The 144179-nt window shown below is 42.2% G+C and overlaps 3 protein-coding genes and 1 long non-coding RNA gene across 5 annotated transcripts; 3 read left to right on the top strand and 1 right to left on the bottom strand.

Annotated features, from left to right (window-relative positions):
- The first annotated feature begins 50196 nt into the window (after positions 1-50196).
- Positions 50197-52544, top strand: LOC306738263. Its single transcript, XR_013771010.1, has 4 exons — positions 50197-50253; positions 50941-51083; positions 51627-51702; positions 52393-52544. It is a non-coding gene; the product is annotated as an uncharacterized lncRNA (long non-coding RNA).
- Positions 52545-54830: 2286 nt separating this feature from the next.
- On the top strand, positions 54831-65301 carry ift56 (intraflagellar transport 56). Its single transcript, XM_079219826.1, has 18 exons — positions 54831-54943; positions 55056-55199; positions 56214-56306; positions 56504-56618; positions 57472-57521; positions 58199-58344; positions 59771-59942; positions 60484-60558; positions 60672-60774; positions 61103-61158; positions 61769-61822; positions 61919-61982; positions 62069-62157; positions 62426-62509; positions 62651-62720; positions 63554-63660; positions 64659-64792; positions 65055-65301. Exons 1-18 carry the CDS (start codon positions 54941-54943, stop codon positions 65167-65169), a joined length of 1674 nt encoding a protein of 557 aa, XP_079075952.1. The 5' UTR covers positions 54831-54940; the 3' UTR covers positions 65170-65301.
- A 2031-nt stretch (positions 65302-67332) lies between these two features.
- ubn2a (ubinuclein 2a) lies at positions 67333-87322 on the top strand (the record flags this gene model as incomplete). Its single annotated transcript, XM_079220237.1, has 17 exons — positions 67333-67638; positions 68563-68688; positions 70344-70448; positions 71366-71476; positions 72341-72444; positions 73455-74013; positions 74970-75040; positions 75404-75533; positions 77424-77530; positions 77903-78013; positions 78881-79024; positions 80166-80216; positions 80355-80397; positions 81194-82714; positions 82842-83049; positions 84584-84652; positions 85250-87322. 17 exons carry the CDS (start codon positions 67333-67335, stop codon positions 85294-85296), a joined length of 3813 nt encoding a protein of 1270 aa, XP_079076363.1. The 3' UTR covers positions 85297-87322.
- A 4040-nt stretch (positions 87323-91362) lies between these two features.
- myh10 (myosin, heavy chain 10, non-muscle) lies at positions 91363-136824 on the bottom strand (the record flags this gene model as incomplete). 2 transcript variants are annotated; one of them, XM_079219094.1, is made up of 43 exons in its annotated part: positions 91363-91510; positions 92233-92405; positions 92500-92608; positions 92796-92914; positions 93127-93216; positions 93318-93441; positions 93600-93688; positions 93916-94044; positions 94283-94444; positions 94535-94747; positions 95006-95218; positions 95573-95821; positions 96129-96281; positions 96449-96553; positions 96731-96937; positions 97069-97213; positions 97798-98010; positions 100152-100323; positions 101119-101242; positions 101437-101574; positions 101961-102167; positions 102416-102547; positions 103262-103370; positions 103697-103857; positions 104079-104148; positions 104236-104357; positions 104491-104684; positions 106966-107022; positions 107267-107381; positions 108400-108573; positions 108929-109102; positions 109299-109451; positions 109858-109976; positions 110735-110830; positions 111268-111411; positions 111674-111772; positions 112067-112130; positions 112839-112931; positions 117590-117619; positions 117967-118069; positions 119684-119711; positions 129092-129248; positions 136480-136824. In XM_079219094.1, 43 exons carry the CDS (start codon positions 136822-136824, stop codon positions 91363-91365), a joined length of 6021 nt encoding a protein of 2006 aa, XP_079075220.1. The 2 variants fall into 2 exon arrangements, with proteins under 2 accessions (XP_079075220.1, XP_079075221.1); XM_079219095.1 differs by lacking the exons at positions 106966-107022; positions 117590-117619.
- Positions 136825-144179: the final 7355 nt, after the last annotated feature.

Raw genomic sequence — 144179 nt, 5'->3', positions numbered from 1 at the left:
AGGTCGCGTACAGTTGATGCGAGTCAGTGGTGCAACCCACAGCAAATCGCCGCATGAAATGCCATGCGTCTAACCGGACGATCATTGTCTGCCACTCTTCGAACATCCTCCTCAGAAGTGTGTTGCAGCAGCAGTCTCTGTCCACATATAACACCTCAGTAGTAGCCACCCCAGCCACTCTGTATCTCCTAACTAGGCCTTCTACCATCGGCCCAAGTCCAAAACCTTCACTGGCTGTGAGCACACACATGATGACCTGTCCGTACTCATTGCCAATATTGCATGCCCAGGTAGCGGTGCCGTAGCTGAGTCCTGCAAGCTTTCGGGCCACCATTTTGGTCGAATCCATCTTCAAGATCCGACCATATTGTGACGTGATGGTGGCCTTAATGTCATCTAGCCTTTGCAGGACATCCTGGGCATAAACCTGCATCAGCCACCGGTGTTGGGGGACAGTAGGCATCACAGGTACGTTATCAAATGTTACAGGCAGGATCAGGCCCGATTTCACAGCACTGGAAATCCCCTTGCAGTCGGTCAGGTACTGCACTGTCTTTTGCAACCAGACCTCCGCATGACGCTCCTGCAGCTTACGCTGGATCTGGCTGCTGCTGTTTCCCAGCCCTCGCTGACGCATCAAACTGACGACCTCCAAGTCACATGCCAGTTTGGATGTCAGGATGCATGGGAATTGCACCCTGTGGCCAATGTCGAGCTGGGAGATGAGGCCATGGCTCCAGCTGATGACCTTCCTTTTGCATTTTGGGCAGGCCAAGTACTCGGAAGCAACATAATACATTTTCCCCACGGCCACCACCTGCCTGATTTTCTGATGCAGGCCAGCTGAGGTCAGAGGTAGTTTCTGACACTCTGGATGAGGACAGCACAACTTTACTTGCCACAGCTTGCGTGGCATCCAGAGCAGCAATGGATGGCCAAAGTAATTTTCCTGGGGAGGAGAACTACTGATCTTCAGTGGCACCTGTGGAGGATACCACCAAAGTTTGTCCACCCTGGTGAAGTCCGGTTCTGGATGCCCCTGTGCTGTCCACTTGAACAGAGCTTTTGAGATCCACCTCTGGTCCACTTCAGGCAAGGTGTGTATCCAGCCAGCAGGAAGACAGACTCGTGCTGGATAAAGACCAAGACAAAGAAAGAAACACAGAAATAAACCAATGCTTATTCAGTTTAATATGTTTGATGTTTTAAAGAAGTATAAACGTACGTGCAACATGTGCCTCCTCAAACTTAATTGCCTCGGCCAGAAGTGTGCTATCATCCAGCTCAGTGAACTCAGAGGGGTGGGCGAGGCTGGGTGGGGTGGTTGTCGGGCGGGTGTGTGCCTGGGTCAAAGCTGGAAAAGTAAACAAATAAAACATGAGTATTGAACAGCAATAAATTCTCAACAGAAAAAAATGTGATATAAACACTTTTGCTTACATGGTTTGACTAGGCTGGGAGAAACCAGCCTTTTTACAGCATTAGCTTTTCTGGTTCGGCATATCCCTGCCCAAGAGGGAGCGGATAGAGGAGATGAAAGACTGCTGGGCGGTGGCAGCTTGCTGGGAGGTGGAAGAGTGCTGGGGATGTCCAGCATATTGTTCTTCTTTCATGGCAATGGCAATTCTGCCAGAAGAAAAGAGCTCAATATACTCCCTGAAACACCCCTTGTTGTGTGCATGTTCCGGGGAGTCCGTGTTGCCGCCTTTGGGGTCCCTCTTCATTGCTGCCACCAGGAAAGCAACGTATCCCAGGGCATTTTCAGCCACCCACTTGAAAGTCTGCCCACGAAACGAACCAAACTGGATTTGGAAGAACCCCAGCAGGTGTTTCCTGTTTGTTAAATCTCCATGTTGCTGAACTAAAGCTGTTTTGGCCTTGTCCAGCACTGCATCTGGGGACATGGGTCGCATCCATGGCTTTTTACTGTTCGCCACCTTCACCTTTGTGGCCTCACTTGTGTCTGTAAGGGAAATACTGCCATCTCCTGAAGCGAGGTTCCATCTAGATAAAAAAAAGAATATATATAAAGGAAACGGAGATAAATAACACAGCAGTGACTGATTAAATGGACACAATATTTGGTAACATTACTTAAGGAAACTGGGTATATTACTATAATTTATATTCAGTCAAGATCACCTTGTAATATTCAAAGTATGACAAGTAAAAGTACTCATTAATCATTTGGACGCAGAATGATCATTAGATTATTATTACATATGCATTACTGTGTGCAGTGTAGGCATTGCAAACTGAAGGTGATTACAATTTAATAAAATAACAAATCAGTGCAAGAATGAAGATCACTGTGGAAAATATAAAATACAAGATTAAAATAATTGGATGGTAGAAGTATAAAGTAGAATACAATATAAATACTCAAGGATAATGCAAGTATCTGAAGATTGTACTTCAGTACAGCAACGTTACTCTACTATATGAAATTTCCCTAGCTATTTTGCCTCACTGCATGGGACAAAGGAGTTTTCAAGTGAGTAATGTTAAGTGTTTGTAACTTTCCGTTCGTTAACTAACTGTAAGTTACAAACAGGTGTCCAGTAACGTTACAGTATTGTAAGACTTACGACTCACAGACGAGTACACTATTTCATGTTATTTTAGGTCTCGTCATGCTGTAACATTACTTTATTGTAAATGAATGAATACATAGAAATAAACACTATAATAACCGTGTAACTGCGGACCACTCCAGTCCGCACCCCCATCCACCAAGTGACGTTAGCTAGATGACAAGCAATCGGTCGGCCTCTGGTCATTGTCCGTAAATTTCCATGACGCTCGTGACCTCGCAAAACGTCGACTGGGCGTAAACAATCGTACTCGGCCATTTTCGTTAATCATCGTGAGCCTCCGTGAGAGGTCGACGACGTGGATTGGCCAATTTGTGGTTGCAGACTGAAAGGTGATTGGCTCTCGCAACCAAGAATTACCTCGACTCGCGGGTCGATTTGAACCCGGGACTCCGGTGCGAGAGACCGATGCACTAACCGCCAGACCACCGCGTTAGACATAAATTTTACATGTCAACGCAGTTGGCGGTTTTTAATGTACATTGACATGTACATTAAATGCCTAACGCGGGGGTCTGACGGTTAGTGCATGGGTCTTTCACACTGGAGTCCCGGGTTCAAATCCGGCAGCTTTAGTCGTGTTGAGACGTAAGATCCCTTAGAATAGAGTCCACATGGACTCGAACGGGAGTCTCCCGGCCAACGGCTGCCCAAAGTACTTTCCATTAGGAAGAGAAGTCTTCCTAATGGCTGTATGGGGCCTGTGTGGGTCGTGTGATAGACGACTAATCCAGGCATGGCGTTAGGATTTTTTTTTGTTCATTTATAAATATGAATATATATATATATATATATATATATATATATATATATATATATATATATATATATATATATATATATAAAATATATATATTTATATATATAATCTAAATTATATTTCATTTAGATTTTTTTGTGCATGCGCAAATCCGAATGACTTTATGAGACTTTGGGTTCGTGTGAAGACCACTAATCCAGGCATCGCGTTAGACATTTTTTTGTTCATTTATAAATATGAATATATATTCAATATATATATATATATAATCTAAATGGAATTATATTTCATTTAGATTGTTTTGTGCATGCGCAAATAGACTGAATTTGCACCTCTGCATTTATAAAGCAATGTTGGCAATGTTTTTTCAGGCTTTTCCCCTCAATCTTATTTTAGCTTTTAATTCCCTCAACATGTCCTACCAGGAATACACAGAATCAAAAGGTCAATCAGAAAGGGTCAATACAATTGTAATCAATTTTCTTTTTGTGTTTGATAATCAAGATGTACTTGAAGTGAAAACTATAGGATTGCAATGTACAGAGAAAAACACTATAGGACTAGATCCAGGTAAGCAGGTTAACAACTACAGATAGCCACATTCTGTAACTACCTGCACTTACATTGCATCATTTACTTTGAGCTAAACTCCTTGGTATAATCCTGCAGTCGTTGAGAGAGACGTTACTTGGCAGAGTGAGAAATAAAAAATACGCTTTTTTTTTTTAAAGCCAAATTATTTGGGGGGGCTGAAGAACAACATGACTGGTGTCACGGATGAGCTCGCTTGAAGGATTAATTTAAAGGGATATATTTCTCTGTGTGATTCAATGCAGGTCGATATTAGAAACACAGCTGTCTCTTTTAATTGTTTTTACTGAAAATATTAGCTTACGTCTGACGCGACGTGGAGTCAACGCTGCCCTGAGACTACAGCGAGTGTTCACTGCCCTCTAGTGGTCACAGTGGAGAACTGCAATACTAAATCATTGTCAATATCTATAAGTGCAACTCATTGGTTGAGTGATTTCTACAATGACACCAGTGACACTAGTACTGCTGGTCGAGTAGAGAGACGTTTTAATAACAGTTTTAACTTTTCCTTTGTGGTGTCGTCATCACATCTGGGCTGCACAGCGCCTCTCTGCTCTTCCATGGACTGCAGCTGCACCGATGCTCTCTGCGGTCCGGTGCTAATTGAATGACTTAAATGAGTTAAAAGCAAGAAAACGTCTCAATCGCAGCGGAGACAAACGGAATACGTCTCCTGTATTTTCGCTCACCAAAAAAACAAAAAAAACAGCCACCAAGCCAAAAGGTGTTATTGTAGTTTCTCTGTTGGGATGTCGTCATCTGAAAATGCTGCGTCACATGCAGGTATGTCGATTACTGTTATTGTTACACAAGTCTTACAGGCTATTACTAAAAACAACAATAATAATCATATTGTGTCATATCAATGAAATAAACGAATAATTAAGAGCACAAATATGATCTGAAATCTAACTAAAATGTTTTCTTTAAATATCTGCTTTTAAATATAATTTATATTATTACAAAATGATAATATACATGTAATATGACGTGCCATTTTGCCCCCCAGTCTGTGACGCGTCACCGCTTTGGGGAAAGGCGCCGCAGAAGGAGCCGGGATCATGGGGAAAGACGACGACGACGACGACAGGAAAGGGAGGATTGTGAAGAAGGTGAAGGTGGTGGAGAGAGCGGGGCTCTGGCAGCGTCGCCGCTCTCCATCACTGCAGCCGCCAAAGCGGTGGGAGGAGCTGTGAGGGAAGGGAGCAAGGTGCTGTACAAGCACAGGAAAACCTTCCTGAAAACTCCTCAATGAACAGTCAAGTGTTCCTCGTTGCAATTTAAAACCTTTGATCAACGTAGAGGGGTGATGTGTGAAAGTAATAAAATATGTTTTGAAATGAATATTTATTTATCGTTTAGATTACTATTGTATGTGTCAAGGCGTCAGCTAATGGAGATTCTTTAATAAACTCGACTAAAGTAGTTTTGGTTATTATGATGTTTTTATGATAATGTTTTATTTTGGTTATTATGATAATTTTAGACGGACCTTTTCGTGCTCTCCACACCTGGTGCAACAATCTTTTTAGTTGCCCTGAATCGTCCCTGCCTTAGACTGTTTTTGTGACGTGGTGAGTAACTTGTCTTCCTCTTGTCAAACTCTCCCAACGCCTGCCACAGGGTGATGATCTGGGCGCACTCTTCCCCAGTCAAGGCAAGACGGTGTTCTTTGAGGCCAAGCAAAAAATCTGCCAAGTTTTGCACAGCTCCATAACCCTCAATGTTGTCAGGTCCAACACAATCCTACAAAGAAAATCATTTTAGAACTTTTGATAGCAGCAATGAACACTTTTAATCCTATAAAAGCACAGTCAACCCTGATGTTGTTTCCAAACATGTAAATGTACGATGCCTACATCATGTGAAGTGGAGCTGGTTGGAGGAGATGCCACTGATGATGGAGGTGTAGGGTCCACAGACGGGGATGAAAGCAGGGAGCTGGTTGGAGATGTCACTGGGGATGGCGATGGAGGGACCACAAACTGTGCAGACACTGATGTTTGTGACGAGGCAGCCGGTCTCATGAATGCATGAAATGTTGGGACAGTGATGTCCTGAAACTCCTCAGGTTCAGCACAAACTTCCTCCGCTGCTACCAAAAAATCTGTGGTCTCTGATTCTTCTATGGCCAATTTATAGTCCTGTAGAACTTTACCGGTTTGGTTATACAGGTATTCCACTCCAATAAGCTCATCTGTAAAAAATTGACAAACAATTAGATGAACCAAGACATTGTCAGTGGTAAACTGTATCTGTAGATTTGAATTAAATTGTGAAAAAACAACAACAAATAAGTTCTCTACCCGTGTATTTTCTTGGCCCGACATATGGGATAATCTTCTCGCCCAGAACCTCCTCTGCAAGAACATTTGCAGCATGACGGAGGAGATGGTTGTAGCAATGTGGCTGCTGCTCATCGGTAGTTGCTGCCACAGCCCGGTCCTCATTCCACCTCGAAAGTCCATCCAACAGATACGCCTGGAAGAAGGTGTCACTTGCCAGCGTACCTGTACATTAAGAAATTTACAATAAAATAAAGTCTGAGACCATACAGATAGCTGTTATTATAATAAATGTAATATCATAATTAGTAATAAAAAGGTAATGGTATGCGCAAAATAATCCACATATTTACCTTTGATGAATCTGTTCAGGTGCAGGTGAAATGACTCGAGGGATGTGGAGCCTCTAGCACAGCGGAAGGTCGGCAGGCGGTGCCCTCCTTTCACAGACGTTCCCGTCTGCGTATAGCGCTGCACACCTGGAGGATCCTGGATGCAGGCCACATGCTTGAACTGGGTCTTCTGGATCTCGTTCATCTGGGCAGAGTTGATGAGCGGGACTCCGAGAGTGTCACAACCAGCAGCGCCATCAAACGTCTGTATAAGGTGCTTGATCTGTTCCTGGGTCTCCCTGGTCCCGCGCGTGGTTCTCCTGCAATGCAGAGCTAGCTCGTTGCGGCTGATGGCGCGCATCACGTCCGAATCAGATGGATGCATCTGCGCAGCTTCGAGCTCTGCACGCTTTGCCTCCTTCAGGGCCTTCAGGTCGTCTTGGTCCCACATGAACATGCAATGGCTGAGGCGACTCATGAAGGTCGCGTACAGTTGATGCGAGTCAGTGGTGCAACCCACAGCAAATCGCCGCATGAAATGCCATGCGTCTAACCGGACGATCATTGTCTGCCACTCTTCGAACATCCTCCTCAGAAGTGTGTTGCAGCAGCAGTCTCTGTCCACATATAACACCTCAGTAGTAGCCACCCCAGCCACTCTGTATCTCCTAACTAGGCCTTCTACCATCGGCCCAAGTCCAAAACCTTCACTGGCTGTGAGCACACACATGATGACCTGTCCGTACTCATTGCCAATATTGCATGCCCAGGTAGCGGTGCCGTAGCTGAGTCCTGCAAGCTTTCGGGCCACCATTTTGGTCGAATCCATCTTCAAGATCCGACCATATTGTGACGTGATGGTGGCCTTAATGTCATCTAGCCTTTGCAGGACATCCTGGGCATAAACCTGCATCAGCCACCGGTGTTGGGGGACAGTAGGCATCACAGGTACGTTATCAAATGTTACAGGCAGGATCAGGCCCGATTTCACAGCACTGGAAATCCCCTTGCAGTCGGTCAGGTACTGCACTGTCTTTTGCAACCAGACCTCCGCATGACGCTCCTGCAGCTTACGCTGGATCTGGCTGCTGCTGTTTCCCAGCCCTCGCTGACGCATCAAACTGACGACCTCCAAGTCACATGCCAGTTTGGATGTCAGGATGCATGGGAATTGCACCCTGTGGCCAATGTCGAGCTGGGAGATGAGGCCATGGCTCCAGCTGATGACCTTCCTTTTGCATTTTGGGCAGGCCAAGTACTCGGAAGCAACATAATACATTTTCCCCACGGCCACCACCTGCCTGATTTTCTGATGCAGGCCAGCTGAGGTCAGAGGTAGTTTCTGACACTCTGGATGAGGACAGCACAACTTTACTTGCCACAGCTTGCGTGGCATCCAGAGCAGCAATGGATGGCCAAAGTAATTTTCCTGGGGAGGAGAACTACTGATCTTCAGTGGCACCTGTGGAGGATACCACCAAAGTTTGTCCACCCTGGTGAAGTCCGGTTCTGGATGCCCCTGTGCTGTCCACTTGAACAGAGCTTTTGAGATCCACCTCTGGTCCACTTCAGGCAAGGTGTGTATCCAGCCAGCAGGAAGACAGACTCGTGCTGGATAAAGACCAAGACAAAGAAAGAAACACAGAAATAAACCAATGCTTATTCAGTTTAATATGTTTGATGTTTTAAAGAAGTATAAACGTACGTGCAACATGTGCCTCCTCAAACTTAATTGCCTCGGCCAGAAGTGTGCTATCATCCAGCTCAGTGAACTCAGAGGGGTGGGCGAGGCTGGGTGGGGTGGTTGTCGGGCGGGTGTGTGCCTGGGTCAAAGCTGGAAAAGTAAACAAATAAAACATGAGTATTGAACAGCAATAAATTCTCAACAGAAAAAAATGTGATATAAACACTTTTGCTTACATGGTTTGACTAGGCTGGGAGAAACCAGCCTTTTTACAGCATTAGCTTTTCTGGTTCGGCATATCCCTGCCCAAGAGGGAGCGGATAGAGGAGATGAAAGACTGCTGGGCGGTGGCAGCTTGCTGGGAGGTGGAAGAGTGCTGGGGATGTCCAGCATATTGTTCTTCTTTCATGGCAATGGCAATTCTGCCAGAAGAAAAGAGCTCAATATACTCCCTGAAACACCCCTTGTTGTGTGCATGTTCCGGGGAGTCCGTGTTGCCGCCTTTGGGGTCCCTCTTCATTGCTGCCACCAGGAAAGCAACGTATCCCAGGGCATTTTCAGCCACCCACTTGAAAGTCTGCCCACGAAACGAACCAAACTGGATTTGGAAGAACCCCAGCAGGTGTTTCCTGTTTGTTAAATCTCCATGTTGCTGAACTAAAGCTGTTTTGGCCTTGTCCAGCACTGCATCTGGGGACATGGGTCGCATCCATGGCTTTTTACTGTTCGCCACCTTCACCTTTGTGGCCTCACTTGTGTCTGTAAGGGAAATACTGCCATCTCCTGAAGCGAGGTTCCATCTAGATAAAAAAAAGAATATATATAAAGGAAACGGAGATAAATAACACAGCAGTGACTGATTAAATGGACACAATATTTGGTAACATTACTTAAGGAAACTGGGTATATTACTATAATTTATATTCAGTCAAGATCACCTTGTAATATTCAAAGTATGACAAGTAAAAGTACTCATTAATCATTTGGACGCAGAATGATCATTAGATTATTATTACATATGCATTACTGTGTGCAGTGTAGGCATTGCAAACTGAAGGTGATTACAATTTAATAAAATAACAAATCAGTGCAAGAATGAAGATCACTGTGGAAAATATAAAATACAAGATTAAAATAATTGGATGGTAGAAGTATAAAGTAGAATACAATATAAATACTCAAGGATAATGCAAGTATCTGAAGATTGTACTTCAGTACAGCAACGTTACTCTACTATATGAAATTTCCCTAGCTATTTTGCCTCACTGCATGGGACAAAGGAGTTTTCAAGTGAGTAATGTTAAGTGTTTGTAACTTTCCGTTCGTTAACTAACTGTAAGTTACAAACAGGTGTCCAGTAACGTTACAGTATTGTAAGACTTACGACTCACAGACGAGTACACTATTTCATGTTATTTTAGGTCTCGTCATGCTGTAACATTACTTTATTGTAAATGAATGAATACATAGAAATAAACACTATAATAACCGTGTAACTGCGGACCACTCCAGTCCGCACCCCCATCCACCAAGTGACGTTAGCTAGATGACAAGCAATCGGTCGGCCTCTGGTCATTGTCCGTAAATTTCCATGACGCTCGTGACCTCGCAAAACGTCGACTGGGCGTAAACAATCGTACTCGGCCATTTTCGTTAATCATCGTGAGCCTCCGTGAGAGGTCGACGACGTGGATTGGCCAATTTGTGGTTGCAGACTGAAAGGTGATTGGCTCTCGCAACCAAGAATTACCTCGACTCGCGGGTCGATTTGAACCCGGGACTCCGGTGCGAGAGACCGATGCACTAACCGCCAGACCACCGCGTTAGACATAAATTTTACATGTCAACGCAGTTGGCGGTTTTTAATGTACATTGACATGTACATTAAATGCCTAACGCGGTGGTCTGACGGTTAGTGCATGGGTCTTTCACACTGGAGTCCCGGGTTCAAATCCGGCAGCTTTAGTCGTGTTGAGACGTAAGATCCCTTAGAATAGAGTCCACATGGACTCGAACGGGAGTCTCCCGGCCAACGGCTGCCCAAAGTACTTTCCATTAGGAAGAGAAGTCTTCCTAATGGCTGTATGGGGCCTGTGTGGGTCGTGTGATAGACGACTAATCCAGGCATGGCGTTAGGATTTTTTTTGTTCATTTATAAATATGAATATATATATATATATATATATATATATATATATATATATATATATATATATATATATATATATATAAAATATATATATTTATATATATAATCTAAATTATATTTCATTTAGATTTTTTTGTGCATGCGCAAATCCGAATGACTTTATGAGACTTTGGGTTCGTGTGAAGACCACTAATCCAGGCATCGCGTTAGACATTTTTTTGTTCATTTATAAATATGAATATATATTCAATATATATATATATATAATCTAAATGGAATTATATTTCATTTAGATTGTTTTGTGCATGCGCAAATAGACTGAATTTGCACCTCTGCATTTATAAAGCAATGTTGGCAATGTTTTTTCAGGCTTTTCCCCTCAATCTTATTTTAGCTTTTAATTCCCTCAACATGTCCTACCAGGAATACACAGAATCAAAAGGTCAATCAGAAAGGGTCAATACAATTGTAATCAATTTTCTTTTTGTGTTTGATAATCAAGATGTACTTGAAGTGAAAACTATAGGATTGCAATGTACAGAGAAAAACACTATAGGACTAGATCCAGGTAAGCAGGTTAACAACTACAGATAGCCACATTCTGTAACTACCTGCACTTACATTGCATCATTTACTTTGAGCTAAACTCCTTGGTATAATCCTGCAGTCGTTGAGAGAGACGTTACTTGGCAGAGTGAGAAATAAAAAATACGCTTTTTTTTTTTAAAGCCAAATTATTTGGGGGGGCTGAAGAACAACATGACTGGTGTCACGGATGAGCTCGCTTGAAGGATTAATTTAAAGGGATATATTTCTCTGTGTGATTCAATGCAGGTCGATATTAGAAACACAGCTGTCTCTTTTAATTGTTTTTACTGAAAATATTAGCTTACGTCTGACGCGACGTGGAGTCAACGCTGCCCTGAGACTACAGCGAGTGTTCACTGCCCTCTAGTGGTCACAGTGGAGAACTGCAATACTAAATCATTGTCAATATCTATAAGTGCAACTCATTGGTTGAGTGATTTCTACAATGACACCAGTGACACTAGTACTGCTGGTCGAGTAGAGAGACGTTTTAATAACAGTTTTAACTTTTCCTTTGTGGTGTCGTCATCACATCTGGGCTGCACAGCGCCTCTCTGCTCTTCCATGGACTGCAGCTGCACCGATGCTCTCTGCGGTCCGGTGCTAATTGAATGACTTAAATGAGTTAAAAGCAAGAAAACGTCTCAATCGCAGCGGAGACAAACGGAATACGTCTCCTGTATTTTCGCTCACCAAAAAAACAAAAAAAACAGCCACCAAGCCAAAAGGTGTTATTGTAGTTTCTCTGTTGGGATGTCGTCATCTGAAAATGCTGCGTCACATGCAGGTATGTCGATTACTGTTATTGTTACACAAGTCTTACAGGCTATTACTAAAAACAACAATAATAATCATATTGTGTCATATCAATGAAATAAACGAATAATTAAGAGCACAAATATGATCTGAAATCTAACTAAAATGTTTTCTTTAAATATCTGCTTTTAAATATAATTTATATTATTACAAAATGATAATATACATGTAATATGACGTGCCATTTTGCCCCCCAGTCTGTGACGCGTCACCGCTTTGGGGAAAGGCGCCGCAGAAGGAGCCGGGATCATGGGGAAAGACGACGACGACGACGACAGGAAAGGGAGGATTGTGAAGAAGGTGAAGGTGGTGGAGAGAGCGGGGCTCTGGCAGCGTCGCCGCTCTCCATCACTGCAGCCGCCAAAGCGGTGGGAGGAGCTGTGAGGGAAGGGAGCAAGGTGCTGTACAAGCACAGGAAAACCTTCCTGAAAACTCCTCAATGAACAGTCAAGTGTTCCTCGTTGCAATTTAAAACCTTTGATCAACGTAGAGGGGTGATGTGTGAAAGTAATAAAATATGTTTTGAAATGAATATTTATTTATCGTTTAGATTACTATTGTATGTGTCAAGGCGTCAGCTAATGGAGATTCTTTAATAAACTCGACTAAAGTAGTTTTGGTTATTATGATGTTTTTATGATAATGTTTTATTTTGGTTATTATGATAATTTTAGACGGACCTTTTCGTGCTCTCCACACCTGGTGCAACAATCTTTTTAGTTGCCCTGAATCGTCCCTGCCTTAGACTGTTTTTGTGACGTGGTGAGTAACTTGTCTTCCTCTTGTCAAACTCTCCCAACGCCTGCCACAGGGTGATGATCTGGGCGCACTCTTCCCCAGTCAAGGCAAGACGGTGTTCTTTGAGGCCAAGCAAAAAATCTGCCAAGTTTTGCACAGCTCCATAACCCTCAATGTTGTCAGGTCCAACACAATCCTACAAAGAAAATCATTTTAGAACTTTTGATAGCAGCAATGAACACTTTTAATCCTATAAAAGCACAGTCAACCCTGATGTTGTTTCCAAACATGTAAATGTACGATGCCTACATCATGTGAAGTGGAGCTGGTTGGAGGAGATGCCACTGATGATGGAGGTGTAGGGTCCACAGACGGGGATGAAAGCAGGGAGCTGGTTGGAGATGTCACTGGGGATGGCGATGGAGGGACCACAAACTGTGCAGACACTGATGTTTGTGACGAGGCAGCCGGTCTCATGAATGCATGAAATGTTGGGACAGTGATGTCCTGAAACTCCTCAGGTTCAGCACAAACTTCCTCCGCTGCTACCAAAAAATCTGTGGTCTCTGATTCTTCTATGGCCAATTTATAGTCCTGTAGAACTTTACCGGTTTGGTTATACAGGTATTCCACTCCAATAAGCTCATCTGTAAAAAATTGACAAACAATTAGATGAACCAAGACATTGTCAGTGGTAAACTGTATCTGTAGATTTGAATTAAATTGTGAAAAAACAACAACAAATAAGTTCTCTACCCGTGTATTTTCTTGGCCCGACATATGGGATAATCTTCTCGCCCAGAACCTCCTCTGCAAGAACATTTGCAGCATGACGGAGGAGATGGTTGTAGCAATGTGGCTGCTGCTCATCGGTAGTTGCTGCCACAGCCCGGTCCTCATTCCACCTCGAAAGTCCATCCAACAGATACGCCTGGAAGAAGGTGTCACTTGCCAGCGTACCTGTACATTAAGAAATTTACAATAAAATAAAGTCTGAGACCATACAGATAGCTGTTATTATAATAAATGTAATATCATAATTAGTAATAAAAAGGTAATGGTATGCGCAAAATAATCCACATATTTACCTTTGATGAATCTGTTCAGGTGCAGGTGAAATGACTCGAGGGATGTGGAGCCTCTAGCACAGCGGAAGGTCGGCAGGCGGTGCCCTCCTTTCACAGACGTTCCCGTCTGCGTATAGCGCTGCACACCTGGAGGATCCTGGATGCAGGCCACATGCTTGAACTGGGTCTTCTGGATCTCGTTCATCTGGGCAGAGTTGATGAGCGGGACTCCGAGAGTGTCACAACCAGCAGCGCCATCAAACGTCTGTATAAGGTGCTTGATCTGTTCCTGGGTCTCCCTGGTCCCGCGCGTGGTTCTCCTGCAATGCAGAGCTAGCTCGTTGCGGCTGATGGCGCGCATCACGTCCGAATCAGATGGATGCATCTGCGCAGCTTCGAGCTCTGCACGCTTTGCCTCCTTCAGGGCCTTCAGGTCGTCTTGGTCCCACATGAACATGCAATGGCTGAGGCGACTCATGAAGGTCGCGTACAGTTGATGCGAGTCAGTGGTGCAACCCACAGCAAATCGCCGCATGAAATGCCATGCGTCTAACCGGACGATCATTGTCTGCCACTCTTCGAACATCCTCCTCAGAAGTGTGTTGCAGCAGCAGTCTCTGTCCACATATAACACCTCAGTAGTAGCCACCCCAGCCACTCTGTATCTCCTAACTAGGCCTTCTACCATCGGCCCAAGTCCAAAACCTTCACTGGCTGTGAGCACACACATGATGACCTGTCCGTACTCATTGCCAATATTGCATGCCCAGGTAGCGGTGCCGTAGCTGAGTCCTGCAAGCTTTCGGGCCACCATTTTGGTCGAATCCATCTTCAAGATCCGACCATATTGTGACGTGATGGTGGCCTTAATGTCATCTAGCCTTTGCAGGACATCCTGGGCATAAACCTGCATCAGCCACCGGTGTTGGGGGACAGTAGGCATCACAGGTACGTTATCAAATGTTACAGGCAGGATCAGGCCCGATTTCACAGCACTGGAAATCCCCTTGCAGTCGGTCAGGTACTGCACTGTCTTTTGCAACCAGACCTCCGCATGACGCTCCTGCAGCTTACGCTGGATCTGGCTGCTGCTGTTTCCCAGCCCTCGCTGACGCATCAAACTGACGACCTCCAAGTCACATGCCAGTTTGGATGTCAGGATGCATGGGAATTGCACCCTGTGGCCAATGTCGAGCTGGGAGATGAGGCCATGGCTCCAGCTGATGACCTTCCTTTTGCATTTTGGGCAGGCCAAGTACTCGGAAGCAACATAATACATTTTCCCCACGGCCACCACCTGCCTGATTTTCTGATGCAGGCCAGCTGAGGTCAGAGGTAGTTTCTGACACTCTGGATGAGGACAGCACAACTTTACTTGCCACAGCTTGCGTGGCATCCAGAGCAGCAATGGATGGCCAAAGTAATTTTCCTGGGGAGGAGAACTACTGATCTTCAGTGGCACCTGTGGAGGATACCACCAAAGTTTGTCCACCCTGGTGAAGTCCGGTTCTGGATGCCCCTGTGCTGTCCACTTGAACAGAGCTTTTGAGATCCACCTCTGGTCCACTTCAGGCAAGGTGTGTATCCAGCCAGCAGGAAGACAGACTCGTGCTGGATAAAGACCAAGACAAAGAAAGAAACACAGAAATAAACCAATGCTTATTCAGTTTAATATGTTTGATGTTTTAAAGAAGTATAAACGTACGTGCAACATGTGCCTCCTCAAACTTAATTGCCTCGGCCAGAAGTGTGCTATCATCCAGCTCAGTGAACTCAGAGGGGTGGGCGAGGCTGGGTGGGGTGGTTGTCGGGCGGGTGTGTGCCTGGGTCAAAGCTGGAAAAGTAAACAAATAAAACATGAGTATTGAACAGCAATAAATTCTCAACAGAAAAAAATGTGATATAAACACTTTTGCTTACATGGTTTGACTAGGCTGGGAGAAACCAGCCTTTTTACAGCATTAGCTTTTCTGGTTCGGCATATCCCTGCCCAAGAGGGAGCGGATAGAGGAGATGAAAGACTGCTGGGCGGTGGCAGCTTGCTGGGAGGTGGAAGAGTGCTGGGGATGTCCAGCATATTGTTCTTCTTTCATGGCAATGGCAATTCTGCCAGAAGAAAAGAGCTCAATATACTCCCTGAAACACCCCTTGTTGTGTGCATGTTCCGGGGAGTCCGTGTTGCCGCCTTTGGGGTCCCTCTTCATTGCTGCCACCAGGAAAGCAACGTATCCCAGGGCATTTTCAGCCACCCACTTGAAAGTCTGCCCACGAAACGAACCAAACTGGATTTGGAAGAACCCCAGCAGGTGTTTCCTGTTTGTTAAATCTCCATGTTGCTGAACTAAAGCTGTTTTGGCCTTGTCCAGTACTGCATCTGGGGACATGGGTCGCATCCATGGCTTTTTACTGTTCGCCACCTTCACCTTTGTGGCCTCACTTGTGTCTGTAAGGGAAATACTGCCATCTCCTGAAGCGAGGTTCCATCTAGATAAAAAAAAGAATATATATAAAGGAAACGGAGATAAATAACACAGCAGTGACTGATTAAATGGACACAATATTTGGTAACATTACTTAAGGAAACTGGGTATATTACTATAATTTATATTCAGTCAAGATCACCTTGTAATATTCAAAGTATGACAAGTAAAAGTACTCATTAATCATTTGGACGCAGAATGATCATTAGATTATTATTACATATGCATTACTGTGTGCAGTGTAGGCATTGCAAACTGAAGGTGATTACAATTTAATAAAATAACAAATCAGTGCAAGAATGAAGATCACTGTGGAAAATATAAAATACAAGATTAAAATAATTGGATGGTAGAAGTATAAAGTAGAATACAATATAAATACTCAAGGATAATGCAAGTATCTGAAGATTGTACTTCAGTACAGCAACGTTACTCTACTATATGAAATTTCCCTAGCTATTTTGCCTCACTGCATGGGACAAAGGAGTTTTCAAGTGAGTAATGTTAAGTGTTTGTAACTTTCCGTTCGTTAACTAACTGTAAGTTACAAACAGGTGTCCAGTAACGTTACAGTATTGTAAGACTTACGACTCACAGACGAGTACACTATTTCATGTTATTTTAGGTCTCGTCATGCTGTAACATTACTTTATTGTAAATGAATGAATACATAGAAATAAACACTATAATAACCGTGTAACTGCGGACCACTCCAGTCCGCACCCCCATCCACCAAGTGACGTTAGCTAGATGACAAGCAATCGGTCGGCCTCTGGTCATTGTCCGTAAATTTCCATGACGCTCGTGACCTCGCAAAACGTCGACTGGGCGTAAACAATCGTACTCGGCCATTTTCGTTAATCATCGTGAGCCTCCGTGAGAGGTCGACGACGTGGATTGGCCAATTTGTGGTTGCAGACTGAAAGGTGATTGGCTCTCGCAACCAAGAATTACCTCGACTCGCGGGTCGATTTGAACCCGGGACTCCGGTGCGAGAGACCGATGCACTAACCGCCAGACCACCGCGTTAGACATAAATTTTACATGTCAACGCAGTTGGCGGTTTTTAATGTACATTGACATGTACATTAAATGCCTAACGCGGTGGTCTGACGGTTAGTGCATGGGTCTTTCACACTGGAGTCCCGGGTTCAAATCCGGCAGCTTTAGTCGTGTTGAGACGTAAGATCCCTTAGAATAGAGTCCACATGGACTCGAACGGGAGTCTCCCGGCCAACGGCTGCCCAAAGTACTTTCCATTAGGAAGAGAAGTCTTCCTAATGGCTGTATGGGGCCTGTGTGGGTCGTGTGATAGACGACTAATCCAGGCATGGCGTTAGGATTTTTTTTGTTCATTTATAAATATGAATATATATATATATATATATATATATATATATATATATATATATATATATTTATAAAATATATATATTTATAAAATATATATATTTATATATATTTTTTTTTGTGCATGCGCAAATCCGAATGACTGTATGAGACCTTGGGTTCGTGTGAAGACCACTAATCCAGGCATCGCGTTAGACATTTTTTTGTTCATTTATAAATATGAATATATATATTCAATATATATATATAATCTAAATGAAATATAATTTAATTTAGATTTTTTTTGTGCATGTGCAAATAGACTGAATTTGCACCTCTGCATTTATAAAGCAATATAATGGTGGCAATGTTTTTCAGGCTTTTCCCCTCAAGCTTATTTTAGCTTTTAATTCCCTCAACATGTCCTACCAGGAATACACAGAATCAAAAGGTCAATCAGAAAGGGTCAATACAATTGTAATCAATTTTCTTTTTGTGTTTGATAATCAAGATGTACTTGAAGTGAAAACTATAGGATTGCAATGTACAGAGAAAAACACTATAGGACTAGATCCAGGTAAGCAGGTTAACAACTACAGATAGCCACATTCTGTAACTACCTGCACTTACATTGCCTCCGTGCATCATTTACTTTGAGCTAAACTCCTTGGTATAATCCTGCAGTCGTTGAGAGAGACGTTACTTGGCAGAGTGAGAAATAAAAAATACGCTTTATTTTTTTTTTTAAAGCCAAATTATTTGGGGAGGGCTGAAGAACAACATGACTGGTGTCACGGATGAGCTCGCTTGAAGGATTAATTTAAAGGGATATATTTCTCTGTGTGATTCAATGCAGGTCGATATTAGAAACACAGCTGTCTCTTTTAATTGTTTTTACTGAAAATATTAGCTTACGTCTGACGCGACGTGGAGTCAACGCTGCCCTGAGACTACAGCGAGTGTTCACTGCCCTCTAGTGGTCACAGTGGAGAACTGCAATACTAAATCATTGTCAATATCTATAAGTGCAACTCATTGGTTGAGTGATTTCTACAATGACACCAGTGACACTAGTACTGCTGGTCGCTGCATTAGTAGAGAGACGTTTTAATAACAGTTTTAACTTTTCCTTTGTGGTGTCGTCATCACATCTGGGCTGCACAGCGCCTCTCTGCTCTTCCATGGACTGCAGCTGCACCGATGCTCTCTGCGGTCCGGTGCTAATTGAATGACTTAAATGAGTTAAAAGCAAGAAAACGTCTCAATCGCAGCGGAGACAAACGGAATACGTCTCCTGCATTTTCGCTCACCAAAAAAACAACAAAAACAGCCACCAAGCCAAAAGGCGTTATTGTAGTTTCTCTGTTGGGATGTCGTCATCTGAAAATGCTGCGTCACATGCAGGTATGTCGATTACTGTTATTGTTACACAAGTCTTACAGGCTATTACTAAAAACAACAATAATAATCATATTGTGTCATATCAATGAAATAAACGAATAATTAAGAGCACAAATATGATCTGAAATCTAACTAAAATGTTTTCTTTAAATATCTGCTTTTAAATATAATTTATATTATTACAAAATGATAATATACATGTAATATGACGTGCCATTTTGCCCCCCAGTCTGTGACGCGTCACCGCTTTGGGGAAAGAAGGAGCCGGGATCATGGGGAAAGACGACGACGACGACGACAGGAAAGGGAGGATTGTGAAGAAGGTGAAGGTGGTGGAGAGAGCGGGGCTCTGGCAGCGTCGCCGCTCTCCATCACTGCAGCCGCCAAAGCGGTGGGAGGAGCTGTGAGGAAGGGAGCAAGGTGCTGTACAAGCACAGGAAAACCTTCCTGAAAACTCCTCAATGAACAGTCAAGTGTCCCTCGTTGCAATTTAAAACCTTTGATCAATGTGGAGGGGTGATGTGTGAAAGTAATAAAATATGTTTTGAAATGAATATTTATTTATCGTTTAGATTACTATGTGTCAAGGCGTCAGCTAATGGAGATCCTTTAATAAACTTGACTAAAGTAGTTTTGGTTATTATGATGTTTTTATGATAATGTTTTATTTTGGTTATTATGATAATTTTAGACGGACCTTTTCGTGCTCTCCACACATGGTGCAACAATCTTTTTAGTTGCCCTGAATCGTCCCTGCCTTAGACTGTTTTTGTGACGTGGTGAGTAACTTGTCTTCCTCTTGTCAAACTCTCCCAACGCCTGCCACAGGGTGATGATCTGGGCGCACTCTTCCCCAGTCAAGGCAAGACGGTGTTCTTTGAGGCCAAGCAAAAAGTCTGCCAAGTTTTGCACAGCTCCATAACCCTCAATGTTGTCAGGTCCAACACAATCCTACAAAGAAAATCATTTTAGAACTTTTGATAGCAGCAATGAACACTTTTAATCCTATAAAAGCACAGTCAACCCTGATGTTGTTTCCAAACATGTAAATGTACGATGCCTACATCATGTGAAGTGGAGCTGCTTGGAGGAGATGTCACTGATGATGGAGGTGTAGGGTCCACAGACGGGGATGAAAGCAGGGAGCTGGTTGGAGGAGATGTCACTGATGATGGAGGTGTAGGGTCCACAGACGGGGATGAAAGCAGGGAGCTGGTTGGAGATGTCACTGGGGATGGCGATGGAGGGACCACAAACTGTGCAGACACTGATGTTTGTGACGAGGCAGCCGGTCTCATGAATGCATGAAATGTTGGGACAGTGATGTCCTGAAACTCCTCAGGTTCAGCACAAACTTCCTCCGCTGCTACCAAAAAATCTGTGGTCTCTGATTCTTCTATGGCCAATTTATAGTCCTGTAGAACTTTACCGGTTTGGTTATACAGGTATTCCACTCCAATAAGCTCATCTGTAAAAAATTGACAAACAATTAGATGAACCAAGACATTGTCAGTGGTAAACTGTATCTGTAGATTTGAATTAAATTGTGAAAAAACAACAACAAATAAGTTCTCTACCCGTGTATTTTCTTGGCCCGACATATGGGATAATCTTCTCGCCCAGAACCTCCTCTGCAAGAACATTTGCAGCATGACGGAGGAGATGGTTGTAGCAATGTGGCTGCTGCTCATCGGTAGTTGCTGCCACAGCCCGGTCCTCATTCCACCTCGAAAGTCCATCCAACAGATACGCCTGGAAGAAGGTGTCACTTGCCAGCGTACCTGTACATTAAGAAATTTACAATAAAATAAAGTCTGAGACCATACAGATAGCTGTTATTATAATAAATGTAATATCATAATTAGTAATAAAAAGGTAATGGTATGCGCAAAATAATCCACATATTTACCTTTGATGAATCTGTTCAGGTGCAGGTGAAATGACTCGAGGGATGTGGAGCCTCTAGCACAGCGGAAGGTCGGCAGGCGGTGCCCTCCTTTCACAGACGTTCCCGTCTGCGTATAGCGCTGCACACCTGGAGGATCCTGGATGCAGGCCACATGCTTGAACTGGGTCTTCTGGATCTCGTTCATCTGGGCAGAGTTGATGAGCGGGACTCCGAGAGTGTCACAACCAGCAGCGCCATCAAACGTCTGTATAAGGTGCTTGATCTGTTCCTGGGTCTCCCTGGTCCCGCGCGTGGTTCTCCTGCAATGCAGAGCTAGCTCGTTGCGGCTGATGGCGCGCATCACGTCCGAATCAGATGGATGCATCTGCGCAGCTTCGAGCTCTGCACGCTTTGCCTCCTTCAGGGCCTTCAGGTCGTCTTGGTCCCACATGAACATGCAATGGCTGAGGCGACTCATGAAGGTCGCGTACAGTTGATGCGAGTCAGTGGTGCAACCCACAGCAAATCGCCGCATGAAATGCCATGCGTCTAACCGGACGATCATTGTCTGCCACTCTTCGAACATCCTCCTCAGAAGTGTGTTGCAGCAGCAGTCTCTGTCCACATATAACACCTCAGGAGTAGCCACCCCAGCCACTCTGTATCTCCTAACTAGGCCTTCTACCATCGGCCCAAGTCCAAAACCTCCACTGGCTGTGAGCACACACATGATGACCTGTCCGTACTCATTGCCAATATTGCATGCCCAGGTAGCGGTGCCGTAGCTGAGTCCTGCAAGCTTTCGGGCCACCTTTTTGGTCGAATCCATCTTCAAGATCCGACCATATTGTGACGTGATGGTGGCCTTAATGTCATCCAGCCTTTGCAGGACATCCTGGGCATAAACCTGCATCAGCCACCGGTGTTGGGGGACAGTAGGCATCACAGGTACGTTATCAAATGTTACAGGCAGGATCAGGCCCGATTTCACAGCACTGGAAATCCCCTTGCAGTCGGTCAGGTACTGCACTGTCTTTTGCAACCAGACCTCCGCATGACGCTCCTGCAGCTTACGCTGGATCTGGCTGCTGCTGTTTCCCAGCCCTCGCTGACGCATCAAACTGACGACCTCCAAGTCACATGCCAGTTTGGATGTCAGGATGCATGGGAATTGCACCCTGTGGCCAATGTCGAGCTGGGAGATGAGGCCATGGCTCCAGCTGATGACCTTCCTTTTGCATTTTGGGCAGGCCAAGTACTCGGAAGCAACATAATACATTTTCCCCACGGCCACCACCTGCCTGATTTTCTGATGCAGGCCAGCTGAGGTCAGAGGTAGTTTCTGACACTCTGGATGAGGACAGCACAACTTTACTTGCCACAGCTTGCGTGGCATCCAGAGCAGCAATGGATGGCCAAAGTAATTTTCCTGGGGAGGAGAACTACTGATCTTCAGTGGCACCTGTGGAGGATATCACCAAAGTTTGTCCACCCTGGTGAAGTCCAGTTCTGGATGCCCCTGTGCTGTCCACTTGAACAGAGCTTTTGAGATCCACCTCTGGTCCACTTCAGGCAAGGTGTGTATCCAGCCAGCAGGAAGACAGACTCGTGCTGGATAAAGACCAAGACAAAGAAAGAAACACAGAAATAAACCAATGCTTATTCAGTTTAATATGTTTGATGTTTTAAAGAAGTATAAACGTACGTGCAACATGTGCCTCCTCAAACTTAATTGCCTCGGCCAGAAGTGTGCTATCATCCAGCTCAGTGAACTCAGAGGGGTGGGCGAGGCTGGGTGGGGTGGTTGTCGGGCGGGTGTGTGCCTGGGTGGTTGTCGGGTGGGTGTGTGCCTGGGTGGTTGTCGGGCGGGTGTGTGCCTGGGTCAAAGCTGGAAAAGTAAACAAATAAAACATGAGTATTGAACAGCAATAAATTCTCAACAGAAAAAAAATGTGATATAAACATTTTTGCTTACATGGTTTGACTAGGCTGGGAGAAACCAGCCTTTTTACAGCATTAGCCACGCTTTTCTGGTTCGGCATATCCCTGCCCAAGAGGGAGCGGATAGAGGAGGTGAAAGACTGCTGGGAGGTGGCAGCTTGCTGGGAGGTGGAAGAGTGCTGGGGATGTCCAGCATATTGTTCTTCTTTCATGGCAATGGCAATTCTGCCAGAAGAAAAGAGCTCAATATACTCCCTGAAACACCCCTTGTTGTGTGCATGTTCCGGGGAGTCCGTGTTGCCGCCTTTGGGGTGCCTCTTCATTGCTGCCACCAGGAAAGCAGCGTATCCCAGGGCATTTTCAGCCACCCACTTGAAAGTCTGCCCACGAAACGAACCAAACTGGATTTGGAAGAACCCCAGCAGGTGTTTCCTGTTTGTCAAATCTCCATGTTGCTGAACTAAAGCTGTTTTGGCCTTGTCCAGCACTGCATCTGGGGACATGGGTCGCATCCATGGCTTTTTACTGTTCGCCACCTTCACCTTTGTGGCCTCACTTGTGTCTGTAAGGGAAATGCTGCCATCTCCTGAAGCGAGGTTCCATCTAGATTAAAAAAAGAATATATAAAGGAAACGGAGATAAATAACACAGCAGTGACTGATTAAATGGACACAATATTTGGTAACATTACTTAAGGAAACTGGGTATATTACTATCATTTAAATTCAGTCAAGATCACCTTGTAATATTCAAAGTATGACAAGTAAAAGTACTCATTAATCATTTGGACGCAGAATGATCATTAGATTATTATTACATATGCATTACTGTGTGCAGTGTAGGCATTGCAAACTGAAGGTGATTACAATTTAATGAAATAACTAATCAGTGCAAGAATGAAGATCACTGTGGAAAATATAAAATACAAGATTAAAATAATTGGATGGTAGAAGTATAAAGTAGAATACAATATAAATACTCAAGGATAATGCAAGTACCTGAAGATTATACTTCAGTACAGTAACGTTACTCTACTATATGAAATTTCCCTAGCTATTTTGCCTCACTGCATGGGACAAAGGAGTTTTCAAGTGAGTAATGTTAAGTGTTTGTAACTTTCCGTTCGTTAACTAACTGTAAGTTACAAACAGGTGTCCAGTAACGTTACAGTATTGTAAGACTTACGACTCACAGACGAGTACACTATTTCATGTTATTTTAGGTCTCGTCATGCTGTAACATTACTTTATTGTAAATGAATGAATACATACAAATAAACACTATAATAACCGTGTAACTGCGGACCACTCCAGTCCGCACCCCCATCCACCAAGTGACGTTAGCTACCCGTTTAGCTCGCTGCGGTCAGCAACAGACGGGGGTAGTTAGTTGGTTAACGTTGTTAGTTAACGTTACATTGACTTGGCATGAATGAAATGTCAGTAACCATAAGCCCAACTAAGGGTTGCTATCGGCGAGCAAGCTGAAATATAACGTTACAGTGATAGGACAGGTGACGTTATAACCACATTATGACACGTTAGCTAGCGGGTCATTCATTCAAATAGCAATGTATCTCAATTAATTTCTATTGACGAGAGCTATAAAGGATGCACTTACTTTCGAAATGTTGTTTGGACAGATGACAAGCAATCGGTCGGCCTCTGGTCATTGTCCGTAAATTTCCATGACGCTCGTGACCTCGCAAAACGTCGACTGGGCGTAAACAATCGTACTCGGCCATTTTCGTTAATCATCGTGAGCCTCCGTGAGGTCGACGACGTGGATTGGCCAATTTGTGGTTGAATTGTGGTTGCAGACTGAAAGGTGATTGGCTCTCGCAACCAAGAATTACCTCGACTCGCGGGTCGATTTGAACCCGGGACTCCGGTGCGAGAGACCGATGCACTAACCGCCAGACCACCGCGTTAGACATAAATTTTACATGTCAACGCAGTTGGCGGTTTTTAATGTACATTGACATGTACATTAAATGCCTAACGCGGTGGTCTGACGGTTAGTGCATGGGTCTTTCACACTGGAGTCCCGGGTTCAAATCCGGCAGCTTTAGTCGTGTTGAGACGTAAGATCCCTTAGAATAGAGTCCACATGGACTCGAACGGGAGTCTCCCGGCCAACGGCTGCCCAAAGTACTTTCCATTAGGAAGAGAAGTCTTCCTAATGGCTGTATGGGGCCTGTGTGGGTCGTGTGATAGACGACTAATCCAGGCATGGCGTTAGGATTTTTTTTGTTCATTTATAAATATGAATATATATATATATATATATATATATATATATATATATATATATATTTATAAAATATATATATTTATAAAATATATATATTTATATATATTTTTTTTTGTGCATGCGCAAATCCGAATGACTGTATGAGACCTTGGGTTCGTGTGAAGACCACTAATCCAGGCATCGCGTTAGACATTTTTTTGTTCATTTATAAATATGAATATATATATTCAATATATATATATAATCTAAATGAAATATAATTTAATTTAGATTTTTTTTGTGCATGTGCAAATAGACTGAATTTGCACCTCTGCATTTATAAAGCAATATAATGGTGGCAATGTTTTTCAGGCTTTTCCCCTCAAGCTTATTTTAGCTTTTAATTCCCTCAACATGTCCTACCAGGAATACACAGAATCAAAAGGTCAATCAGAAAGGGTCAATACAATTGTAATCAATTTTCTTTTTGTGTTTGATAATCAAGATGTACTTGAAGTGAAAACTATAGGATTGCAATGTACAGAGAAAAACACTATAGGACTAGATCCAGGTAAGCAGGTTAACAACTACAGATAGCCACATTCTGTAACTACCTGCACTTACATTGCCTCCGTGCATCATTTACTTTGAGCTAAACTCCTTGGTATAATCCTGCAGTCGTTGAGAGAGACGTTACTTGGCAGAGTGAGAAATAAAAAATACGCTTTATTTTTTTTTTTAAAGCCAAATTATTTGGGGAGGGCTGAAGAACAACATGACTGGTGTCACGGATGAGCTCGCTTGAAGGATTAATTTAAAGGGATATATTTCTCTGTGTGATTCAATGCAGGTCGATATTAGAAACACAGCTGTCTCTTTTAATTGTTTTTACTGAAAATATTAGCTTACGTCTGACGCGACGTGGAGTCAACGCTGCCCTGAGACTACAGCGAGTGTTCACTGCCCTCTAGTGGTCACAGTGGAGAACTGCAATACTAAATCATTGTCAATATCTATAAGTGCAACTCATTGGTTGAGTGATTTCTACAATGACACCAGTGACACTAGTACTGCTGGTCGCTGCATTAGTAGAGAGACGTTTTAATAACAGTTTTAACTTTTCCTTTGTGGTGTCGTCATCACATCTGGGCTGCACAGCGCCTCTCTGCTCTTCCATGGACTGCAGCTGCACCGATGCTCTCTGCGGTCCGGTGCTAATTGAATGACTTAAATGAGTTAAAAGCAAGAAAACGTCTCAATCGCAGCGGAGACAAACGGAATACGTCTCCTGCATTTTCGCTCACCAAAAAAACAACAAAAACAGCCACCAAGCCAAAAGGCGTTATTGTAGTTTCTCTGTTGGGATGTCGTCATCTGAAAATGCTGCGTCACATGCAGGTATGTCGATTACTGTTATTGTTACACAAGTCTTACAGGCTATTACTAAAAACAACAATAATAATCATATTGTGTCATATCAATGAAATAAACGAATAATTAAGAGCACAAATATGATCTGAAATCTAACTAAAATGTTTTCTTTAAATATCTGCTTTTAAATATAATTTATATTATTACAAAATGATAATATACATGTAATATGACGTGCCATTTTGCCCCCCAGTCTGTGACGCGTCACCGCTTTGGGGAAAGAAGGAGCCGGGATCATGGGGAAAGACGACGACGACGACGACAGGAAAGGGAGGATTGTGAAGAAGGTGAAGGTGGTGGAGAGAGCGGGGCTCTGGCAGCGTCGCCGCTCTCCATCACTGCAGCCGCCAAAGCGGTGGGAGGAGCTGTGAGGAAGGGAGCAAGGTGCTGTACAAGCACAGGAAAACCTTCCTGAAAACTCCTCAATGAACAGTCAAGTGTCCCTCGTTGCAATTTAAAACCTTTGATCAATGTGGAGGGGTGATGTGTGAAAGTAATAAAATATGTTTTGAAATGAATATTTATTTATCGTTTAGATTACTATGTGTCAAGGCGTCAGCTAATGGAGATCCTTTAATAAACTTGACTAAAGTAGTTTTGGTTATTATGATGTTTTTATGATAATGTTTTATTTTGGTTATTATGATAATTTTAGACGGACCTTTTCGTGCTCTCCACACATGGTGCAACAATCTTTTTAGTTGCCCTGAATCGTCCCTGCCTTAGACTGTTTTTGTGACGTGGTGAGTAACTTGTCTTCCTCTTGTCAAACTCTCCCAACGCCTGCCACAGGGTGATGATCTGGGCGCACTCTTCCCCAGTCAAGGCAAGACGGTGTTCTTTGAGGCCAAGCAAAAAGTCTGCCAAGTTTTGCACAGCTCCATAACCCTCAATGTTGTCAGGTCCAACACAATCCTACAAAGAAAATCATTTTAGAACTTTTGATAGCAGCAATGAACACTTTTAATCCTATAAAAGCACAGTCAACCCTGATGTTGTTTCCAAACATGTAAATGTACGATGCCTACATCATGTGAAGTGGAGCTGCTTGGAGGAGATGTCACTGATGATGGAGGTGTAGGGTCCACAGACGGGGATGAAAGCAGGGAGCTGGTTGGAGGAGATGTCACTGATGATGGAGGTGTAGGGTCCACAGACGGGGATGAAAGCAGGGAGCTGGTTGGAGATGTCACTGGGGATGGCGATGGAGGGACCACAAACTGTGCAGACACTGATGTTTGTGACGAGGCAGCCGGTCTCATGAATGCATGAAATGTTGGGACAGTGATGTCCTGAAACTCCTCAGGTTCAGCACAAACTTCCTCCGCTGCTACCAAAAAATCTGTGGTCTCTGATTCTTCTATGGCCAATTTATAGTCCTGTAGAACTTTACCGGTTTGGTTATACAGGTATTCCACTCCAATAAGCTCATCTGTAAAAAATTGACAAACAATTAGATGAACCAAGACATTGTCAGTGGTAAACTGTATCTGTAGATTTGAATTAAATTGTGAAAAAACAACAACAAATAAGTTCTCTACCCGTGTATTTTCTTGGCCCGACATATGGGATAATCTTCTCGCCCAGAACCTCCTCTGCAAGAACATTTGCAGCATGACGGAGGAGATGGTTGTAGCAATGTGGCTGCTGCTCATCGGTAGTTGCTGCCACAGCCCGGTCCTCATTCCACCTCGAAAGTCCATCCAACAGATACGCCTGGAAGAAGGTGTCACTTGCCAGCGTACCTGTACATTAAGAAATTTACAATAAAATAAAGTCTGAGACCATACAGATAGCTGTTATTATAATAAATGTAATATCATAATTAGTAATAAAAAGGTAATGGTATGCGCAAAATAATCCACATATTTACCTTTGATGAATCTGTTCAGGTGCAGGTGAAATGACTCGAGGGATGTGGAGCCTCTAGCACAGCGGAAGGTCGGCAGGCGGTGCCCTCCTTTCACAGACGTTCCCGTCTGCGTATAGCGCTGCACACCTGGAGGATCCTGGATGCAGGCCACATGCTTGAACTGGGTCTTCTGGATCTCGTTCATCTGGGCAGAGTTGATGAGCGGGACTCCGAGAGTGTCACAACCAGCAGCGCCATCAAACGTCTGTATAAGGTGCTTGATCTGTTCCTGGGTCTCCCTGGTCCCGCGCGTGGTTCTCCTGCAATGCAGAGCTAGCTCGTTGCGGCTGATGGCGCGCATCACGTCCGAATCAGATGGATGCATCTGCGCAGCTTCGAGCTCTGCACGCTTTGCCTCCTTCAGGGCCTTCAGGTCGTCTTGGTCCCACATGAACATGCAATGGCTGAGGCGACTCATGAAGGTCGCGTACAGTTGATGCGAGTCAGTGGTGCAACCCACAGCAAATCGCCGCATGAAATGCCATGCGTCTAACCGGACGATCATTGTCTGCCACTCTTCGAACATCCTCCTCAGAAGTGTGTTGCAGCAGCAGTCTCTGTCCACATATAACACCTCAGGAGTAGCCACCCCAGCCACTCTGTATCTCCTAACTAGGCCTTCTACCATCGGCCCAAGTCCAAAACCTCCACTGGCTGTGAGCACACACATGATGACCTGTCCGTACTCATTGCCAATATTGCATGCCCAGGTAGCGGTGCCGTAGCTGAGTCCTGCAAGCTTTCGGGCCACCTTTTTGGTCGAATCCATCTTCAAGATCCGACCATATTGTGACGTGATGGTGGCCTTAATGTCATCCAGCCTTTGCAGGACATCCTGGGCATAAACCTGCATCAGCCACCGGTGTTGGGGGACAGTAGGCATCACAGGTACGTTATCAAATGTTACAGGCAGGATCAGGCCCGATTTCACAGCACTGGAAATCCCCTTGCAGTCGGTCAGGTACTGCACTGTCTTTTGCAACCAGACCTCCGCATGACGCTCCTGCAGCTTACGCTGGATCTGGCTGCTGCTGTTTCCCAGCCCTCGCTGACGCATCAAACTGACGACCTCCAAGTCACATGCCAGTTTGGATGTCAGGATGCATGGGAATTGCACCCTGTGGCCAATGTCGAGCTGGGAGATGAGGCCATGGCTCCAGCTGATGACCTTCCTTTTGCATTTTGGGCAGGCCAAGTACTCGGAAGCAACATAATACATTTTCCCCACGGCCACCACCTGCCTGATTTTCTGATGCAGGCCAGAGGTAGTTTCTGACACTCTGGATGAGGACAGCACAACTTTACTTGCCACAGCTTGCGTGGCATCCAGAGCAGCAATGGATGGCCAAAGTAATTTTCCTGGGGAGGAGAACTACTGATCTTCAGTGGCACCTGTGGAGGATATCACCAAAGTTTGTCCACCCTGGTGAAGTCCAGTTCTGGATGCCCCTGTGCTGTCCACTTGAACAGAGCTTTTGAGATCCACCTCTGGTCCACTTCAGGCAAGGTGTGTATCCAGCCAGCAGGAAGACAGACTCGTGCTGGATAAAGACCAAGACAAAGAAAGAAACACAGAAATAAACCAATGCTTATTCAGTTTAATATGTTTGATGTTTTAAAGAAGTATAAACGTACGTGCAACATGTGCCTCCTCAAACTTAATTGCCTCGGCCAGAAGTGTGCTATCATCCAGCTCAGTGAACTCAGAGGGGTGGGCGAGGCTGGGTGGGGTGGTTGTCGGGCGGGTGTGTGCCTGGGTGGTTGTCGGGTGGGTGTGTGCCTGGGTGGTTGTCGGGCGGGTGTGTGCCTGGGTCAAAGCTGGAAAAGTAAACAAATAAAACATGAGTATTGAACAGCAATAAATTCTCAACAGAAAAAAAATGTGATATAAACATTTTTGCTTACATGGTTTGACTAGGCTGGGAGAAACCAGCCTTTTTACAGCATTAGCCACGCTTTTCTGGTTCGGCATATCCCTGCCCAAGAGGGAGCGGATAGAGGAGGTGAAAGACTGCTGGGAGGTGGCAGCTTGCTGGGAGGTGGAAGAGTGCTGGGGATGTCCAGCATATTGTTCTTCTTTCATGGCAATGGCAATTCTGCCAGAAGAAAAGAGCTCAATATACTCCCTGAAACACCCCTTGTTGTGTGCATGTTCCGGGGAGTCCGTGTTGCCGCCTTTGGGGTGCCTCTTCATTGCTGCCACCAGGAAAGCAGCGTATCCCAGGGCATTTTCAGCCACCCACTTGAAAGTCTGCCCACGAAACGAACCAAACTGGATTTGGAAGAACCCCAGCAGGTGTTTCCTGTTTGTCAAATCTCCATGTTGCTGAACTAAAGCTGTTTTGGCCTTGTCCAGCACTGCATCTGGGGACATGGGTCGCATCCATGGCTTTTTACTGTTCGCCACCTTCACCTTTGTGGCCTCACTTGTGTCTGTAAGGGAAATGCTGCCATCTCCTGAAGCGAGGTTCCATCTAGATTAAAAAAAGAATATATAAAGGAAACGGAGATAAATAACACAGCAGTGACTGATTAAATGGACACAATATTTGGTAACATTACTTAAGGAAACTGGGTATATTACTATCATTTAAATTCAGTCAAGATCACCTTGTAATATTCAAAGTATGACAAGTAAAAGTACTCATTAATCATTTGGACGCAGAATGATCATTAGATTATTATTACATATGCATTACTGTGTGCAGTGTAGGCATTGCAAACTGAAGGTGATTACAATTTAATGAAATAACTAATCAGTGCAAGAATGAAGATCACTGTGGAAAATATAAAATACAAGATTAAAATAATTGGATGGTAGAAGTATAAAGTAGAATACAATATAAATACTCAAGGATAATGCAAGTACCTGAAGATTATACTTCAGTACAGTAACGTTACTCTACTATATGAAATTTCCCTAGCTATTTTGCCTCACTGCATGGGACAAAGGAGTTTTCAAGTGAGTAATGTTAAGTGTTTGTAACTTTCCGTTCGTTAACTAACTGTAAGTTACAAACAGGTGTCCAGTAACGTTACAGTATTGTAAGACTTACGACTCACAGACGAGTACACTATTTCATGTTATTTTAGGTCTCGTCATGCTGTAACATTACTTTATTGTAAATGAATGAATACATACAAATAAACACTATAATAACCGTGTAACTGCGGACCACTCCAGTCCGCACCCCCATCCACCAAGTGACGTTAGCTACCCGTTTAGCTCGCTGCGGTCAGCAACAGACGGGGGTAGTTAGTTGGTTAACGTTGTTAGTTAACGTTACATTGACTTGGCATGAATGAAATGTCAGTAACCATAAGCCCAACTAAGGGTTGCTATCGGCGAGCAAGCTGAAATATAACGTTACAGTGATAGGACAGGTGACGTTATAACCACATTATGACACGTTAGCTAGCGGGTCATTCATTCAAATAGCAATGTATCTCAATTAATTTCTATTGACGAGAGCTATAAAGGATGCACTTACTTTCGAAATGTTGTTTGGACAGATGACAAGCAATCGGTCGGCCTCTGGTCATTGTCCGTAAATTTCCATGACGCTCGTGACCTCGCAAAACGTCGACTGGGCGTAAACAATCGTACTCGGCCATTTTCGTTAATCATCGTGAGCCTCCGTGAGGTCGACGACGTGGATTGGCCAATTTGTGGTTGAATTGTGGTTGCAGACTGAAAGGTGATTGGCTCTCGCAACCAAGAATTACCTCGACTCGCGGGTCGATTTGAACCCGGGACTCCGGTGCGAGAGACCGATGCACTAACCGCCAGACCACCGCGTTAGACATAAATTTTACATGTCAACGCAGTTGGCGGTTTTTAATGTACATTGACATGTACATTAAATGCCTAACGCGGTGGTCTGACGGTTAGTGCATGGGTCTTTCACACTGGAGTCCCGGGTTCAAATCCGGCAGCTTTAGTCGTGTTGAGACGTAAGATCCCTTAGAATAGAGTCCACATGGACTCGAACGGGAGTCTCCCGGCCAACGGCTGCCCAAAGTACTTTCCATTAGGAAGAGAAGTCTTCCTAATGGCTGTATGGGGCCTGTGTGGGTCGTGTGATAGACGACTAATCCAGGCATGGCGTTAGGATTTTTTTTGTTCATTTATAAATATGAATATATATATATATATATATATATATATATATATATATATATATATTTATAAAATATATATATTTATAAAATATATATATTTATATATATTTTTTTTTGTGCATGCGCAAATCCGAATGACTGTATGAGACCTTGGGTTCGTGTGAAGACCACTAATCCAGGCATCGCGTTAGACATTTTTTTGTTCATTTATAAATATGAATATATATATTCAATATATATATATAATCTAAATGAAATATAATTTAATTTAGATTTTTTTTGTGCATGTGCAAATAGACTGAATTTGCACCTCTGCATTTATAAAGCAATATAATGGTGGCAATGTTTTTCAGGCTTTTCCCCTCAAGCTTATTTTAGCTTTTAATTCCCTCAACATGTCCTACCAGGAATACACAGAATCAAAAGGTCAATCAGAAAGGGTCAATACAATTGTAATCAATTTTCTTTTTGTGTTTGATAATCAAGATGTACTTGAAGTGAAAACTATAGGATTGCAATGTACAGAGAAAAACACTATAGGACTAGATCCAGGTAAGCAGGTTAACAACTACAGATAGCCACATTCTGTAACTACCTGCACTTACATTGCCTCCGTGCATCATTTACTTTGAGCTAAACTCCTTGGTATAATCCTGCAGTCGTTGAGAGAGACGTTACTTGGCAGAGTGAGAAATAAAAAATACGCTTTATTTTTTTTTTTAAAGCCAAATTATTTGGGGAGGGCTGAAGAACAACATGACTGGTGTCACGGATGAGCTCGCTTGAAGGATTAATTTAAAGGGATATATTTCTCTGTGTGATTCAATGCAGGTCGATATTAGAAACACAGCTGTCTCTTTTAATTGTTTTTACTGAAAATATTAGCTTACGTCTGACGCGACGTGGAGTCAACGCTGCCCTGAGACTACAGCGAGTGTTCACTGCCCTCTAGTGGTCACAGTGGAGAACTGCAATACTAAATCATTGTCAATATCTATAAGTGCAACTCATTGGTTGAGTGATTTCTACAATGACACCAGTGACACTAGTACTGCTGGTCGCTGCATTAGTAGAGAGACGTTTTAATAACAGTTTTAACTTTTCCTTTGTGGTGTCGTCATCACATCTGGGCTGCACAGCGCCTCTCTGCTCTTCCATGGACTGCAGCTGCACCGATGCTCTCTGCGGTCCGGTGCTAATTGAATGACTTAAATGAGTTAAAAGCAAGAAAACGTCTCAATCGCAGCGGAGACAAACGGAATACGTCTCCTGCATTTTCGCTCACCAAAAAAACAACAAAAACAGCCACCAAGCCAAAAGGCGTTATTGTAGTTTCTCTGTTGGGATGTCGTCATCTGAAAATGCTGCGTCACATGCAGGTATGTCGATTACTGTTATTGTTACACAAGTCTTACAGGCTATTACTAAAAACAACAATAATAATCATATTGTGTCATATCAATGAAATAAACGAATAATTAAGAGCACAAATATGATCTGAAATCTAACTAAAATGTTTTCTTTAAATATCTGCTTTTAAATATAATTTATATTATTACAAAATGATAATATACATGTAATATGACGTGCCATTTTGCCCCCCAGTCTGTGACGCGTCACCGCTTTGGGGAAAGAAGGAGCCGGGATCATGGGGAAAGACGACGACGACGACGACAGGAAAGGGAGGATTGTGAAGAAGGTGAAGGTGGTGGAGAGAGCGGGGCTCTGGCAGCGTCGCCGCTCTCCATCACTGCAGCCGCCAAAGCGGTGGGAGGAGCTGTGAGGAAGGGAGCAAGGTGCTGTACAAGCACAGGAAAACCTTCCTGAAAACTCCTCAATGAACAGTCAAGTGTCCCTCGTTGCAATTTAAAACCTTTGATCAATGTGGAGGGGTGATGTGTGAAAGTAATAAAATATGTTTTGAAATGAATATTTATTTATCGTTTAGATTACTATGTGTCAAGGCGTCAGCTAATGGAGATCCTTTAATAAACTTGACTAAAGTAGTTTTGGTTATTATGATGTTTTTATGATAATGTTTTATTTTGGTTATTATGATAATTTTAGACGGACCTTTTCGTGCTCTCCACACATGGTGCAACAATCTTTTTAGTTGCCCTGAATCGTCCCTGCCTTAGACTGTTTTTGTGACGTGGTGAGTAACTTGTCTTCCTCTTGTCAAACTCTCCCAACGCCTGCCACAGGGTGATGATCTGGGCGCACTCTTCCCCAGTCAAGGCAAGACGGTGTTCTTTGAGGCCAAGCAAAAAGTCTGCCAAGTTTTGCACAGCTCCATAACCCTCAATGTTGTCAGGTCCAACACAATCCTACAAAGAAAATCATTTTAGAACTTTTGATAGCAGCAATGAACACTTTTAATCCTATAAAAGCACAGTCAACCCTGATGTTGTTTCCAAACATGTAAATGTACGATGCCTACATCATGTGAAGTGGAGCTGCTTGGAGGAGATGTCACTGATGATGGAGGTGTAGGGTCCACAGACGGGGATGAAAGCAGGGAGCTGGTTGGAGATGTCACTGGGGATGGCGATGGAGGGACCACAAACTGTGCAGACACTGATGTTTGTGACGAGGCAGCCGGTCTCATGAATGCATGAAATGTTGGGACAGTGATGTCCTGAAACTCCTCAGGTTCAGCACAAACTTCCTCCGCTGCTACCAAAAAATCTGTGGTCTCTGATTCTTCTATGGCCAATTTATAGTCCTGTAGAACTTTACCGGTTTGGTTATACAGGTATTCCACTCCAATAAGCTCATCTGTAAAAAATTGACAAACAATTAGATGAACCAAGACATTGTCAGTGGTAAACTGTATCTGTAGATTTGAATTAAATTGTGAAAAAACAACAACAAATAAGTTCTCTACCCGTGTATTTTCTTGGCCCGACATATGGGATAATCTTCTCGCCCAGAACCTCCTCTGCAAGAACATTTGCAGCATGACGGAGGAGATGGTTGTAGCAATGTGGCTGCTGCTCATCGGTAGTTGCTGCCACAGCCCGGTCCTCATTCCACCTCGAAAGTCCATCCAACAGATACGCCTGGAAGAAGGTGTCACTTGCCAGCGTACCTGTACATTAAGAAATTTACAATAAAATAAAGTCTGAGACCATACAGATAGCTGTTATTATAATAAATGTAATATCATAATTAGTAATAAAAAGGTAATGGTATGCGCAAAATAATCCACATATTTACCTTTGATGAATCTGTTCAGGTGCAGGTGAAATGACTCGAGGGATGTGGAGCCTCTAGCACAGCGGAAGGTCGGCAGGCGGTGCCCTCCTTTCACAGACGTTCCCGTCTGCGTATAGCGCTGCACACCTGGAGGATCCTGGATGCAGGCCACATGCTTGAACTGGGTCTTCTGGATCTCGTTCATCTGGGCAGAGTTGATGAGCGGGACTCCGAGAGTGTCACAACCAGCAGCGCCATCAAACGTCTGTATAAGGTGCTTGATCTGTTCCTGGGTCTCCCTGGTCCCGCGCGTGGTTCTCCTGCAATGCAGAGCTAGCTCGTTGCGGCTGATGGCGCGCATCACGTCCGAATCAGATGGATGCATCTGCGCAGCTTCGAGCTCTGCACGCTTTGCCTCCTTCAGGGCCTTCAGGTCGTCTTGGTCCCACATGAACATGCAATGGCTGAGGCGACTCATGAAGGTCGCGTACAGTTGATGCGAGTCAGTGGTGCAACCCACAGCAAATCGCCGCATGAAATGCCATGCGTCTAACCGGACGATCATTGTCTGCCACTCTTCGAACATCCTCCTCAGAAGTGTGTTGCAGCAGCAGTCTCTGTCCACATATAACACCTCAGGAGTAGCCACCCCAGCCACTCTGTATCTCCTAACTAGGCCTTCTACCATCGGCCCAAGTCCAAAACCTCCACTGGCTGTGAGCACACACATGATGACCTGTCCGTACTCATTGCCAATATTGCATGCCCAGGTAGCGGTGCCGTAGCTGAGTCCTGCAAGCTTTCGGGCCACCTTTTTGGTCGAATCCATCTTCAAGATCCGACCATATTGTGACGTGATGGTGGCCTTAATGTCATCCAGCCTTTGCAGGACATCCTGGGCATAAACCTGCATCAGCCACCGGTGTTGGGGGACAGTAGGCATCACAGGTACGTTATCAAATGTTACAGGCAGGATCAGGCCCGATTTCACAGCACTGGAAATCCCCTTGCAGTCGGTCAGGTACTGCACTGTCTTTTGCAACCAGACCTCCGCATGACGCTCCTGCAGCTTACGCTGGATCTGGCTGCTGCTGTTTCCCAGCCCTCGCTGACGCATCAAACTGACGACCTCCAAGTCACATGCCAGTTTGGATGTCAGGATGCATGGGAATTGCACCCTGTGGCCAATGTCGAGCTGGGAGATGAGGCCATGGCTCCAGCTGATGACCTTCCTTTTGCATTTTGGGCAGGCCAAGTACTCGGAAGCAACATAATACATTTTCCCCACGGCCACCACCTGCCTGATTTTCTGATGCAGGCCAGCTGAGGTCAGAGGTAGTTTCTGACACTCTGGATGAGGACAGCACAACTTTACTTGCCACAGCTTGCGTGGCATCCAGAGCAGCAATGGATGGCCAAAGTAATTTTCCTGGGGAGGAGAACTACTGATCTTCAGTGGCACCTGTGGAGGATATCACCAAAGTTTGTCCACCCTGGTGAAGTCCAGTTCTGGATGCCCCTGTGCTGTCCACTTGAACAGAGCTTTTGAGATCCACCTCTGGTCCACTTCAGGCAAGGTGTGTATCCAGCCAGCAGGAAGACAGACTCGTGCTGGATAAAGACCAAGACAAAGAAAGAAACACAGAAATAAACAAATGTTTATTCAGTTTAATATGTTTGATGTTTTAAAGAAGTATAAACGTACGTGCAACATGTGCCTCCTCAAACTTAATTGCCTCGGCCAGAAGTGTGCTATCATCCAGCTCAGTGAACTCAGAGGGGTGGGCGAGGCTGGGTGGTTGTCGGGTGGGTGTGTGCCTGGGTGGTTGTCGGGCGGGTGTGTGCCTGGGTCAAAGCTGGAAAAGTAAACAAATAAAACATGAGTATTGAACAGCAATAAATTCTCAACAGAAAAAAAATGTGATATAAACATTTTTGCTTACATGGTTTGACTAGGCTGGGAGAAACCAGCCTTTTTACAGCATTAGCCACGCTTTTCTGGTTCGGCATATCCCTGCCCAAGAGGGAGCGGATAGAGGAGGTGAAAGACTGCTGGGAGGTGGCAGCTTGCTGGGAGGTGGCAGCTTGCTGGGCGGTGGAAGAGTGCTGGGGATGTCCAGCATATTGTTCTTCTTTCATGGCAATGGTAATTCTGCCAGAAGAAAAAAGCTCAATATACTCCCTGAAACACCCCTTGTTGTGTGCATGTTCCGGGGAGTCCGTGTTGCCGCCTTTGGGGTCCCTCTTCATTGCTGCCACCAGGAAAGCAGCGTATCCCAGGGCATTTTCAGCCACCCACTTGAAAGTCTGCCCACGAAACGAACCAAACTGGATTTGGAAGAACCCCAGCAGGTGTTTCCTGTTTGTTAAATCTCCATGTTGCTGAACTAAAGCTGTTTTGGCCTTGTCCAGCACTGCATCTGGGGACATGGGTCGCATCCATGGCTTTTTACTGTTCGCCACCTTCACCTTTGTGGCCTCACTTGTGTCTGTAAGGGAAATACTGCCATCTCCTGAAGCGAGGTTCCATCTAGATTAAAAAAAGAATATATAAAGGAAACGGAGATAAATAACACAGCAGTGACTGATTAAATGGACACAATATTTGGTAACATTACTTAAGGAAACTGGGTATATTACTATCATTTAAATTCAGTCAAGATCGCCTTGTAATATTCAAAGTATGACAAGTAAAAGTACTCATTAATCATTTGGACGCAGAATGATCATTAGATTATTATTACATATGCATTACTGTGTGCAGTGTAGGCATTGCAAACTGAAGGTGATTACAATTTAATGAAATAACTAATCAGTGCAAGAATGAAGATCACTGTGGAAAATATAAAATACAAGATTAAAATAATTGGATGGTAGAAGTATAAAGTAGAATACAATATAAATACTCAAGGATAATGCAAGTACCTGAAGATTATACTTCAGTACAGTAACGTTACTCTACTATATGAAATTTCCCTAGCTATTTTGCCTCACTGCATGGGACAAAGGAGTTTTCAAGTGAGTAATGTTAAGTGTTTGTAACTTTCCGTTCGTTAACTAACTGTAAGTTACAAACAGGTGTCCAGTAACGTTACAGTATTGTAAGACTTACGACTCACAGACGAGTACACTATTTCATGTTATTTTAGGTCTCGTCATGCTGTAACATTACTTTATTGTAAATGAATGAATACATACAAATAAACACTATAATAACCGTGTAACTGCGGACCACTCCAGTCCGCACCCCCATCCACCAAGTGACGTTAGCTACCCGTTTAGCTCGCTGCGGTCAGCAACAGACGGGGGTAGTTAGTTGGTTAACGTTGTTAGTTAACGTTACATTGACTTGGCACGAATGAAATGTCAGTAACCATAAGCCCAACTAAGGGTTGCTATCGGCGAGCAAGCTGAAATATAACGTTACAGTGATAGGACAGGTGACGTTATAACCACATTATGACACGTTAGCTAGCGGGTCATTCATTCAAATAGCAATGTATCTCAATTCATTTCTATTGACGAGAGCTATAAAGGATGCACTTACTTTCGAAATGTTGTTTGGACAGATGACAAACAATCGGTCGGCCTCTGGTCATTGTCCGTAAATTTCCATGACGCTCGTGACCTCGCAAAACGTCGACTGGGCGTAAACAATCGTACTCGGCCATTCTCGTTAATCATCGTGAGCCTCCGTGAGGTCGACGACGTGGATTGGCCAATTTGTGGTTGCAGACTGAAAGGTGATTGGCTCTCGCAACCAAGAATTACCTCGACTCGCGGGTCGATTTGAACCCGGGACTCCGGTGCGAGAGACCGATGCACTAACCGCCAGACCACCGCGTTAGACATAAATTTTACATGTCAACGCAGTTGGCGGTTTTTAATGTACATTGACATGTACATTAAATGCCTAACGCGGTGGTCTGACGGTTAGTGCATGGGTCTTTCACACTGGAGTCCCGGGTTCAAATCCGGCAGCTTTAGTCGTGTTGAGACGTAAGATCCCTTAGAATAGAGTCCACATGGACTCGAACGGGAGTCTCCCGGCCAACGGCTGCCCAAAGTACTTTCCATTAGGAAGAGAAGTCTTCCTAATGGCTGTATGGGGCCTGTGTGGGTCGTGTGATAGACGACTAATCCAGGCATGGCGTTAGGATTTTTTTTGTTCATTTATAAATATGAATATATATATATATATATATATATATATATATATATTTATAAAATATATATATATTTTTTTTTGTGCATGCGCAAATCCGAATGACTGTATGAGACCTTGGGTTCGTGTGAAGACCACTAATCCAGGCATCGCGTTAGACATTTTTTTGTTCATTTATAAATATGAATATATATATATTCAATATATATATATAATCTAAATGAAATATAATTTAATTTAGATTTTTTTTGTGCATGCGCAAATAGACTGAATTTGCACCTCTGCATTTATAAAGCAATATAATGGTGGCAATGTTTTTCAGGCTTTTCCCCTCAAGCTTATTTTAGCTTTTAATTCCCTCAACATGTCCTACCAGGAATACACAGAATCAAAAGGTCAATCAGAAAGGGTCAATACAATTGTAATCAATTTTCTTTTTGTGTTTGATAATCAAGATGTACTTGAAGTGAAAACTATAGGATTGCAATGTACAGAGAAAAACACTACAGGACTAGATCCAGGTAAGCAGGTTAACAACTACAGATAGCCACATTCTGTAACTACCTGCACTTACATTGCCTCCGTGCATCATTTACTTTGAGCTAAACTCCTTGGTATAATCCTGCAGTCGTTGAGAGAGACGTTACTTGGCAGAGTGAGAAATAAAAAATACGCTTTTTTTTTTTTTTTAAAGCCAAATTATTTGGGGGGGCTGAAGAACAACATGACTGGTGTCACGGATGAGCTCGCTTGAAGGATTAATTTAAAGGGATATATTTCTCTGTGTGATTCAATGCAGGTCGATATTAGAAACACAGCTGTCTCTTTTAATTGTTTTTACTGAAAATATTAGCTTACGTCTGACGCGACGTGGAGTCAACGCTGCCCTGAGACTACAGCGAGTGTTCACTGCCCTCTAGTGGTCACAGTGGAGAACCGCAATACTAAATCATTGTCAATATCTATAAGTGCAACTCATTGGTTGAGTGATTTCTACAATGACACCAGTGACACTAGTACTGCTGGTCGCTGCATTAGTAGAGAGACGTTTTAATAACAGTTTTAACTTTTCCTTTGTGGTGTCGTCATCACATCTGGGCTGCACAGCGCCTCTCTGCTCTTCCATGGACTGCAGCTGCACCGATGCTCTCTGCGGTCCGGTGCTAATTGAATGACTTAAATGAGTTAAAAGCAAGAAAACGTCTCAATCGCAGCGGAGACAAACGGAATACGTCTCCTGCATTTTCGCTCACCAAAAAAACAACAAAAACAGCCACCAAGCCAAAAGACGTTATTGTAGTTTCTCTGTTGGGATGTCGTCATCTGAAAATGCTGCGTCACATGCAGGTATGTCGATTACTGTTATTGTTACACAAGTCTTACAGGCTATTACTAAAAACAACAATAATAATCATATTGTTTCATATCAATGAAATAAACGAATAATTAAGAGCACAAATATGATCTGAAATCTAACTAAAATGTTTTCTTTAAATATCTGCTTTTAAATATAATTTATATTATTACAAAATGATAATATACATGTAATATGACGTGCCATTTTGCCCCCCAGTCTGTGACGCGTCACCGCTTTGGGGAAAGGCGCCGCAGAAGGAGCCGGGATCATGGGGAAAGACGACGACGACGACGACAGGAAAGGGAGGATTGTGAAGAAGGTGAAGGTGGTGGAGAGAGCGGGGCTCTGGCAGCGTCGCCGCTCTCCATCACTGCAGCCGCCAAAGCGGTGGGAGGAGCTGTGAGGAAGGGAGCAAGGTGCTGTACAAGCACAGGAAAACCTTCCTGAAAACTCCTCAATGAACAGTCAAGTGTCCCTCGTTGCAATTTAAAACCTTTGATCAACGTAGAGGGGTGATGTGTGAAAGTCTTTCTTTTTTACATTGTGCATCTAATGTTATCTCTGTTTCACGTCAGCACAATGCACCAGCACTTTCAAACCACACTATTAAATAGGAGTGTGTGTGTGTGTGTGTGTGTGTGTGTGTGTGTGTGTGTGTGTGTGTGTGTGTGTGTGTGTGTGTGTGTGTGTGTGTCTGCACCCTACAGAAAGGTAAACATCCTGGTGTGATGCGGCCCGTGTGGATTGGTAACAAAGAACATAGCCACACCTTTGAATTGAGAGAATTCACATGTTATAATCAAGGTAATGTCATAAAAACGGTGAGCAATTTAACTTACTGTACTAAAACATTTGCAAGTGTAAAAAAAGAGATTTATCTTTGACAGAAGTTCAACACGCTCTACTGCTTCCCCCCCCATCCCATTCTTTTTTTTCTTGTATGTTTATATATCCCCGACACAAAAAGACAGTCTTGTCAAAGAAACAATCCAGGAAAGACGACAGCTAAAACATCGGCGGAATAATCAGTTCCATCTTTGGCTTCATTTAAGACACGACACAGTGTTTATAATAATAATAATAATAATAATAATAATAATAATAATAATAATAATAATACATTGCATTTGTAATGCACTTTATATTTGAGCAATCTCAAAGTGCTACAGAACAGAATAAAACAAGAACATTTTTTAAGATATATTTAAAAGCAAAGCCCATAAAAGATATTTTAGCAGTAAGCTTTCTTAAAAAGGTGAGTTTTTAGGTCACGTTTAAAAGCCTCTGCAGTCTGTGGGGCCCTCAGATGGTCGGGGAGGGTATTCCACAGCCTCGGAGCTGCAGAGGAAAAGGCCCGATCGCCCATAGTGCGGAGCTTGGTTCTGGGGACTTGGAGGGTATTTTTGTTTGCAGAACGGAGGTTGAATGAGGAGGTCTGGGGGGCGAGTAGTTCTTTTAGGTATTGGGGGGCATGTCTGTGAATGCACTGATGAGTGAGGAGGGAGAGTTTATACTCAATTCTGTGTGGGATTTTAGATGGAAAACAAATGATAACATTCTGCTTCGAGCTCCTAATCAGTGGGACTAAGATCATTAGAAATGTAATATATCGTATTACCTTATCACATGAAGGTCTGAACGAGCGCAACTGGCGTTTGATTTGACATCAATCACATTATGGACACGCCCACAGGAAGAAGAGCGCTAATTAGGCAGGACAAGTGAGAACACCTGTTGAAGTGCAGCAGGGCCTTGAAACGTGGCGATTACACAGGAAATAGAAGAAGTTTAGGAAATTAAACATGGAATCCTGAAGCAGTATGTGATCACAGGCATTGTGTAATAGGATTTTTAACAACAACAGTTTGGGCTGTTTCAGCCTACTTAACAGTCTAACACCTATATGGCCATTCTTTGTGTATTTATCTCATTCCTACCAAAGATAATGCCTCCTAATTAAAAAAATAGCAATTTATGGACTTTAGTTTAAAAGGCACTGAGCTCTCCTGCTCTATTCTTCTATTCCCAATCTTTCCAACACATTTGTTCAGTCTGCATGTTTCCTTGGCTGTAGCTCAATCTCTGGTTGACTGGATGCCGTGCAGGAGGAGGTAAAGATACAATAAATAAAAATGCAAACATTGTAAGGCCAAATCTCCTCCAAGGCAAAAAAAAAGATCTGACATGAATGTGTGAATTTGAATGTTTTGCAATTTCCCTGACTAACTGAGAGCCAGAAAACAATGTGCATGCTATGCTACGCTACATAGAAGGCAAATAACAGAAACGAATGAGTACTTTTGAAAACCTGTGAATACGCCTTTGTAGTGAAGGACCATTTGTGTGAAAATAAAATCTGACGAAATGGAAGAAGAAATCCTCTTCTACGTCCTTCTCACAACTGAAAGTTGACATCTTGAGTATTCTTGCAGCACCCGCATTTTGGCTCCGCTTCCCTTCCTTGTCTGAATTGCATGTTTTCTCTCACTAGGTATCGATCTAGATATCCAAACTGGCAAACTAGCAGTTCATGTAAAATCTACAGAACTATAAATCGTGCTACTGTTTCGTAATGCCAAAAGTGCGCACAGGTAAACCAAAAAGAAACGATTTAATGACATATTCAGAATAACAGCGTTTTATAGACGGCACTTCCATTGCACTGAATTGTATGCAATGCGTTTATTTATGAGCTCCATCAAGCAGCAATGTTGCTTCATGCTGTAGTGAGGGATGGAGTTTACTACTTTAGCTTAGTTTGTCCACACAATAAGCTCTGATTGACATTAGAAAAGACAAACTACAGGGCCAGAAATGTGCAAATATCAATAATAATAAATCGTGTGAAAGATGAAGTCAAATCTAGATGTCACTTGAATTTTTCTCCGCAACAGTTAATGTTATCCGGCCAGTTGGACACACATTAAAAATGCCATTTCGAACTAGGATTCTCTGTCCGTAAATGAACGGTGCTGCAGCCCACTGATTTGTTTTTTAATTGATACGAGGTCGAAGAAAGGCTGGCGCTTGAGTTGAGATCAGGATGAAGTGTCAGCTGGTGTGTCCCACTCCACCTGGTTTCTCAATGGAAAGCTCGCTCCCTTGCGTGGAACCTGCAGCGTTTCTGTATCCCCTGGATTGAAATCCCAGCTCAAAACAGGCACATTACCGCCTGTGCCATTCCCTGTGCCATCCACTGTGGCCTGGGAGGCAGACGTGTCGGTGCTCTCACAGTGAGTCTCTGTCACACTACTGGGCTGTGACACACCACCGGCTGAATTCTCAAAGTCAAAGAAGGTGTTGCTTTCGCCGATCCCCAGTATATCCAGTACTGACGGTGTGGACGGGCCACTGGGGGCCTCCTCCTCAATAAGACTGAGAGTAGGCAAGATGTCCACCAACTCTGCCATCTCCATCGGCCGGATTACCTCGGTGATGCTCGAAGAAAAGTCCTGTTCTTCACTGTAGGACTCCTGTGTTTCCAGAACTGTGTACCCCACTTCGAACTGTGCAACAGCACCAGGCTCTAGTCCAGATTCGATTAAAGCGTTGGCACATCCTAAATCTGACTGGCCAAGGCTTGTCAAGTCGACAGTTGATTGGCCGATGTCTACAAGGTATCATCCCTTCGCGACACCCTCCATTAACAGCGTGGCCTCTTCAGGGACAACCACGATTCCTGATGGAGCGGCGATCTCAGCAGGCACGACGTTTGATGGAGTCCCACCGACTAGAGACTCTGGAAGGGAAATGGGGAGACAAAAAGCAAATTACAGCAGCATTCAGTCTGAAGCAAATTACAGAAATTCATATTGCAGCTAACACGCCAAATTAAAACGTATGAATATTGCAGCTAATATGCTAAATATTAAACAAGATACATTAAACATTATACAAACTAAACATCAACATTAACTTTGTTATCAAAGCAGTTTTATCTCACTTGAACATAGTATATCTTTTACATTATTTTATTTTTTGTATACAGTCTCTCCATGTGATGCGCCACAACATGTAAAAATAAACCCAGAAGGGAACCATGTCGATGAATATGTTGAAACGTGCTAACTGCTCGTACTGTATGTGTTATGTAACTACAATTATAACCTTGTACTTTATTTCCTCGGCTGTCTCGATCCTGAAAGTGGTATGTAATGGGAAAATATGTATATGCTGTATTTTAATATACATTCATTGATTGAACATGGGGGTAATAATGTGTATGTTCAGATAATGACCAACTACAAGGACGTGGAGAAACTGATAACATAGGGGTTGAAGGTACTCAAGTTCAAACCAGCTGATAAGAACTCTGATTATCTGGTAAAAGGACGTTCAAAGGTATATATAATCGATTGACAAATATGCTGATGTAAGGACGCCGTCATCTTTCTATACGTGATCTGATGTATGTGGAGACAGTGGATTGGTTGGAAATATACTATAGATGGATCAAAGTACAAGACACGTGGAACACACAGTTCAATGTATATCACATGTGGTATAGTGGGAACCAATGAGAGATGAGATGGGTCTTAAAAGGATGGTCATTTGAAAAGTATATAACTGACTGTCAAATTGATGAGTGTGGTTGAAAAACCCTGACAGACATCGATGATTCATGGCTGTTAAGATTTCTCCCTGCTTGCGCAAGCATGAATAAACGAACGGAGCCATTTTGTTTTGACCGGAGAAACTCTGTTTGTCTGTTTGTCATATTTTGATTGAAACCTTTGAACTCTCCACCCGAGACATAGAATTATTTCCATTACAGGTACTAGCATATAATTCGATACGGGTTTCTCTACACACACATCATCGTTGTACCTGCAATGGCTCTCTGTGCCTGTATGCGATGGGGCCACGTCAGTCTGGCAGTCAAGCTCTCCTCCTCTTCCTCACCATCAGGACATGGCGGTGGGTCCCCTCCCATCACCAGGCCAAGAGGCACCGCCCCGACCCACTGCTTGGACCGAACGCACTGCAGACTGCAAAACACAGGAGACGTATTCCGTTTGTCTCCGCTGCGATTGAGACGTTTTCTTGCTTTTAACTCATTTAAGTCATCCAATTAGCACAGACCGCAGAGAGCATCGGTGCAGCTGCAGTCCATGGAAGAGCAGAGAGGCGCTGTGCAGCCCAGATGTGATGACGACACTGTAATGGAAAATTTAACTTGTCAATTTCCTTCAGTGGAAAGCAAATGCGATGTGAAACACTTAAATGTCTTTAAGTATTTATTAAACAGAAACTAATAAAACATTCAGCTGAATGGGCAGAGCTCTTTCCCCACAAAATGGTTCAGAGGTCTGACCCGGAAAAAATAGTTCACATGAGTTTTATACATCAACAATTATTCTTTGAAATGGTTGCCCTCTCCCCTTTCCCCTCCCCCCACGCTGCCACCCGCGTGTAGACAGGAGACAGTCCACGTCACCCAGCTGGCGCCTGCCGCTTGGTCGCGGCCCTGAGAAAGGAAAAGTGATAGCCCAGAGAAAGAAAACAAGAAAACAGAGGAATCCAAAACAATAGGAAGATACCCTTGCTATCATCCCAAGGATGGCTCGGTTCAGTCTGGGCAAACTGACCTCACCAAATGGTCCACATGTTTAAGAATAATACCTTCTAAATAAAATCTCCACCACAGACACCACAAAGGAAAAGTTAAAACTGTTATTAAAAAGTCTCTCTACTAATGCAGCGACCAGCAGTACAAGTGTCCATGTTGTCATTGTAGAAATCACTCAACCAATGAGTTGCACTTATAGATATTGACAATGATTTAGTATTGCAGTTCTCCACTGTGACCACTAGAGGGCAGTGAACACTCGCTGTCGTCTCAGGGCAGCGTTGACTCCACGTCGCGTCAGACATACGCTAATATTTTCAGTAAAAACAATTAAAAGAGACAGCTGTGTTTCTAATATAGACCTGCATTGAATCACACAGAGAAATATATCCCTTTAAATTAATCCTTACAGCTATTGAAGCGAGATTGTCAGTGACACCCGTCGTGTTGTTCTTCAGCCCCCCCAAATAATTTGCCTTTAAAAAAAAACAACGTATTTTTTATTTCTCACTCTGCCAAGTAACGTCTGTAGGATTATACCAAGGAGTTTAGCTCAAAGTAAATGATGCACGGAGGCAATGTAAGTGCAGGTAGTTACAGAATGTGGCTATCTGTAGTTGTTAACGATTGTTACCTGCTTACATTTAGTTTACTTGAGGCAAATGAAAGGGAATACTGTAGTGGGCTATGTTAACACTAAGCTAGCTATTTTTGTGTATTTTCTTTATCTGCCTCTAATGCTAACCTGGATCTAGTCCTATAGTGTTTTTCTCTGTACATTGCAATCCTAGTTTGCATTTGGTTCCTTCCATTTCAGCCCATCATACAATATTTATCATTCGATAATCAAGATGTACTTGAAATGTGTGTTTTTGTTCATATTTTTTCCCCATTAAATGGTATATTTGCCACTGAACTAGTTCATTTTTATCTCAGTGATAGTGTCAACATGAGCATAAAATATCACTGGTTTGTGAAAACTGACAACTAGAAATAGATGTAAATGTTGATCAAAATCTTATTCCCTTCTGCTCATAATAAAACAAGTAAACAACTCAAAAGTTGACACTGTCAGGTCCATGTCAGGTCCATTCTCCATCCATTGGATTTGGGACAGAGTCGCAAGAAACGTGTTGAGGAAAAATAGATAGTTTGGGTTGTTTGGCTCGCTTAGACAGCCAAACATAAAAAGAAGATTGATCACAATTGTATTGACCCTTTCTGATTGACCTTTTGATTATGTGTATTACTGGTAGGACATGTTGAGGGAATTAAAAGCTAAAATAAGCTTGAGGTGAAAAGCCTGAAAAACATTGCTTTATAAATGCAGAGGTGCAAATTCAGTCTATTTGCGCATGCACAAAACAATCTAAATGAAATCATAAAAATATTCATATTTATAAATGAACAAAAAAATATCTAACGCGATGCCTGGATTAGTCGTCTTCACATAGAGCCTTACGTCGGTCCTTCCAGTGCAGCCGCTTGATGGTAGGCTCCCTCTAGAGTCCTTGGGGGACCCTAGTCTAAGGGGAAGCCTACAACACGACTCAAGCGTACCACGCCGGAACTCCTGTGCGACAGACGCATGCACTAACCATCAGACCAACTGCGTGGACTCTAAATCTGGCCTCTGATTGCAGAGGTGAAAATTCAATAATTTTAGGACCTGCAACTGACATAAACATTATATCATCTCTGTATTTGCAGTTAAAAGCCAGCATTCAGTAATAACGATGAGGGATAATAATTATTAATGGGAAGCCCGTAATTGTGAAGGTTAATTTTAGATGGAAAACAAATGATAACGTTCTGCTTCGAGCTCCTAATCAGTGACACTAAGGTAATTAGAAATGTAATATATCGTATGTATGTATTAGGTTATGACATACAAAATAATTTATACCAAAGCTAGAATAACTAGCTAGCGAAAGATAGGGTGGACAAAAGAACGCACACTTTTTACTGTTACTGAGTTTACTGTAGGCTACATGACTGAGTACCTTTAAAAACAGCCAGAAAAAGGCTTTTTGTGAGAAAACGGTTAGCGGTATCTAAAATCTGATTTCGGAATAGCTTGTTAATGCGTGCTAATTATTGGATGCCTGGTGTAGCCTCCAGAAGAACTCAGTTCAACAACTTCTCTCGTTCTCTATATTTATTTACTAAATGATCACAAGCAAAGTAGTCAGCGCTGCAATTGCAAAAGCAGTGAGTGGTACAGCCAACACGCAGGTTGGGTCAAGAACAACTGCCCCCCAAACGGAAGTGGGGCCTTTCATACACAGGTTATCGTCACAGGTTCGTCTCGCCTCGTCCTAACATCTGATTGGCTCTATCCTGTCAAGAGGAGGAGAATCCCGTGTTTTCATCTTTTCTCACAAGACTGGACCGTGCAACGACCCGTCTGCTTCACTAATGTCAACATACTGATAAACAGTTGTGAGTGTTGAAGTGCGCAGGCGTGTGACTGACTTCCCTTGAGAACTGGACCTTTCATAGACACAACCAACTCCAGCTGCATAGCTGTGTTATACTGACCTCGCTGACCTGAACTTTAATAGGCATGAAGAGTAATGGAGAATATCTGCAGAATATAAGGATTTATATTATCAAGATTAACAGTTAGGTTACATACGTAAGGAAAATAAAAACTGAGAAAAAACTGCTATAACATTTTCTGTCAGTCCACCATACTGTACTAAAGACGTTGTAAGACGTTGTAAGACGTTGGTTAGCTAAGCTATCAGTGGCAACTTCAAGGCTAGCAAGCACAAGCAAGCTGTATAGCGAGCTAGCTACTGTATGCTATCGACTTTTGCAAGCTAGCAATTAAATAAACGATTGAAATTACAACGGAACTGTCTATCACATATGACCACCCATCACATTTTCTTGATTCACAATTCAGCAGTACTGTACCTTCTTTCATCACTGCAAGCCTACAGTACGCTTGTCTTCAGTTTGTTTTTGGCTTCTCTCCCTCTTCGGGAGATGGGCAACCACGGTGACAAGCGAGCAAAGCGGACTCATGGACTCAACCATTTTACAGGGGAGGGGGAACTTAAAGATTTTAGCTTTAGAAGTTACCAAAGAGATCAACAGCTTAAGTAGCAAAAATATAATACCATTCAATAAATGTATAGTATATTATAGGAGACACTTCTGACAACCTGGGTGGCAAGTGGGGTGGCAAACATTTTTTTTAGGGTGGCAGCTGCCACCCCTTGTCACCCCGGTGTTGGTTTCTTGGCAAGAATCATTGTTACAATAGAGAAATAATCTACCAAACACATTGTAACTGCAGCGTAGTGACTACTTTACTAACATGCAAGTCGTGAATATAATCGTGAAACAGTGCAGAGTCAGAGGTATTTCCGAACTTTTTGTTCAATGTTTATATATATATATATATATATATATATATATATATATATATATATATATATATATATATATATATATATATATATATATATATAGTGCGCAGCGTACTTGACAGGCAAGAGTCAGGGCATGAAAGCTTAACCCGGAAGTGATCGCACTATAAAAGCGACGGAACTTCCGTTCTCTGTCTCTTTCCACCGCGACGTCGTGATCTTCATGCGGCGCGTTCACGTGGTGAGAAATACCTCTGACTCTGCACTGTTTCACGATTATATTCACGACTTGCATGTTAGTAAAGTAGTCACTACGCTGCAGTTACGATGTAACGTTACAGGTCACAATATGAAGACACGTTTCTGTCGTCCCACTTCGGCCATGCTCGTCGTCACGTGCCTGCAAACAGACACGCTCATTAACATGGGGCGATGCTCTGTAGTCTTTAAATGCATTTTAAAAAAGCATGCTTTCAATGTGTATTTTCTATTTATTTATTTCGTTGTTTCTATTTATTTCGTTCGGTATGCGTTTAAATTGAAAATAGCTGTTGGCACTGCTCAGCAAAAGGTACCCTCTTTTTATGCTTTTTTAAAAAGAAGTTAAGCGTATTCCATTGCACTAAACATGCAGCACATCATTAAAGCCTGGCACTGATCTTGTCTGTGTTCAGGTGTCGAAGTGTGCCAGAGTAGTATGGCCGGGTTTTCGCTAACACCATTGAGGACTGCTGTCCAATGACTGGGGTTTGATAGTGACCTGAGCCACATTTGAACATTAACAGATCTGTGAAGGCACATTGTTGATCTGTTTACTGGTGTCTTCAAGTGCTTTTTGACCATTGCTCACATTAGGATCTTGCCATATCTTGTGTTCTTTTTTTGTTGCAAAGTGTATATCTATATATTATTTTTTGTCCTCTTCCAGCTCGCCCACTAAACCCAGTGGACACGATGTCTGGTTGGGCTGCAGATGGAGGAGGATGTGCTGGCGCTGGCCGCAGGAACCCACCAGCAAGGAGCTGACCTGGACTTCCAGGTGGAGCAGTGTCCACAAGAGGAACAATGTCTGTAAGTCTTAATTCCTGCTCAAAGGATTGCATACCTCCTCAATTCCTGCATACATAGAAAGCAAAGTATTCCCAAGTACATTTCTGTTGAAAGTGCAGTTATTAGAACTCATTCTCTTGGGGATTTGGGGAAAGTTTGACTGCATCCTTCTTTCTGACTGTCCAGACTAAAATCATTTTGTTGGCAGAAATAATTAGTTGTACTAAAAGAAAACTATTGAAAGAATTGCAGTTCAATGTGAATATTTTTTCCCATTGGGAAGAGAGTGAAATGGGCTTTGTTTTTGAAAGTTTAGGAAGTAATTTACAGACTAATGTACCCGGTAATGTGAAAACTGGCTTCTGTCCCTGCATAGGCTCACTGTTGCACCAAGTGTGACTTGGTTTTAAACAGATTATTTTATTTGTCTTGTCCTGCTGCATTTATACGCTGTTCAGTGTATCACAAGAGGCGTGACCTCAGGACAGTCAAATCACCGGACCTTGGTCAAACTGTATTTATTCAGATGTTTTATTAACCTATTCCTTGTCTTTCCCGATGCAGGTTAGTACATTAACGTGAGGAAGACCTGGTGGCAGCCAGGGCCCACTGCCAGGGAGAATCCAGGAATACAGGACAGGTATACATGAAACATCCCATTGGATAACAAGTTATTTGTCTTTAACTTAAATGTTGAAATGGCGAGCTTTAAAGCACACCGTTGCTAAATTCAGTACGCAGGTGTTTTGCTGCTACACTCTTGCGGTGGCTGGTATGACCAATGTGTTTGCTAAAGATGGCAAACTTCCCCATACAACGGCTTTCACAGTCTCTTTGCTGTCTTTTCTTTTCCTCTTGTGCTATTCTTACGCTGTGGGCACTGCTTAGCAAAAGTATACTCTTTTAATGCTTTTTAAAAAGAAGCTAAGCTATTTCATTGCACTAAACATGCAGCACACCATTAAAGCCTGGCACTGATCTTGTCTGTGTTCAGGTGTCGAAGTGTGCCAGAGTGATATGGCCGGGTTTTCGCTAACACCATTGAGGACTGCTGTCCAATGACTGGGGTTTGATAGTGACCTGAGCCACATTTGAACATTAAATACTGACATGCTTTTTTTTTTCCACCCCTCGTACTCTACTACTAACTGTACTTCCCGCTGTCCCAGTTGCGCTAAATATTATAACCGTTACAATATGTTAGTTCAAAGCAAATGTCAGCATGTTTCCAGTTGGGTCCTACAAAGCACTGCCTTCGGATAAATGTACAAACATTTCAACCGAAAGCATATTCATTAAATATTTCTTGTTTCCTTTTTGTTTTCTCCAGTGTGTTGGGGTGCCCAGAATGCTCCTGAAGGCTGCTCTCCAGCTCCTGCTGCACAGACTGCAGGGTGCTAGCTTTCTGACTGGTCCTATCAAAGCACATGAGAAATGCACAACACTATGCGCTGAGAAATCAATAAAGTTGGCTGATTATTCATAAAACCTGTCTGGTTTCATTTCTCTGCATAAAGGATTCACATATGCATCGTGTGGAATATAAAATCTGCCAAATGTTTGTCATAGGTATACGGGCATAGCCTTGTTCAACGCTGCATACTACAGCATTAGTAGCCGGATAGAGAAACTAATTAAAAACAATTCAGAGTCAGTTTTATTGGCCATGTCGGTTTACACATGCATGGAATTTGATTCTGGTTTCCCGTAGCTCTCATACATATTATATACAAATGTAAAAAAGGCAACAGTCGAAGTAGTGCAGATGGAGGTGTCTGATTAATTGTTCAGAGTGACAGCAGTGGAAAGAAGCTGTTCCTGTGTCTGGTTTTGGCGTACAGTGCTCTTTAGCGCCAAAACCTGTTGGAACAGCTTGTGACCAGGGTGTACGACAGGGGTGTCAAACTCGTTTTAGTTAAGGGACCACATACTGCCAATTTTGACCTCAAGTGGGCCAGACCAGAAAAATCATAGCATAATAATGCATACATAATGACAATATTTCTGTTTAGTCATGAAGGTGTTTTGGTGGTAAACCCTATTGTGAGGTCTTTCTTCAATAAACTAGAAACAAAGACCAACAATTCAGACATCAGCCTACTGTTTATCTGCCTGGGCTCTCATCTGCAGATTCCCTCGCAGTTGGGCAATATCTTTAGTAAAGTCAGTACTGCAATCAATTGTGGCTCAATGGTTATTATGCACGTCTTACAATCAGAGGATCCCAACTCGGGTAGTTTTTTTTTCTTGCAATTTTAACAATTATCCCGTGGGCCGGACTGGACCCGTGGGCCGTATGTGTGACACCCCTGGTGTAAGGGGTCTGCAGTGATCTTTCCTGGCTGGAGGTGTACAAGTCCAGGATGGAGGACAGGCTGGAACCAATAGTTCTCTCTGCAGACCTGACTATTCGTTGTAGTCTGTCTCTGTCCGGTTTGGTGGCCGAACCGAACAGTGATCGAAGAGCAGAGGACAGACTGGATGATGACGGAGAAAAACGCGATCAGCAGCTCCTGAGGCAGCTCTGCTTGGCCTTTTTGCAGATGGTGTTGATGTTGCCGCCCACTTCAGTGATTGTGGATCCCAGAAACCTAAAGGTCTCCACTGCAGACACAGTGCTTTTTGGTGAGAGGGGGGGGGGGGGTCTCTTCCTAAAGTCCACTGTCATCTCCACAATTTTGAGCTTGTTCAGCTCCAGGTTGTTCTGACCACAGCAGAGGACCAGCTGTTCAACCTCCTGTCTGTACGCAGACTCATCACCGTTCCTGATGAGGCCGATGCCGAAATGCAAACTGATGCTGTAAAAATATAATAAGTCATAACTGATCTGTCATAACTACACAAATATGTGTAATTTAAAATGATACATGTTGGGTTCTCTGAGGAATACACTTTATTGCAATAATGCAACAAGAAATGACTGGCTATTATGAAAGTAAACTTTTTGATGAAAGATGTGAGGCAAGCTGTAATTAACAGACTATCTGGCTCCATTAGAGGAAATATTTGTGTCGTCTATTACGTATATTTATAACTAGAAATCTCTGTGCGTACTCCAGACCATGTGCTTGTAAATGTATAACACTTCACCCCAGATGGGACTCGAACCCACAATCCCTGGCTTAGGAGGCCAGTGCCTTATCCATTAGGCCACTGGGGCAATTATATCATTGCATCAATATTGTCAGAATACAATCCTCATCACTCACTGGTATACTTTATGGCTGTGCCTTGTATGAAATATATGTTTTATACATTCAAAATCCTTCGTAACAGGCCGCAGCCATTTTTCTCCGTTCCGTTGCTAAGCAACAAAGAACAACCCCCCCCCCTAATCAAGTTCAACACGGAGGAGTTGAGCTGTTTCCGGTTTGACTTCAAAATAAATGTCAGTCGCGAGACGTATTCTAAGACGGCTGCTGTGTCAGATGTTTTCCTTCGAGTACCATCTCCAACATGGGGTTCTTCCCGCTCAAAGGGTTTCAGAGGAGGGCCGTGATATGGACCTCGACCTGATTAGGTGTTTAACTTCCTCACTACATTGTCGGCTCCTTTACTTATGCCTTTAATTTGAAAATATGGGAGCGGAAGAACAAATCTATGTTAGCTAACTGTTACGAAGATCGTTCATAATCCTCCAGGAGATAGTGTGGGAAAAGGGGCTCACTGTTTATGTATCTGTTAGTATAAAAATACGTTTGTTTACGTTAGTTTCAATGTTAAATGAAGATACGGTTGAATAGCTAGAAGCCGAACGGTAGGTGACGTCGCCGTTAACAATGTGTGTTTTCGTTGGCAGTAACACCCAACGTTACCTTGGTTAGTGATAAACAAGTCCTAGCTGGAGTTGGGCACCTCTTCAAGAGGGAACGGTTGACATGGTGAGTTCACGGTTCTACATATTTATGAAATGATCTCGCATGTTTGACCCAACTTTACAACAACATAAAGTTCTGAGACAACTTGAGAAATTCAAACTTCGTCCCTCGGCAGAACCTCTCTCGCGTGAAGCCAGGCGTCAGGGGAGAGACCCCGGCGAGCATCAGTGAGAAAAAGAAGAAGAACAAGACGACGGTTCCTCCCTTGGAGGACTACCTGCAACAGAGAGACTACCTGGGAGCTTTCACGCTGTTGGAGGTACTCACACACTTAGCACATCGGCTAATAACTCAATAATCGGATGCAAAGCGAAGGGCCGTTCTTCACGAGAGTAACTGAATCCTGATCAGCTCTGTGGGTGCTTTACTGCAGCTGCCCAACATCTGAACAATTTGCAGAGTAGGACAAATGCACACCCAAAGAAGGTACACATATTTATTATTGTTACAAGTAGTCAATCTTACAGGAGTGGGATTCTAAATAAACAGAACTGCACTAGGTTCAATACCAATCTAGTTAATGGTAAATAACCTTTAACCAGTCCATCATCAGGTTTAAAGTCAAGGTGGTAGGGATGAGGTGATGGCAGGAGCCGGAGACAGGTAAACTCAAAGGATGTATGTAGCAGAGGAGGTCAGAGAGGTCACATTGACTGGATTGTTGAATGACATTTTTAACACACTTTGTGCTCGTGTTATTGAAAAAACATACACACACATTAAGTACTTAATAAATTAGACCAAATCAATGCATTCAGGCGGTGTTAACAGGGTATATCATTCTTTTTGTTTCCGCTAAACAAAAAAAGAAAAATAAGAATGTACACCTACCTTTCATATTTGATACAATAAGTATAGGCTTCAATTATCAGAGCAATACAGGTTTCTCGTGTGGCTCAACGGTGTACTGCAGATATGAATGTAAAAGACTATGGAAGAAATGTATTTGGCGACCCTAATAAAATCTCCTTGCGGATTTCGACCTGTGGATGCTGACCGTAATTTTATAAATTTTGTGATTTGACCATCATTTTTCAAAATGAAGGAATGAAGCTGCAATTATTCTATAATACAAAATATAGAAAATGTGATGATTCTGTTTAAAGATTGAGGGATTCAAATTTTTTTTTTCAACTGAAATGCCTCCTGCAGATTATCCCATGTCATGCCCTGGGATTTAATTTTCAGGAATAGATTCACTCCCACATCTATGCTACAGACAGCACTGTGTGCTGCTGCTGCTGCTGCTGATTTGTTGCTGTGTCATCTCCAGTTCCAGAGAAGTATTGGCGAGAAAGAGGAGCATGTCGACCTCTGGATTGGCTACTGCGCCTTTCACTTGAGTGATTACAAGAGAGCTATGGAGGTATTTATTTATTTATTTATTTAGTATATATGTGTATCTGAATGAGTGCGGGTAGTTTGGCACACAGAATTATGCACACGGTACACAGTAGTTAAATATTATTCTGATTATTGATGAATAAATGCATAAGGATGTGATTGAGTGTTTCCTGTAGAGTTTGATCACATGTGTAATATTTCATTATAATGTTGTGACAGGAGTACAAGTCTCTGACCATGAAGCCTGAATGCCCCGCTGAGGTGTGGGTGTTTCTGGCCTGTGCACTGTTTTTTCTGGGGCTCTATCAAGAGGCTGAGGAGGCTGCATCTAAGGGTAGGCTGTTACATTTTGTTATGTCCTTCTTTGCACCGCATGTCACAACCCGGCTCAGGCGCCGCGACAAAATGCACAAGAGATGCAGCGTTCCAAAACAAAGCGGCTTTATTAGCTAAACAAGGTGGTTGGCGAAACCCAAACTGCCCGAAACATAGACAGAACATTAGACCGCTGTGGCCTGGCTGGCCTCTCCTGGACCGTGCCCAGCGAGCGAGAGCCACGCCCCATGTCCCAGGCCGAGAGATCCGAGGCGGAGCTTTTATCCCCGCAGAGCACCGGGCCCAGGTGCCTCCCGTTAGGTTGATCTCCCCACTCCAGCAGGTGCTTCTTATTAGGGTGATCCCACCCCACCTGTTACCTGAAGGGGACAGACAAGGAGACAGACAGACAAATAGACAGGCAGACTAGAGGACCGTCACACCACATTCTAACCAACCAGTCCACATATCTAAATATCAATAATTGTTGGTATCAGTTTGGCATATTGTACAAAGTCATTTAGTATTTGTTTTTGTCGCTCACCAAAACATAATCCAATGTCAACAATTATGAATACTTTTAGCCATATAGTGTGTTTTTGGGTAACCTTCAAATGAAATAGTAATTGTGCACCAGGTTTTATTCAAGAAGTCTATTAATTACTTGCAGTATTCTATAGTAAAGCAGCTATTATTGCCATTGCTTTTCTTTGCAGATTTTGCTAAATGCGGGTTGTTGGTACACTTTTAGTTTCCATTAATTCACTCCTCAGGTATTTTCTACAGTTGTGGTTATGATGTTAATGAATTGCGCCTCTTATTTTCATGTGGTTTTCTATCTAACTACAATTGTTGTCTCTTTCTGTCTGTAGCGCCAACGTCCCCCCTCCAAAACAGACTACTCTTCCACTTGGCTCATAAGGTTGGAAAACTGCCATATTATTTGACTTTGTGTGTTTGATTTTCTTCTCTTCACTTGATCATAATAATAATAATAATAATTCAATGCTGAGCGATCCCTCACTGTAAATAAAGGTTTATGTGTACGATATGAGAGAAACATGCAGGTCTGTAGTCATGTCATACAATAAGGACTGTCACAATATCAGATTTTCTCAACACGATTATTGTGACCAAAAGAATTGATTATGTCGATATTATCGCAATATCTATAGAAAATAAATTTAAAAAGAATGCGATGAGTCAAATTCATCTTTAATTTTGTTTATTGTGCCTTTTGTCTCTTTTTTTGGCAAATGAATTACACCCATAATACAAGTGTCGGGAGGTGGAAAAAGAGTTTGTGGCCATAACTGTATACATAAAATAATTTAAGAGGCGCTGGATTGTTTACACAATATCTGTATATGTGTATTATTAACACATCGATTAGTAACACATCGATATTTCATTTTTAAATATCTCTGTTAAAGTCAATACCGCTATAATGTGATTCCCCGACATACAATACTGATCGTTAATTTCATCTTGTTTTGTTTGTCTGTGTAATTGATTTTCTGTCCATTCGTCTCAACACAGAGCCAATCAAATCTTCTGATGCGTTCGTTTGTGTTCTGTTGTGCCCACATTGTGTCTTAGTTCAGCGATGAGAAGAAGCTGATGTGTTTCCACCAGAATCTGGAGGATGTGACCGAGGACCAGCTGAGCCTGGCATCCATCCACTACATGCGCTCCCACTACCAGGAGGCCATTGACATCTATAAACGTATTCTACTGCAGAACAGGTGTGCGCTCTCCCCTATCCTTTTACTCTGGGAAATGAGTTTCACAGCACCGTCCCAGCACCACCTTGACAGGTGCGAGTTGTTAATTTAAGAATCACGCCTTGTGGAACCGTGAAGATAATTCAAGTGTCAGTACAGCTGGCCTGCTGAGCTAGCTTCCTCTTCCACTGACATACTGTCTCTGGAGTAGCGAGGGGAAGAAAATGAAAGACGTCGAGTGTGCCGCTTCTCAGAGATCTATTCGTGGCTTTGTGGCATTTTGTAGGCCAAGGTGCATCTGTTGGAATGCAAATGAGCCTTACTGCTGCTACTTCCTCCAAATGTTAACAGAAAAAAATATATAAAAATACCGCTATGCTAAAATGTGCAGTACCAGTCCATTGTACAAGCCTCGATGTTCTTTTGCCAGACTGGTAGACACCATTCATTTTCTACACTTGTTTGGTTTTCAGCTTTTCCCTTGTTTGTGTCCAATGTTTTTCCTGTGACAACCTCTTGGCTGTGTCTTTTTTGCACATGGGAAATTTCAACACAAATATATTATGAAATGATGTTGATTTATAAAGATATGTTATAAACTCCAATAATAAGATCTGTCGTTTGCTGCAATGCTATTTTGAGTATGAAAGAAAACATGTATATTGATATACACATTGTACCACAGGTAGGTTTTAAGTGAACTCTGCTCCTCTTTGTCCCACGGGACTCTTAAATGAAGACGATTATTATAAATTATGGATCACTGCTCGAGATACAAACACCAGCGCAGAGGAGAAGTGCTTGCTGAGAGCAGTCCAGACTGTGCTGCACATGCAGTGGACTCCCATTAGATACAAACCGTATCACATTTGAGTCCCTGCCGTCAAATCTCCAACCACTTTTACTCACTTTTACTACTGTCATGAAATCTTTATTTTTATTATCTGATTTAAATAATAATTAAACTGGCTGTTTGAGCCCGGCTCAAAGACTGCAACATAAATGGGAGACCAGACTGCTGTAGAGTATTAAATAGGCACATTTATTTAAAGGATAACATTAATTAAACAAAGCAAACATGGAGCGTCGGTAATCGGTGACATCAGCATGTGTGAAAAGGTGTTGAGCTTTTATACCTGGAACAACATCAGGCTCAGGTGTGGCTCATCAGCTGATGATCAACATCCTGCAAGATAAAGAAAAGTCGGTAAACAGGAGACAGACCCTTAGAGGAAAGGAGGGGGTTGTCACAATACGCACTATAACGTCAAGCAACGTAAGATAATAGCGAGTGATTAACCTCATGACATGGCAAAATGTCCTGTTCTAAACAACCATATGTAAACCACTGTAAAAAAAATTAAAATCTGAAATATTTTGTGTGCAACAACAAGTATAAATAAGTCTGAAAGCCAGTTTCACGGCCACATTGCATTTTGTCTTTCAGAGATTTCCTGGCTCTGAAGGTGTACGTGGCTCTGTGCTACTACAAGCTGGACTACTACGACGTGTCCCAGGAGGTGTTGGCTGTGTACCTGCAGAGCAAGCCGGACTCCACCATTGCTCTCAACCTGAAGGCCTGCAACCACTTCAGGCTCTACAATGGCAAGGCAGCTGAGGTACTGGCCGCATGGCTTGGCTGATATTTTTGTTGGTCTTCCTTTGACGTATGACTTCATATGTTTTCACATTGTCAATAACAAATAGTTTTGTGTGAACGAGGTCTATCGCTATCTGTGTAAGAATAGATTGGCCAAAATGTCAAAGGTGATGAGTGAAAAGGCTCATTTCTTTCTTTAAAAAAAAAAAATATATATATATACATATATATATATATTTATCTCGCATTTTTATTCTAAAACCTGCATCCATGTTTGTGGTTCTATTAACATGCAAAGTTATATATACAATATCCAAGAAATGATCCAAAGGTAAATATTTAAAATGAAAGCAATGGCGCTGTATTGTAATTATTACGTATTATGAATATTTGAATGGTGTCAGTGCGCAGTATTTGTGCTTTTAAAAATAAAATGTAATGTGTCTATTAACTAAGCATGCATGATTATTGTTGACTCAGTGAATGCTTGTCCTTTTCATTTCTTTGGGGAGAGTAAGTGGCCGTCGGTTTGACTTATGTGTGCTCTCGCTCCCTCTTAGGCTGAGTTAAAGAACCTAATCGACATTTCTTCCTACTCCTTTGAGTTCGCTAAGGAGCTTATCCGACACAACCTGGTAAGCTCTTCTCAAGCTCCAACTGTGAGTGTGTAGGTGCGTGCATGCGTGCGTACACTGGGGACCGACGTGCTACTTTTCCACACGCTGAATCTCTCCCCGGTGTACTGCAGGTGGTGTTTCGTGGTGGCGAGGGGGCGTTGCAGGTGCTGCCTCCTCTGATCGATGTGATCCCCGAGGCCAGACTCAACCTGGTCATCTACAACCTCCGGCAAGGTGTTTAGCCGTGGCATTGCAGTTTTCTAGAACAAGCCAAACAAGGACAATTTTTCTACTGAAATGTATCAAATGTCCGACAGATACGATATCTTTCATAAAGGAAAAGGTTATGATGACAAATACAGACAGATACAATAACACTACAAAACAATTAAATCACACTCTTTCATGTCATGCATTGCCATAATAGTGGATTATTACATCCTCCGACTAAATGCATCATCCTTTTGTCATGCTGCTGTTAATCAAATGTATCATTGTTTTAAGGTCAGATTTCAGAGGAAACCTAGCTCATTGATTGCCATGCTCCACTTTATACTTCCAGATGATGTCCAGGAAGCTTACAACCTCATTCAGGACATGGTGCCCACAACCCCTCAGGTAATGATCCAGAGGGACATTGTATTTTTTGTATGTGGTGTTACACTTATTTTTTTCAAGCACGATGTCACTAGTTGGTCTAGATAAGAGACTCCAGATCTGCTCAATTTCACTCTCACATGAAGAATAAAACAGTAGCTCTATTTAGCTTCAACCACAGCTAATACTGACTATTTTTATCGGTTACACCTTTTTACACTGATAGACAGAACCATGCCAGATTATATGAAGCTAATAAATATCTTTAAAAAACAAACATGTCTTCTCCTCGCGCCACTTAGGAGTTCCTGAAGAGCTCTTTTCTTTTATGTGACTGATGTTTATCTTTAAAAGCCCCTCAATGTGGCCTGGATCTGGAAACCTGTGAAACTGTTGGGCTTTTGTATTTTAATACCTTGTCTGTTATCCACAAGGGAACAACATGCTCATTTGATCTATGAGCTTTTTGAAAAGCGCTATATAAAGTTAAAGTATTTTTATTATTGCTTCTAAAGTGTCTTCTATCAAGATAATCAATGTTGCCTTTCTCCCTTTTTAAATAATTTCACTATGAAGGGACTAGACAAGACATCATACACATTTTCTTTGCTTTGATCATTTATTTTCTCAGGAGTATATTTTGAAAGGAGTGGTAAACGCAGCGTTGGGACAAGACATTGGATCAGTGAGTATTGCTGTTAAAGAAATAGTCTCACACAGATAAATGTGATGGGAGTCGATCTGAGAGACAAACGTCTGTTGTTGTGCTTTTCCCCTTCAGAGGGATCACCTGAAAATCGCTCAGCAGTTCTTTCAGTTGGTCGGAGGCTCGGCCAGTGAATGTGGTACACGGAGTAGAAATGTGATCAATATGAGCTACTAAAGCAGTGCTGTGAGGAGGATGTGTGTGTAACCGATTTCTCTCTTTCAGACACTATTCCTGGCAGACAATGCATGGCCTCCTGCTTCTTCCTCTTGAGAAAATTTGAAGACGTTCTCATATATCTGAACTCAGTCAAGGTTAGTGCTGCTCAGTACAAGGCACACATGAAAGGATGTATTCCAGTGAAGAATCAGCATGTAAGGAGGAGAGTAGAAAAAGACTCCCACACTGGGTGACAAGTGTCACTTTGAATGACAAGTGGTACTTTACAGATGCAGCACATTTGTTCGCGTGTGTGTGTGTGTGTGTGTGTGTGTGTGCGCGCGCGCTTTTGTATCCACTTTCCGTTGGACATGTGAACACTTAACCTTTTTGTGTCTGCGTTATTGTGCTTTTTATTCGCAGGGTTACTTCTATAATGATGATACGTTCAACTTCAACTATGCTCAGGCTAAAGCAGCCCTTGGCAACTACAAAGAAGCAGAAGAGGTACTTTGCTTCAATTCAGTTTATTTTGTATAGCCCAGAATCACTAATTACTAATTAGCTTCGTCATACATCTGCAGACTTTGATCACTTCTGATGAGTTGCCCACGATTGTTTTTGGACTCATTTTAATATCTCTTTCAGGTGTTTCTGCTGATTCAGAATGAAAAGATCAAGAACGACTATGTTTACCTCAGCTGGCTGGCGCGATGCTGTACGTATAGTCGTGCTGTTGAGGCAAATTCATACACGTCTGTCAATTTTACATACATTTAAAAAGGAATTGTAAAGAAAATTAAAAAGAATGAATAAAAGAACATTACAGGGCTTTAACAAATATCAGCAGTTCACTTAGTATAGATTTGTTGAATAATAAATAAAACCCAGTTAACAAGATATACAGAAGAACAGGAGTTAAAACATACAACAAACATCAACGTGTGTTTAAAAAAAAAAAAGATCTGAGCTTTGGTTCAGAAGGATTCCTAGGTTATTTATTAAATGTGGGTAGATAATCTAAATGAGTCCTCAATGCAGAAAATACTGGGTCAACATGCCCGACTGCTGGTGAGGTGTTTGTGGAGTGAGAAGGAATCGTAGACACATACTTTATATTTGATATACCTGGAGCAATATCATCCAGTCTCCAAGTGTTCGCCGATGGGCATTCAGCACCAGCTACACGAAGCAGAGGCTTTTTTTTTTTTCCGGGCAGAGCTGAAACAAGTTCCAGTCACAGTCTACACCTGATGACATGAAAGCATAAAGAATGTTGAGACTGAGGAAACCTGTGTTGTTGTTCACTGAGTCAAACATCACTGCCAGATTTCTTGCCTCAGGTTTGTGAAGAACTGAGGTTCACTCTGGCACCTCAGCAGCTCTAAGAAAGAGATATCTCCATTAAAAGATTTCTCTCCTCCCTCCTTGGCTTAATCATCAATACAACCTGCCCTCAGGCGTTTCACATTTTCCCAACCTGAATCTATAAAAGTTGCTGAAGCTGCCTGCGCATGATGGATGATTGAACCCTCATCTTGTTCTTGTCAGACATAATGAACCAGAGAGGTCAGCTTGCCTGGGAGCTCTATCTGAAGATGGGTACTTCCTCCGAGTCCTTCAGTCTGCTGCAGCTCATCGCCAACGACTGCTACAAGGTGACTTCCTCCTCTGTCATCTGCCTTTCGGGGTGACCCCGCAAACATTCATTTACAAATTCTATGTAAATTTGCGTCAATGGATGAATTTATGAAACAATTAGTCTATGTATGGCCCCAATTTTGATAATCAATTGTTTCAGTCACATTTCAAGACGCCAGATGCTCTCGTGTATTTAATATATCAATAAGCTTTGGGCTCTTGGTCGGACAAAAGAGGTAATTTGAAGACTTCTCATTGGGTTCTGGGAAATTGTGATGGCTGTTTTTCATATTTTACGAAAAAGAATCAACAGATTAATACATATTTTTTGTTCTTTAGTTGCAGCCCTTGTGTGAATGTTTAGTTGCCGTTTCCCTTTTGAATTTAAGTATAGTGCTGCAACTAATGATTGTCTCCATTATTGGTTAATTTGCTGATCATAATAAATCATAATTCCCAGAGCCCAAGGTGACATCTTCAGATGTCTTGTTTTGTCCAACCAACAGTCCAAAGTCAAAAGGTATTCACTTATTAGATGATACTAAATTGAGAAAAGCAGAATATTCTCATTTTTAAATAGCTGGCACCATAATAATTTAGCTTGAGAAGAAGTGACTCAAAACAACCGATGCATTTACAAATGCTCATTTGTTTTCTGTCAATCGACTAATAACTTTAGAACTCATAAATGCCAAATGTAAATGTAATCTTGAGTTCCAAATGTCACCTTTTTAGTGGAGGTAAATCACACATTTCCTTTTCTACCTGCCTGTTTTTGTCTCATACAGGTTATATTAACTTGCATAAGCACATTCTAGCTTAGCTGTCCTTATGTTATCAGAGGTGTCCCTCAGTTTTCCCACCATATATTTGAAATGCAACCAAAAGCGTAAGCAGGTGTCACAAGTATGTTTTGTCCTGGATAAACTTCCTCTGAGACTAAATGTTGTTTTGTTAAATAGGTGGTATAATTTTGTTTTGCATGCTCGGCCATGACCACAGCTTGTCGTTTCAGATGGGTCAGTTCTACTATGCAGCTAAAGCGTTTGATGCGCTGGAGAAACTGGACCCAGAATCCAACTACTGGGAGGGCAAGAGAGGGGCTTGTGTCGGCATCTTTCAGCTCATACTGGCAAACAAGGAGTCCAAGTATGTCTGTCTCGTTTCCTTCTGCAATAATGTGATCTTATCATTACACATTAAAAATGAAAGAATTTCGCCGTTTTTGTTGTTTTTGCAAAACATCGTATCAAATAGATCACCGTTATTACCCAGTAGAAGTGAAAAGCATCTGAACTGACGTATCAAATGCTTGCGGTGTGTTTGAGTGGGTGTCTAAATAAAAGAAAGAGGGGAGATGGTGCATTCTTGATCGCATCTTGTTTCCTCACATATAATGTTTGTGTTCTAGGGAGAGACTGAAAGAGGTGTTGTCTCTGCTACGAAATTCAGGAAACCCCCAGGTTGAATACATCATCCGAGTTCTGAGGAAGTGGGCCAAAGACAACAGAGTCCTCCTCTCATGAGAGCTGTAGGTCACTACATCCAGAGTGGCTTCATTATGCAGATGTCAGCAGTCATTGTGCATTTGGTTATTTCACTTGATTAAATTGTATGCATGATATTTATGCTCCATGAAGAGATATTAAACTATTATCTGCCACACTGTTATGAAAATATTTACGTTTTGAATTGCAATTCTCTATATATTTGTAATAAAATGTAACTTTGTATTTCGTAAATAACTTTTGCAGTTTTTTCAGTGATTAATTTATATGAAGTACAGTAACTGACTTCACGCAGTTTCCCCTCAATGTTGTGTAAGCAATGCAGAAATACACAATACATTTACAAGAAAGAACAGAACAGCTAAGCTGAAGAGATCAGGCACAAGATATGAGCAAATACCCGAAGAGAAAGGGGAAACAAAATAAGACAAAAATACATTATTAGGCTTATTAAGAGAAAAGGAAAGATGTTATTGTCAAATAAACTAGGAAAAGTATTGTTTAATAAGTAACGCTGGAAAAACTGTTTGATTTTTATTTATTTTTTTATATGTATTTGGCATTGGTATCAGAGTTGCAGTTTTTGAACATGCATTAAATGTACCCTTCCCTGTTAGTATAACATGATTTAAGGAGTACAACATTGATTTTTTTATTACACTGTAATTAAGGGTTTTGCAAGAGACAATTTAAAACGATAATGACAGAACAGAATGAAAGCAGCTAAGGCAGAAGTCCTAAAAGTGTTCCCATCATGCAACTCAAAAGCATATTTCATTAAACCGCTTCAATGCTCTTTTAAATACTTTTACTTAAAAAAGTTCTCACGGCCAACCCGACTCTAATAACCCGATTAGGGTTATTTATATTGAAGACATTTTGCAACTGTTTTCACAGATTGAGTCCACATTCAGGTGGTTTCATTCGTGAATGCATCTTTTTCTCTCTGTTTAGGACAGCTTAAGGGTTAGGGCAGTGTGCCACAGTGCCAGTAAATTAAAGAAGACGACCTTTAGTTGCCTATAACTTTCACTGTGATTGTTCATTTTACATGCCGATATACCCGAATACACAGAGCTGTTATTATTAAGCTGTACTCATGACGACTCAGAAGAGCAACTCTAATGTGGACGCATATAGTTTCACACTAACAGGAGCTGTACTCCTAATGATTAAAGTGATCATCGTGCATACAGTCTGTGAAGGAATCTGTCAATGGCAAATTGTTCAACTTAACAGGACTGGCCACATTGCACAGGGTATGTGTGTAAGGAGGTTAATAAGAAATTATCCTTGATAAGGGCCCAAAACTACATTTTCCTCCTGGAGCTTTCAAACAGGTTAATCCAGATGCGGTTTCTACCAAAGGCCTAGAGAAAATACAAGCACCAATATCAAATTTAAATGAATTCCTACATTTTTTTTGTGATAAAGAGCTCCAGTTAAACTAAATATCAACAGATGGTAAACTGCCTGAAACTGGAGCAGCTGTGTTGGGCTGGTAAACTGAGACAGCCAACCACCTGGCTTGCTTTCTTCCATTTAGGATTTGATGTTTGAGTGTGTGCTGGTGCCATTGTAGAAAAATGCACAATTCAGCATTTCCCTGAATAGACAGAGACAAAGGCTTCCACTGACAGCCGCTAAATGTTCAATTGAGACGAGGCTGTTAATCGATATCTGAACACACACAGCATGCTTCCCACAGCCTGCCCTTCACCCGGACACTTTATAAAGGTCATAATAGTACAGTGTTGTTATTATCGCTGGTTGTGACGGAGGCGGGTTTAGGATCGGGGCACGCGCTGATTGGACGTGACGACACCCCCCCTGCTTCCGCGCTGTGCGTACGCGCATGCGCAGCCAGCCCCCTCTCTTCTGATATTTTATTTACTCCCGAAACCCAAGATGGCTCCTGTGAATGTCTCGTCCCCATAGCAAATCGAGGATGCAAGTAGCTGCCGTGAAAACAACTTTTCCCCGACCGTCACCACCCCTGGAGCTCGTGTCGCATGGTGCGGAGGAGGCCCGCACATCCGTGTAGGCAGCGAGCCACCGTCGGTGCTTCGCGAAGCCCTCTTCAAGCCCCAAATTTGGAGTAGTTTCGCGAAGTAGTAGCTTCTTCTCCTCGCTGTCGCCGTCTGTCCGGAGCGAGGTTCAAGGCAGGAGAGCTCATCCCAAATGGCCGAACCGAGAAAAGTGCAATTTGTCACCCTGTCGGCCTTCGCCGCTGGAGCAGCCGCGGAGTCGCGGAAACGCCGGCTGGAGGAGGAGGCCGACTTCAACTTCGGGGGAGCCGGGGAGGTCGAGGCAGCGACCGGGGCAGAGGGTGCCGCCACCAACGGTCGGTTGCTCGGACCAACCGTTGACAGGGAGGCGGTTGGAGCCGAAGAGAGGACGACGGTGCGGCTCGACCTGTCCCTGCCGGAGCCCGACGACCGCTCCTCCGCCGAGTTTAATTACGGGGAACTCATCCAAAACCTCCAGGTGAGATCTCCCAGCTTTCGACTAACGGCCACCAGGCCGGGGCAACACCGGCGCTGGAGTTCATTTTTTATTTGCTTTGGCAAGTGTTTTTGCGTGGACTTGTCATTGCTCACAGTGAGAGAGGGGGAAGTGCACCTTGAGACTGACCGCTCGTGCGACTCTACACAAAAGACAGCAGCTGCTTTATTATTTTTGACCACGCAGAAAAAAATGAAATAAGAGAAGGTCCCTCGATAGAAGGCTGGGATCCGATGGAGCGCAGCAGAAGTTGGGTCGACACGCAGTGGACCCACTGCGTGTCGACCCAACTTCTGCTGCGCTCCATCGGATCCTAGCTTTTTATCGAGGGACCTCCTCCTCTTTTTTTAAATGTATTTATTTATTTATTTTTAACATGCAGAGATAGTGCTCATCTCGTGCTGCTACCTGTGTCCTGCTCACTCAGACTTGCCCAGCAACAGCCCCATGTACTCAGCCATTAAGGGCCACATGCAGTGTGGCCCTCTGGCTGCGGGTGATGGAGATGATGGAGCATTGCTGATGGAAGTACCAGGATGTAGCGAGGCAGCGAGGCAAATGTCAGAGCGGAGGGATCAAAGAGAAGCTCGCCTGTGCAGTTGGGATAATCCAGTTGATCCAATTATTTACATGAGTGGCAACACCATAGTATACTTAAATGTCTCTTATTTGAATCCTAAAGGTGGCCATGCCAGCATCATGTTTGGCATATTGTGTTTTTATTCATTTCATTGATACTTAAGTTTGCTGCTAATATTGTTATAATTTATGGATATTTGACCATTTTGACATTTACTTTGAGGTTTTGTCATAGGCGTCTTTGTGTGAGGGGCACTTGAACCATCGCGCTGACAGTGGATTATTCCTGTTCATAATATTTAATATAATTATTGTTGTTTGTTCCAGGTCATGAATAAACCTACAAATCTGACTCCAGCTCACAATCCCAACAACCCATTCAACCCCTTCAACGATGACGAGAGAGAGCGGCTCCAGGTGGAGGCCTTGGCAAAAAAGTTTGAAAATAAATATGTGAGTTATAATTTTTTATTTCTGTTCTGAGGTGTTTCTAATTTGACCCTGTTAGGATTATACCCTGTTGATGAACATGAACCGATATGAGCCTTTATACTAGGGCTGTGCGATGTACCGGTTGAACCGTGTACCGTACCTATGAATTTTTCATATACCGGTCGCGCTGTTTGGCAGGGGACCGAGCTACTTATGTCTCATGTTAACTCATTTGACTTATGGTGTGCAAATGACATCGCCAAAAGGCATGCTGGGTAAATGACACCGCCCACACGGGAAGACTTTTCTTGTGCAGGAAGAAGTCTTTTCCTGTGCAGCAAAGTGGGCGGGTTTTACCCATCATGCCTTTTGGCGATGTCATATCTTGCACACCGTGAGTCAACTTCAATCCGTGAGACGTAAGTAGCTGTGACTGTAAACATTAAATGTTGCTGCCGGCTGAAGAATGAAGAATGGGTCCCAAATCCCTCCATGTTTAGCTCCCTATGTACCAATCAAAACAGCTGCTGGCCAGTTGCGAGCGAGTGGTGAATAACGATGGCGGTCCTTTTCGGGGTCAATAAATTAATTAATTAGTGTTTATTTGGAAAAAATATACCGTGAAACCGCCAGAAACTTACAAAATACCGTGATATGAATTTTTGGCCATACCGCCCAGCCCTACTTGATACGTGGAAAAATCTGAAATTGGTTGTCAGTTCTCTCTGGGGGACAATCAATGTCATGGTGATACAGTTTCTGAATGACCTCATATGTATCTTTGCTATTTCTGGACTGCAATTTCTTGTTACTTATGGACCCACACATACATCATATATACACACATAAATATAATAATAAGCTAATATTGGCTTCTAGATTGGTTTAAATTACTGTTTGTTTCTTTATTTAGTTACTTTAGTTACTAATTTAATTGGCAAAATACCAGCTTTACAGTTGTACAGCAGGTGACACCCTCTATCCTTAGACCTGCAGGGAAATGGGGACAAAAATCTCAGGAGCAACAAAGACGGTTTTGTGTGTGTATGTATGTATGTATGTATGTATATATATATATATATATATATATATATATATATATATATATATATATATATATTAGTGTGACATTTTCAGTCATCTATTGATTGTTGATGGCTAATATTGATATCCGAGAATTTAAAGTATTCAATAACAATGCAAGGTCTGATATAGAAATGTTTTTGACATTAATGCAACTTATTAAAACATTTTTTAATAGAAATCCCCTTTTTGTTTTTGCAGAATTCTGACCTAGATACTTAATTAGTGAAACATTTTACAGTTGATAAATTAACTAGTCAGTGCTCTGTGGTGGACAGATTATGCAATAGAGAAAACGTTTATGAATGAGCTCAAACATGTGTTTGACATTTCTGTTGTGTAATTTCTTGATAGTTATCGGCTAATGAGCATATCTGTAAGATGCCTTCATGAGCATGATGGAGTTATCCGTCAGGTGTGTTCTTAAGAGGACCAAATACCCATACAACTCACTGAGAAAGTGAGGACATTTAGTAAATCCTTACGCTGAAAAGAGGCCATTTTAAGAGTAAGACTAGAATAAATGTGAGGAATTTTCCAGAGACTCAAAATACAAACTTAATATTATATCATATTTTTAAATTATTTTTCAGGCTAACACGGAGGAGAAGAAGAAGAAGACGGACAGAATGCAAGATTTGATTGACATAGGCTTTGGCTACGACGACACAGACCCCTTTATCGACAACACAGAAGCTGTGAGTGCCCCTCACTTTATTGATAAGGAGGCGATGCTTCACCTATGGTATATGTGTGTGTGTGTGTGTGTGTGTGTGTGTGTGTGTATATATATATATATATATATATATATATATATATATATATATATATATATATATATATATATATATATACATATATATATATATATATATATATATATATATATATATATATATATATATATATATATATATATATAAATTATAATGTTGCACATTGTTATCTCTCTCCCGTATTATCTGCTGATTAATTGGTCGTCCTCGTCACATTCCTGAACTGCTGTTCCTGTTTCTTGTTGTGTTGAGGTAGAGATTATTTCTCGGCTGTTAAGTATTGATTTCCTGGCTTGATGTATATAAGGTGCATTCAGTGGCTCTTCTAAAGATAGACCCTTGTCCCTTCTTACAACCAACCTGAGACTATGGTCTGAAATCATCCGCATGACTGTGCTGCTGGTGTCCACGCAGGGATATGTCATTCTTTTTCTTTGACAGGGTTAGTTACTCAGTATTCAGAGGATATCACTTGGTCTGACGTAACTACAATTATACTGTTTGTATGGAATCTCCGCCATCATATGATATTTGTTTTGATAGCTGTCTTTTCTGCACTCGCGCCTGTTTGACCCTTTTTTTTCTCATTTTGTTGTGATATGCTCAGTGATGGGAAAGTGTTTCATTTGTGGCCTGGAGGGACTGTGACATTGTCTTTATTTTGGCCCACAACAAGTCATCCATTTTCTCTGACCAACATAAGAACACAGGCTTATTCCATTATCCTGTGATAATGTTCACATTATCACAGGATCCGTTTTGGTTGTGTAAGAGGATTTAGTTTTCAAGATTCCTGTGATGTTATATAACAAACTGTCTTCTTTGTTGTTTTTCCTCAGTATGACGAGCTGGTTCCTGCCTCTTTGACCACAAAGCTGGGGGGATTTTACATCAACACGGGCACGCTGCAGTTCAGGGCGGCCTCCGACTCGGAGCCAGAGGAAGACAAGGTGAGACTACTTTGACAGAAGGAAATTGTTATTCAAGTGTTTCAAAATCACTTTCAGGCCTGGAAAGTATTTATTTTTCTGGATTTAATTTACTTTGTGACAGCGTTATGAGAAGAATATGTATTTCTCGCATGCCTCCACAGTGAATGAACAATAATAAAAAAAATGTAGAAAAGTCTCGATGAATTAAAGTAAAGTAACATCTGTTTCCAAACTCTCACAGCTCTGGCAGTATAATTCAAGTCTCACTTATCCAGTCTCATGCTAAGTACTTCCCAAACATGCAGCTTGACTAAAAGCTTCCTATTTAAAACACTTCAGTGTGAGACAGTTGATGTAGAATTGTTTTAAGTAGTTTAGATTTTAGGGAAGATGCATGTGTTTGGGAAGTAGTGAGCATACAAATGGGAAAATGAGACTTGGATGATTCTGCTCGAGATGTGAGAGTTTGTGAGCAGATTATATTAATGATATGGTTTTATCTGGCTTTAAGAAGTGTGAGCTTTAATACCAAACCCGGCTTTATTCCCAAGTAAAGCAGGGTTTCCTCGAAGAGGTGTTTGGCCTCTATTCTTTTTGATGATAATATTACTAAAATGTTCCTTCCCATTGTTTTTGAAACGTATGACACTGCAGGATCTGAACAGGCACATCAATATCCTCCCAACAGGAGCTTGATTTTCATTGGGTTTAGTGAAACGTGTTGTAGATGTTATCCGTCACCACATCAAGAGATCTCTGAAGGACAAACTGGTGCACACACACAGCACAGCGTGCGCTTCTCAGACAGAATTTATTGATTTTCACTGTGCATTGTCGTCTTCTGCTTCTTTGAGTTAAGGACTGTATGTGCTTTCGTTTCAGAAGCCCAATGACGACAAGGAACAGGTAATTAAGAAGAGGAAAAAGAAGGAAGTGAATAATCTGGAAGAAAAGAACCCGAAGAAGAACAGAGTACCTAAACAAGGGTGAGAATCATGGCAATACAATATTATTGTCTGTCTTTATTTATATTGTCTCTTGTCAGTTGATAAATGTATACTTTTTTATGCTTATGTTTATTTAAATGGAGGCAGCAAGCGCCCTTGTGTCTCGTCGCTTTCCACGCATCGGTAAAAAAACACCTTTTAAGAAAATCTACCACCTAGTCGAATAAGTCATAACCATTAAGCCAAGCTATTTTATAGAAAATTTCACATAGACACTGTTATTTAAATGGAAAAAGTTCCTCTCCTATGCTTGAAAAGTTGACCTTTTGGACACCCATAGATTTGTGGTCCACTGTGAATATGTGATGATGCATTTGTCCACTCTTTACTGCGCTAATAATCCACCTCCCGGTGTGACATTATGCTGCTGTGCCTTTGTGCGGATCCTCTCATACATCTATCATGAGGCAGGGATGCTGACTGTGACTTGTTCTTAGTGGCTCTGACAAGCCAACCCCTTCCAGAAAGCACTCCCATGATCCCAGCTCAGATAGGCCAAATATAACCTCCAAAAATAGTATCAGCTCTTTCTATTGTGCATCATGAAACTGATTTATGTTTTTTTATATTTATTTATTAGCTCTTTCAGAGGTTGATCCACAGTACCGCATCCCATATTTAAATATATTATGATACATTTTTGGAGTATCCATCAGTACTTCAGGAACTGTGGCATGTAAACACTCATCCACATCTTTGATCATTCTCTGTTGGTACAGAACATAGTGACTGAGATATTAAGACAGTTTATCAGAAAACAGAATACTGTTTGAATCATGTAAACGGGCAGTTTGCTTCATACGTTTCGTCAACAGTCATGTCCTGAATAAAATCAAAACCTGGATATGCATTTCAGCGTACTCTGTGTCGGGCTGAGTGAATGAAGTGAAACAAAATCCAGATGCAGTTTGAGGACCTGTATCGCCATTCATTTCAAATGTGTATCAAGCATTTTGCTGACAAGGCACTGCTATGCTTTCCTCCAACAGAGTTACAACCCTAACCCTCCACCGGCCGGAGAAGAAGAAGAGGAAGAAGCTGATGAAGGACTCTCTGTACCTGGCAGCCATGCTCCGCCGCTTCACCCGGGAGAAAGAGGAGATGAGGAAAAGAAACACGAACGTGGCTCAACCCGGTGTGGCAGGAGTCGTGGCCAACAAGCTACAATCCACCAACTCAACTAACCCGTTGGCCTCTAACTCCACCCATCCGCAGGGCAACGCAGCCAGCAGCGACCTGTCACTGGCCGACCTCGCCTCAGACCCCGCTGTGATGTCACTGCTAGGCTCGGCCAACGAGAAGGAGCTGCAGGATCTCCTAGGCGACCTGGACTTCAGCTTGTTGGACACCGACCAGCAGCACGCCATGGCGGCGGCCAGGGAGAACGGCATTCTGGGAGTCGGAGTTCCGGGCCTTAAAGGAGCAGCAGCAGCAGGAGGAAGTGGCCAAGGGCGAGGCATGGGGTCTTCCAGCGGACTGTTTCCTCCGCCTCTGCTGCCTGATGGACTGCCTGCTCCGCTTATTAAACGCATCGAGGACCTGCGGGCGGTGAGTCATCGGTAGCCTGTCGGCTGAAATGCAAATGCCCATAAGCTCAGGAAGTGGCACATGATTATTGATTAGTCCAACGAGAATGGCTCTTCCAAAGCCTTGGGGAAACATGGCTCCAAGCTGATCCTTAAATGTTTTGTATTGTACTAAAACAGCAGGTTTGGCATCACTGCCACGGAGTCCATTTGTAGCTGAGAATTGTTTTTCTAGATGTTGCAAAGACAGACAAAGAGAGGCAATTGAAAATGATGATTCAAGTGAACTATACAGAGATGAGGAGGGAGGCAGAGAAATAAATAAAGCCATTGATTTTGTGTTGCTTCCAAAGCTATGGGGGAAGCTTGGGAGATTCAAACTTGGCAAGGAGCATTTCTTTTTTTTTTATTAATCAAAGGAAGCGTCTCTTGGGTCACGTGACCTGTCGTTGACCTGTCGTTGACCTGTCGGTCACTCCTTATAAATGTCATAAATGGACAGGTAGAAAGTCACGGAAAAGAGGTTGTACTTGAATATCAGAGGAGGATAGTTACTGTGTGTGGTTGCTCGGTTTCTCTCTTTTTTTATTTTTATTAAGGCACTAACCAAATATGAAGCAGGACTAAAGCACAACACATGCCGTTGTCATTAGTTCACACTTTCTGATTGATCAGGGAGAGTTTGGGCACTCACCTGCTGATGGTGTTATCGCTATGCTTAATATAGTCACGACTGTTTGCTGTCCTGGCTCCTCAATGGTGGAATGAGCTTTGATTCATGGTAAAATTTCCGTCCGGAAGATTTGATTGCTATAGTTTGAGTGATTAGCTTTCAAACTAGCCAAAATGAACCAGCAACCAAGCCAAATCTATGAGGTGTTTCTGTCAGTACAAAGTCCCCAAAGGCACAGCATCACATATATATGTATTTGTACTCTATGGACCAGTGGAATGCTGACTCAACGTTTTCTCCCACAGGCCTCGCTGCAGTTTGATCAAGAGGGCAGGAAGAAATTCTTCACCTTGGACATGAATAACATTCTACTGGAGTGAGTAGGACAGCTTTTAAATCACCGTCAGCCAAATCCCAGCACAGTCCTCCTCCCTTTCAGTGTTTCTCTCTCATTTTCTGCAGATTTCCCTCACCACCTCTCCTGCTGTCTTTAAGTGTTTTGTTTTCGCTCCGTCTCTCATTGTCTGTGTTAATGACATGCTTCTCATTTCCATTCCTTGCTCCTGTTTTTTCAACTTTATGTTCACCCTCCCCTCATTCAGCGCAACTACGCTTTATTCTTCACTCTCCCATCTCTCTTTTAGTCTGTCACTCTGTTCAACCTCTTTTAACTGTCCATTTCCTTGATTTTTGGACCTCCAAAGTTGTGACTTTCTCTCCGCCCTCTGTCTCCGCTCAGCATTGAGTTGCAGGTCCAGGAGCAGCCTCCTGATGTGCGCTTAAGCATCTACTCGCACATGGAGGCGTTTGTGCCGTGCAATAAAGAAGCCCTCCTCAAACGCCTGAAGAAGCTCAGTCTCAACATCCAGGTGAGTGAGGCGTCTCTCTGAAGGAAGCAGGTGCCGGTTCTAGACTGCTTTGAATGGTGGGACAGTAAGAGATGCTTTTTGGTCACCAATGACTAGTTTTAATGAGTGTTCTTTAAGACTGTAAGCAATAACATGCACTGTCTTTTAATTATTATTTTTTTACCAACAAGTACAAGTAGGCTGTGTGTTGTAATCGGGCCCTCCCAGAAGGATATGGAGTAGCCAGTCATGGGGGGAACAAAATTGGCCGTAAAAGTCAACATTCTATCATATACACTGATCTAAATTATTGCATATTTTAATGTTTGCCTACCCAATGGTAAACATGTAGTGAATTGTTATTGTGAAGTAGGCTTCTTGTGCGTTTTTGCCCACGCAGTCTACAAGTAGCAATTAATCATGTTTCTTCTCTATTGATATACTCCACATCTACATACGTTCTTCCCATCACTGGTGTCGTAGCTCGAAAATTGCAGTTAAACGTGATAACGGCAGCTTAGCGAGGAAAGCTTCCCCTCGAGGCTTCAGAGCATCACAACATCGACACTCATCACCACAAATCTGCACACAAAGACAGATGCACTGTTGTTTACAGTTAGGTAGTTACCGATCGGGAACAAATATAGACATTGATTTGGTGAAACCATTTAAATGATTGGACACTATTTTAGCATCACCTCGTACATGGGCACATAGTTTGGTTACACAACAGCCTTTGCATGGCAATGTGTGCCGGGGCTCGAACACGAGACGCTCCGCTGCGACCAGGCGCAAACCGGATTATTGCAACGTCGCAATCCCAACAATAACCCAATACAACAATAAAGTGTTGACCGACCACCGCTGAAGGCACAAGCTGCTGTCATGAGAGTGGCAATACGTGATAATTGTGCCTTTCATAACACGAAAGGCACAATTAATATAATTATTAACATAATAATATCAGGGCGCATTGACAGATTGTTGTGTGACGAATGAATGAGGATGAGAGAGAAGTTCAGATCTTTCATACTTCAAAATGTTGACAGCAATTCTACCAATAACAAAGCAGCGTCTGCCGTTAAAAGTTTAGACTATAATCTTGCAAATGATACATGGCTTGACTCTGTTCAACACATAAAAGTGTGCTGCTATAGTTTTTGAAAGTTTAATAAAGAAAATCTTGTCATGAAGAAAAACAACTGTTCAAATTTTAGGGAAAAATTCATTGCTTGAGATGAAAAGAATGGGGAAAATAAGCCATCATAAGGGCCGTTTCCAAATAATTTATATATGAGACTATAGTATTTGATTGCTATAGAAACAGCAAAGAGTGTCTCTCACAATTTTAAATTGTACGAGTTCTATATGTTTTTCTTCTCAGCCAACTACTACTTTGTGTTTTTTATTTTTATCGCTTCCAGTGATTTCTTATGGTCCCTTGTGGCGCACACCAATGCTCTTCTGTTACACAAAAATGTTTATATATTTATAAACAAACAAAATATTCTGAGTGTTTCCTACCAACCATCTGTTTTCTGAGTTGCAGCAATATTTCTGAGCATTCGAGCTGCTTCAATCAGGCTCCTTTTGTAAATAACTGACCCTCCAGTTTCTCCACATTATTTGTGCCTTTTCATGCAGCTTTTAATCCTCAGACATCTGCTCTGCCGATGTCAATGTAGGCTGACTAGTGCAATGAGGGCTGCCACTGAAAACTGGCTTTTAAATGTCTTTTGTCATGGACCATTAAAATAGCAGTGTGGACTAATTACATCAAAATACTCCCCCACACTCTCCCTCTTTGACTCGATTTTCTCCCTTCAACTTTTAGTTTTTCTCCCTTTCTCTCTTGTTGTTCCCCCGCTGTCCTTTTCTCAACCACCCCTTCTCTCTCTCTTTCTCTCTCAGGATGATCGTCTCCGGACGCCGCTGTTGAAGCTGAAGCTGGCAGTGTGCAGTGTGATGCCGGAGCAAATAGCCAGATACAACATGGACTGCATGGCTAGGGTTGCAAAGTAAGTAAATCTTTGTTTCTTGTTTCAATTAGGAAATGAAACGGGTGAACGCAAACTAAAACCCATTGTCCTAATTTTCCCTGTCATCGGCCCGGACTGTTATGCCGTTTTTTTACCAAGGGAAACAAAACTGACATCTATCTAAAAATAATTACAGATAGTCATGTTTATTTTTTGTTACAGAATAGCTATAGCTGAGGAAAGCATCACAGTTTCTTTTTAATTTAAAATGTAGCTATTTTAGACGGTCAGGCGTCTACATAACCCTTTCCTGTAACTGGACACTCGGACCATGAAACTATATGATAAAGTTTATTCAAACCATTTGTGAATGTGTTCTTGTACGTGTTACTGACTGTGTGTTTCCTGCAGGCTGCAGTCAGAAGAGGGCGATAAGAATGGCTCAGAGGAGGAAGATGAGGAAAAGCCTGGGAAGAGGGTGATGGGCCCGCGGAAGAAGTTTGCCTGGGATGACAAGCTCAGGTAATGATCCGGGACTGTGCTGCTGGAATAGCTGGCTGGATGCTGTGCTGCGTGTGTTTGTTATGCTCCAGGTTTCACTTTGTATCCTCAATACCTTCATCTTTACTGTTTTAACTGTTTTGAATTTTACCAAACAAGTCCTTTCTTTTTTAGGAGTCCTCCACATATTTAATATTGAACTCCATCAACATTGTTGCACTCACAATAGACAGTTTGAGGAAAAAATATAAAAATCGATGCAACAGAACCAGAGATATCATGTTATTTATCCACTTATTCTTCTTCCTAGTCAAAACCTGGGGGCTACATTACCCACAATTCAAATCAAGCACCGACCGTTCATTCCGATACTTTGTTGTGTTATTCTAGTAACTGCCAAGGAGACGAGGAGCAGCTGCAGCAGTCTGGTGAACGTCTTTATAACTCCACAGCCCCAGATTTGATTTAATGTTCACATTTTTATTCTTCAGCCCCAACTGACGCTGCGGTGACATCACTTTTTTCACATACGCAGAAGCATTCTCCAAAGACCTGCAAACTCACTTTGATGTGTACAAACGGTGAAGCTCCCCTTTCAAGTTCCTTAGGGAAGCTTTGAATGTTATGCCGGCATGAATGTGGAAACCCTCAGTACTACTGGCCTGATGTAATTACAAAACCCTCGAGACCGAGACTCTGCTCAGCTGCTTTTCAATCATCCTTCATTTTCATAACAGCCTCGACATTTTCAGGAATGGCTTTTTGATTACCTCTGACTCCCAGAAGAATAACAGTCTCCTTTTTTCATTATGTGCTCAACACCTGCAGCCTAATTTAGATTTTAATAGTGCCGGATTTCCGTTGAACTGAACATTTGTGCTTGTGCAGGAACCTGCTGTGCAGCTTGGTGCGAGTGAAGCTGAGCTGCTACGAGATGGAGAACCAGTGCTCTCTGTCTGTGGAGGACTACCTCAAGGCCTTCTTGGAGAATGAGGCCAAACCACTATGGCCCAAAGGCTGGATGCAGGCCAGGTCTGTGTGTCTTTGTTTTTCTGTGTGTGTTGGACTTAAATAGCCATTATATAAAAGCGCTGGTGAACAAATTCCTTCATGGTGATAAGGCAATTACTGAAAATTCTCCAGGGGGAGAACAGTGGCATTGACCTTTTTTAAACTAGAATTGAGTTATTTTCTGCCTTTTTTTTTTTTCTTTTTCTTTCTTTTCAGAGAAGCATGAGTTTAGTGGTGAATGGATGCACATTTCCCATCGAACAAAGTTGTTGTTGTAAATAGCAGCCAATTATTTATTTTTCCGGGACTGTGTTCATTTCTTTTATTTGTAACAACAACAATGCACATTAATCAACATTTCTGTCAATGTGCGAATGTTAGCCAGCTTGCTACTTTTCAACTGCAATGTATTCTAAAACTAATGAAAATACAGATACAAGACATTAAGGCAACAAAATCACCATACACAAGACAAATCTTGCAAAACATTGATGCGACGGTACAAGAATCATAGTTCACTGCATGCAGCCATGCAAACCGGTACAGAGCCACAGAACTGAGTGACTTAGACTGTTATTTAAAACATTAGCCATGCAGAGAAATGAGAATAAAGTAAAATGTTAACAAGCTAATAGTGTTGGTTTAGCTAATAGTCACAATGTCGAAGCCATATTTGCTGAAACATAATTGTTTTCCAGTTGATCTTCACACTCCCACTGTTTCTGTTGGCTGGAGGCCGAGCAGCTGGTTGTCATGTTTGGAGGCAATTTAGATTTCTGAACACCCTACTCAGAAAAAAAGTAAAAGTAGCCCAGAGTTTGAAGGAGGCACATTTTTTTCAAAACCCACTCTGTCATATCAAAATGGACATAGTTGCTACCATGGCAACATTAAGCAAATATTACTCAAACAATATTTAAAACATTTCCAACTTGAATTTCCATACCATATTCTTTTGTGTGTGACTACAATACTTTCTCTATCTCATTCGTCTATGAGATTAGTAATCATACATTAGTTGTAATTGTATTCTTCATCCATGACAGTGATGTTCTTTTAACTCTGGCAACTAACGTGTGCATATAATATAAATTTACTTGAGAAAACATTAACACTAATTTTCTTGTCCTCTGGCAATGAACGCTGTGTTTTCTCTGCTCAGGATTCTGCTCAAGGAGAGTCTCGCCGTTCACAGTCACCTCACTGGAAACCTGTGAGTATAAACGTACCTATTTATCTCACTTGTGTCCTCAATAACACTACTGCTACGAAAACAGGGGTTTCTCAGAGACTGTGCTTGAATGCAAATTGTGACTAAAGTCTGAATATTTGCCTGTATTTTTCCATCCAGAGTCAAGAGGAGAATGGTGCCTGGGCCCAAGGCCAAAGCCAAGGTGAGTGACCGCTCAGATCATTCACTGTACAACATCTCAAAATATTAACCTGGAAGATTCAGATTATTATATCATTGACGGTTTAAAAGTACAAACTGTACTGAAAAGTACAAATTCGAACGGCCTTTTATCACGAAGCAACACTATGATAATGTACTCGGTGCCTCATAATGTGTCTCGGCTGCTCTTATCATATTGACTCGGTTCTGGAGACAGAATTGCTATTCAGTATTCATTTTATTTTATATAACTGAAGCGGCTCTACAGTATCAAGAGTCACATTTCACTATGTCCATCCTGCAGGGTTATTTATTCTCTGTAACTATTGTATAAAAGCTGGTTTCAAACAGTAGCCGGAGGCGTTGCCAACATTAACAAATAAAAGGCCAGGTAAAGAAAAAAGAAAAAAACAGCTGACATGCTAAATTTAGTATTATGCGGGTTCCCACAGTCCTGTTTTATCACTCTGCAACTCAAGAGTTATGAAACATCATTTCAGTGAAACTCTTAAGTTTCTTCTTTTCCGTTCTCCTGATACTCCAATGTTAAGATGCCTCCTGAAGCTTTTGCACATTAAAGCTACCGATAATAGGAAGGCTAATGGTAAAACATTTGCGACGTTGAACCATGACTGTAATAAAAAACAATCCTGTTGCTAGATTTATTTGCTGCTCCGCTCCGATGTTGCCATTTTAAATCTTGTAGAATATCGTTTTGAGTTTCCATGAACTGTAAAACTAAAAGGCATGGCTCTTTCTGCCCGGAGGTACTGACACTGATCACTTCTGCTCTTCAGGAGGGTCTTTGGATCCACAAACCACCTCTCATGATGACCTCCACCTCCGTCTCCGCTCTGACCTCCACCCGTCAGCCCCTCTCCTCTTCCTCGCCCCCGGAGCCCATATACCTGTCGGACTCGCTGGATGAGGATCTGAGCGCTCCCTCTCTGGACTCCATCTCCCACGCGCTGGCCCTCCTCAGCAACGCATCCAAGGGCCTGGGCTTCTCAGACAGTCCGTTGTCGCCCCCGCCCCTGCAGATGCCCACCTCCTCTCCTCCGCCCGTCACCCCTCATTACCCCTCAGCCTCTCAGCTCTCTGCCTCCATTGCATCCACAACGCAGCACTGCCTCTCTAAGGTGGAGCCCGCTCCCCTGCCGTCTGCTGGGAACTTGCCAACAACAACAACAACGCTACCGACCTCCTCTTCTACCTCCTCTTCCTCGTCTCCCGCTGTTTCCTCCTTGGCCCGTGTGCAGGCGGCGGGCATGTCGCTGGCCTCCAGGACTGCAGTTGGTCCTTACGGCCTGATTAAAGCATCTGGCACCATGGGCCAAACCCAGACTCAGAGACTTGTTACCATGGCATCGTCCAATCACAGGCCGAGCTTGGTAATGGGCGTGAGTGGCAAGCTGCATCCACACCCGGCGCCATCGCCCCCGAAGCAGCGGCCTCCTCCCACCGCTTCACCACTGCTGCCCCCCCATCAGAAGGGCTTTAGCCCAGCGGGGATGCTGGGAGTCATGGGAGCTATGGGAGCCCCTCAAGGACTGGCCAAGAGCAGCGCTAAAGCCAGCGGCATCAGCAGCAACGGCAGCGTGATCGGCATCACGCCTTCTCCCTCCCCCTCCCCTCTGTCCCGCTCTAACTCGAGCACCTTCCCCGGCCTGCAGTCCTTCTGCCCTCCCTCCCCGGTGGCCTCCTCGCCGTCCCCCACCTCCCATACCTCACACGCCTCTCAAGGTAAATCCCACGCACATTATCACCACCACCAGGCCAACTTCATCACACCCATGCAGGCCACCCTCACCAAGTCCTCCCACAGCAGCAACTCCTCTCCCATCATCAAGCTCACCCCTCGGCCTCCCGCACCCACCCCGCCTCCCTCCTCCTCCTCCTCACCCTCCCCGTCATCTTCGCCCTCCCACCTGCTCTCCCATCAAATGATCCCCAGCCAACAGCAACAACACCAGTACTCCCCCAAAACCCCCAAAACGTTTCGCCCCCCCTTCAGTGTATCGGGCGGCGGGCAGGTGAAGCAGACGCAGGCCAGCTTCAGTTTGGCTGGAGGCCAGAGAGCTCAGTCCACGACGAGCAACAGTAGCATCAACAGCATCATCATCAACAACAAGGGAGTTATATCCACTGTGTGCAGCCGGCCAGACAAAACTCTGCTCTCTTCTGCACCTTCAGTCTCGGCCAATCACGGGCAGAGACAGAGGGTGGTGGGTGGGGGAAACCAGAGTCTAAAGGCAGGAAACGGTTGGGCGGCTTCAGGAACTTTGGCCACGTCCTCTACAACATCACACCTCTCACAGGTTTGTTTCTTTAGGGTGCAAGATCGGACAGAAGCACCTTTCATATTTGGCTTTACTCTCAATTGGACTACAGTCACATGTCTGGTTAAATGGATGAACAAACGTTGTTTGCGTTTCGTCCCTGCAGGTTTCAACAGCAGGCACTTCCCTCCTGGGCAGCCCCTCCGCTCTGCCCCTGGGCTTCGGGATGTTGGGCGGCCTGGTGCCGGTCTCGTTACCCTTCCAGTTCCCCTCGTTGCTCAATTTCAACCCTCCAGGAGTCCCAGGGGTCGCTGGCATGAGCTCCGTCCCCAGCTCCAACTCAGGATACACACTCGCACAGAGCGACCTAATGGGTGAGTGGACGCACAACGATTGGTTGCTTAACGTTTATTAGGAGAAAGAAAGGGAGCAACATTTGTGATTTTTAACACAAAGACCACCTTTTTTTGGCCCTTTTCAAAAAGATACAGTTTTTTTTAAAGGATAATGTTGGGAATCTAGTTTTTGTTTTTTGTGTCAACAAATTCTATAAAATGACCCAAACTAGCAGTGATTGAGACTCGATACTTTCTGATTTTCCTAAATTGTCCGTAACACACGAAGGTGAAGGTCTTTAATAAACAAATGAATGATGAATAGTTTTTTTATTAATAACAGCTGCTCATTGTAGTTTTAAACAAACTTTACTCAAACCATCAACATTTGTTGGGTCCTACTTTCGCTCACAGATTATTTCACATTTGGTGGACAAGCGAGTATTTAGAGCAGCAGGACGATGTGTGTTTGATCTTCTCAAACTAAACTACAGTGGCAGTGTTCCTCTTAATGAATGTTACTCATTGATGTACTTTTAATAGTTTTTTAGACACACAAACGACACTTGTTGGATCAATTCATTGTTGGTTTGGTATTTTCATTCGTTAACAGAATATACAATCTCACCAGTATTTTTCTTTAAACTAGTTTTCTTTTTTATTCCCCCTAATATTTAATTCAATTTAAACTACATTACATTTAGCTGACGCTTTTATCCAAAGCGACGAACAATAAGCGCATTGAACCACGAGTACAAACTCAGAACAACAAGCATCAAGAAAGTACAAGTAGTTTTTTCAATTAAGTTAAATCACAAAGTGCTAGCAGTAAGTGCCATTTAAGTGCTACTACGGCGCTAAATATTTTGTACTGTTTTGTTTTAATAATTAGCGTGTTGAATTTACTTAGCAGGTATTTATACAGATGAAGATGCACTTGTTGGGCTCGGGCCGAACGATTGATGGGTAATTAACGTCACTTCGACCTCGACGTCTGTAAAGACAACTGTAGTCTGCAAATTTAATCAGCTGTGGCTAATTTGGAATAAGAATAAACTATTTAACAACAAGCAATTATCACTATCATTTTTTTTTTTTTTTAATCATTTTTTTAGAGAAATACGTTTGACTGTTTTGTACAAACTTACTTTGTTTAATACCATGTAGTCGACCATTTCAGGGCTGGAGTTTCCCATTTTTAAATTTAAAATCACAACTGCAGCGAGATGTTAGAAATGAGATGTTTTCCGCAAATTGCATTGTAATTCCAGCCTTGTGCATGTTGATGTGTGTAACGTCTTCCTCAAGTGCACCAGCACTCCACTGGGCTCCTCATCTCTCGCCCCTCGCTCCATTTTGTTTTGTCTCCCTCCTTTGTTCTCGACATCTTTTGTGTCCGTCTCTTTCATCTCAACCTTTTGTAACCCGCTGCCACTCGACTTTGATCCTCTCCTCTCTTTTGCTTCTGGTCTCCCATTTAAAATGCTCCTCATCCTTTGCGTCATCTTTCCATGTCCCCTCTTACTGTTGTTGTTGTCGTCTCCCCTCTCATCTCCCCTCCATCTCTCCTCAGATCTGTATAAGAGTCTCCAGTCGGGGTCGCAGGCTGCCCTACCTCCTCACTTGCAGCTTGCTTTCTCAGGTAATCTGCATTCCTCCTCCTCTTCGTCCTCCATCTGTCAAATCGACCTGTCTCTCCTCTGCTCGGCTGCTGCGTTGCTTGCTTCAGTGTGTTTGGAGTTAAGCATCATCTGAAGTTATTAAGATATTAATTGTTGTTTCAGTAGATTGCAAGATACAAAGTGAAGGTTCAGGTTTTTATGTCACTGTAAATGGCGACAACATCTTAATCAGATTATTGATTATTCCTGGCATCAGACCAAAGAAGCATCTGAATGTCTAAATCAGGAGACCAAACTCAAAGCAGAGCTCTTCCTGTTGCACTAGTTCACCACGTGATGAGCCTCAAAATACAATATTACAAGTTAAATTAGTTTGACCAGCTAAACCGAAGTCTTTGCTCGGGCACAACTCTGAGATTAAAGTGAGTTAAAAGATGTCACTGAAGTGGCGTCTGACTCTGATTGTACAAGGAGAAAGATTTTCCACGTAGGAACTAAAAAAGACAGCCAGCCGATGTAAAAGTGTGCGTACGCTGGATGACTGGAATGTCGCATCATGAAGGAGCTCTTTAAGGGTGAACGTTGAATAGTTAAACATCTCCATCCTCTCCACTCAGATGCGAACCAAAGCCAGGGAGGAGACATGAAGAGGAAGTCCCATTGACCAATAACAGCGCAGGAGGCCGACACCAGCGCGGTGACATCACAGCCTCCTGGACACATCCACCAATAGGAGTCTTCACTCTGATTGACTGACGTGGTATGAGGGGGCGGGGCTCCACTGCCTCTTTTAAAATGGACCTAAAGGAGAAGCGGTTTGCAATGATGACTTCATTTAACAGTTTTTTCTAATGAACCGGGAATGAGAACAAGACGGAGTGAATGACGAACATTTTTACTTTTGTTCCGCTTATTTTAATTTTTTTGTCAACATGTTTACATATGACCGACCTTGATCACTGTGGAATGAGTGTGAGCGAGGTGGTGATACAGATGAGTAGTAGTATGCTACGTAATATAAGTTGTATTTAAGCTTATGTGGAATAACAGGACTCTTGTTCTTGCAGTACAAAAAGGAAAAAAAAAGAAAAGAAAGAAGATTTTTTTTATTTTCTTGTCTTTTTGTCTCAGATGTGGGAATCGTTGTGTCCGTAGAAATTTTATTGTGGTCACCTCTGCTCCCACAAATGACTGTTAAGTAGTAGCTTAAATTAATATTGATAACTTATTTGTAATTTACACAGGGACAAAAACATGGTGTGTGTGTGTGTGTGTGAGAGAGCGGTAAAGTTTATTTGAATGTGTGTATGTACATAAAAAAACAAAATCTACTGTTCCAGATGATTCTGTATGGATGGGTAAAGCTGTGTACCCCCTTTTCACAATAATGAGCGAGTGTAAGTTTGATGCCCCTCTCTTGCTCAGTGTGTTTTTGGTGCTGTTTAATCACACTGGACCTTTTCTGGAAAAAAGACTTGAATTGAAAAAGTTTTGGGCTCCTGTCCTGAAGAGCCTGTGAGAGAGGGGAGAAACGTCAAGATTGTAGCCTACTTGAATTGTTTTAGGTTTGTTTTTTAGCTAAGATTTTTTTTAATTTACCTTCTCTGCTTATTAACTCGATCCAACTTAATATAACACAACGCCTTAGTTTGTATTGAAAACGTATGAAAAAGATCTATGCAGGACTGTAAAACGCTCAATGCAAAAGTGTAAGTCGTCGCTTGGCGTTCAACCTCTACTCAACTTGTCGGCGCATTTCTTGATGTGAGTGTTTGTAGCCGTTATGTCACTCGAGACTTCTGTTCGTCTGCGGTGAGTTCAGGCGGACTGCGAAGCGACATTTTAGAGCGATGGAAAGAAGTGATTTGGATGCAAAATGTTTTGACTCCTGGGGAAAAGCTCAACCGCTGGCATCAAAGTAAAATCCAATATTAACACTAAAACACTGACTCGGTTCAGCTAATTGTTACAGAGCTTTAAGCCGCATGGTGATGAACTCCCGCAAATGCACAACACAACATGTTTGTCTGGTGCTGCTACAAGGTCAGCAGTGGGCCCAACCACTGTAGGAATGATGTGTCAACACTCCCAACCCGGAATTAACGGATGTTTTTTGTTTTGCTGACCAGTATAACCAGGGCTGAGCGAAACTACTTTATAAACGTGAAGAAAAAGAGAATCGTGAGTTCTGGGAGCAGATGCAGTCCCGGTGTGTCCGTCACATTGACACAAAGCTAAAATTGCCGTCGCCGTCCGTCTGAACAAACCTGTAGAGATTCCTTCCCTCTGCTGAATACCTCCGTTAACAAAACCGTTCTTCCTGAGTCTCTCCTTGTCCGACTAGTTCCTCCTCCATGTGTGTCTGACTGACCAGCTGCACCGAGAATGGCGCCAAAGATTGTTCTGTAGCTCACTTAGATGGGGTGTTGCTGGTCACTGTGCGTGCGTGAGTGTGTGTGTGTGTGTTTGAGTGATTATTCTTGCGTCCCCCCCAAATGTAAACTCATGAGCGTCGACGTGTGGTCCTTCAGGATGTCATTGTGAAGTCATGTGACTGGAGCAGTGGGTGACATCTTATGAATTGTGCTTTTTTTGGGGGTCGGGGAGGATAACAATGACATTTCGTGGTTAACTGGTTACTTAATTTGGTCTTTTGTAGATTATTTTTGTGTGTCAATTATCAAATTAAACAAAACAGGTGGTTTTCATGACTACTCTTCTATACTTTTCCTTTTTAAATTGTTTCTTTCTACATCTTTACGTGCTGAATCTGACCGTACAAATCAGTGCGCGGGTATTTTAAATGACCCCGTCTACTTGGTGTCCTTGTGGTTAAGTCACACACTTTTCATTGGTTGGCTCGACTACAAGGGGAGGAGTCACCTGTGGATCAGAGGATGGGAGAGAAAACTCATTGTCATGTTGGTTTCTGAAGAAAAGTGTTCCTAAACTCACTAACTGACACATCAACACTGAAATGAAGCTCCAGTTTCTTCGTGGCCGACCAGGAAGGCCAATGTTTGAAGATTGATTTGTAAATAGAGCGACACGTTTCCTCAAACTGCTGTCGCTGTAGTTTTGAGTCTGCAGCAAAAGAGGCATTTGTTGGGGACTGTTTTCAGATTAATGATTGTATTAGTTATTATAGCAGCAGGATGGTGTAACAAACTACAGTGCTTCTGTTTATTGTAATGTGTTACCCAGTGTCGTATGGTATGGCAAAAAACATCAAACTTATGCCATAAATAATTTTATAGTATGTCAGAAGAGATAGAATAGTAGGTTGTAAAAACAGTCATAAACAAGTCTTAGTATGTCATGAGGGGACTAAAAGGTCTTTAAGGCTCCTTTGCATATCTCTAACAACCGTCACTGCTTGTGCAACATGGGTGTGTTTTTCCACCTGAATAAGACTTGATGCCAACTAATGACACGTTACAGCCAGCAAAAATATTCCAAATGATACCCATCCTCTGAGAATCAGCCGATGTGCAAATCCTGCAAAGTGCATTTCACAATGTATCTGACTGAGTAATCTCAACGTTTCAGGATGGATTTAGTAGTTTGGGGCTCCTGGCTGAACACGTCGCGCTGTGCTTTGCAATATTGGTAGTGAAATCAGTATGAAAGCAAACTAACTATTAAGAGTATTACTGCAGAGTGAAGTCCTTCATTGAAGCGTTTACTACAAGTAACGTTACTTTAATTTACTTAATGTCTGTTTAAGATGAAGCTTTTAATTCTAATATGATTCTGGATATGATTAATGCATCCTATTTTATTTTCCGCATCAAATATAACATTTCTCTGTCAAGTGAACAAAGGAGCACAATGATGTTTCCTCTGAAGGAGAAGCACGCGGTAAGTAGTAGTAGGCCATACTGATGAGTATTTAAAAAAAAAAATACTTTAGGGAGGATTTAAGTTATTTTGGGGTACAAAGAATAACATAATTCAAGACTGAACAAATATGTTACAGCTGAAGATTTATTATGATTTTTAGATATAATAAATCTACATCTTCAACGGGTTGGGGCCCTTTTTATTTGGGGGCCTAAGTTGCCATCCTTGAGGACCAACAGAGAGAGAGAGGGTGAGAGTGAGACATAACACCTCAAGCCAAATGTTTGGCCAGTTCAACCGACGTGTTTTCACTGGGCGTTGCACTCGCATAGTATAGCAGTCAGTGTAGCATGCCATGAAAAAGTTCTAGTATCATAAAGTTGAGAAAAAGCCATAGTTCAGTGTTCCAAGTCTGGAATAATGACTATAATATTAGAGATATATATATATATATATATATTATAACTATAAAAGCTTGATATCTGATCAGAGCAGAAAAAGAGAGAACTGGACATTAAAACACGAGAAACTGAGACCAGTCTGAATAAAATGCAAAAAGACAAATCAAACCATAACGGCTACAATGAAAATGCTTTATTTTCCTTACAAAAACCAACAAAACAAAAAACAATGTCTAGAAATACAGGAATACAAGAAATAATATGATGGGAGTATTTGCAGTTGAATGCCTGGTTGTCAACAGCCAGCTGGGTAATAATAATAATAATAAAATAAAAATGGAGTTAACTACTTGTGGAGGTTAAAGCTCTCAACCAAATGGAATCCTGTGCAGACCATCGTTTCCCAAAATGGCATCAGTACGAAGTCTTGGTTCCACAGGAAAACCTTAGTACCAAACTCAGTTTGTGGAGCTCCACGTCTCGTTCTGATGCTGAAACACTGATTCTGAACAAACACTCAAGCTAGGCGGTTATGAACATGGAGCTAGGCGGCCGATATGATATGTAGCAGAACAAATACTAAAGAAAGAGGTGACCCTCTGCTCGGTGGACCCGGTTCATCTCTTTCACACCTGGAGTGAAATGGTTGCCCGCTCATGTTCTTATTTAGTGTCTAAGGCACTTTTAAAGAAACACTGTTAACAATTAGGAGAAGGGCAAAGAAGTCCGCTGAAGACGAACGCCCTAATCTTCAGATCCATGATAAAGTAAAGAGTAAGGGTTTTATATTTGCACCCTGGCACGTAGTTTAATCGCTCTCGTGGTGGCTGCTGTGTCTCAAGCATCGCTTCACTTTGTGAAAAACGTTATTAAAAAGGAACCTGGGCTAAAATGCAAAGGTGAACTAAGTGCCTCATCACATGTTGGTAGTCGGAAGAGTCGGGGTTTAAATCCCAAAGCGGCCCCAGTTGGTTCACCTTCATGTTGGCGTAACGTTTGAGTGACAGAGCTGAGAAGTTCCTTCTGAAAAATGAATAAAGTGCTTTGAAAAAGGTTTAACACTTGCTCTCGGTTTTGAAAAATACAGTTGCGTCCCTTTTTCTTCTCTTTTCAATTATTAGCCAACGTGGATGAGTGTGTTTTTGGTTTTTTATGAAATGTGACATGAATGTGAACAAATTAAAAAGAAATAAGAAAAGTCACAATGTATATGGTCTTGTGTGACCAAACATTAGGAATTAGGAAATAATGTAACTTGAGAAACGGGTCAGAAACCAGTTATGGAATTGTAGCTGTAAAGTCTCATTGATTCTTGCTAAAAAAAAGTTATAAAATCTTGTTTTTAGAGCTGAGGATTCTGCAAAGGCCTTCAGAACCGCGGGAGGAAGTTTAAAGGACGTCGTTTCCAAAGGTCAGCAGGTCATCTGTAAGCTCTGTGACTCAAAAGCCGTGATCAAACAAACTGGGGCACAAACGACTGTCAATCAACTTCATAACTATTTAGTGTCAAAATTGTGAAAACGTGGACCGAGTGAAAGTTTAGTGCTCCCAGTAAGAAAGAGCTTGGTCTCCCTGTTGGTTTCCAGATGCAAACGTCTTCCTGTGCAGGTCTGTGCATCTTTCAGCATCGGTGCAGCTCAGGCTCACGGTAGAGGACAAAACCCAGCGAGACATTCTGTCATTAAATGTTGAGATGAAGCAACACAGACCATAAAATACCTTTTTTTTCTTCACAGTAATACACTTCAAACCCAGAGTCTGTTCTTCATTTGCGCGTCCCGAGATGTTGGTCGTTCCTGTCGTGGAGAAGCAAACGGTCCGTACTTCAGAGGGAGACGGATGCAACAAAAGCAGCTGGCGGTCCGAAGGCCACGTGACCTTTTCTGTTTTGGGAGGAGGGAGTGCGTCGGGTACGAGATGGCTTTTACACAACTAGTGAGCAGAACACCAAGAACAACACCAAAGTGTGACATGTTTCCTTGTAGACCTGCCATTCCATATGGGGTGCGTTCACATACGTTACTACTTGACGTGTGCGTACACTTCACAGCTTCCACCTACAGCTTCATATGTATAAAAAGCACTTTGCACCTATGTATACGTTTCTCAATAAGCTGAGCAGAGGACTTGACGCCGGGTGGGAGGGAGCGTGTTTCCTCACGGCGCTGAGGCGAGTCGGGAGAGCAGAGGAAGGCAGAATTGTCCGTTTGCCCCCCTGTGGCTCTCGAGGGCCCGAGGCTGCACTTCATGGGCGATGGAGTTTCCCTGAAGTGTTAACTGATACAAAAAGGGCTTCCAGGCACACGCTACCAAAAAAACATCGCTCCAATCATCTGTCTAGTCAGTGGTTTGAAATGAATAAAGACGATGGAGACGCCAAGGATCTTCCTTCGGGGTGTGGTGGTGGTGGTGGTGGGGTCACAGGCGGGTGAGGGAGAGGGAAAAAGGTGAGGAGCGAAAGGCGAGGAGCGAAAGGGTCGCCGCGGTTACTCGGCGTTGGTGGTTTGCGTCTCGTTGAAGTCGCCGGCGCGGCTGTCGGCGTCATCGTCCGACATGTCGACGGAGGCGCCGTCCAGATTGAGGTTGCGGCGGCCGGAGCGGCCGGAGGAGAAGGTGCTGACCGGCCCGCCGCGCCTGCGCCAAACAAATCAACAAATCAACAAAACAACGTAAACAACGTAAACAACCTGCTGCTTGAAGGAGTCGCTCAACGTTTGAAAAATTCACTAAACTGCTTTCTCGTGGAGTTTGTGATGAGGAGATCAATGTGTGTGTGGCGAGGAGGTGATTTATATTTGGGGAGAAACAGCCGGCCTGACTGAAGGGTCATATGCTGGAACAATGTCTTGGGAATCAGCGACAGGAAGTATTTATTTAATATTAATTATATATTTATATATATTTTAATTATATTTTTAGTGAAAGTGAAATGCGTCTTCTTACAGTGCGTTGAGGTCAGAAACAGTACGGCAGTAAAACTAACCCCAACAGGGTTTTATGTATAAATATGAGTGGATTTGGATAATCATGACATCCCTACTAATTGGAGATGATGTACACAGATTTCATATTGAACTTAGGACAGATTCAGGCCAGCTGTTTCCAGTTTTTACTCTAAGATGAGCTCGGCTCCTCCTCGTTCCAGCACCATATCAAACAGACGTGAGACAAACTTCTCCCCTAACTCTTGGCAAGAAAACATGTAACATAATCCCTGCCAACACACACAAGCTGAAGACAAACTTTCATATTGCACTAATAAGTATATCAGAATGATATTACTGGATACTGTGCCAGTAAAATAGCTCGACACCTTACAGATTGTGTATGAGATCTATCTTTCAGAGTCCTCGTACCTGAGGCGGTTCTTGAGCGAGTTGACCTCTCGGGTGAGCCCCTCGCTGGCCTCGGTGGCGTCGTCCAGCTCCCTTTGCAGCTTCCTGCGGGTGGCGTTGGCCCTGGTGGCCTCCTCCTCCGCCTCCTCCAGCTGACGCTTCAGCTGCTTCATGCGAGAGTTGGCTTTCTCCATCTGACGGGGGGACGGACACAGCTGGTTGGCTTCCATAACCGAACAGGAGTGATTCTTTTCAGGTGCGACAGCTTTGCGTCTCGTGAGTCAATACCTGCTCCTTGTACTGGTCAGCATGACGACGCTCATCATCCACCTGCAGCATCACCTCCTTCAACTTCTTCTCCGTGCGACGGACGATCTTGTTGGCTGCTGCTCGTTCCCTGAGTCAAAAAATAAAGGAAACGTGTAAGACGACAGCTCGTTATCGTCTGTATCCACCAACGCTACTAGCACCATCTACCACCATTAATGTCTTTAAAATGTCATGATGGTTTATCGATGTTCAAACATCTCTCCAGTGGTGTTTTATCAGTTGAGACTAAATGCTTTCCACAACATGTCACTTACTTTGCTTCCTGCTCCATCTGCTCCTCCAGCTGGAGGATCTTGGCCTCCAGGGCAGTGATGGACGCCTTAAACTTTGACTTGACGGTTCCCTCCAGCTCTGCGAGCTTGGTTTTCAAATCCTGCGTTCAGAAGATGTAACCGTTAGATTCATCAGCAGTAAATATGACAAGATGCATACATACATACGTATGTATTCTGGATTTGATCACTTTTCTCATAGTCTAGGTGTTTATAATCGCTCACATTCAACATTCACAGGTAATCAGCTTCTTCTCTTTTATGCAAGCGTATTTATCATATATGCTAATGCATTCAACAAACTATTCAAGACCTTGTTCTGCCGCTCCATCTGTTGTCGAGCGTTCTCGCTCTTCTGTGCAGTGCTGCGTTCTCCGGTCAACTCGGTGTTCAGGGCGTCGATCTGAGGAAGAGACGTCGCGTGTCATCAAGTTTCTGCTGATAATAATAATAATAATAATAATGCGTATAATAACCATCGTCTCAAGTGCAAAGCCTCGTTACCTGGATGTTGGTCTTTCTGAAACGGTCGTTGAGCAGCTCCATGTTGCCCTGCTCCTCCTCCAGCTCCTCCTCCAGCTGGGCGATGCGAGCTTCCAGCCGTCTCTTCTCTTCCAGCAGCGACGACCTGACACACAAACACACACACACACACACACACACACACACAAACACACACGGTTATTCACGGTATACGCAGGATTAAATTCAATACCTTTCAAGACGTTAAAAATACATATTTTTTTAAGACATTTAAAATATCCGAATGAATAAGGCAACACTGACTTTCCAGAAGCAGTGTTGGAGATCTCATCCGCCAGCTCATCCCTCTCCTGTTCGGCATGACGACGGGCTCTCTCGGACGCCGCGTGGTCCTACTCAAACCACACAGAACACACAGGAGGATCAGCACGGCGCTCCCATTCTTGTCCATCAAATAAAGTCTGACTGGAACAAGGCTGATGAATAAGTTGATATTCATTCTTTCTCTACGTCACTTTGCTTGTCATGAATAAAATACAAATGAACAGTTCATATGAGACAATTAGCTGATCTCTAGTTCAAAGCAATTTTCCATTTCAATGAAAACATGGAATTTGACCTCCTGTAGCTGCAGGATTTCAGCTTCTAGGCCCTTGAGCTTCTTCTCGCTCTCCTTGGACTGGGTGAAGATCTCATCCCTGGAGGATCTGGCCTCCTCCAGCTCCCTCTGATAGTCCTTCATCTGAGCCTACAGAGACAATGTGGACCAGAAAAATAACAGTCAGGTGTTTCATTTAACTCATTGATTTGGCCACTAATCAACATGGACAGCAGCAGCTGACACAGATAATGGACACCATTAAGTTAGCTTAAAACCCATAACACTAGAAATGGTATCACTTTTCTTTGTGCTGCACCAGCAATATACGGAGGGTGTCCCATCAAAAAGCTTCTAGTCTATGCACTGAACGTGTGTGTGTGTGTACCTGTAGTTTTTTGAGTTGTTTCACAGCCTCCTCCCTGCCCTTGTTAGCGGCTTCAATCTGCCCTTCCAGCTCGTTCAGGTCCATCTCCAGCTTCTTCTTGGAGGCGACAGCCAGAGTTCTCTGTTTCCTCTCGTCCTCCAACTCTGCCTCCATCTCACGCACCTGATAGAGTAAACAACACGGCATGTCAATACAAATATATAAGACGTATGGAGCCAATTCCTGCGGGTCATCTCTGTGTTCCCCGTGCACCTGTTTGACAAGCGACCTCTTCTTCTCCTCTCCCTGCTCATCTCTGGCCTGCAGGTCTCGGTCAAACTGGGCCTTCATGGCCTGCATGTTGACCTCCAGACGCAGCTTGGCGTCCTCCGTGGCCTGAAGCTCGTCCTCCAGCTCCTCCAGCTGAGTTCTCATCTCCTCCACCTGTTGCTCCAGAGTTCGCTTGGACTTTTCCAGTTCATGGACCTGTACGCATCATCAGGATAAACAACTATGTCAACAAAACCTTTGATACTCAATGTGATTTCATGTTTCATTTTTAGTATCATATATATATATATATATATATATATATATATATAGTATCATCGGTGCAGTGGAAGCTACAACTTAATTTCTGCTGTAAATTAAATCTAAATAAATGTAATCTTCTATCTGTCACCTCGGTTTTAGATGGCCATTTAACACTTGGAAGTGTCATTTAAGAGGTCAAAGGTCACTCACGTTCTTCCCCACGTCATCCTTGGAGCTCATCAAGTCCTCCATTTCAGCACGGAGCTGCTTGTTAAACCGCTCCAGTTCCTCTTTGGCCTCCAAGGCCTCCTCCAGAGCTCTGGCCATCGACAGGGCTTTGGTATCCTTCTCTCTGGCCTCGGCCTCCGCACGGTCGCGCTCCTCGGCGTACCGAGCGGAGATGGTCTTCTCTTCAGCAAGCAGCTAGCGCAGACAAAGAAACAAACGCCTTCAATACATACAAACATGAGACCTCGATCCACCGTTTCTCTAGCTGACCCTAGGTAACTGATCATTAACCGTTAAGCAACAAGGTTAGGCTCTTCAAGAGGAACTAACAAGATTAAATCATTTAAAAAGGCAACCGGGTGCAGAGTTCACCCGTCATGGAGAACTTGCAGCCACTGTGTTGCAGGCATTGTTGTGGACACATACAGCCACTTTCTCAACGCTGGTGGTCCAGCTATTCTCATTTTTAACTGATGGCATGAATCTGTCTTATCGGTTAATTATTAACACGCTGAACCCTTTCTGAAACATTTTGGCGGTCCAGCATACCTGGTCGAACTTCTTTTGTTTTTTTTCAAGGTTTGAGACGATCTGTCTCTGTTGGTCCAAGTCCACCATCAGGTCGTCGAGCTCCTGCTGCAGTCGGTTCTTGGTCTTCTCCATCTTGTCCATGGCCATGCTCTTCTCCTCCAGACGCTGGCTGGTCAGCTCCACGTCTTTCTGGAGCTTTCTCTTCACTTCCTCGAGGCCCTCCATCGACCCCACGTCCTCCTCTAGCTTCTTCTTCGTCTCAAACAGCTACAGGAAGGCCATTTAAAAAAATAATAAGAATCAGTATTTACATTAAGATAATACAACATTCCAACAAGTGTTCATCTTGCTAAGACAGCAGCGCTGTAAGTGAATTCTCCTTCTACCAGCAATCTCAGCAGAAATGTATAGTTTCTACTAAGATCCATCCGCTTCCAGACACATTTTCAATTCATGTGGTCTTTAATTTGCTGCAAGGTCTCATTGCTTTAGTCTGCCCTCCCTCTTTGCACTGAACGGTGTGCCTGCCTTATATGTTTGTGGGTGTAAGACCAATATCTAGGTATCACTGTACCTGCGAGTGCACCATCTGCAGCTGTTTCTCCAGGTTGCGTCGTGTCTCCTCGTCGTCCTCTTGCTGCTCCAGCAAGGCGTTCTTATCCACCTCCAGCTGGCGGATCTGGCCGCCCAGGTTCAGCTTCTGACGCGTCTCCTCCTGCCGCAACTCCTACACACCACAGATGATGACCCAGAAGAAAGAAAAGCAGGGAGACAAATCTGTTATACCGGTTGTTGTTATTAGTACGAGACAATTACTAATGACTGAGGTGCGATAACAGAATAAGAACAGATTTCCTGTCGCTTTAATCTTGACTGACGCGGTCTCCTTCATACCTCTGATTCTTGCAGTTTGCTGTTCAGTTTGTCGACTTCCTTGGCCAGTTTGACGCCCTTCTTCTCTGACCCATCCAGCAAAGTGAATGCATTGTCCAGCTCCGTCTAAAAAAGATCAATGTGGCTATGAGGAAAGTATACTAAACAAAACCATTGTGTCATTGATAATCCCTATAAAATATGCGTTGGGTTTTAGAGTAATCTGGGGCTATATCCCTTAATTTCATAGCAAAACGGCTCCAAATGGTTGCTTCTGCTGTCTGAGTGTCTGGAGGTATTCACCTGGAGTTTGTGTGAGCGTTCGGCCAGCTCTCCCTTGGCCCTCTCTCCCTCGGTGGCCCTGGACATAAACTCCTGCAGCTGGGTCTCCATTTTCTTCCTCTTATATTCAGACTCCGTCTTTGCCTGTTGCAGACTCTTCACATCACAGGCCAACTCTTTGTTGTCACTCTCCAGACTCTGCTTGTTCTTCTCCAGGTTGGCCTTGAACTGTGCGGAGCAAAAAACTTGTTTAATGTGTTAACATTAACAATTTGACATTGTTCTGTCTCCATATCATACCGCTGATATCGGCTGATGTGTACAAGCCCTGCGAGTGTAACAAGGTACGACCCACTCACCCGCTTGGCCTGCTCCAGCTGTTCAGTCACTTCTTCCAGCGCTGTGGCGTGCCTCTGTCTCACGTCCTGGATCTGAGCCTCGTGGTTTTTGGTCTCCTCATCGATGGCCTTCTTCAGCTCTGCCACCTCTTGCTCTCGCTTGGACCTGGAGTTTAGACACGTGAGAGGATAGTTAAAAAAAATAAAATAATTAACATGCAGGGTTTATTGTTGTCTTAATATGGAAATAAATAAATAAAATGTTTTAGTTTGGAACCACAGAAATAATTCCTATACAGGTTTGTAGCGTATTAGTGGCAAAGATCAAACACTAGTTAGAGAATGTCCAGTTGAGAGAATGTGTAAATGAATAATTCATAAACAGCTTTTGTTAAACCCTTTAGTTTAACACCAGTATAAAAAACATTAGAAACATGACTTGATAGTACTTTAGCATTGCACTGACTCCTGATGGGCAGGACCTGAGGCTTCCTCTTTTCTTCTTCATTGTCATAATGTATTCATAATGTAAGCCTCAAGCAAAGATGAGGAGCAGCTTCAGAGGTCTGATGAGACCACTTCTTTCTATGCTGACTCATGGGACATCACTTGATGCAATTTATCTGCTTTTGAATAGCTCCCTTTTGGAGCAACAACAACACTTTCACATATGGAGTCGTACTCCCTAACACCTGTAAACTGACTTTGTTCCCCTTTTGTAATCGCTGACAAACAGACATGAATATGTACCGGAGCTCTTGCTGAGCAGCGGTGGTATCCAGCGTGTCTTCCAGCTCCGTCTTCAGGGCCTCAAGCTCCTCACTCAGGTCCCTCTTAAGTTTTTCAGCTTTACTTCGACACATCTTCTCTGACTCCAGGTCCTCCTGAAGCTCAGCAAGGTGGGCCTGCAGCTCCCGAACCTGCTTCAAGGCGTTGTTCTTCTGCAGCGTCTCCTCATCACTCCTGGTCGGAGACATGTAACACAAGTCAGTTTTTTAAGAGTAGACCCTTATCATACAACTTAGTCTTTCACGTAATGAAGAAACACACACGTCACTTTAACATACACTTACATTAACGTTATCTGTTTGTCTGAGCACTTTATCTTATACTTGATTTAATATCATTGCACTGTTGTTGTCGTTGGTTGTTGATTGTTGTTTGTCTCATGTCTAATGTATGCACCTTCTGCCTAGAAAAATTCCTCGTTTGTGTAAACATTCCTGGCAAATAAACGGTTTCTGATTCTGAAACAACATCTCAGCCTAGACCTTCAGCTGAGGATTTCTTCTCCACTCAATCTAACTTGTATTGTCTGTTAAATGATATGTATATTCAATGAAAGGCAAGCAGGTGATGTATTTTTTTTACTTGAGATGAGGCCACCAGTGCACACAGGGTGGCAGTGTGGTGATCTATTTACTGCTGAAGCTTTCCACATAAAACCTGTGTGTGTTCTCCATGAAGATGGAAATGTTGATGAGTATGCTGATCTGTTTAAGTCCAATTCATGCCGGCTGCAAGACTCCCGTAACATTCTTCACTGACCAAGAAACCCACTGATTAGACTCACTGGATGTAATAATGATTCAGTTTTATAATTAACACAATGCCACAGTGTTGATTAAAGGCACTAATGACTCCAATCTAAAAGTAATTTCCCATAAAAAAAAAAAACATAATACAATTGTTCTCAAAATAGCTGCTAAAATCAAAATGGGGCACATCAAGTTTAATTAAAGCTTAATTATGTGGAGCTGTGACTAAACTGGTGATTTCTGCGTGTGAAATTAGTCAGACAGACATTAACCAATGAGCCCTGTAGTCTGCACTATTGGCCTGCTGTGAGGAGGACACTACTGAGAAGTCAACACTAAAATAATCTGTGATGACCTTCACAGCAACGACCTTCACAGCTGTTTACCTCATCTGCATGCAGTCTTGTGACGGATGGGAAAATGAGTGAACATAACACCAAACGTGTTGCCCAGAATATTTTTCCCACTATGTATGGATGGAAAAATCAGGATCAACGAAGGAGTGGAATGGTAAGACGCAGGTCTTCTAAAGATAGCTGCAAACATTTTTTACAATCGGGATATCTGACGGTAAAAAAAAACGGTACTCCATTGTGAAATGACAGCTGGATTTATCCCAGCTCTCTTTGATCGCTTCATGTGGAAAACTACTGCAAAGCCCATGACAGAGATCGTCAATCAACATCAATTTGACTTCACTAGACGCGGCTGCGTCCGAGATGAAAGGTCTCAGTCGGCGTTGTTGAAGGCAAACAGAGGAAAGCAGAGTGGGACTGAGGCGAGAGAAAGAGAGAGAAAGTGTGTTTGTTTGCTGAAACACCGACTGCAGCAGCTGAAGAGGACGATAGCTGCTTTAAGTCAGAGTTGACTCAGTGTTTGTTTGTATGTTCTAGCGTCTATTTTAGGGTCTTTCTATTGACTTTGAGTGCAGTTGTCATGGAAATAGGATGTACTGCACTAGTGAGAGGATGTGCGTGAAGTTGAACATCACATACCCAAAGTTAACAATACAACCAACAGTGATATTTTCCCAAACCTTTAGGTTTGTAGTGATGTGAGTTCAGAGTATGCCCAGGCTTTTGATTTCATACAAAAAACAATATCTGTATTATTGTGAAGTGACAAACTCCTGCACAGCCATCATTAGACTTCCGTCAAAGAACAATAAATTAAAAGGAATAATAGCATTTGCGTCAGTACTGGCAAGATGAAGAATTTATAGACTATTATAATACGAGTATTAAACTGGAAGTCACTAGCCCCTTCTGGTTAATCTTTTTTTCGGGCTAAAAGTTAAGTTAAGAGTTTTATTGCTATGGTGTCATATCACCCAATACTTTCCTTTCTTCAAATATTCTTAATTACCTTTCTTTTATATCTTCCCTTTTCAGTATTTGTACCATTAGGTTTCAAAATGAGTTGACTGTCGTAATGATTGTATCTTGTCAATATCCACTGTACCATCTGAAACTATCACATCTAGATTTAGTTTATCAGTGTTTTATATTTTGCAAAAGGTATCTGATGCAGTCAATTTTGACATATATTTTCATGTCCATCACTGACCTGGCCAGCGCAGCCTGCAGCTCCTCCTCCTTCTTGCTCAGTTGGATCTTCAGCTCCTCTATCTGGGCCTGAAGCTCAACAATCTGGTCCTGCAGGTCAGTGGTCTCAGCATCCAGTTTGCGTTTGGCCTTCTCCAGCTCCTGCCGTGTCTTCTCCTCCTTCTTCAAACGCTCTGAAGGAAGCCATAACCACATAATTATTTAAAAAAGAGAAAACCGTTGCCTTAAAAAGATCTCAAAAGATAAATGGGCAAAGTCACAGAGGGATCAGGTCACACGAGGTACAAAGAGGTCACAAATAGTGACAAACACCTAATTGCTAACCGCTTGACACAAATATTGGTAATCAGATTAGCTGCTTTGCCTCAATGCATGGGTGTTTTTTCAAACATTCCTACATACCTCTGCTCTTTATCAACCCTGCACTTAAATTACGCAGATTAAGGGCCTGATCCGACATTTAGCATTTAGCAGGTGGATAATGCAAAGCGCACCACACTGCCTTTTCGTTGCCCAATCAGACAGAGTGTTTTATGCAGTTTGGTGCAGCTTTCTGTTATTGTTGCAAGGACAACCACCGAATGAGTGCGAACGTTAGTTTAACACAATCCTTGAACTGTACGCTACATAATAGCTAACAGTACATTTTAAATTAATTAATACTTCTTCCGCGAAATCTCAAGTCCCACACTAAACCCTAACCTGTTGTTTTCAGTTCAGATCATTGTAACTATGGTTCGTAAAACCTTTTATTGATACTGTGCTATCTTACGTACAGGCCACTGTAACTTAAATAGTCCTTAACCCTTGTGTTGTCTTGGGGGTCAAAATGACCCGTGTACGAGTGTATATGTATGTGTGTTGATGGGTCATTTTGACCCCAAGACAACACGAGGGTTAAACTGATCCACCTAGTTGTGTGTGTTCTGGTGAATGGACCCAAAATGGCGTCAGAAACAGTAGCTTACCCTCCAGGTCCACCATCATCATCTCCTGCTTGTTCTTGACCTTGCCGAGGTTCTTCGCTTTCTCCTCTTCCTCGGTCAGTTGAGAAGTCATCTCGCCGATCCGGTCCTCCAGCAGCTTTTTCTCCTGTTGTGTGAAATCAAAGTGTTGGTTAGACTGGAAGCACAACAACTAACTGGAGGTAAAACGGTAAAAATACAATTACATTTGTATTACTCTAATATCTATCCCATCATATGCCTCAGCAATCAACGTATGCTATTCATTTGACCTTTTCTGTTTTTCTTTTGACTCATCATTTGCAGATCTAATCCTCTCACCTTGAGGAACTTGGAGTTTTGGTCCTCCAGCAGGAGAATGTCCTCCTCCATTTTCTTGATCTTTGCCTCAGCTGTCACTTTGTCCAGCTGCAGCTTCTGTCTTGCAGCTTCCTCCTCATCAAGCTGCTCCTCCAGGTCCTGCGAGAACGAAAACACACATATGCACAGATAAAGATTCAAAACCAATCCAATCCAAGAGGTTGAAATCTCAACAATGAAGTTTATAAACTCTTTAAATCTCCTCAACACTTGGCTTTAAAAAGTATTTCTCTGCAAACTAATCTGCTTCATCAGTGTGGTTTTATCACATTTGTGAGCCAAAGCTGTGACTCCAACCCTCTTCAACTTCTATATAAATAACAGAAAGGCCCTTTAAATGCTCAACTATGGACAATTATGATGGTGATTATGATGTGCATAATATTATTGAAAGGCAACTAACAGCACAGATGTTAGCATATCAAAACCAAAGGAAAGAAGTTTGTGGTACATATGTAGAAGTTTAAAAAGGTGACGATATACACCTGAATGTGTGACTGCATCTTCTTCTTCTCGTTCTGCAGGCTCTGGTTCCTCTCCTCCTCCTCCTCCACCCTCGACTCCAGGTCATGAAGAATCTCCTCCAGCTCTTGCTTCCTAGAAAGCAGACGAACTCTCATCTCTTCGGCTTCCGCAAAGAGCTCCGTCTCTGCGTGGAGCTGTTCTGCGAGAATATTCTTCTCCTCTACGAGCTGGAGAGAGGGAACAGTTATTAAGAAATTAAGTAACCTTCTTAGCTGCGATGTTGATTTCTTCAATTGTTATAATTTTGATAGAACACAATACATAGTAATTTCCTTACAAACACTTTGAGTACAGAATTAATAGCATGTAACATGAAAAGTTTTTCTGAGGCGATTGTGGCGATTTTTAGGACTACAATTATACCTTCTTGTGCACGTTGAAAATATTTATTTCCCATAATAGAGGGCCCGTTTACCTGTTGGTGTTTCCTCTCCATCTCCACAAGCTCATTCTCCACCTTGAGCTGTCTGTCCTTCACCTTTACCAGCTCCTCATCTTTGGCCTGCAGCTCCTCTTCCTGCCGGGTGACCTGCAGCAGAGGCTTCACCTGAGAGAGAGAGAGACAGAGTTGAAGTGTTCCCCAAATTAAATGCAATACTTAGAGTTGGACTGCAATGTAATACCTTTTTACTGATAATAAGGTTCCTAGTAATATAATTAATCAATGTACATGACTTGGATCCAGATAAAGCATTTCAAATATTATTAATTAAACTTTTTTGCACAAATTGACACACACCAATCATGATAGTGGTAGTAGCAGTGTTTACAACTAAGAACTTAAACTAAGAACATGACCTTCTGTTTCTTACAATCCACTGGTTGTCTGAGGCTCACTTGTCTAGATTATAGGTATATAACATCGACCAACAGCCTGCAGCAAATATACAAATATATAACTAATGTTAAAAAATATTGAAGACCTTTAAAAAATGTATTCTATACTTTTAAATAACTATGTTAAGATGTTTTAAGACCTGTGGATACCCCGCTCTAAAGAGCCCAGTGAAATAAAAAGAGATGAACTTGAGCAAGAAAGATGCTGTCTGATCAGGCAACAAATGCATTTCTCCATCTGCAAAACATGTCTCAGTTGCCATAGGAAAGTAAAAAGAAAGCTCTGATGCAGAGATTTTAGTATTCTTTATAGTCAGTTAAGTGCTCATATAACTGAAGACATTGGTTCTGCCTCATTGAGGCAGAGATGTAGAGCTGTGCAGATCTGCGTCCATTTGGTAACGTTGGCTGTCAGAGTTCTCACCTTGGTGAAAAGCCTCCACCACTGCCAGTGTCGCAGCTTCAAATAAGCAGCGCAGTTCCTCTGGAGGACCTTCAGGGCACTCAGCTGCTGCTGCTTCTTAGCGAAGGCCCTAAGGGGAGAAATGGTACAAAAACAGGCGACAAGTCAATGTCTGGGTCTAGCAGTGTATTTACAGACCAACGACCATCACTGCGTTTAGGCTACAGATGAGCTGTAGATGCACCAAACTCAGTCATGTTCCTTATTGTGCTGCTTTAGGCTCTAATTTAAAGCTGTATACACACTTGACAAAGTGTATCTGCATATATACTGCATGATGCTTTGTGTCCTCAACCACCCGTGAGAGTCTGAGCAATTGCATCACTGGCCTAAAATGCATCTTGGGTTTCCAAATGCAGATGTATATTTATAAAAACCATGAGATCTGACACTCACTTGCGTGCCAAGTATCCACGGCAAACAGACTGGAAGTAGATGATGATGTCAGTGATCTTCAGATCTCTCTCCTCCTCCAGGTGAGCCAGAACACCGGTTCTGAAGAAGATCTTACTCTGACCGATACGGAACAGGTTGGGGTCCAGCTCCAGGGCTCGGATCTAGAAAAGGCACATGAAGACTTTTTAAGAAATTACCTCTGTAGACAGGGTTATGTGGTACATTTATTTATAAATTCAATACATTTTCCTGGAAAACAGTTTGATATTATAATCAAGCAAGTATTTGTGTTAGAGTGTTTCACCACAGACACTTTGTATGCTATTGTTCCAGGGCAGTAGCTTTAAAACTGAAATAGAGCAAGAGAAAAGAAAGGCCCTACCATTCTCTCACAGGCTTGCTTTCCGTCCATGAATCCCTTGGGGATAGCGTTAGGCGTCAGGATCTCATATCTATGAACAAAAGAGAGCATTAATATCAACATTTCTTCTGTGTTCAATGGAATTACAGAGTTCAGAAAGCTTCTCCTTGTTTGTCACCTCTGTCTGAACTCCTGGAAGACGATACGGTTGGGGAAGCCCTGTCTGCAGATGCGAATCCCCTCCAGGACTCCATTACACTTCAGCTGGTCCAGAACCAGGTGAGGCTCCAGTTTACCAGCCTGAGAAGGATCAAATTCACCATTAAGACCAGAAACAATTCTGTTGTACAATTTCTGCTACGATTAACAGGTCCCTCACACTCCACTGCTTGATACACAGCTTCTAACAAATACATTTAGAATCTTTATTTACTCGTTTTTCGTGGTTGGGGATGATGCAGCGAACGAAGTTGGGGTTGGTGTTCCTCAGCGTGGCCATGAGCTTGGTCAGCGACTCCTTGTAGAGCTGTCCCACCGTACGAAACATGCCCTTTTTCGTTTTGTAGGTGGCGCCAAAGGCCGTCTCGTTCATCCCTGCCACCTGGTCCAGGCCCACGATACGGTCGACTGGTGGGGAGATGAGGAGCACTGGTTAGAGTGAGGAGACTTCATGGGGAGCAGAGACAAAAACACAGCAGCAGTGACGTAATGGAGCTACGTGAAGTGCAGATGGATGGAAAAGACATCACACGCTAGTCAAACAACGGCACTCTATAAAGAAGCATTCAAAAGTCTAGAACTACCGCTAGCTTCTGCATGGAAGATGGAGAGCGAGGCCTATCTACTCCTGATGGTCTCTACAGGACTCTAATGTGCTGTGACCCTGGAAAGAAGCACCTTTTTTACTATGATTTACTCACAAAGCCTTGAAGTTTAACAGAATAAAAAATAGAAAATAGAATTGAAAATGTTCCTCTCTGTTCTTAGTGGATGGGAGACAATGTTTGATGGCAGCTCCATGAAAGCCTTTCAACATTTTACTGTTTATGATACAAAACCTGCATCAACATATTGCGAGTAAAATCATTTATTCTGTTGTATAACTATAACTGTTCATAACCTTTTAATTAACACCCCATCAATGTTACCCATGAAAACCAGGTGACTAGTGGTGGTTAGTCCTTCTCAGTCTGTGAAAACAGTTTTATGGCGGCTAACGCTGCAACAATTATTTGATTAATCAAAAAGATGATTAATTGATTGAGAAAAAGATAAAATACAGTTTATTCAACATTAAAAATAATTGTCCGAATAACATCCTCTCTAGTTCTGCAGTGTGCTTTGTTGAGTGTGAGAGAATTACTCAAGCGACATCATTTGCATCGTTTCAGTTTGAGTTTGGAGAAGACTGGGGACTTCAAGTTTGAAAGAGCAGTGGATGTACCAATATTACTGGAAATGTAGGATTGTTTAGGAGTTTGACCTGAGCTAGAAACTAAAAGGCAGGATATCTGCATTCTGACCATTCTATCTATCAAGTCCTGCGACGTTTTGAAAGTGCAAAACTGAAAGGAGTACACCGTTAGCAGGAGACATTATTTGGTGTTATAGCTATTGTTAAAAAAATCTATAAAAATATAAACATTTGCAATTCTTCCATCTCTAAATACTTGTTTGACTTCCCTGCCAGTCTGTGGTTCTCAGCTCCAAATCCATTTGTTCAGAAAACAGGTCAACAGTATTTATATTTCCTAAAACAAAATCATTTCTTTTACAGATGGGAAATGGAGTTACGGTTAATACTATTTTAAATTCTGAGTTGGTGCTATAGTGTGCATTTAGAGCAGCAGGACGGTGTATATGGGATGGAAAACAAATTACAACAAACATGAGTCAGTGCTTTAATGTTTTTATAATATTTTTTAATCGTATTAAACTTAATTTGTTATGTTCTGCTATTTTATTGTATTATTATATTGTATATATTGAGTATTTTTCATACTTCATATTTTTATGAATAAAGTATCTATCTATCTATCTATCTATCTATCTATCTATCTATCTATCTATCTATCTATCCATCTATCTATATAATGATTAAGCTATTTAAAAAAAAATAGCTTGACAAAATGACACGGAGCATGACTTGACATGATGATTTAACATTATGTCACATATTATTATCCAACCGACTAGGTTTAATAAAAAAAACCTTTAAAAGGATTTGATGAGTCACAGACTGAGGTGATATACGGCCTGCTGTCTGGACCCTCTACGCTGACGTCCGAGCTCAGAACCAAAACAAATACCAACATCTGCTTTCAATTCCCCGCTACTGTAATCCTATCGAGGAACAAGGAAGGTGGGAAATTAATGTCAGAAAATGTTCCGTCAAGCTGCAAATCCTGAATTTGCTTGTGGATGAATCCCATCACAGAGGAGCTATGAAGACGGCTAACAGCTGCACTCGATATAACCGCTTGCTTCAGGGCTATTGACCACACAAAGATCACGAGACCCGTGTCAGCCTACAAAAATGCTGACACAAATTACAGCACACTAGTTCGACTAGAGGGAGCAGTTGACTATATTCTACTACTCTAACGTATTCAGGAATCAGGCACTACTGCTTTTGGCTGAGACAAGGGAGCCATGCAGCCTGGAAGCAAATGGGAGCCATTGGAGCTACGACAGACACAGCACCGGCTGAAGCATGGAACATACAGCCAGATCTGGGCAAAAATAGACCAGTAGCTACACTTTCAAGAAATGAACCTGCTTGGGAAGCAAGCGCTTATATTTAGCCCGCCAAGCACCTTGAGCAGCTTGGTTTCACAATCCAAAGCTGTTCATTTTCAGCTATTATTATTTTGGCCCAGGTCTGTTACGGCACGACCCAGTCATTCACCTGCCGGGTCATCCAGACTAGTGTCATAGAATGAAGCCCTTTGAATGGTCTGAATCTCTACAACACAGAGAAAGAGACAGGGAGGGAGGGGGATGTTAAATTAATTCTTAGAAATCATAAATGTATCGGCCTGGGACAACAAGGCAGACAGCTGTGGTTAGTAGGTTTGAGTGAGAGACATTTTGACGTGCTGGTAAACAGGTACATACATAATGAATCTTAAGGGTGAGTATCCATAATTGATTTCTACTAGTATCTAGTACTGTTTCAAAGGGTCAGAGATAAGACGGTGGGAGCTTACCGTCTTTCCAAAGCTCAGCTATAAATTTGTCGGTGGACTGATGCAGAAGAGTGGCCACATTGTCATTCAGAGGGTCCATGTTCTTCATTAGCCACTCATCGGCTTTGTAGTCCACCTGTAACATCAAGTGGTAAAACATAAATTACACAATTATCGTCTGACTGCTCTCCAATAGAATACAAATCTAAACAAACCCAAAACAAAATAGATGCCATTCTAACATTAAGAAACTTTTTTTTTAAAGAAATCTTGTATAAGAATCTAAAGCATGTCAATTAGCATTTCTGTACTTACTGTTAGTTATCGGCAAATTACTTTGTAGCAAAATAAATTGTAGCATACAATGTCATAGATAGGCCAAAACATTTTTTTTGAAATATATAATTAATCTGTGACAGATTTCATTTAGATATTATTAATTATTAATTTACACGAGCTGTATGAATTGGGTTATCACAAGATGTTAATTTTTATGTGTATTGTCTGAAAATCTTGGTTATCATTCTTAAAAATCCAGAACTGGCAGGGGTCTAATCAGAGGTTTGTCCTACTTAATATAATTTAATGCGTATTGCACCTTGGGTGCTAAATCTTTTCATCAATAACAGTTGCATCAATATGTATTTCTACACAAGGCGACCTAATTCAAATACTGACTTACTATACCGGACAGGCCACACCTTATTGTGGTGATTCAGACTGCACACGTGAGGCAATATTATTTTGTGCATACCCATGTTGACAACATTTACGACATTTGGCTTCACGGCGCGGAGGATTTTTCTCCACAGCAGCTGTTCTTAAAGTTTGAATCTCTGGGTTTTTGACTGACTGTCCACATCAAGAAAAGCAGATGTGCAACTCAGTAGGTCTCCTGTTATTGCATAACACCACTCACAACGTCCAAATCCACTCCAACACAATGCTATTTAAATCAAACCAGGACACGGTAAAGCTACAACCTTCAGTCAACTTTTAATTGTTTTATATTTTGCTATTATTTCCAAGGAAAGACTCAATTTAATTTTCCTTATGAAAACCCGGCAGTGCACTTCCAGTGTGAAAAGAAAAACACATCAGCAGTGTATGTCGACAGATGTATGCGATTTAAAAAAAGATCAAATCGAGCGTACCTTGCCAGCGTAGTGGAGAATGCAGAAGTCGGCCTTGTCTTTGAGTTGGCGGGGCTTCTGGAACTTGCTGTGTGTTCCCTGCTCCTGGATCAGCTTGTCCACAAAGCTCTTGTCTGTGGCCTTGGGGAACCAGCACTCTTCATCCAGCAGAGCCAACACTCCTGGAGGGTTTGCCTGAAGGAATATCAACACTAAAGGCTTCAGAGGCAGTGAAATGTAACGACACAAGCAACAACTTTCAAGTCAAGTTTTGTGATCAGGAGGGTTGTGATCAGCGTCTTAAACCTTTAAGGCACCAAGATGCTCTAACAACAACTTTTTCTCAGTGCAGATGTCAGTAAGTTGTCTTTTTAATTTAGGTAGAACATTGTAGCATGTGGTTAAAAAGAATTGTCGAGTGAACATTGTTATTTAGTTGCTGGATTGTTGGTCAGCAGAGCTGAATAATTCAAGATTAAGTGGAAAAAATAAGAGTTTAAAATAAAAGTTGAATTCTTTTCATGGATAGAAGCAAATCATTCACACTGACCGGCCTCTCAATGAGGTCGATGCAGGGCTGCAGGTCGAGGCCGAAGTCGATGAAGCTCCACTCGATGCCCTCCCTCTGGTACTCCTCCTGCTCCAGGACGAACATGGTGTGGTTGAAGAGCTGCTGCAGCTTCTCATTGGTGTAGTTGATGCACATCTGCTCAAATGAGTTCAACTGTCGTAGCGGAGGAACACGAGGAAGAACAATACTTTCATTGGAAATGGGTTTAGATGTCAAGAACTCCAAATCTCAAATGCAATCAAAATGAACATTATCGTCAACTGTATGAAACAAAAACATTTCCTCCAGCCACAACTGGACAAACTGCCTTCTTTAAAGATTATGACATTTAAAAGATTTTAATCCAAACCTGGAAGATCTCAAAACCGGCGATATCCAGGATGCCAATGAAGGAGGCGCCCTGTCGCTTGGTTCTGTCCAGGGCTTTGTTAATGCGATGGACCAGCCAGCGGAACAGGCGCTCATACGTTGCTTTAGCCAAGGCCTCGACAGCAAAGTCAGCCTGGAGGGAGAGAGAAAAAAGGAGTGGAAAATAATGGTGAGACAATATAAAGAGATACAGAGCTGATAGTACATCAGTATGAAGCAGACACGCTTCCAGTTGTGATTTGTGATTGAATCTTTCATCCCAAAATACAGCTTGGGACTCTCCTCCTGGTTTACTGTATACAGGCTTGCACCATGTTCTAACACAGTTGCATTCATTTGTACTGAAACAGACTTTTACTACCGGAAACCTGGATGTGATGAATAGAAAACTCTTCCAACTGCGCAACTCTCCATAATTAAATTATCTAGCACTAAAATAGACTGCAGTTGTTGCATTGCTTTACGATAGATCATCGTTAGTGTAATTGAGGATATTAGTGAGGACCCTAAGAGGATAAACATGGCGTTAGATAACTGACCTGCTCTTTAGTCTGCGCTTTCTGGACGTAGTCTCTTCCCACTTTGATCCTTGGGGACAGGATGGCTCTGGTAAACTCCATAACATTCAAACCCAGCAGATGACACAGCTTCTGAGCGGCTGGGAAACGAGAGATGGAAAAAGCGCATAATAGGGGGGAAAAGTTTATATAGATGAGAATTAAAAGAGGCCACAGTAGTAATAGTATATTTGACCCATACCTGTGTGTTCCCAGTATTACTTTAACACTTGGATCCTAATCATAATAATCAATATTAAATAGAAACTAAACTGATTAATTGTAAGATGTATCACAAATCTTTCAAAGATGTTTTATGATGAAGTGTAACGAGGAAAATGTCATATTTTACATGGCTGAAGCTTGTGGAAAAGTCGAAAAAAGCATGACCCGGTCTAGATCAGCCAAGTCTCACGACTAAAAAAACATCTGCTTCAATCCTGGATTCTGCTCGCCGCATTTGGACTATCTGGCTGAGCTGCCTCACTGGCATTCGGCTCCTTCTCTCTCCCTGCCTCCCTAATTTAAGTGCCAAATATGCAGTGCCACATGCGGAGGAACTGGAAGACTGTGCCCCATTTCCTTCAGGAGTAAATCCTCATAATAATGTGGCTTAATGGCAGGTTGACAAGTCTTGGGGAGAGAAAAGACATCAATCACCAGTCCCTCTGTTCTGTGGATGAGGTCGCAGTGTGAGGGAGGCAGGAAAAGAGGAGGACAGTTGAAGTATATATGGGACTAGGAAGAGGAGGAGAATAATGTCTTGACCTGTGAGCTCCAAGCGACGATGTTATGAAGCCGATTTAAAAGCATTGCTAACTGTGTGTGTGTGTGTGTGTGTGTTTGTGTGTGCACCTACCAGTATTATCAGGCATAGAGGCTTGGTCAGAGTTCCTCTCTTTCTTAAAGTTTATGTTACCAAATTGAAGCACTGAGGACACCACCTTCAACATGGCTACAGATGTAAAGAGAAAAACAATATCAATATTGTAAAACATCACTTTATCATGATTGATTTCAACTTACTCTCACTGGACATAATCAATTAAAACAAGAAACATTTAACCCATATGTGTACCTGTGTTCATCGTTTTATTTTATTTTGGTGCATGCAAAATATGTATAAGTATCTTTACATTAAAATCCCTCTCTTTTATCTTCCTGTAAAACATTACTCAAGACTAATCCTGCACTCATGAATTCATGATGTTCAGTTCACTCTGAGATACTTCACATTACAGAAGCTTAAGTTGCTCTAAAATGCTGTCACTTTCTAAAACCAGAAAATCAGAGGGACCTTAAGAAGCAATCTTCTTCTAAAGTAATCTAAAACTGACCAAGTGAAAGCGACCTCCTTGAGAAACTGCTATGTTGATGTTATGGCAAACATACCCAGAATCTCCTCATGGCCGAAGCTCATGATGTGCATGGCGTCCATGGTCTCCTGGAAGTTGTCTTTGTCCTGCTGACCCGGGATTGTGACGTTACCGTTGGACAAGAAATGGTAGTGGTTGAATCCTTCCAAAAGCAGGTCCGCTGAGGGGAGAAATGTGCTTAGATCTTTGGAAGAATGATTAATATCTATTTTTTTATTTTATATAAAGTCTAAGTAAGGACTATGTTTTATTGGAATTGTTGGCAATTGTTGGTACAAATATGAATTTTATAAATGATATTGTTGAGCTAAACATTACTTATCTTTTAAATAGTTAACATGCCAAAATCAGGCCGGTCTAGATTAATGACAGACAAAGGGAGTAAGAGGTATCTTGATCGTATAAAAGCTCAGTTTACTTACATTTGAGGTGCTCTCCAGCTCCAGCCAGCAGCTGGTAGAAAATGTGGAAGGTGCGCTCATCTTTGGCTTGACGAATAGCTCTGGATTTCTCCAGTAAGTCTGACACATAATGATCAAAGAAAACTTTTCTTTTTTTGGTGGGTTCAGTTTGATGTAGAATCAAAACTTACAGTCACGTATACAGTTACTGTATATGTGAGACTCTTCCTTCACCTCTTGTACAGGTCTAATTGGTTGAGAATTCATACGATTTAAAAAATAAGTTTCTGTTTAAATGTTGCCAATTCCATGATAAACATGTGTGTGAGACTCCTGGCGAGCCTCTTTGTAAATATATCAGCTACAGTGACTGAATCTTAGTCAGTTCTAGTCAATCGTTTCAAAACAGGATACAGGTTTCAATATTGGCTCCAACAATGTATCCGGTGACATCAAAGTTGATCCGGATGAATTTCCCCTGCGAGAAGAACACAAGATAAATGCTCACAAAGTGCACAAGACAAGATATACAGAAATGAATCGCCCACATTATGACTCTGTTGTATCACAAGCTGAGTCTCATGGTGAGGAGCGCCTGATAAGTTTGATGTACCATAAACATTAACACTGATACGTATCATCTACAGAATAAATTACATTAAATGCATCATGTTTTATACAGCACAAAACAATGTTCAAAAATAAGCACCAGTAGATTTTAGTATTTTGGATACAGGGCCTAAGGCCTACAGAACTGGTCTGTTTATGATCAAGTAAAAACTTCAGGGCAACTAGCAAAGCTATCCAGCACTCATGCAGAAAAAGTTTGACCAGGGTCTATTTATGAGGCAACACAGTTAGTACTTAAATAATAATGCCCCTTGATTTGACAGATACTACAGTAATGCTTAAGCCAAGATCTTTTATGTTACTATTAAGAGGTCTGCTGAGTGGAGTTGCCTCCAGTCTGAAACGACCGAGCACATCAAAGGCATCGTTGATGACGAGCAGGCGCCTGTGTCCGGCTGCATGACCTGTGTAATGGCTTACAGGAAAATTCGGATAATATAATTACTTTTAATCTGTTTTACCTCTGCTTATCGTCACAAAGACGAGAGTAGACTTTGTGAGCTGCACCGTACAAATGCAGCTCTTCAACATAAATATAACTTTTGTCTGTACTTACAAAACGTGACGAGTTGTCATTTTTCACTGTCTTAGCATTCCCGAAAGACTCCAGGATGGGGTTGGCTTGTAAAAGTTGACGTTCCAATTCACCCTGAAAACCAGAGGGAAGTTACAGCAGGCCTTTGTCACTTTGTCACCAACTCAGATAAAACTATGAGAAATGAACTGTAAATCACTGACTTTCACTGAAAACTGAAAAATAAACGAACATAAACATGCAGACGAAGACAGCGGAAACCGGAAGACTTGTTATACAGGCGGACCTCACATACGTTATCCCAGTGGAGGTAAGCTGAACAAACAAAAACGAAAAAAAATGTAATGTACCAAGAGAGAGATACCTAAAATATTGAAGTGTATAGGAATCATTTTGTAACAACTTAGTGGGGTTCTTTTTTGTAAGGTGGCGGACAAGGTACAGTGGTTCTTTAAAAATACAAATAAAATTCTCTGGAGTTGTTCTGCTGGTTTTCACATAAATGAGCTTTTTACTATTAAACACATTTTCATCCAAAGCCAGACCAGGCCGAAGGGATGTGATCACGCCATGTGAAAACCAGTTTAAAGAGGTAACGTCTTCATGTGATGGAAGATTCAAATGAAAAACATTTTTTGTCAGTTTTATCAAATTAAATATATTTTGGTTCAGGATGAAAATAGCAAGTAATGACTTGTTTTCAGACATTTTATAGGCTGAATAATTAATCTGATCATATTTAAGAAATCTTAATGCTGAAACCATTCATTCCTGCCAGTGGAATTGAGGCTTTAGGACTAACTCTATTTTCTCAAGCACATAAAATATAATCCTGTAAACATAGGAGTTTTAGGGAGAATATGTGTTTTTTTTGCAGGAAAGCCAACTCGTCCTTCTAGCGTCAGAACGAATGTGTCCACAACACACAACAAAGATACTTTGGCTTTTTTCCCCATCAGACTGGACACTTTAAGAGTCTGAATAAATAAAGAAGCAACTAATCCATACTGCCTGTTTGGACAGGTGGTAGGCCACATTGTGGGCTTCGTCATGACCAGAGAATCCAAGATTGCTGCGAGAAAAACTATTTCTTTTAGCAACGTTAGTTCTCTTCTTGTGGCTGAGTGGGATATGTTCCCATTACGTCAAAAATAGCTGCGCACACCAAAGGTTTGAGGAGGCCATTTTCCACAAAAGGCAACTCTGGGATGAGGAATCAGCATTGCACTCAGGATGTGAGACGTGTAATGTGATCTTGGGCCACAGAGCATGATGGCCTGCTTTTAATTGAGGTTTTGAGCAGCTGGAATGAAGCAGGATGAACTGGATAAACCTGGTCCTTTTCCAGCTATCAGAGCCCACAGAGGGCAGGGGATTCAAACCAAAAGCCTTTGCTTCTGTATAAACGCAGGCCTGTGGTGCAACCTGGTAGCTAAAATTGTTCATTGGCAGTCTCTACCCATCTGTGTGGTCTGCTGTATGCACATAAAGACAAAGAGCAGATTACAAACACCGGTGGGGGTCAAATTTAGCAGCAATAGAAATTCCCCCACATTCCTGTTGCAAAGTGGGCATGTCGGGCATCTGACAGCCAGCAGAGCAAGCTCCTTCACTTGAGCTGGCCAATTTTAAGCAAATGTCTCAAAACTACTGAGAGAGACATTATCACTCACTACAAATACACCCAGTCACAGAAAGAGGCAAAGTCATTTCTCTGAAAACATTTGCAGGTCATAGCTATGAGTGTCTCTCTCATCAAAGTGCAGGCTGTTTGGCAGACCATGCAGCAGTACTTTAGGGCAGATTGAGTGGAGTCAAAGAGGATCAGTCAAAACTGTTCCACTGAATCTTATGAGGCAGACAGAGGCCAGTTGTGGATGTGTAATCACTGCTCCACATCTGCTTCAGAGGTCACAAGGCCGGACAGATATTACAAGTCGCTATTTTCACCAGCGCAAAGAAGGAGAGCAGTCACGTATCAAGTATCTGAATCTGGGTAGGAACAAGCCGATGTGGAGAACCCATCTGGGCCAACAGAGCTTTCAGGCTGAATCTAACTTCATGTAAGACAAGCCGGAAAAAGATTCTGCATCAGTAGAGCAGGGTTGAGTGATTTAGATGAACCAGTCAGCAACAGACTACATTAATGCTTGGCACAATTCTATCTTGCTTTTGTATGTGTCAACTACAAATATAGAAACATCTGGAATAATTTAAAGAAAATATTGGTGAAAAAAGAGTATTGCCATTTTAGATTTACCTCAAATCGTTAATTCCTAGTCAACAGATAATCAACCACCGAGAATCAAACTAAAACGCTTAGTGAAACATGCTAACAGGTTGTTTTTTTAAAAAGTGAGACAGATTGAAACATAATTAACAGTGGATGTAATGTTAATAACCTGCTTCATTTTGCAGGCAAATAAATAACATGGGATCTATCAGCTTCATGGTCGCAACATTAGTTTATAAAATGATGAGAGGTTTGAGCAAAAATGTATTTCTATGAAAGGAGGTGTCCACACACTTTAAGTCATGTAAATGCTAAATGTCTGAAAGAAGCAGATCCTATTAATTCAGTGAGGATAGGAAGTAAACATCATGCAATGCAAAAGTTAAAACAGAATGTAACTATGGTTCTATGAAATCTGGATGACCACCAGACGAAGGTGCTTTAGCAGTGGATATCTCCATCTCACATATGGGCAGGTTGAGTCGTTATACCAACAAAGTTACCTGTGACCATGCAATGATGTAGGGCGCCCGCCCGAGTATAAAACCTGAACATCATTGGGGGAAAGAAGCATGGTGGCGCTGATCATGCCCAGAATAGCTGTTGATGTCGTAGCTATCACCAATGACATCAACCTTCCAAGCTTCCTAGACGCTAAGAGTCTGAGCAGAGGAGTCCACGCCGGATTCCTGCAGGCTCTGAGAGAGACCTGGGATAAGGTGAGAGAGGGAACTGATATGTCCTGGGTGTAGCTCCCTGCCTCCTGCATGGCAGCCAAGTGTCTGCCATGACTGGTGTGATGGGAGAACAGTTATGGTTCTGACCCGCACTTCTGGAGATCTTCAATATAGGGCTTGGAAAGAGGGACTGAAAAGGAGGATGGATGTGGCACTGGCATGAAAAAAGCACCTCCAGGAGCTGCTGCAACAGGAGCAGCTTTGTCCAGCCCCAAATGGCTGGCTTCATTGAGAAACGGAAAGATTCTGAGCCATGTAATGGCCCACCATTAGACCCTGAGAAAAAGCATCAGAGGCTCAGGAGTCTGTGTCCAGGTCATGCCCCCTTCTGTGAACAAACTGCAACAGGCTGCAGTTGACAGTACGTCATCCTCTTGACAAGGACAGTGTTACAGTCACCGCCAGGAGCTGGCCTCCTATTATCATGCTGGAGATTGAGCCGGAGCGTCTTTATCTGGGCAAACTCCGATGAAAGATTGCCAACCTTGAGAGCCAGAGTATCCACCTTAGTTTTTTAGGTGGACCATGTGAGACCACCCTGCGTCTCTTCAATGCTGTGAGGACTGAAGCCACACTGGCAGCCCAGTATCACCACTTATCTCTGGACGTTTAGCCATTCCTACTGGGAGCCATACAGACATGTTGGAAGTGGGTCAGTCCAAGAAAAATGCACTGACTAGATGAATATACACTAAATTAATACACAGCCAATTTGCATGGTCACAGGTGACTTTGCTGGTTTAACAATTTGACCTGTTTATATGCAAGATGGAGATATCCAGTGCAAAAACACATCTACAAGAAAGTAGAACCACAACAAGTTGATTAAGTGGATGAAAAACATCTATTGCCCCAACGTCAGACAACATTAAATAGTCAGTCTTTAAGGTGGTGAAGAGGGGGCAACAGAGTGGGTAAAGCACTACTTTTATTTTTGAGGTGAAATAGATGAGAAACTACATACTACTCACATAAAACAGGGATCCACTCTGTAGGAATGGGGAAATTCAATTGTTATTATGGAAAATAATAAATTGCATTCACGTCATGATTACAAATGAACCTGCAGTTAAAGCTAAACATTTTCAATGACACCTTAGCATCAAACTCTAGGTGCAACTCACAGCGGTCTATGGCTGGAATTAGCAACGGGTGTTATTGTAAGACCTCAGTGGTCTGTAATCCTGGCCTTCAAGACCCAGATTACTGCCAGTGTTCTAGGTTAACAGGTAGTTATGGTCTGTCACAGGTAGCTCCAAGAACTATCCGCAGGGATCTAGGTCCTGATGACCAGGACTGATCTTAACTTACAACAGTCTAAAACACAGATACAATTCATGCCTTGCTATAATACAAGTTCAATTAGCATTCTAGGAATGTTCTAAATGTCATGCAGCACAAGATGCCAGCCAAGGCTCAACATATGGCTACTACAACAAAAACAACATGCATTTGACTGTTTCACCGAGTGTGAATCACAATAATGACAAGCAACTGTACAGTGTGGACACATTAAGTCATTTACATAAAGCACAGTGAAGGAAGTCTGAATAAGCATGCAAGTTTTAAAATGTACTTACAACTGCATTTTGAGCCTGACAGAGAGAGACAACGTTAAAGCTAAATATGCTGTTTTCTGGCAGTTTTGGTGTTTTTAAACGTATTTACACCATCTGATGAGCCCGTAGTAGGCTCATGTCAAACAGATCTTTCAAGACTTTATTTTAGACAAAGCAGGTGTGTTTGAGAAGACGATGTTTGTGTAGCATGCACATGGTGTATAAGAAAGTATACAAACTTGCCTGTTGTTTCACTGGTTTGGGTGATTCTGGCTGTTTGTTACAGATAAAGAAATGCAATTGTTAGATTGTGTACACAGTGCACAAAGCCATGTTGCCTCCTAGAGGTACTGATATCTATTCCTTTACCACAACAAACCCACCCTGGCCAAACTGCTCATTAGTTATTCCAATTACACTGTCATAGGTCAATATAATAACCCGGTACTGGATTTGTAGGGCAAAACAAAGATATGATATGATAGTGGTGGTGATTAATTTTGCATACAAATCCAACACTTCCATTAGTATTTGAACAGCTTTCAATGGACTCGTTAAATTTATGGCTTCACCAGGCATTGCCAAACTAAATTAGAGAGATGAGAGAGGAGAATACTCACCGGAATGTTGTGGTCCTTTCTTCCTTTGTGGGAGGAGGCAACATGTGCCAGGTACTGAATGACCTTTTTTGTGTTTTCCGTCTTGCCAGCTCCTGACTCACCTCTGTGGAACAAAAGAAGGCCACGCACACAAACACAAAAATCCTCAGAATAACTTGTGTGAAACAATTTACGGTTAAAAAAAATGAACCCATCTACATCTTAGCCTCTCTGTGATCTTAAAAGTCTTAATCAATAAAGCTGAACTGTGATTCTTCCCTTAGCTTTACAGATTTGCAGCGGCTCATAGACAGAAGACAAGCTCTCACCTCTTTCCCACGACAGAGAAATGCACAAATGTAATCTTTTAACTGAAACTAAATTTGGGTGCGTATCTGATCATGTGTGTCTTTCTCTGCAATATTTCCCCCCCAGTATGTCAGTCAAACTTATGCCTGTGGTTGCTGGCGTGTGCAGCCTGCTTTTCACTGCCCTGTCAAACAGAGACCGTGGCATAAAAAAACAAAAACAGAAAAATCTCCAAGCCATGCAGAAAGTGTGGGGGAGCAGTTTAGATCCAGAATGTACTTGAGGTTTTACACTAAGTACAAATCTGCATACACCAAGTATGCACAAAATACTGTTTTGCTTTCAGATAGAGTGAGTGTGATGTGGCTGAGAGTAAAGACTGGGAGAGCGGTGTGTCTTGTTTGCTACTATGAAAGGAGAATAGTCAAAGAAGGATTATGTCAAAGTCTCTGTTTGGACTGCTCAGTGTTAAACTCCTCACCTCATCCTTATTTAGCGTTTCATGCTATTTACAATCAGTTTGTGTATTTCAGTTCCAAGTCCTTGATTATCTGTATAATCTATATTTTGTGTAAGTGTGTGAAAGCATATCCGTCTTTTGTTCAACACAAACAGTTATGTTATCACGGTTCCATTTGAAGTAATGTGATTCACGTGTTATTGGTCTTTTTTTTATTTTTTATGTAACCTCCCTACAATATGTTTTTAGCTTTGTTTGCTGTATCACAGTGAATTATTTTACTATTATTTTATTTTATTTTATTTGAATACAATATATTTTGACCCCTGTGTGTATATCGAAAGGATATGTAACATGAACGCCTCACTCTTCACCCTGCAAGAGTGAAAGGGCCGTGCATGGTTTATGTCTTGATATCCCCTCTGAAATGTTCTTTGCTGACATTCCTGTCATCTGGAGCCACTTGTCACTGAAAAGACGCCAGAGGACTGTGTCGCAGACATGTCAGGCATTTCTCAGATCCACATTTCACACGTATCTCTCAAGTAGTGACAGTCTGGTCAGTGTCACTGAGATGCATGATTTAAAATGACTGTTAAGGCCCGGGAGCAGCTGGTTCACTCGCACTGCTCCTGAACTTGTTTAATTACCAGTGAACGCACTGTCGTCACTACCATTTAATTCAGACGAAATAAAATGCTGAAGGGAAATATACTGCACCATGTAATGTTATTTCCGAGGATATAGAGGAGAAAAGAGACATGCATGAGAGTAATGAATCAACCATGAACCTTATGCTATTCATTTGGGGCTCAGTTTATCTCAGCGATATAAGACACAGAGGCAAAAAACTAAAATTGCTTCCTTAACAATAACTAGTATGTCAGAAATAACAACATTTTCTGCTAACATAAAATTGAAAATATTAAATAAAATGCATGCAGTCATGGACTGAGCCTGTATACTCACGTGCAAAGAATGGATTGGTCCTCTCGATCTGTGGGAGACAAGAAGAGGGGGAAAGGGGAGGAGAAAGTCAAACCTCAGCAGTTTTTGATACAATCTCCACTGTGTATTCGCAAAGTTAGATTGACAACCTCATCACCAAAACATTATGCCAAAAGTAAAGTCTTATCAGCAGATTGTGTGTGTGAAGCTTGTGAGCTGACCGACAACTGTTTTAAATGTCATTTTCACAAGCTGTGTCTTTTTTTAATACATTTTTATCAGAATAATAAGGTTGATTTTGTTGGACCGTATTTTTCAGCCGGCTCAGATTTCAGAGCATTTCAGCACAGGTATTTCCTGGATGCAACGTCAGAAATGCAGAGAAGCGGCACTTTGAAGTCAAGTCACTGCACGGGAGAGATAAGGCAACTGTAATGCCAGCTTTATATCGGTAAATAAACGGCTGTCTGTTGCGTGACACTGTCTCTAAATTAACTCGAACATAGCATGACATTTCTCTACTGATATTTCTTGTTCCGTACCTTTCGCCATGTAAACGGCTCCCAATATATCTGCATAAAAACTGATATCTTTCAAGTAAACGGCCGTGCCAATGAATCAGTCTATCTTTAATAATCACAGAATAGCCTCTATGGGAAAAAATGGAAGCTGGTCAGATTTGTACCTGTACAATATAGCAATATTTGCACTTGTGTGATGGCAGGTTTATCTAGTATGACTGCTGCCGGCCATTTGGTCATCTTTGAAAGATTATATAGGATAACTTGCATGTCTACACTCAGCTATTAATTCATACTATACACTTTAAAAGGATTCATTTCAGTTTTAACAGTGTACCCATGTGTTTTTTGAGGCACACCTAACCGGGGCATACATGTGTAGTGACCACATTAGGGCAAGTTTATGTCTTTGCATTTTGCATCTTGGTAAATGTAGTATGGCTGTTGAATCTGAATCAAGTTATCTATGGCCACTAGTGAATTGAAAATGGCTTCCACCACTTACAGCATGGTGAGACAAAGAGTGATCCAATTATTTTCTTGTTTAAATGTTTTTTTGGGGGAAATTTGCACTGTGGTCACGTGGCAATAAAACATAACATGTAAGGCATCTTCCATTAACCTACGGGGTATTCCAGTTCGGAGTGTCTCGTGAGCTTGGAGTGAGTCATCTAGAGGCCCGGGGTATAATGGTGGTGATGTCATGAGAAAACACACTTTGTCTTCCCGTCAATGCCCCCTCTTAAAGTCACATGGCTGGCTGAGCAGCAAGAACTCCAAAGATTAGATAAAAGTCATCAGACTCTCTTCACACATTGACCTAATGTTGTACTGTTCACGCAGAGCTGAAATGTCGGCCCTGACACTGCAACTGTGTAAGATTAATTCAGCAAGAACAGCTGCCGCCATGAGTAAGCCAATACTGAGGCCAGGATTATATATTAAAATAATACATTCATCTTTGGAAACAGTTTGAATTGCACTTGAACATTTTAAATGGACTGCCTTCAATGTCATCTTGAAAAATGTTGCAAAAAAAAAAGTATCCTTAATTAAATGCTGTCACCGCCACATGAAATCAAATAGTATGGATTTATTGCAGCTACGTTATACTTGCAGGTTGGCTGTTCATCACAATGGGCTCAAAACAAACACCTGTGATTGGTTTGACTGTTTAAGATTAACTGGGTATCCATCTCATTTCATTCTAGCAAAGACAGCTTCCTTTATGTGATGAGTAAGTGCCTGTTCATCAAGAGACCTGGTCCCAGGGGCCATTAATACTCAAACTGTATTGCAAAGTCAACACGTTTGTTAGCTGAAAGATTACCGGTGATTGGCAAGCTGCTGCAATAGTACATTTACTTGGTGAGCCATCAATAACTCAGGGAACTACGCATCTTTTTTTTAATTTCAGTATAGCTGTGTGACAATTCTAGCCTTAACATTCAAAATGTAATTGTAGTTTTCTAAAATAAATTCAGTAGCTCAACAACAGCATGAAAAAAAAGCCGGTCCGAGTTTGCCCAGAGCAAATGGTTGCAAGGCAACAAGAGCTTGCAGATTGATTTATTCTGAATATGAAGTGTTACAGCAGATGGAAATTGCAACACAATGGTAAAACATAATTTCCCTGTTCCTGGATCAGTGGATGCAACCCACTTTATGTCACAATGACAGGCCATTAAAACCTGCTTAAGGGATCTATGCATATAAATAAGATTCATGGAAAAAGATGATAGTTCCCTGAAACACTGCTGGTGTGGATGGGTTCTTCTGCCGTTACAGCAACAAGCCGATGACACATGATGTATGTCCCAGAGGTAGAGGTGGATGGAAGATTTGATCATTTAACCACGAGGAGCAGCAGTGCACACTTCCAAAATGGTCCAATCCTGTGATTGTGTGACCTAATTTGGTTCAGTGCGTCTCAAAGAAACTGTGCATGAACACAATCCAAGAAAGAAAAATCACATTCATCACTGACACCATGCTCATGTTGCCACTTGACATGTGATGAGGGGTCACAAGAAAACATGGCTTCATTTCAATGGGGTCGCGAGCCAAAAGGTTTAGGAACCACTGCTCTGAGACATGCTGTGAATACTTCAACTCGTTTTGTGCATGTTGCGTCCCAGGCGGCACCGTTCTGCCAGAGGTGAAGGTTTCCTGGACCGAAAGTGCTGACTTCGGCTCCTTTGGGGTAAAATGATGGAAAGTTATCTGACTGAGGACACAGCTGAATGGCTCATCAGGGACAACATGGGTTTCCTGGCTTTGAGCAGGAACTTCCTGCAGTCAAGCACTGTAACAAGGGGAATTAGCCTCACGAGCACGCATGCATGCAAGTACACACACGCGCTAAAGCTACCCGGATCCTTCAGGATCTCTCAAGCTATGACGTCAACTGCTGCCTCGTGCATGACAGCACACATGCAAATACAATCCATCAAATGCCATCATCTCTTTTCCCCCTCTTTCTCTTTACATTGGCATCCCTATCTGAGTCAGACACAACACCACACTGCTTAGAGCGCTAGTGTCTCCTTTATCAGCCTGGCTGCAGACACAGTGGAAAGATGTGATCCAGTCAGTGTGAGACGTCTCATTTCCATTCACCAATCTGCCAGCACTGCTGCAACCCTAACAACCGCTCCAGACTGTCGAGCGCTGATTGGCTGACTACCCAAGCCGGGGCTGTTATTTCCGTAACATTACTTAATGGTCATAAGGACTGTTTTGTGGGTTTCACATGATTGGTAATGATCTTGCCAGCTCCACATGACTCCCATTATGTTGGGTAGTCAGCGAAGATTCCCCCAGGATATAGAACATGTTTAGTGAAAGTGAAAGCTGAGAAGTTTGAATATAATTGTAAGTATTTAATCCAGACCTTCATAAGGGCAAAATATTGACAGTTAGACATGTTACAGGTGTACATAGATGTCGATAAAATTATCCCTCAGATTTATAAAAAAAAAAATTAAAAAAAGGTCCACATCAATTAGGGCCCAATACAACTTTTCCAGTCCGGATACTGGGATCAATCAATACCAAGTACCGATCTGATACCAGTGATTAATTAATAAGCTGCTTCACTGTGTGGTAGTGACTGGGATAAAGCAACACCAGGCTTCACTTAAACACTGCTTTCTTAACTTTGTAAAACAAAATGTAACAGATAAATAAATAGCTATAAACATACTTAATTATTGTTTTATAAAATAATGGTAGCCAATGTCACGATACCTAATCCAGCTATTTGAGTCCAATGGCAGTATCTGTATCAATGCATCTCTCTTGTCAATGGTTTTAGAAACTGGTGACAGAGAAAGATTTGAGGATGTCTTGCGGCTCTGCATGTGGTGTTTCTCCCAGCAAGAGGAGTGAAGGAGGGTGAGCTGATCTCAGCTAGCGACAGAGAGCTCATTGTGAGGCTGCGGCACGCTGGGCCTGAGCCAGTGTCTGCCACTGATGGCTAATGCCTGTATTTGAAGTGCAAACACTCACCTCAGGAACCAGTCCTGCACTCTGATCTAGCCGTTACTTAAGAGTCACAGTGGGACAAAAACCTCCAAAAACACAGAGATGTAAATGGTAGGACATGTCAGCTGAATGTTCATGACAATGAAGACAAATCGATGAGCACTGTGATGCCGTCTCATTTACATGAGGGCCTAGAGCTTTGTCTCTGTGCTGTCTGGGAAGAAAAAGGCGATCTATATTATTAATGATGTTGCTTAGCTACAGACAATATATTAAGCCATTACCAAAATGATCAACTGGCAGTTGTAGACGTTGTATGAATAAATGAACATCCACTATACTATAAATTGAAAATAGAAGGAATTCACCAAACAGGGCTGTCCATGGCTTACTTAGTCCTTTCTATACAGCAAATATTAAGGGTGCAACAGATCAAAACAAACAAAACTCACTGTATCCTGGTTTTGAGTCATAGATCGGATCAGCAGGGAAAAGACGGGGCAAATATAACTTAGAGATTCCCATATCATATATTTTTTGCTGCAGATAGCGATAGATGATTGTCAATAAGCCATATCGGCCAATACAGATAGTTTATGTTGGGTTGTTAGGGTTATAGCAGCTGGTATACAAGACTCCAGACATATTTTTAACCACCCTGTGAGAGGGATTGTTATTTATGAACATGGGTGAACCTGGGTGGCAATCACCAACCTTTTGGTTGTAATTCAGGGGTGCAACCACCCCCCAAAAAAAGACTATTGGAAATGCACTGTTCTACAAAGTCCCCTGTTGTTGCATCCTTTATACAGATACTATAAATACTGTCATCATTTTTCAATAAATATATTTTTGCATGATAATCTAAAGATGAATGCAATCCTGCAAAACTAGCCATTAGTCCAGCTACGATGCAAAGCTGGTTTAAGGCTGTGAAGACCCATCATTGAAAAAAAGAAAACTGCAGTATTACTATGCATGGACCACCACATATATTCGATTTTCCAACTAAAATAAAGTAGTGGGTTAAGTATCCCATGTGGCAATTATGGGATTTGCTTTTAAGCCCACTTGGATAGAGCGGGAGGGGAGCCGGAGGTTTGGCATGAAACATGAAATCTCAAGCATTGCTGATTTTGAAGAATCCTGGGTGTCTGTAGAGTCCTGGCACAGAACAGCTATCTCATAACACAGAGGGGGCTTGTGATTGGTTATTAGCTTAATGCTTCGGCGCAATTATACTTATGACAGGGCGCTAAAAGGGCTTTTACAGCCAGTTAATAGAAGGCTAGGCCATGAACCAATGCATGTCTCTCATTACTGCACCGTCCAAATAGAAGAAAACCATAAACTAATGTCCCAAAGGGATTGTACTATCCCTTGACACAGAGGTATCTGTCAATATGGTTTTAAAAGTCAAAGCAGTCAATCATCTTAAACCATCCATTTTAGGGCTATAATGTCAAAGGCCTCTGGTGTGGGTAGAACTGGAGCTGAGCAGCCAAGGATTTACACATGGAAATAAATAAAATGGAGATCCAAAGTATTTAGTTTCCTATCTGAGAGGGAAAGCCTGGAAAGAAATCTGATAGGGAGATTAATGTTGTTTGAGAAGCAAACTAAAGCTAAGAAACAAATGTGTCATTAATATCTTCATTGGTTTCAGAATAAATCAGTGGTGACAGGTAGTGTGGCAGCGAAACAGAGGCGACTGGACTTGAGAAGGACAATCATTGAGTGTAAAGGGAATTTAAGACATACTGAAGGTTATATATTTAATATAGATCAGAGTAACAAGAGAGTTACATTAATTAATTACATTAAATTAAATTAAATTTTGGCTCGTAATATTGAGTCATAAAATATTTGCCTGAGACTGTCTCCCTTTCAGAAGTTGACATAAAGAAAAAAAACACCAGGTGAACTTTACGAGCAAGACTCATACAAAACTCAGTCTGCCAGAAATCATTTCACACTGGGTGACAACAACGCCGAGGAGGTATTTGTACTGCAGATCTGAGCTTTTCTAAGACGGATGGGGGAACAATATAAAAGTAAAGTGGAGTCAGCTGCTCCATCAATCACAACAACAAGGAATTTCCCATCATCAGTCACAAAAGCTGTGTGCTCAACAGTTGTACTCTCATGCTAACCGGGCATAAGACACTGCTTCACTCAACATAACACACTCCGATGTTTTAACTCACACAAAAAAAAAAGAGCTGGTATGTTTGGTCAGGGCGCAGAGATGTGTGTACCACCATGTTTTATCGCTTTGAGATTCAACAGGTGTTGTGTGTCACTGATGAATAGAGCTTCCCCAATATGCTCTGCAGAGAGCAAATTGCACTGGCCTTGATCCTGTGGTCATTAATAAATGATTCACTGATCTTACATTTTATTGAAACATATGTTTAGTGGCTTCGGTTACAATTTGTTAGTGAATCGGCTTAAAGGAATTTAAGATCTTTACAGAGCATTAGCATTAGCTTGTACAGAGAAGATATACTGGCATTCAGAGTTCCTCTGGTAGTTTTTAGTCACCTGCCCTATATAGATTTCATTTTAAGGGGATAACATTTAAAAAAAGAAGAAGTAATAGTTAAAAGATGTGCAGTTATAGCTCCAGCTGTCCTATTTCTGATACAACTGGAGTGCTCCTTCAGTTACTGACTGAGCAGTTTCACTGTCCACAACCACATCTGTCCCAGTTGTTTTTCATAGGGGAGAAAAACAACAGCCTTTGGGAGGACAACTTCATGGAACATGAGTTTGCATTCTTCAAACAATTCACTTAATCTTTTATCAATATCAGTCATGCATGCGAGACATGAGAGATGAGAAGGGCTTTGTTCATTGTTGATAAAAATGGACCTCTGAGAGAGAGAAAAAACTCAATAAGCTAAGATGGATTTAGGTGGACCTGACCTAACACCCTGATTAGACACCAGGGAGCGGCTCGAGAAGGGGGGTCTTACACCATTTCTACTGCAACAAAGACTCCCCTTTTCAAAGCCACACCTTGGGACACTTTCCATTGCTGTTGATGCATGTCCACTGGGAGACCTCTGCAGCTGCTGACATGACTGGACCTTCAACATGTGTTTTCATTCAAGCAAACATCAGCATCTCCTGACAACAAATATGGTAAAATTAGCTCCTTGTACGTCAGTGAGTTCACCTCGGCTGAGCAGTGAGGGCAATTATGTAAAGTATCTGGACGGCTAATCAATGACAGATGTGCAGTAAGTTCTAGAGGTCCAGCGTACACACCCTGTCTTTGTTAGGTAACACCTCATTTAACCTCCCATCGGAGCACTGACGGACTTCACAGCGATGCTGAGGTAATTAACAGATCCCTGTGAGGCTGAGACACCCTTCAGCCTTAAATATGATGTGCCAATCTGTTCGGCTCCAAAGGTCATGAATCAGAGGCAACAAACTATTTGTCTCAAGTGTTCTTTCTTGTTCAGATGGCAACTGACTCTGCAAAGTCTAAACATGGTGTGTGAAAGCATTGATATTAATAACTGGAATGTAATGAAACATTCTGAGATAACAGGGACAGGGTGTTGGGCCACATGGTGACATATAATGTGTGATGATTTTTCAAAATACTTTGCCAGACCTTTTATACCCAAGTAGATATACTTAATATTTAATATTGTTTGTCGTATTAGACTAAGGCTGTTACTAATGATTATTTACATTTTTGATTAATATGTAGATTATTTTTACAATTTATCAATCAATTGTTTATCCTTTGTTTATTATGAGGTTTTGGCACAAAATGTAATTGATTTGATAAAATGTATTGGATATCTGTATAATTTTTGTCGCATCTTGATTCGGCAGGTATTTCGTTTGCTGAATGAGCCAATGAGCCAGTGTTTTATCTGTAAATTGTTGATTGATTTTCCAGAAAAATAGAATAACAGACATGAATGACCACTTGGAGAAAAGATAAAGAAAACACCCCAGTGCTAGTCTATACAGCTGTATATTGTTATATCCACCAGGTTGCTGAAATGCTCAGGGCCACATCTGAACAGCAGCTGGCCTCCACTAATCTCCAACCTACAAACCTCATTTTGAATTAACACTGTTAATTCTGACACGACCACAACTGAAAATGGGTTGGAGTAGCAGCGCATAATAAAAGACCAATCAGGCTTGTGTACTCCGAGACATACAGTGAACACATGCAGCCTTTGAAAAGCTTGAAAAGCTTCATTGATTGAAGAAAAAGGAAAACGTACAAACTGTAATGTTTAACACATGACTAATAGACTGCCCCACTGCGTTTATGTCGATAATATAATTCAATCAATATCACAACAAGCATCGTGAAAATAAACTACAAGAAAATATCTGAACATTTGTGGCAAAAAAGGGGGTAATACAAAAATGACAATCATCATTATGACAGAAGTGCTTGGTTAAAGCGAGGCAAAGCTATCATTAAGATACTTGTTGACACCACCAAAACTTCCTTCTGTGTACCAACAAGGGGAAAGCAAGGCCGAAACGGACTGACGGGACTGTCCAGTTTGTCACCACCCCCACTGGTCGGCCTTCGCAATCACACAAAGGAGCTATTGTTGAGCACAATGGGGTCACCCTCTCTGTTCTCGCTGGTCTGATCCCAGTCAGTCACTGCTCAGAAAGTCTGGAAGCTCGCCAACTACCAGGCAAGGGGGTCTTTGAAGACATCATTCTGAGGGGACTGCCTTCACTTACAAGATTGTATGTTCCTAAACAAATTCAAATTGAATAAATGCGACGACTGCCACCGATGACAGCAGTGTCTCTGTGAAAGATATGCAAACGTGTTGAAATTCAGAGTTAAGACACTAGTCTTATTGGTGTAGATTAATAGAAGCAGATGCTTGGAGATTAAAAAATCCCTGCATGAAGGCATTGAATTACAAATCTGAATATTGTGACTATATTCTCATGGTTTTGTCAATTCAAGACACTTCAACTGCCTCCTTTTATTGTAGGTTCATTGTGTTGTGTTGGAGCCACATGTAGCTTTTCTCTACATACACATATACACATGTTGGGATCCTGTTCTGTGCACTCACCGCAAAATCACAATCTTAATTTGTAAAACAGAAATGTGTCACCAAAGCGCTCTGAGGACATTAGGTTCTTGGTCTTCTTAATATACAGGTAGCATTGCCACATCACATCTGAGAAGATGGGACTTTACAGAGCAAACAAGAAAAAATTGGTCGAAATGTATCTTTGAAAGAAACAAAACATTAAGGACACTGTCGTACAGACACTTCAAGAAGAACAATCCGTTCTTAATAGAAAGGAGAAAGATACATCCTCGTGAATTGGCTGTAACATTTCCATGCTACAATGGCGCACACAGGAAACACTTCAAAGTCACATTAGTACGGCTCAGACTTACCTTGCAGCATGCACCTGTACGCAGACTCTGAGATGGCGTATATGTGAGGGGGCATTTCGTGCCTCTTTTTGCCCCTGTACATCTCAATGATGTTCTCCGAGTAGATGGGCAGGTTTTTATAGGGATTTATGACCACACAGAAGAGACCAGAGTATGTCTAGAAAAAGGAAAGAAAACGTGATCAACTGTTAATTCATCACACAGCAGCTCACGCATTACCATTATGTCACAGTAATATTGTACTTATTTTTTTTGTCTTTGGCTGCTTTGATAATACTGAGCTCTAAATGGACACTGAATAAGCACAAAAGGGATTTGAGATAGTTTTAGTGTGCTGACAAAGGAACAAAATGTAGAGGGAACAATGCTGAGTGTGGATTTTATTGGATGCTGAAGTTCTGTAGAGATTACAATACAATTATATTAATTATATTAATAATTACTGTTACAATGGCCCTCATGAAAGAACATTTTCTTCTTCTTTCTGTGAGACGTGGTCCTACAAGCAAAGCCAGATTCACCAAACGTCGTAAATCACTTGTTTCAGACAGATGAACGCCACCTTTCCATGAAGAGCATATCGGTGAGATTTCATCATTAGCAATAATGCATTTGTTTAGTCCAAGCCAGATGTTAGCATTGCACTGGTTTAGTTCATTTTGTTACCATATTCAAACTTCAAATCTCAGATTAAGGCAATCTATAGATGATTTGTGCAACACGTCTGGATTACAATATTGTTCATACCACTGAGAACTAAATCACAAATTCTCTTAAACCCTTTTAAATCAATCAAAATCAATCAATCAAAATCAATCAATCAAAATCAATTTATAAATGTATCCATTTATAAACAAATCCGTTTGTGCAAGTGTTTTTTGCACAAGGCCTGTTATGTTGTGCAGATTATGAATTTACAGATGATGCAAGAAAACGGTGCACATCTGCAGCTTGCTGGCACACCGCCAAGTGTCCCACGTTTTTTTTTTATTCTTGCTCCCTCACTGATTTTCCTCATATGGGCCAATTCTCCATCTCCTTTTTATCTACATAAGACTGATGGCAATTTTACCTCAACATTCTTTGACTGACATCAGGAATCAGATGCAAGGGGTGGGGATTTTAATCCACGACAGTATATAGCTCAACTGTATTATGCAGACATGTATGTAGTCAGACAGGACAGGACATGGTTAATCCTACATGTCTGCTGCTGGGGCACTCCATTAACTCAAGAGTGCACGAGGTATGCCAGATTAAGGCTTTTTGAATCAATGACTGGGATTAACAAACATCTTGATACATGATGCCGATAAAAAACTTTTTTGTGGATAAATTGCAGCCATCTGTCCAGATCATGACGATGAGAAGAGGGGGTTTCTCCTCCCTCTGCTGACTATCCTCTATTATTGGTACCGACTTCCTTATGCTGCGTTCCTCCCTCTTTTGTCACCTTTCTGATTTATCTGTTTGGCTGGACTGCAAAACCAGATTCTTTAAATTATGTTGTCTGCGGCAACCAGTGGGCTGGCTGCAGGGGGGCCCCAGGGCCTGCTAACCCAGTTGTTGAACTGGAACAATGCTGGCATGACCAAAGCATGCTTTGTGAGCAGAGGGCATTGTGTGTGTGTGTGTGTGTGTGTGTGTGTGTGTGTGTGTGTGTGTGTGTGTGTGTGTGTGTGTGTGTGAGAGAGGCTAAGTGAGAGAAAGACCTCTGGCAAAACACATCACAACTGTCACATTGCTGGAGGTTCACACCACACATTCACACATACACAACACATATATGTAATCTGATGCTGCGCTGCGATGTTACTGCAATAAGCATTCAGTGCTCGGCAATAATTCCACATAATCACTTAATATCGGCATCCTTTAACATGACAGAAGTTGAATTAGATATAGTAGGTTGCATTATAAATTGGAGGATTTTTTTCTTGTAAAACACACACAAAAATATTCTGGCATTTTGATTACTGTAATATACTGGATATAGCTTGATATCAGCATAATGGTTATGATGATAAAATATGATTCTCTATAGCCGAAACCATCAATATTTCAATTAAATGCCCACCCTGCTGGTACAGAAAGGAGTTCAGAGTTGTTCAAATTGAAACCCTCCAAGATATGCATACATAGGAGTAGCAGACAGGTCTCTCTGGAGTTGGTCATGTGGTACTGTAGCCCACGCGTGTGTGTGTGCGTGTGTGTGTGTGGGAGGGGTAATGTCACCAGATGGCCATCAAAGTCCCCCTTCCCACCTCTTCCATGTGCACAGATGCTTTAGACACAGCTCTGTGCAGCCCCTCTGAGATTTGTTTCCCTGGAATCACCAGCAGCAACACTATTCTACTTCACCAATTCGTGAGGCCAATACTCACACCTCGTGAACTGGAATCACCTGTAAAAACAAACGTCATGCAGCACAGGATGTACTATAGGGCCCTCGCCACAACAACCCCTTCCCAAGACCCCTACGGTGGGCACAGCGCCAGGCAGACAGATCAGTGCTCCTGGCCCAGCGTGGGCTACAGGCAGAGAGGAGAGGGATGACTCAGCTGGCCGTCCTTGGCGGTGGACCCCAGGGGGTATTTGAGGGATTAATGCAGCTCTGAGGGCAAGGGGTTGGACGCTGACACAACAAGGCATAACAAGACACCAGCCAGACAACGAGTTGGGGGTCATTCCTTTCTCAAAATGTAGAGCTTGAACACACTTTCTACCGTTCATTGGAAAGTGAATACTGCAATCAACTCGTGACGTAACGGATCAGCGAGCCGTACGAATCCCCCATGTTCAGTGAAAATGAAGAAAATGAGATGACTATAATTAGAGTAAAAGGATGACATTTAGACTTTGTTATGATGTTTGGGACGATTGGAGGCTTGGAGACCAGCTGATATAATCAAACAACAAAGGAATCATCAAAAATCTGCAAATAGTATCAGCGGTCAAAAAATGTGATCAGGGATCTCTAAAAGTTATATTTGCTCCCTTTTTTTTGTGTGCTGGTCCAACCTGTCATCCGATCCGTGACTCTGATCCGTGATCCGATCCGGACGGTGAGTTTTATGATCCGCTGCACCACTACAAGTCAACAGTATCTGATGATCCCTGAACTACATATGAATCTTTGTGCAGGGTATTCTGAGCTGATAAATGGGTCCAAGCTGGTCAACAGAGCCTTGAGCCCACAACTCAGGGAAGCGATGGTGAACAGAGGAGAACTCTCACACAGTTGAAAGGGTTCCAAGCCCTCCGGAAATGTCCAAATAAATGTCTGTGAACCAAACGGTGCTTAGCAACAGGGCCTCAGCCTCTCTCCATGGGAAAAGGGGAAACATTTTCTGGGGGACTCTGCAATTACAAGAATCAATGCCCGCCCCATTCTGACACAACTGGGCTGACTGGGCTGACTTTAGCATCATGTCATTGTCTTTGCACACTTCCCAGGGACAATAAGAAATGTGTTTGCCTCACACAACACATTTTAATTATTTCCAGTAATGCCCAGACAGACTGTGAAAATTCTTACAGCTCTGTATTTGCTCTAAATCTTGAGGTGCGCTTAATCTCACTCAACAGCGCTTGATTAAAACAATGAACCTGTCATCACTGTGCTTACAAGAGGGAACTAACCTAAATTCAAACAGCTTTAACAGCTGAGAGGACCCATTCTACCCGGCAAGAAAGATGACAGCGTGAGAAGAAAAAAGAAGACTTCAAATGCTGAATACAAATAATCAATAAGAAATAAGTTGGAGGCATCTTGTGGCGCCGCCACCAAGCAGCGTAACTCTACTATTGTGTAACAGGATGTCATTGGACAAGCTACTGAGTTGCTGTTCTATAAAAGTCTCCACCTCTTCACATGATAAAGAGAAAACCCAGCCAACTGGTAAATGAGTCACAATTAAGGTAAGGGTTGCAATGGAGATGTAAGCGAGCCAAGCTCCAGTAAGAGGCAGGCTTATTGAACAGAGACAGCCTGCCGATAAAGGCACACAAGAATCAACATTAAGCTCTCAGCCTGGAGCTGCCAGCCATCCTCTTTGGGATGTGCACTGTGCAATGCAACAAAAGGAAGAGCATATAGTGGCACTCAATAATGCATCACAGTGACATCATCACCATATCCAGTCCTCCTTTCCTTCAACCACGCTAATTGGCAAAGCCCGGCGTGGTGTGGTATGTCCGTTTTTGAAGTTTTTGAAGATAAACATTGTACATAAAGTCCGTCTTAATTATTTTCTCTTTTACCTTCCAATTAAAAAAAGTTTGAATTATTACTAATGTTGTAAGGCATCTTTGTCGATCCGTGATCCGCACGGTTCCCTCCCTCACGGTTCGGCACACATGTCACTCAGGACATCGTCATTCATGCCTTCTGTTCGCAGATCCCTGAAAATATTACATTGTAAACAACCAATCTGTGTTAAAATTGACCGGAGGAGAGCTTGTAAAATGTCTAATGGCCAACAAACAAAGGTTCCGTTCAGTTATATTATGATGCGTTCAGTGTTGCTGTTTTCACAGTAACTTTCCTTAAAGTAAGTTTTCTTTTGTACTGATCCGATACTATCCGTGGGTTGTATGACCCGTTGACCCACTAATTATCACCTTTACATCCACTGCCTGCTGTGTGGATGCAAGTAATCAAAGAGGTTATGTCAGTGCTGTGCTATGCTGGTCTGACTTAAAAGGTCACACAATCCTCACAAGAAATAAAACAAAAACATGCCAGACAGGAATGCTAAAGCAGAAATGACTGACAGAGATCTGCATGCATGCAACACCAATCTCCTAAAACTCCTTGTTCATTAGCGGTACACTTGGGGACTTTGGCCTTGAGGAGAGATGATAATTTAGCAGCTCAGAAATTCACCAAGTATCCAAACCGGATCAGAAGAAAGACTACAAACCCTGCAGAATAGCACACGTTCAAAAGATGAGATGAGATAAGATAATCCTTTATTAGTCCCGCAGTGGGGACATTTACAAAAGGCCCACATGGATTGGCTGTTATTTAGGTTCTGGCAGAAATACTGAAACAAATTCAGTTATTTGAGGAGACAGCTGTTGCTTATCAGTGAACACAAAGGACTCTGTTAAGGCGGGTTGGTTACAGTGTGTCAGCACAGGCCTCCCCGAGCTAAGAGATGGGGCTGGGGTCTCCTTAAAAGCACTCTGAAAATACTGAAGAATAAAAAGAAATGTGATTTATACTAAATTTGTTTTATTGAATAAATAAAAGCTGAACTTGATGTCTATACTGGTGCAGATTGTGTAAGAATGGATCATTTTGTTTCAGCACATGAAGAATAAGACGAACCTGGAACCAAGAATGAACTTCTACAGCACATCAGCACATCTACACCTATGACCTATGATTTATGTCTCTAAACATCCGTTGAAAATTCTTATAGTATAGTTGTGGTATAGTTAAGTTCATCAGTGTTCTAATATGGCAGCACACAACTTCTGCTGTCTGAAGATACAAACGGACCAAGCAGCCTCTTGGCAAGGAGCCATCAGTAGACAGGGAACACATAGCAGAGCTCACGGTACTATACCTATATAGCACTGCATTAATTATAAAGTGGTAAAATGTTATATTTAGGCCTTGCTACAATACAGTAGAGTAAAGATGCTAGGTTTCGACTGAATAGACCATGACGTAATCGATCTAAGACTAAAATGAGTATTAAATCGTAAAATCTGCAAGAATGTTGATAAGAAATGAAGCCAAAATGCCACATTCACTGGTTTTCAGCTTGTTATTTATGAATATTTCAGTTCAGCACTCTACAGCGACTGATTAAAACCGCCTTGACTATCACTGGTATCCATGTATGTGATATTGGTGACCAGAGGTGCCTGTGAATAGCCCAAAGGATATTAAAAGGAAGTATTCTCCCGAGCCACAGCCTGTTCACCCTGCTGTCGCCTGGCAAGGGTTACAGAAGGATCAGCTGCTGTACAACCAGACGTCAGAGCAACTTCTTTCCTCTTTTTGTGTGTATTTTCTTATCTAGCGAAATGGGACTACAAACTGCATTTTGCTGAGCAACCCTGTTGTACAATGGCACAAAATTAACCGTGGAACCTTCTACGATGGTAAAATGAATGGCATGACCTTGGATTGTGACTTTTTATAGACCAAATGAACAATTGATCAATCGAGAAAATACTAGTCATATTTATCAATAATGAAAATAATCATCAGTTGAGGCCCGACACATATCTGTAGCACATACTAAGAGTTGTCAAAAAGCATCTTGGAAATATAGCAAATCATAGTATTTGATGCAGTAAAGTGGGTCAAACTATAAAGTACATACACTAATGCAAAATAGCTCTTGGGATTAACTAAACATTACAGGCCATTTAAATCACAACAGAGGAAAAATACCTGCAAATGGATTCTTTCCTGTAATTATTCCCCTAAGGGAGATAATTCTATAATGCTGGTGGCTTGGCAGGCCATCTACTGTACTGGATCATGACAGTAATGCCTCCACAACACAAAGAATAAAACGGGTCTTCCTTAACATTTCAAATGTCATGACTTCATCCATAAAACTTCATAAGCTCCGGCTCAATAACCAAGGGCAGAAAACCACAGTACAAGTACTTTCAACTTCAGCACATTTCCCCCAAAAAACAAATGTAAGTGGAACAATTGACAAATAATTCCCTGAACAAAAGTTTTATATAATTTTATATTACGTACATGTAAGATGAACGTGATTTCAGACAATCCCAGCTGTAAGATTTTTTTTCAAATATGATTTAATGTAAATATCTTACTGAATAGAAAGATGCTCCACTGTTTAAATAATCTAATTCAGCCCAACTCATTCTGTGTTTGTGGCTGGCCTCTGAGTGTGAACCGCTCAGCCGCTGCCGCCTCCCGGGTCTCAGTTGGCCCACAAGCTCCGTGTCTGGGCTATTCCAGGAATGCATGGCACTAAGTGGGCCATAATCACAGGGGAAATCGGCGGCTTACGTAGGACATGATGGCTTGGTCATTGAAGGAAATGTGTTTCTTCATCTCCTGAATTCAGAGACTCGAGCAGAAAATGCTATAATATGCAGATAGATTGCTCATTTTAAGACTCTGAAGGTTACAATTCTAAACCGTATGAAAGAAGGAATTCTTGAATTTAGTAATGAGTTCTCGAGATGTAAATCAAACCTGACAAAGAATATATGTATTGATCTCAAAGTCTGTATTTGTAGAGGGGCTTATAGATGCTTGAATGGAACTGTTTACATCAACTCTTGTTAAACTCTCAAGAAAAACATTTTCAGACCCTACTTTAGTTTCTTCAATGTGGAAGAAGTTGATTACAAGTTATTACAGGTGAATGACAAATACTTACATAGATGAGACCGGAGTAGTAGCGGTCTTTGAGGTTGTGAAGCACAGAGGCTTCGTTCAGGCAGGTGAGTTCAGCCATGTCCTCTACTTTGCTGAACTTTGGCGGGTTCATCTTCTGGATGTCATCCTTGTTGACCACCGCCTTCTTCCCGTTCTCGGCCAGCTCCAGCACCACCTCATCTCCGCGCTCCTCGCGAACACTGGCCGCTTCGAAGCCATTGCGTTCTGATGGGATCCATACCAGCCTCTTGGCCGTCCAGTCGGCCTGTGCCGCCGGGTTGTAGACCACGGCGCGGTCCACAAAGAGGTACCGCTCCGGGTCCTCCTGCCCACTGCGCTGTGACATTTCTGCTGGAACCAGGAACAGAACACACTACGCCACCTGTAGGAAGTAGAGAAAGTATAATGTTTGTCTGAACAACAAAAAAGAAAATGCTTCAATTAAATTCCATGCAGCCTACTGCCCCACTGTTCAGCCTACTGAGACCACCGCTGGGTTAGGCTGTGATAAATGATTAAATCCACTGTATTTATTAAAAATTGCCTATTGTGGCTCGAGAGCGAGCGTGACGAGCAGACACACACACACACACACACACACACACACACGGAAACAAACAGAGAGAGAGAGAGAGAGAGAGAGAGAGAGAAAGAGAGAGAAAGAGAGAGAGAGAGAGAGTTTAAATCAATACAAAACAGCAGAGGAGTAAAATTGCTTGTTGCCAGAAAAATGTGGTTTCAACAGCCAGGCTGCTGCACAACAATTGACATAATACCGCGCTTCCTCGTCCAATGTGAACCCGGCATACATTTAGTGTAGGTGCAAGTTTATAAGCCTGCTATGCTGTAATCATACATTTCTCTGTGTATGATGATGCAACGTTGTGATTCCACTGACAAAATAAGATTTGACTCAGGGCATCAAGACTTAATTTTGAATCACTGATGTTTAGGGGCCAGTCGTAGATAAATTAAATTTTTTTCAGTTTATGTAATTTCACAACAACAACAACAATTCTATTAATTCTTAATACAATATAATACATTTTCTGGGAAAGCAATAGAGAAGCAATACATATTGCCAAAAAGCAGTCCTGTCATGATAACATCCAGATACAACCAGAGATGGTAAAAGCAGAGCTACATTGGTCTAACAGGCAGCTATATCTCTAATAGTTGATATTTATTTTATTAATAATATATAATAACGTGGTGGCACCATGACTAACTTTTTGACCATTTACAGGTAAGACATCAATTCAACTTGACTGCAATCAATACAGCTGAATGTTGAAGCTGATTGTTAAGTGCTTTAAGGATGATGCAGCTTCTCTAATGGCTGCTGAATGCCGGTTCCAAGGAAACTCTGGTTTCATCTTAAAGTACAAGAACCTTTCAGACAACAAGAAGGTAGACTTCCCAAAGCTAATGCTTTTTGTTTGCTCCAGTGACAATTGTGAACACCGGGTTTAATAAGTATATTTCAGGACATGTCTGATCATTGTCACAGCTCAACACAGTCATCCCTGGTGGTTGCTGCTTGCCTCATTAACTCAGCAGAGATTTGTGGTGGCTAACCTTGTATTAAAGTACTACTAGTAGATTTATGTGGCTCATCTGAAAAGATTATATCCTCACTATGTGCACGTTAAAGTAAGTATATGTATTGTGTGAAGAAAAAGAAAAGCTGAGGGAGCAAATGCACCAAAACTAGTGTCTCAATCAACAGGATAAGGAGCACCTGGTACAAAACTCTTTTCAGAAAGCCAAGATATGTTTTACTTTCCAAATGAGAGAAAATGTAAGCCAAATAAAAACATGTAATATGAATTATCTGTATTCTGTCTTTATGTTTGGATTACTTTGCTGTCTTTCCTTTGCAGAAGGACTTGTTGGGCCCACACAGACTTGTGCACTCAAGCCCTTCACACCTCCATCCCTGTGCATAACCAACCCACATACAGTCACATCACAAGCCTTCTGCAAAAGCCACAGGAAACGGACTGTGTTGTGCAATAATACATGCGAGTGGTATACATATATATTGAAGATTTTCTGACATTTTACAAGGCAAATAATTCATGGCAGATTAATAGTGAAAATAATTTGAAGATATTGCCTTGGGCTTAAGGGATCAGTGAGAGGACTTGTTTTTTGAGACCACAGGAGTAATTAATAAAATACATACATCAGTAATTAAAAATAATAATAATGATAATAAAGTAATAGTTGCAGTCTTACATATAGCGGGAAAAAGACTGATGATTATCCAATAGAAGATACAATCACACCATCAACAATAAAAGCATATACCTCCATAAACTGAGCTAAAAAGACAGAGGAGAGTAACGAAGTAAAAGCACTTGATGCCCTCAACAGCTGATACACAGACGAGTCTGAACGTTGGCCGTGACTGGGAAGCACCACTTCAGCTTGCTTCATATTAATTAAGACAAACATCAGCTGATGACTGCTCAGAGATATTTAACCTACGATCGAGTCAGTCCCATGCTTAAATCAGGCTCTGATTAGACACGAATGTGGGTCGGGTCAGGGGCCGCAGGATCAGTGTGTCGCCGCATCCCCTCAACCCTCATCCCGAGTTGGAAAACCACTACTTCCATCCCTCATGCGGCCCTGAAGTCACACACAGAAATGTATCGACACCTCCGACCGGTATATTTCAACAGAGGAGGGGGGGTGACACAATATGCAATTATCTGTGAACGTAGCTCGTTAGGGACCTGACACACACACGCGCGCGCACGCACACACACACACACCGGCCGGGCCGAACTGCTGCATCGGCTAGGGTTAGCTTGCTACCGTTAGCTCAAAGTTGGCGTGCTGTGTCTCGTATCGCACCCGCTCTACATGATGCCTGCGTGGGGAGCGACAGCTCTGGTGGACCCGCAAACACACCGGAAGGTCGGACACTGGCGCATTTTATGTCTCCGAGCGAATAGCAGGTGAACAACAATATATATATATATAAAAGCTCTCCTGTCTACGCGATTCAAGAGTTATGGGGATGAGGCTCAACCCCATATCATGGGTGTGGGTGTCTCATAGACGTGTGTCTGGGTGGGGATAAGGCGCGCGGACAATGACCACACCGTTTCACGCGGAGCTCCTGAAGGCTATACTCTTCTAAAACAGATACCTGAATCACCAATTTAGTTTAAGAGTTTATCAGACTGATATAAATGCATAATAATAGCACGTTGGCTCTGCGGCGCCGGTTAACGTGAGCAAAGCCGTTGGTCCTCCATCATTGAAAAGTCACGGCACAATATAATCTGCTAGCTAACGTTAACGGTTACTGTTGCTAGCCACATGAATCCTCACTACAATAAACGGCCCTGGCCCTTCTTTAGTTTTTTTCCCGCTGAACTTACCACACACAGAAGATGAAGGGACCCTGTCCAGGTGCCGAGCAGTATCCAGTAGATGAATGTACTCGTCCCCCAATGCGTGCTAAATTAGTCCGTTCGTCCGCTCTCGCATCAGTGGTCCTCCCCGACCATCCAGCACCCTCTCAACCGAACTCTCGCCGGCCAGGGAGGTTGCACTGCACCGCCGCACTCTTTTTTCGGGACACGCCCACAGATATATCTAAGACGTGATTGGCTCTCATAGTCTGATGCCGAACCACGATTGGTCCAAAATAAATTCCATCCCAAAACTTTGATAGTTGACAACTGCCGCCCAAGATATCAACACCTGCAGACTGGGCAGATGCTGCGGAGGCTTTACATGGTTGTATGACATTCTACATGTCGCTGCTGGTAAGAGCCTTATTATACTTTATACATTACAGTCAACTTTTGAACATAGAATGTAAAAGTCGTATTTGTCGATTTCATACAGACTCATATGATCAAACTGGTAACAGAATCTAAGAGTTATTGACAAAACATGCCTAATGTTATTGTTCTATAGGTCCTTTTCGGTTTACTCACCTTTTCTGATTTACAAATAATAAATAAACAATTTGAACAAATGCCAATTTAATCAATAACAATTTAGATCAATCATTACAACAAACCAAGAGATCATCAGACGCAGGAGGATACAACTGAAATCAATGTATGGAAAGGTAATGTCAACTATCTGCCTTGTTCATATTGTTATTGATTTTATTGTCTGTAACTTTGAGTACCTTTTAAATGGCTATACAAATACAATGTATTATTATTATTGTAATAATAATAACTATATTAAGATATTAAGATATATGTATGAATATATATAAATATACACACACATATACTGTATATGCTTTGCGTCTTACTGGCATCACATTTCTATAGTGTTGAAATAGTGCCCTCTGTTATACAAAGACAGACATAACTAATGCTGACCATGTGCCTTCATGTAAATTGGATGGAAAATAAAGAGCTGCAAAAGAGCAGGAAGGTATTTAGTCAGAATATGTAGGCTAAACTAAACTTGAGTGTTTTTGATAGGAGTCCGTGTTTCTCTGACACTATAATTCAAATAATTTTTAGAGAACCTAAATGTGAAATGATATTACTGACCATATAATCAAATTCAATCAGCGTTTATTGCGTTCTCTACTATATATTTGTGGCTATTAAACGTGAGTTACTAGACATTCAGCTCGACTACACCTGCTTTATTACTGCAAAAACATTGATCAGTCTTAGCAAGTCATTCTGTCTCAGATTAGCCTTTCAGCAATAGTGCAGAAAGACAATGTTTTGAAACTGACACCGAATGCAGCCACTATTGATGTTAATTGTACTTGTTAATGCATGTACTTGTCTTTGTAGTTGTGGAATACCAACAAAAAGGCAGTTCTACAAACAAACAAATCATCTGTGCTTGAGTTAATAACACATTGTAAAGTTGCAATTTAAATTTTAGATCAACAAATTATAAATACATTTAAAAAAGGATATTTAATGCTATGCAGTGCCACAATAAATAATTTGATGTGACCATACTTTGTCCACATTTTGTCCTGCAGGATCCGTAACGTTCTGCTACTACCTGTATTTAAGTGTTTTCAGGTAATTTGACAAAAGACGAATGTGGTTTTTCTTTCCTAATTGCGCTAACTCTATTTGGCCACAAGATGGAGCCAGAGGTAACCAAGGTAAGAACCGTCCAGCAGATTGCTGTAGATTACAAAAAATAAATACAATTTGGGGACATTATAACTTGTTGAAATGTCCCAAAAATTACATTACATTTTCGTACATTATAACTTGATAAAATGTCCTAAAATGTATATGCAATTTTGGGATATTGAAAAAATGTCTCTACGGATTTAATTCAAAGTCTTTCCAGGACATTTAAGGCATTCTGATTTATCCCCAGATAAACGTCCTCAAGTTAATTCACTTCAAATCAGTTACATTGCACAGCTCTCTGTGGATCTGAATGCCCTTTATTAGCCTATGATTAATTATTTCAGAAAACATATTCACTAGATACAAATGTATGTTATTCTGAAATTGCGGTCTGCATTAAAGTATATAGATATTATATTAGTAAAAAGAGACAACTTTAAAATGACCTACCTCTTTTCAGATGCATATTGAAAATGCCAACTTGCACAGGTTGAGCCTCCAACTTTCTTTTCTTTTTCTTAAAGGAACCATCATTTCACCTTAAATGCCCCTTTTACTCAAATTATTTGTCCACATAAAATTGCCTAATGCTATTTGAAGTGCAGCAGACAGTAGAGGGCAGCAGCAGTAAAGGTAAAGCTATGCAGACCTCAACATTGACAGAGATCCACTGGAGGTAACAGGACAGCGGGGTTTTTTTTTTATCACATATTGGCACATGCAACACTTTATGTAACACAGTCAAATTTGAATTCATTAATTTTTCTAACTCATGAGAGTCAAACTGATTTTGTCAGAGGCACCTTTCTGTCCATTTGCCCTCATATACTCTTCCTCTATGTTAACTTACAGTATCACAAAATACGAGACTGAGTATATTCTTTCCTAATTTGATGTCACATACTGAGCACTGTCGTCGTTTGAATGACAGATGCAAGATGTCTGAGTGAGTTATTTCATCTTGTCTTGACAAGTGACAGAGTGACACCCTTTGGGGTGGTGGTGCATTTAGCAAAAATGCTGTGACAGCTCCATCTCTCGATTGTTGGCTTCCCTTGTCGCCTCTGTGGCATAATAGACCTGTCATCATTCTCATGCTCAGAATGCATTTGAAAGATTTGGGAACTTCTTGTGGGCTACCCGGTGGTGTAGTGGCAAGCACTGTCACCTCACAGCAAGAGGGGCCAGGGTTCGGCTCCCGGTCTGGGCGCTCTCCCTGTGTGGACTTTGCCCGTTCTCTCACAGTCCAAAGACATGCAGATCAGTTTAATTGGACTCTAAATTGCCTGTGAATGTGAGCGTCTATATATGTACACTGCGATAGACAGGCGACCTGTCAGTGATGAAGGGTGTTTCCCTTAATGTGACATTCAGGGAGTTTCCCTCAATTCCATCTCTATGGATACAACAGGGACTACAAACCAACATGGCCTCCAGTAAAAAGACTACAAAACCCAAAGGTCAGCAAGGCTGTCAGTACAATGGCTGGTACAGTTTACCATCCCTCTTCTACTTTTGTCTGGACATCAGTTTATCAAACATCTCCAGCTTTTAGTTTTTTTGAACGCACAAAGATGGAATATCAAATGGGACGTTATCAATACCAAAGTGCCAGATTGGATAGAGATAAACGTTTGACCTCCCTGGGCACTGTTTTCGGTTTTCTGCACGAGTATAGATTGATTTGCCCTCTTTGAGCTTGCTCGCTGCAAAAATTTCCATCTTAATAAGTCATGTTTTCCATCATCGAGTTCTAAAAATTCATATTTTCTTCAGCGAGGTGAAACTGTTTCACCCATTTCCAAAACTAATCAGTCCTCTTGATTTTCTCCCGATTGGTTTCCATTCTGAAAGCAAGGATATTTCTATCGGAAAAATGAAATAGTCTAAACCCACTTTCAGATGATTTGATTCCTTTTAGGACTCAATCGAGCAGAGTCATTGCTAGCATTGAGGACACTGAGGTCATGTCCACGGGTTTTTCCAAGGAATTTGAGCATTTTAGCTTCCTGGTGAGAGTCAGTTTTACAGAACACACATTCTGGTTGTTTCATATGGGCTGATGCTGACATGAAGAGACCTGACTTTAGAAGTCACACGGGCTGTTTGAGGGCTTTATTTGACTCCTGACCTCATTATTTCTAAAATACTGGATACAGTCTCAACATTACAGTTTAAGAATAAGATCCTTTAAAGACAAGTTGCTGCTGAATAAAGTATTGACACTGGGTATTGGTTTGAATGTAAATGATTACAATACAATGGAATATTGTGATTATGCATCAGCCAGTGCATTGGTAGTTATGCCATTCTGATTTTCCTCTCCTAGTCCAGTTTGTCTGGTGATCTGTCCTCAGCCTCCTCTTCCTCTGGTGATCTGTCCTCAGCCTCCTCTTCCTCTGGTGATCTGTCCTCAGCCTCCTCTTCCTCTGGTGATCTGTCGTCTGTCCAGAGGCTTTATGGGGAAGCAGAACCTTCTCACACACATCTCTATCTCTATTTCTGAGTGTGTGCCCTCTGGCCATTGCAGCTGCACCCCTTCAGCACAAGTAGCTATAATTTCCTTTTTGCCCCCCTCCCCCAATTTAGATGTGCTTTTTTT

The sequence above is a fragment of the Taurulus bubalis genome (genome assembly GCF_910589615.1).
Source record: "Taurulus bubalis genome assembly, chromosome: 6".
Classification (NCBI taxonomy): Eukaryota; Metazoa; Chordata; class Actinopteri; order Perciformes; family Cottidae; genus Taurulus; species Taurulus bubalis.
The sequence above is the reverse complement of the archived record's forward strand: the minus strand, read 5'-3'. Positions and strand labels throughout refer to the sequence as shown.

Coding starts and splice junctions, on each gene's coding strand:
- ift56 (XM_079219826.1), top strand. Junction 58,345..59,770: donor CGTATTCTACTGCAGAACAG/GTGTGCGCTCTC, acceptor TTTGTCTTTCAG/AGATTTCCTGGCTCTGAAGG. Junction 59,943..60,483: donor ACAATGGCAAGGCAGCTGAG/GTACTGGCCGCA, acceptor GCTCCCTCTTAG/GCTGAGTTAAAGAACCTAAT.